General features: G+C 35.3%; 13 protein-coding genes and 1 long non-coding RNA gene across 35 annotated transcripts; 6 read left to right on the plus strand and 8 right to left on the minus strand.

Moving 5' to 3' along the window:
- Positions 1 to 226: 226 nt before the first annotated feature.
- On the minus strand, positions 227 to 4,719 carry Bsh (brain-specific homeobox). Its single transcript, XM_072902109.1, has 3 exons — positions 4,323 to 4,719; positions 3,834 to 4,068; positions 227 to 1,134 (listed from the first exon to the last, which is right to left on the minus strand). The coding sequence occupies exons 1-3, from the start codon at positions 4,677 to 4,679 to the stop codon at positions 782 to 784; spliced, it is 945 nt and encodes a 314-aa protein (XP_072758210.1). The 5' UTR covers positions 4,680 to 4,719; the 3' UTR covers positions 227 to 781.
- A 1,885-nt stretch (positions 4,720 to 6,604) lies between these two features.
- On the minus strand, positions 6,605 to 9,704 carry LOC140671063 (tsukushi). The gene is made up of 6 exons (XM_072902102.1): positions 9,450 to 9,704; positions 9,037 to 9,308; positions 8,190 to 8,446; positions 7,768 to 8,059; positions 7,508 to 7,666; positions 6,605 to 7,281 (listed from the first exon to the last, which is right to left on the minus strand). The coding sequence occupies exons 1-6, from the start codon at positions 9,607 to 9,609 to the stop codon at positions 6,952 to 6,954; spliced, it is 1,470 nt and encodes a 489-aa protein (XP_072758203.1). The 5' UTR covers positions 9,610 to 9,704; the 3' UTR covers positions 6,605 to 6,951.
- Positions 9,705 to 10,945: 1,241 nt separating this feature from the next.
- Positions 10,946 to 21,152, plus strand: LOC140671064 (homeobox protein PKNOX2). Of its 3 annotated transcripts, none has more exons than XM_072902106.1 (6): positions 10,946 to 11,035; positions 13,329 to 13,823; positions 14,558 to 14,758; positions 14,979 to 15,270; positions 15,846 to 16,039; positions 16,147 to 21,152. In XM_072902106.1, the coding sequence occupies exons 2-6, from the start codon at positions 13,515 to 13,517 to the stop codon at positions 16,465 to 16,467; spliced, it is 1,317 nt and encodes a 438-aa protein (XP_072758207.1). In that variant the 5' UTR covers positions 10,946 to 11,035; positions 13,329 to 13,514; the 3' UTR covers positions 16,468 to 21,152. The 3 variants fall into 3 exon arrangements, with proteins under 3 accessions (XP_072758207.1, XP_072758204.1, XP_072758205.1); XM_072902103.1 differs by lacking the exon at positions 10,946 to 11,035 and adding an exon at positions 11,042 to 11,338; XM_072902104.1 differs by lacking the exon at positions 10,946 to 11,035 and adding an exon at positions 12,244 to 12,779.
- A 706-nt stretch (positions 21,153 to 21,858) lies between these two features.
- On the minus strand, positions 21,859 to 25,421 carry Nct (Nicastrin). Of its 2 annotated transcripts, XM_072902101.1 has the most exons (9): positions 25,329 to 25,421; positions 24,931 to 25,246; positions 24,752 to 24,850; positions 24,298 to 24,635; positions 23,829 to 24,216; positions 23,323 to 23,722; positions 22,792 to 23,240; positions 22,520 to 22,712; positions 21,859 to 22,436 (listed from the first exon to the last, which is right to left on the minus strand). In XM_072902101.1, the coding sequence occupies exons 2-9, from the start codon at positions 24,989 to 24,991 to the stop codon at positions 22,418 to 22,420; spliced, it is 1,947 nt and encodes a 648-aa protein (XP_072758202.1). In that variant the 5' UTR covers positions 24,992 to 25,246; positions 25,329 to 25,421; the 3' UTR covers positions 21,859 to 22,417. The 2 variants fall into 2 exon arrangements, with proteins under 2 accessions (XP_072758202.1, XP_072758200.1); XM_072902099.1 differs by lacking the exon at positions 25,329 to 25,421 and having other exon boundaries at positions 24,931 to 25,320.
- Positions 25,422 to 26,500: 1,079 nt separating this feature from the next.
- Tsr1 (Tsr1 ribosome assembly factor) lies at positions 26,501 to 30,513 on the minus strand. Its single transcript, XM_072902097.1, has 12 exons — positions 30,207 to 30,513; positions 29,814 to 30,081; positions 29,479 to 29,725; positions 29,115 to 29,312; positions 28,723 to 28,965; positions 28,395 to 28,563; positions 28,086 to 28,286; positions 27,785 to 28,011; positions 27,406 to 27,669; positions 27,187 to 27,297; positions 26,861 to 27,068; positions 26,501 to 26,751 (listed from the first exon to the last, which is right to left on the minus strand). The coding sequence occupies exons 1-12, from the start codon at positions 30,316 to 30,318 to the stop codon at positions 26,594 to 26,596; spliced, it is 2,406 nt and encodes an 801-aa protein (XP_072758198.1). The 5' UTR covers positions 30,319 to 30,513; the 3' UTR covers positions 26,501 to 26,593.
- Positions 30,514 to 30,622: 109 nt separating this feature from the next.
- On the plus strand, positions 30,623 to 33,854 carry Lkb1 (Lkb1/serine/threonine kinase 11). 2 transcript variants are annotated; one of them, XM_072902108.1, is made up of 6 exons: positions 30,623 to 31,093; positions 31,256 to 31,376; positions 32,121 to 32,306; positions 32,529 to 32,665; positions 32,749 to 33,092; positions 33,310 to 33,854. In XM_072902108.1, the coding sequence occupies exons 1-6, from the start codon at positions 30,750 to 30,752 to the stop codon at positions 33,471 to 33,473; spliced, it is 1,296 nt and encodes a 431-aa protein (XP_072758209.1). In that variant the 5' UTR covers positions 30,623 to 30,749; the 3' UTR covers positions 33,474 to 33,854. The 2 variants fall into 2 exon arrangements, with proteins under 2 accessions (XP_072758209.1, XP_072758208.1); XM_072902107.1 differs by having other exon boundaries at positions 30,626 to 31,093; positions 33,307 to 33,848.
- Positions 33,855 to 35,525: 1,671 nt separating this feature from the next.
- Positions 35,526 to 38,698, plus strand: LOC140671407 (protein phosphatase inhibitor 2). The gene is made up of 4 exons (XM_072902672.1): positions 35,526 to 36,197; positions 36,771 to 36,941; positions 37,056 to 37,135; positions 37,214 to 38,698. The coding sequence occupies exons 1-4, from the start codon at positions 36,118 to 36,120 to the stop codon at positions 37,426 to 37,428; spliced, it is 546 nt and encodes a 181-aa protein (XP_072758773.1). The 5' UTR covers positions 35,526 to 36,117; the 3' UTR covers positions 37,429 to 38,698.
- LOC140671406 (tRNA pseudouridine(38/39) synthase) lies at positions 38,038 to 40,892 on the minus strand. The gene is made up of 6 exons (XM_072902671.1): positions 40,593 to 40,892; positions 40,257 to 40,387; positions 39,623 to 40,188; positions 39,190 to 39,481; positions 38,970 to 39,106; positions 38,038 to 38,176 (listed from the first exon to the last, which is right to left on the minus strand). The coding sequence occupies exons 1-6, from the start codon at positions 40,662 to 40,664 to the stop codon at positions 38,103 to 38,105; spliced, it is 1,272 nt and encodes a 423-aa protein (XP_072758772.1). The 5' UTR covers positions 40,665 to 40,892; the 3' UTR covers positions 38,038 to 38,102.
- A 35-nt stretch (positions 40,893 to 40,927) lies between these two features.
- On the plus strand, positions 40,928 to 69,304 carry LOC140671408 (uncharacterized). 3 transcript variants are annotated; one of them, XR_012047716.1, is made up of 5 exons: positions 40,928 to 41,015; positions 41,502 to 41,860; positions 41,950 to 42,186; positions 42,270 to 42,364; positions 66,907 to 69,304. It is a non-coding gene; the product is annotated as an uncharacterized lncRNA (long non-coding RNA). The 3 variants fall into 3 exon arrangements; XR_012047715.1 differs by lacking the exon at positions 66,907 to 69,304 and adding an exon at positions 42,424 to 45,163; XR_012047717.1 differs by lacking the exons at positions 40,928 to 41,015; positions 66,907 to 69,304 and adding exons at positions 41,247 to 41,435; positions 42,424 to 45,163.
- Positions 48,646 to 86,824, minus strand: Gaba-b-r2 (gamma-aminobutyric acid type B receptor subunit 2). Of its 5 annotated transcripts, none has more exons than XM_072902666.1 (19): positions 86,715 to 86,824; positions 84,892 to 84,996; positions 75,650 to 76,742; positions 66,366 to 66,503; positions 66,016 to 66,183; positions 65,087 to 65,440; positions 63,796 to 64,029; positions 61,862 to 61,922; positions 60,600 to 60,834; positions 60,210 to 60,450; positions 60,007 to 60,129; positions 59,794 to 59,904; positions 59,457 to 59,681; positions 58,638 to 58,820; positions 54,206 to 54,305; positions 53,581 to 53,692; positions 52,508 to 53,094; positions 51,865 to 52,131; positions 48,646 to 49,546 (listed from the first exon to the last, which is right to left on the minus strand). In XM_072902666.1, exons 3-19 carry the CDS (start codon positions 76,058 to 76,060, stop codon positions 49,353 to 49,355), a joined length of 3,744 nt encoding a protein of 1,247 aa, XP_072758767.1. In that variant the 5' UTR covers positions 76,061 to 76,742; positions 84,892 to 84,996; positions 86,715 to 86,824; the 3' UTR covers positions 48,646 to 49,352. The 5 variants fall into 5 exon arrangements, with proteins under 5 accessions (XP_072758767.1, XP_072758769.1, XP_072758768.1 ...); XM_072902668.1 differs by lacking the exon at positions 86,715 to 86,824 and adding an exon at positions 85,870 to 86,454; XM_072902667.1 differs by lacking the exon at positions 86,715 to 86,824 and adding an exon at positions 85,870 to 86,454 and having other exon boundaries at positions 84,892 to 85,141.
- Positions 86,825 to 98,560: 11,736 nt separating this feature from the next.
- On the minus strand, positions 98,561 to 112,887 carry LOC140670921 (uncharacterized). 5 transcript variants are annotated; one of them, XM_072901793.1, is made up of 8 exons: positions 112,226 to 112,887; positions 107,155 to 107,853; positions 102,803 to 102,919; positions 101,790 to 101,914; positions 101,065 to 101,236; positions 100,671 to 100,849; positions 100,000 to 100,200; positions 98,561 to 99,763 (listed from the first exon to the last, which is right to left on the minus strand). In XM_072901793.1, exons 2-8 carry the CDS (start codon positions 107,173 to 107,175, stop codon positions 99,517 to 99,519), a joined length of 1,062 nt encoding a protein of 353 aa, XP_072757894.1. In that variant the 5' UTR covers positions 107,176 to 107,853; positions 112,226 to 112,887; the 3' UTR covers positions 98,561 to 99,516. The 5 variants fall into 5 exon arrangements, with proteins under 5 accessions (XP_072757894.1, XP_072757895.1, XP_072757893.1 ...); XM_072901794.1 differs by lacking the exon at positions 112,226 to 112,887 and adding an exon at positions 111,691 to 112,062; XM_072901792.1 differs by lacking the exon at positions 112,226 to 112,887 and adding an exon at positions 111,666 to 112,062.
- Positions 112,888 to 118,653: 5,766 nt separating this feature from the next.
- Positions 118,654 to 137,348, minus strand: LOC140670806 (transmembrane protein 42). Of its 3 annotated transcripts, none has more exons than XM_072901587.1 (4): positions 123,258 to 123,510; positions 121,029 to 121,207; positions 120,583 to 120,729; positions 118,654 to 119,006 (listed from the first exon to the last, which is right to left on the minus strand). In XM_072901587.1, the coding sequence occupies exons 1-4, from the start codon at positions 123,337 to 123,339 to the stop codon at positions 118,860 to 118,862; spliced, it is 555 nt and encodes a 184-aa protein (XP_072757688.1). In that variant the 5' UTR covers positions 123,340 to 123,510; the 3' UTR covers positions 118,654 to 118,859. The 3 variants fall into 3 exon arrangements, with proteins under 3 accessions (XP_072757688.1, XP_072757691.1, XP_072757689.1); XM_072901590.1 differs by lacking the exon at positions 123,258 to 123,510 and adding an exon at positions 137,255 to 137,348 and having other exon boundaries at positions 118,655 to 119,006; XM_072901588.1 differs by having other exon boundaries at positions 118,655 to 119,006; positions 123,217 to 123,498.
- Mypt-75d (Myosin phosphatase targeting subunit 75D) lies at positions 122,700 to 130,687 on the plus strand. Of its 4 annotated transcripts, XM_072901580.1 has the most exons (10): positions 124,145 to 124,402; positions 124,685 to 124,948; positions 125,045 to 125,347; positions 125,470 to 125,612; positions 125,700 to 125,825; positions 125,902 to 125,977; positions 126,054 to 126,271; positions 126,399 to 126,561; positions 128,688 to 129,025; positions 129,211 to 130,687. In XM_072901580.1, exons 1-9 carry the CDS (start codon positions 124,243 to 124,245, stop codon positions 129,008 to 129,010), a joined length of 1,776 nt encoding a protein of 591 aa, XP_072757681.1. In that variant the 5' UTR covers positions 124,145 to 124,242; the 3' UTR covers positions 129,011 to 129,025; positions 129,211 to 130,687. The 4 variants fall into 4 exon arrangements, with proteins under 4 accessions (XP_072757683.1, XP_072757684.1, XP_072757681.1 ...); XM_072901582.1 differs by lacking the exons at positions 124,145 to 124,402; positions 129,211 to 130,687 and adding an exon at positions 122,700 to 123,081 and having other exon boundaries at positions 128,688 to 129,204; XM_072901583.1 differs by lacking the exons at positions 128,688 to 129,025; positions 129,211 to 130,687 and adding an exon at positions 127,086 to 127,257 and having other exon boundaries at positions 124,142 to 124,402.
- Positions 134,635 to 140,684, plus strand: Msra (methionine sulphoxide reductase A). Of its 3 annotated transcripts, none has more exons than XM_072901585.1 (5): positions 134,635 to 134,774; positions 137,956 to 138,117; positions 138,231 to 138,351; positions 138,512 to 138,648; positions 138,973 to 140,684. In XM_072901585.1, exons 2-5 carry the CDS (start codon positions 137,960 to 137,962, stop codon positions 139,208 to 139,210), a joined length of 654 nt encoding a protein of 217 aa, XP_072757686.1. In that variant the 5' UTR covers positions 134,635 to 134,774; positions 137,956 to 137,959; the 3' UTR covers positions 139,211 to 140,684. The 3 variants fall into 3 exon arrangements, with proteins under 3 accessions (XP_072757686.1, XP_072757685.1, XP_072757687.1); XM_072901586.1 differs by lacking the exon at positions 134,635 to 134,774 and adding an exon at positions 137,694 to 137,822; XM_072901584.1 differs by lacking the exon at positions 134,635 to 134,774 and having other exon boundaries at positions 137,449 to 138,117.
- The last annotated feature ends 1,417 nt before the right edge of the window (positions 140,685 to 142,101 follow it).

The raw sequence follows: 142,101 nt of genomic DNA on the forward strand, positions 1-142,101 counted from the left end.
TTACGTAGAGAGACCCCGGGTCTCATTGTCAGTCGTTTGCTATCCAGGATGCAAATTAAATGTCAACGTCGACATACTTTTGACACATGTCCCGGCAATCTCGTTGTCGTCGAGCCATTACGTTATGCATTGCGCTCTTTTAGTAGAAAAATCGTCACCGACGATTCTCTCTCTCCCGCACACACAATGAGACGCTCGAGATTTGATTAAAAAAAAAAAAAAAATAATAATAATAAATAAAACGCTGGAGAAACGATCGAGGAAAAACAAACGTACACACATATATCGCGTTATAGAGCATGATAGTTTAATTCTCAACGAAAACCACGGCCTATTTTTATACACTTGACTATAAAAGGTAACAACAGACCAGATACCGTATTTCTCTTTATATCGTATTTTAGCTATATAAAAAGTAGATTTCGGGAAAAACACCGGGGATAAAACTCCAGTTCCATCCGGCGACGATTCCGTTTCGACGGCTCCGTCGAATTTGCGTCAATTATTTCATTATGCCCGTGTATAAATACCTCTCAAGGACGTAAGACAGTTGCTTTCATCTCTTTCTCTCGAGCCGGACGATCTCTGCAGAATTCCATGATGTTCTCCGTGTTATATACGCGGCGAAGCTGAAATTTTCGATAAATCCGCTCGAAATATTCGAAAAATGCTATCTCGAACATGCGAGGATTATCTCTTTTCCTTCTCTACGTATGTGTTGCCGTTATTATTCCGGGTAAGAAAAAACGAGCGGGAACGTCTCGAGATCAGAACACGTGCCTCAGCGATGCGTCGGACGTTGGGCGGAATGCTGACTGTTGCCGTGCTGAAGGTGCGGCTGATGATGGAGGCCAATCAGGTGCGAATGCGGATGAGGATGCTGCGGGTGAATCGCCGCGTGGTGAGTCCTCGGCGGGGTGCCGGAACGTCTGGACGGAGCGTTGACGCTCCGCGTCGACGTCGGCGTCGATGTCGGGGTCGGTGCCGGCGTCGGGGTCGGCGTCGGGGTCGGCGACGGTGTCTCGTCGCCCAGCACGTCGATCTCGTCGTCGTCCTCGTCGTCGGAATCCGCGGGCGCATCGCTGCTCGCGCGCGACTCGCGACCGCCACTCAGCGAAAAATCTACGGGACGTTCTGTCGACAAAAATCATTATCGATCATGCTTTCATTAAGACTCTCATTCGGTCACAAATGTGGAAAAAAAAGCTTCATATATAATCCAATATAGGGTAAACTAGGGTATGATAGGCTGTAATTTTTTCAATAATTTAGTTTACATTCAGTTTGCATACATTATTCAAAATAACGATATTGTGAATCTTGTATCATATTCTTACTCTTTTGACTACTTGACCAAAATTTTTCATGGGTCCACTAAAAACTGTTATAACGTCGAATAAATGACAGTTGAGATATCGTAATCGACGTTAGACATATTTTAAAGATACGTAAATTGTTATATGACCTATAATTTTTATTTTTGTTTTCACTATTTTTTTAATAAATATTATGGCCATCTTTCCGTCACTATGGTCATCTTTTCCTTAAAAGTTGGGCAAGATGGTCAATGCTTATGTTGTACTATTTTGATAATATAAAATTCTATTAAATATTTTCCTTTTAATTTCGATAATATTACGTAATTTAAGAGTTTCAGGGAAGATAATATGCCAAACAATATTAAAAAAAATAGCAAAAATAAAAATATGTTTTTTGCATTTTAAAAAATTATGGCAATCTTACCCGAGTTTACCCTATCATGTATCTCTGTATTATATTTTCTTTCTCTTTATTTATGTATAATTTCTGTCTTTGTTATATATAAATAATTATCGTATTAATATATAATATAATAATTTTATATTTTCTATAATAATCTACATTATACATTATAGTAAAATTATATATTATACATATAGTGTAATTATGTATATATAAATTTATATATAATTATATGTGGGAATTTTTTTAATTACTTTTTCTATAAAAGCCAATATAAAACCTACTCTCGTAAGTATTTGTCAATTATTCCTTTTATCATTTTGCCTGTATATACATATATATATGCCGGACAAAGAATACAAAGAAATACGTAATCCTATATGTACATATATATATATATATATATATATATATATATATATATATATATATATACAATTAATGTCTGGTCAATGTATCTTTGATATTATTCATTTCGCGCTCGCAAAGGTACGCGATAATCTCCCTTGTTCCCCCGAAATTTGAATGAAAATCGGATCCGCGCCTACGTCATCGCCTACGGCCTACCGATAGCCCTTAACGGCGAACAATCGAGAATATAGAGATCTGACCGAGCACTTAGCGGGTAATTGAGCAATTTTCTCCAAGACGGGGGTGTAGGAAGCGAAAGAGAGAACGTCGTCGGAGGAGGGAAACGGATCTCTCCCGGGGTTCCTTACATAGCCCCGGCCCAGTCTAAAGACGCCGAGGCGGTCTTCTACGTGTACTTGTACCACACCACCCCTCTTTCCCCACGATATCTCTCCTTCTTGGTCGCTGCCAAGGAGACGTCTATGTAACTCGGTTAGCCCATCCCCTACCGGAGAACGGAGCCATCTTGTCTACCGAGACGAACAACTTTATATAGCGTACAGAATGCTACGCGCGGGTCAAACTATTTAAATCGCTCGAAATGGTGTCTAACACGCGGTCTCGTTAAACGATCTACTTTTATATTCCGATGGGGATAAATGGAAACAAAATATACATGCATATATAATATATAAATGCCACAACTCGGCAAATCTCGGCGAAATTCTCCTCCGCAAGTTTGTAACATTTGCCATGCGTGGACGCATCATGCCCGACGAGCGATTATGGTAATATCCCCGGAATGCGACACGCATTATTACACAGATATACGGTTAATGATTATAGTTCCTCGCGACGTAACCACGGTTACGGTCTGGCTAGTTAAGCCAGAACTTGCGTAATTTATTGTCAGCGGTATTTTGGTTGCGTTATATGCAGATATCCGCCCCATTAGCGTGACAACGGGGAAGTATTTAACGACAACCGACCGTTATAACGCGCGGCCGGTCCCCGGGACCAGATTAACCGATAACTACGGTCTATTAATCCCCGATGCTGCCGCGTCTGCGTATCGACTCGATCCATAGTTTGTTTAACATTTCGAGTTACGTATATATACACATACATATATATATATATATGTATGTATGTGTATATACACACACACACACACACGCAGCCCTCCCCCTTCCCACAGTCTACATATTAGCTACTATTACTATCGCTATTAATACACTGAATATTCCGACATTACGATATTATGATATTTCGAGGATTACGTATTACATTTTACACGAATCCCGTACCAGTGAAACTGCTCAAAGTGACGTATGCGCGTACAATATATATTATGTGCATATATACATATATTTTTTTTTTTTTTTTTTTTTTTTTTATCATATATAATAGCAGCCATTCATGAATTCGCGCTCATATAGGACATATATATGTATATGTATATTGTTATTAATTCAAGCCAATTAATCGGAGGTAAGAAAATGTATCGTTTCGCGAAAGATCGAGTCGTGCGGATACAATTTAGCGACGATTAAATTACGCGTTGCAGAAATTCCGCAGGTATCGATGATCGCGTCTTTTGAATATCGTTTCACGAGCGCTTCGTTCAAACTCGATATTTTTATTTCGCTTGTTTGTATGGTATACGCGATGTAATTTTTGCTGCGCTGATAATCCGAATGGAATAATATTTTCACAAAGCTAGATCGAACGTCAAGAGGAAAAGAATGGACGCGACTTACCAGCGGGTGATGTAACGGATATCGATTGTTGTCCCGAATTAGAACCGCTGCCGTTACTTATATTTTGTTTCCTCAATTGTTTCTTATGTTTCATCCGTCGATTCTGGAACCACGTTTTCACCTGAGTCTCGGACAGGTGTAACGCGGCCGCGAGTTCTACCCTCTCGGGCGTGCTCAGGTATCTCTGCACCTCGAATCTAGCTTCCAAACCTGCCAGTTGTTGGTCGCTGAAGACCTGAAATTTTCAGGAAACAAACTCTTGTTTCTTATCTCGACGCAGTTGGGACAAGTTAGAAAATCGATTCACATTAATTTAACACCGAAAGTCAACAACGATTAATTAATTTGATTAATTTAGGGTGGTCGTCGGACCATCGGCGTTGATGGAAATATAATGTAGAACTCAGATTCTCCTTTTTCGAACAAATGGAAAAGATCATGAATCCGCAAAGAGGGAAATGGAGGGGAATGGAGAAAGTGTATACTCACGGTTCGGGCCTTTCGTCGTCGACAGTGCTTCAAGGCCGCTAGCTCCCCGACTCCCGGTACCACACCGACCCCCATACCGGCGCTACCGAACAGCGGTCCCAGGAAGAAGGCCGCGGCGGCGGGCGGCGCCGCGGGATAACCGGGTAGCAAACTGGCAAACTGCTGATATTGATGATGCTGTCCGTGTACGGAGGTTGACGTCAGATGATGCTGATGGTGCAACTGATGATGATGCGAATGATGGGGGGTGACTGTGCCGCGACTAAGAATATCTTCGATGAGGAACGACGTCCTGCTGGCGGAGGTTCCGTTCTGACCTGGTTGTGCTTGTTGCTGCTGACAGGTGGAAGACTGCATCTTCCTTTTCTCGTGCTCTGTTACGCGATTAGGGCGGACGTTTCGCGGTTACATCCTCGCCGCGGTCTTGTAGTCAAATCAAAACGATAAGACCATTACGAGACGCGGCATCTATCGCGAGTCAGTCTAAGAAATTTGCGGAGAAAAGCAAAAACGGAGGAACGCGTCACTTTCTCCAAACCAGTCACTCTCCTTCCGTGCACCTTTGGATGGATTATATAATGCACGCGCGCACCCCTTAGCCCAGTTGGCCAATTTAGGCGGCGTTCATCTCGCAAACATCCCGAGGTCGAATTGATCGCCGTGGGATGAAAGCACGAATCGCGAGAGACGCACCAGCCATCAGCCCGTTCACTGTCGTTCGCCGACAACGTTAAGGGTCGCGTATCGGTGCGCTCGCGATGCGATTTCAACTCCCTGTGCGCGATCATCGCCCCTCTCGTTCCTCCCTCCGAGGAAGAGGGTGAAAGGCTTCAAGTATATCCGAGGCCTGGCATCCCCGCATTGGCCGGCGTCGCGACGCTCCTCGCCGCTCCGGATTGGCTTCGCGCGACACCCGGGGCGGGTCTTGGCGGTGCGTTTCCATGGACACGGCAGCTCCGGGGTATTCATGAATCCGACGTTGTACGTCCCCGCGAGGACGGGAAACGGGAAGAGGCTACGGAGGAAGAGGCGGAGGCGGAGGAGGAGGAGGAGAAGGAGGAGGAGGTACGGATCGTTCTGTATCCGTGCGATTCTCTCTCCATTCTATCGTTCGCCCCAACACGTAGATAATAATGCAAGAGTACGCGTAAGAGACGTGTACGTTCCCCGAAAACCATCCACTCGCCTCTCCGACGGTGCGTCGACTCTCCGTCTGTTGTACGTTTGGCGACGCGACGCGACGCGACGACTATATCGCGTGTACATGTCGAAAATCATGTCTGTTTCCGTCTCTTTGTACATACATTGGTAGATAAAGTTCCACAATCTCTCGTGTGTTTTATTTTATTTTATTCTTGTTTTTTTCTTTTTTTTTTTTTTCTTTTATCTCGGTTGGTGAAAACGTTGTCAAATGCTGCCTCGAATTTTCTCGACGTTGTCTCGTTATCGTGCGTCGCGTCGCATCGTCGAACATGACCAAATCCTTTGGTCGATATCGATCTCGAAATCTTGGACGAGCGGGGAGAAGCGCTGGATTAAATTACTTATCGGATCATGTACAATATACGACGGTCTTTCTCCAAATGGCGGTACAATCTACGTCATCTCCAGTAGATGGTGAACAATATACGTACAAGGAATGCGAGTTATAAAGAACAATGATAGCACGCATTCTATATTCAATATCGGTAATAAACTTATGCAATACACGCAGCTAAAATATTAAGGAAAAAAACGAAGAATGAAAAATCGAGAGAAAAAATGCAAAAGAAAAAGGAGGGAAAAGAGGGAACCTTTTACTACTTTAGTGGTCGCGTTAATCTCGATCGAGCTCTCTCTCTCTCTCTCTCTCTCTCTCTCTCTCTCTCTCTCTCTCTCTCTCTCACTCTCTCTCTCTCTCTCTCCGAATCTCCAACAAAACCATCGTGCTATCGCGACGACGAGAGCCTGGGTATGATTAGGGTTCGAGAGACGCGTGTCGACATTTAGACGGGGTTGCTCCTGCGATTATTGAGTAAATTAACGTCGCGGTAATTGCGTTACCGGCGCGTGTCCATCCGTCCGCTCGGCGTCGCGTCACCTCGCCCTCATCCCGTTGCTCCCCCTCCTCCACCCCTCCGCGCATCTATACTGCTGTGGTAGAGCCGCCCTCCGGCTAGCTCGCTTGTAAAGCCGAAAATCCATCGTGTCCAAAGTTTCGACGGAGACTCGAGACACGTCCTTCTCTGCCTAGCTCTCGTGGATCCTCCGGGGACTCGTTAGACGAAAAAGAGCGACACGCATTGATTTTCAGGTTGTTTATTACATAAAGCCGTAATAAACTATACGCGTTTCGGTAATGCGCTCGTTAGAACGAAAAATATGTATATATCTATATTCGCCCTTCTCCAAAAATATGATTGAAACATTTATAGTTTAATAAAATATATATACAAAAGACACTTGAAAAAACTATATTGTAAGACTAGATATTCGATGCATATACATGTGTCATACGTATTAAGAGTTTCACTGCTGCTTTGATGATAAATATAAAAATCATCTTACGTTTCTTAATATTTAAAAAAATATAATAAACAAGTTTTTTCTTATCTACTTACTTAGCCGTGTTAAAGGACACGTAGGGTTATCAAATGTCATCGTCGTTGGACGCGCGCTTGTAAAAGGCGCGGGAGAAGCTGGCGGGACCCTGCGTACCGCAAAAGAAGAAGCCGCGTCGCCAGAAGGCGAAGAGCGCCATGCCGAGCGGAATCGCGACGAGCAGACCGATCAGCATCCCTACGAGTATCGCGGCATCCTTCTCCGGTCGTGCGTCGTACAGATCCAAGCAACGTAGCTGTCGTTCAGACAGGGACGCGAGCGTCTTACCCGCGTGTTCCGGCGGCGCGGAACAGGTGAGCTCGCCGACTTCGGCCGTCGCCTTCCGTTTCGTCGCGTATTCCGGCAATACGGTTCCAATCTGTGAGCAAAAGAGACTTGTTGTTAATCATCGAATTTGACTTAATTGCGTAGAAATTAGTTTGTCATTCAGCAACGATAAATTATAAATTCACACTTTATACTTGATATTACGTGCATTTATGTTTAATAATTAATTATTTTGTTAAATAACTTTTTATTAATATTTGATGTTTGTTTCTTTTTTAAAAAGATTTTTTTCGCAATTCAGAGACTTTGGGACTTACCAGATATTGATTGCGACAATCGCAGCTCCAACGATTGTGCATCAGATGCAATTCCTCGAGTCTGTCCCATCTGTTGACAAGTAAGTTTGGCAAGTATTGTAGCGCGTTAGACGATAGATCCAGTTTCTTCAAAAACGGCCACAACATCCCTTCGGCTGTCTATGAAATTACAGATAATTCTCGTTAATTATTAATCTATCGCGTGTATCCCCGAATCTTTTTCCAACTGACGCCTGAATAAGTATATCCGATATACATACCGTGATCGCTATCGCGTATTCCTCGATCACTTCCAGATTCTTACAGTTTCGCACGCGGAGATCTTCCAGGCCGATTAACGCCGATAAGCCGCCATTTCTAATCGCCGTTAAACTTGGCATGTTGCACAAACTGAGCTCTCGCAATTTCGTCAAGTTGGGAAAGACGTTCGTGTTATCGATAACGCGTATCGGATTGTCGTCCAAACTTAGATACTCCAAGGCTCCGGTCTCCTCTAACGACTTGGGCAAAACCGCGAGCTCGTTGCCGGCTAAATTTAGTCTCTTTAAATATCTACGAATAAAAAAAAAAGAAGTGTAAAATCTTGAGGAATATTTAATTTTAAAGACATTGGTTCTACAGAATAAAAAGACTATCGAGACTCTGGCATAATGAAACTGCGCGTCTCCACATTTATTCTTACTTGGCGTTGTGGAACTGAAGATTCGGTAGTTCCTTCAACTGGCAATAACTGAGGTCTAATTCCCGTAAATACGACAAGCTACTGATAGCTATAGATGTACGATAGTCAAATACGCCAAAAGGATTCCCAGAAAGATTCAACACCTCGATATCGGCGATGTGCTCGAAAATACTCTGGTGTAACCAGTGAAGTATGTTATTAGCCAGATTCAATACTTTCAACGGTAAAGGCTCGTACGCTTCTGGCTTGAACGGACCCTAAAACGTAATAATATCGTCCAAGATAACGCATGCAAAAATAATCAGTGTGATTGAGAAAAAAAAGTAAGAGTCTCTCGCGCAAATTTTCAATATTATAAAGTAAGAACAAATATAACTGCAACATTTTTAGCGGTCTCATTTCGATTAAAAATTTGTGTAATATATTACTATAACATCTACCAATTCCAATTAAAACTATTAGCTATTAAATATCATCTTACGTTAAATCTGAAGATGTAAGATTTTTTTCATATTCCATAAATTTCTCGTGAATTTATTTTTATCAATTTAAGCGAAATGCAAAAAAGCCTCAAGGTTATTATTTTCAATTGAATAAATAATTGATGATGAATACATTTTTATATTTGATAATAATATATTTTAAAAATGTAATCGGAAAAAGATAGAAATTTCGCTGTCAAATCATACATTTGAGCGGTGTAAAATTTACGATTAAAATTAAAAGATTTCGTCAAAGTGTTTCTTGTCTAATCGATGAATCATAATCAGAGGAAAATTACGTCGTCTCTTCCTTGGTATGGAGTTGGTATTTATATATACTAATTCGCGATACTATCTCTCGTTACCTCGAAAATGTGCGGCCGTAGCTGGTCCGACGTAAGCTGGTTATTATTCAGGTCCAATTCGGTAAGATTAACGAGCTCCTTAAAGGCGTGACGATCGATCACGGTGATCTGATTTTTTCCTAGATTTATCTTGTAGACGATTATCTTTGGAAAAGGCGTGATGTGTACCAAGCGATTGTGCTCGAACGAAATCTCTTTAGCCGTTACGTTCAGCCATTGTCTATCCTCAAGGTGATTTTCCAAACTTCGGTTATTGCAATTTACGTAGCCATCTAAACACACACACATATATATATATAATTATTGATTTTTATCATCGCGAGAGACACTTATTAAAACAACTTGGAGCGCGTAATGGAGTATATACACTTATATAATTTTATCGAACGACAATATTTCGAGGTTTCGACTACCTGTACAAGCGCACACGGTGCATAAAATCGCTGCTTCCGGCGTAGAATTTTCAATCGTAATCGCATTCGAATCTGCAGTCGCGTCTTTTATAGTAGTAGTGTTCTCGCACTTTGCCAGAAGGAATAGCGCGAGCAGAGGAATCGATATTCGGAGATCCATCCTTATGGCAAAAGGATGACAACTGCAAGCTCTCTCTTTAAATAGCGTTAACTGAAACTGGCCCGACCGTATCAACTTTACGTACGATAACAAAGTATAGCGATAAGATAACCAATGCTCGTAATTACTCATCGCTCGAGGCAGGTGTGGGGAAAAGCGTCAAGAAATAGAGCTCTCCTTTCGATAATATCCAAGTCGTAAAGCGCAGATTTCAAACTCTTATAATTAACGCGAATCGTCATATTTATTTATCAAGTATAGAGAATTTAAATTTAAAATCACCAGGTTTCCTAAATATGTACTTAAAACCTGTCGTTGTTACATCGATAAATATCTTACAGTAGGAATGATGAAAAATATTTCTTACTCGATGAATAAAGCGAAGATGACTATTGACGAAATATTTTTAATGGCAGTATATATATTCCTCTAAATGATTCTGATTGAAACTGCGGGGCGATCGATCGCTATCGAAGAATAAGCGGCGCTTCAACGTCAAAGTGGCTCCATCTTCAGTATCTTGACGAAACTGAAATTACATTATCATGCCATGATAATCGAGAATCGTGTACGAAAAAATATATGTAGATATAATATAAAATTTTCTGCTATATATAAACCTCTATAAACATAGAAATCGAATTTTTCGAAGCCTATACATTGAAACAAAATTATGCTGTTGCTCTCATGTCATTTCTCATTTAATCATATTAGCAGTAATTTTTGTAGACTTTTCTCTTTTTATAAAATAAAATATTAATTTTTGTTAATAAAATGACAATTTTATTCATCGCTTTAATATTTATAAAACAACTCTTCTTTTATCTCAATCTTCTTTTGCTCTCAAAAATTTCAACAAGTAATATTATTACCTGTTGCATATATTTTATTATCTTTAGAGAAAAAAAAAAAAAAATAAGAAAAGTCATTATTTATAGCTGTAATATTTTTTGTAAAACGTAAATTATATATATTTATTTCTCCTAATACACAAAATCAAAATATATCTAACCCTAATATTGTTCTACAAATGTAAACATGTCAAGTTCTCAGATACAGTTTTTTAAATATATATATATATATATATAGTTTTTCTTCATCACAGATATCTTTTACTTACTAGTTTCATATTCACACGGAAACAGAAAAGAAAAGATAAGATAAAATAGAATAATATATATTCAAAGTAAAGTGGACTCTCTCTCTCTCTCTCTGAATTGTACGCAGGAATTGGTATCAGGCACGTGGCGCCATCTGTCGCGCAATAGGCTGTACCAGGAAAGAGCGCCGCCGTCGCGGCGGCGAGAAACCTTTGCGAAAAGTATTGAATCGGTGACGTCACGTCACAAAAGACGAGACGGTGGAAGGAGGCGAACGGGGTGGACGGTTGCGCGTTGAAAAATGTCCGGTTACTTGAATTTATCGTGTACGTGAACAGAGAGTGAGCGTTGTAAACACGAGAGTCGGGCGAAGGAAACCGGCGTGCGAACCGGTCAAGTCGATCCCACGGGACGGATATATCCCCATCCCCAGGCACGTGTAGTACGCGAAGGGAAAACCAAGTGCTCGGAGCCGTCCTCGAGTCCTCTATGACGGTTCGATATCGCATCGCGTCGTAAAGTAAAACGCGATAAAATAAAAGGAGGTGAGGCGAACGGAATTGCGCGGCCCGGACGTGTCGGGTGAGGAGTGCGGAGGATCGACGGAGGATCTCTCACGATCTGTCACGGTAAGATAACGCGACACTTCACCGATCCCCATTCGACGAATTTCCAGATTCGTCGGCGAATCGCTCACCCATCGTTTTGTCCGCGAGGTTAGGTTTCGTCTCTCTCCCGTTCATTTTCGGCAAGTCTCTACCCCCCTTTAAGCGTGCGGGGAGTGAACGCCCATTTTTTTCAAAGGGATTTTCGAATCGCGCGTGTCGCGTACGCGAGCCCTCTCGCCATCCTTGTCCTCGTCTCGCGTCTCGGTTTCCCGGGATCGTCGCGGCTACGAATAACACGTTCTCTCGGAAAGAGGATCCGAGGATTTGTTTGGTCGTCGAAATTGTTTCGAGTTATGTTATTCGAAAGAGATCTATCGTTGAAGGATACCAAAGGATAGCATCCTTCTCGCGGGAATATGTTGCCTTGCTAATGTACGCTATCATGTTGCGCTTTAATTCACCATGTTTTTATTCTAATTACATTCTCGCCCTCCGGAGATAACGTAGAAAAACACTCGACGCATGAAAAATTTTCATTTTCAAATTTCTAGAAACGTGGGTATATAAACATGAATATATATATATACGTCAAAGATACCGCTTCATATTTGGCCAACCTCTGTGTCGTTTGACATTCTTTTGAGAAATGACAGAATTTTCGTAGCGATCTTGTTTACTAAATACGGGTATTGGCACAGTGTTATGATAGCACTCTGATGGAATGTATTTCGATACAGTTGCAGTCAGCTGACGATTTTTCGATACATTTAATTATACTCTTGCAATTTACGTCGATTCTTTCAAAATTTCATGTAATTACTGCGAAAAATGCATCGTTTAAGCTTCTCTGGCGACGGTCATAAGAGAGAGAGAGAGAGAGAGAGAGAGAGAGAGAGAAAAAGAAAAAGAGAGAGATTATCCTTATTAGTTATCGAACGAGAAATGACAAGTTGGGAAGAGAGGTGAAGCGAGGCGAGGAGAGGAGGCGCGGTCTCCGCTTCCGCGAGTGTAACATCCGTAGGGCGTGTGTTTTAACTATACGACTCTTTTTCCCTGCTTGTGCGCGGGCCGTCGAGTTGCGTAGATCGCGCGCAACTCGACGGAGGAGAGGTTAGGCCTCAGTCGATGATCGACGGGTAGTAAACACGGTGCCGGGCGCCGCCGCTGCCTCCGCCGCTGCCTCCGCCGCGTCTCCTCCACCTGCCACCGCCGATCTCCGCGGAGCGAGAATAAACACGTGCTTCGCGATTGACGTACAAACTGTACACATTCTCGCGAATCGACGCGCAATAGAATCCGGCCATTTGTTATTTTTTTAATTTTTTTCTCTCTCTCTTTTTTTCGATAAGCGCTCACGATAAGATTGAAATGTGCTCGACAATCTATCTCTCGGTTCTCTAAAGAATGACGAGGCGAGTCCGAATAACGATTTCACTTTCAAGAGAAATACTCTTCATCTCTTGTAAGATTCTTTTTCTTTTCTTTTTTCTTTTTTTTTTTTTTTATTCCTAAAAATAATTTTATAATATTTTTACGAGTACATCTCGCTCGGTTAGACAAAAAAAATACCAATGGGATTTTCTGAAAGTTTAATCGCGCTCGTTCCCCCCCCCCTTCCCCCCCCCCCGGTGATTTTATTTATTCACGTTGAAAGAGATATGTCGTCCGAAATCGATGGAGGCCCCTAACGCCGATGGCGCCGATGCTGTCTAATGATGACATTTAAATGCGGTGCCGCATCGTTCGATTGTACGCGCGGCGCGGCAAGAGACGAGGATATATATATATATATATATATTTTTTTTTTCCTTTCGTTTATCTTTTTTTTTTTTTTTTTTTTTTTATTGATCTTTGTCTTCTTCTCGCTTTAATTTTCTTCCTCCGTTTCTCACACACGTCAAAGCTCAGCGATCGCGATTAAAAAAATTTATAGAATGATTTAATATAAGTATAAAGATAAAAAAAAAAAGAGTCGATAGTTATATCGCGATTTTTTTTTGCCTTTTCTCAGCTCATTGATTAAACGGGCTTGACGAGCGCGTTTAAATAAACGGTCGAGTCGCCGAAAATCTGGGAAAACGAGAATGAAGAAGATTGCCAAGGGGGAATGATAGGTAAGAGCACGCTTAAAAGGAGAGACGACGACAAGATCGATGTCGATTAGAAGAGTGACGTATCCGCGAAAACGTGCGACAGGATGCAAGAGGGTAACACCGCCGTTGCGCTAGCGATGGTGACTCCCGGATACGATCAGGACCCTGCGAGTGGGGTCGCCGACTATACGACTCATCAAGATCAGGCCCAGTTCGAGGCTGACAAGAGAGCCGTGTACAAGCATCCGCTCTTCCCGTTGTTGGCGTTACTCTTTGAAAGATGCGAACAGGCGACCCAGAGCTCGGACAACTCCACGTCCGAAAGCTTCAATATGGATATACAGGCTTTCGTCCAACACCAAGAAAGAGACCGAAAGCCCTTCCTGATCAATGACCCCGAGATTGACGGTTTGGTAAGGACTGGAAATGCTGTTTTTTCCTTGGTCGTTTCTCTTGGTATTATTCGACGCGCGTGTTATAGAGGGTAAACTAGGGTATGATGGCTATAGGCTGTAATTTTTTCAATAATAGCTACATAAGCGCGCTTTTTAAATATCATTATCAAAGATAATGGATACTTACAGTAGTTTATGTAAATACATTGTTCGAAATAACGATATTGTGAATCTTATATCGTCGTTTTACTTTTGACTACCTGCAAAGTGTTCATGGGTCCACTTAAAAACTGTTACAACGTCGAATAAATTACAGTTGAGCTATCGTAATCGACGTTAGACAAATTATAAAGATATGTAAATTGTTATATGATCTATAATTTTTATTTTCGTTTTTTCACTATTTTTTTCTAAATATTACGGTCATCTTTTCCTTAAAAGAGTTAAGTAAGATGGCCAATGCTTATGTTGTACTATTTTAATAATATAAAATTTTCCTTTTAATTTCGATAATATTACATAATTTAAGCTTCAGGGAAGATAATATGCCAAACACTATTAAAAAATAAGAAAAATAAAAAAAGTATGTTTTTTGCGTTTTAAAAAAAACTATGGCCATCTTACCCCAGTTTATCCTAGTTGTTTAGTAGAATCAAGATTTCGCGATTCGGTGAATAAATGAAGCGTGCGTGAGAAAAGACAATCGGCATTAATGAAAACCGAAACTCTCGTTCCCCTCGCGGACATTGCAGATGATCAAGGCGATACAGGTGCTGCGCATCCACCTTCTGGAATTGGAAAAGGTGCAGGAGCTGTGCAAGGACTTCTGCAACAGGTACATTACATGCCTGAAGGGCAAGATGCAGAGCGAGAACCTGTTACGCAGCGACTACAGCCACCATGGGCACGATATGGGTCCGTCGAGTGGCAGCAATGGCAGCAGCCCGTTGCAGGTTAGACGTTTGTCCGACATACGCCCCCCCGGTCTGTCTACTCCCCTTACCAACGTAGATATCCTTATAGTCGAAGGGATGTACGCGCGGGAGTGGCAAGATTGCCGATCAAGCAATTTTACATATCCACGCCACGCCACGACGCGTACATCTCTTGAGATAATTACAGAGAATTCCCATCCCTGCTCTCTGACGGCTAGTTGAGACATATATTTGCCAGGTGCTGTCATCTACAGGCAATGATGTTGAGTCGGGAGCTAACGGATTCAGAGTGAGCCGAGGGGATTCCGGACTGGCGGAGAACGACGGTGCGAATCCGCGAGAAGAGAGCGATAATCACGATAATCAACCGGTCCGATCGTCGTCTTCCGCTATCCAGCGCAACTCGGACAAATCTGCTAGCCAAGACCGCGACGATCCACTCTCACCGTCCGCGGTGCACGGAAGCACGCCTCTCTCGCAGATCGGGGCGCATGGATGCGCCCCGGTTAACGACATGTATCTCGGCCAAGGTGAGTCCGACTCTCCGCGAGAGTTGTCATCGAGTCGCTGTGCTTTTATCGGTCCACATTCCTTCTCGTCGCTCGAGTATATATATATATATATATATATATATATATAACTACTTTAACGAAAGCAAGGTCGATCGAAATCGCGAGACGTTCTCTTCTTTCCTTCGACCTTTTCGTCTTCTCCTGGGAGGAATCAACGTTTCTCGATAACTTGTATCTTTTTTATAGCGAATGTGGTTAAAATTTATTATAGATGACAGTAACGAGTATCTACAAACTATTTCCAACAGAGTATATTTGGAAGAGGCTGGATACTGGGGACTAGTTGCGTTACGAGAACGGGAAAACACGGAATTTGTGGATGTCGGAAATGCTTATGATGAAAAGTATTTTGGTTAGGATTATTATAACGTATTTCTTTTATTTCGTGCATATATATTGCACGTACGACGTACGCGCGCGCGCGCGCGAAGAAAAAGTATTACTATATATTTATCCCAACATGTCAAATTACCGTTATAACATATCGTCACGTTGTAAATTACGAGTATATCAAACACGTCGATCGTGGTTAGATATTACTGTTGCAGGCTCGCCTTCTCCGGTGGCGAGCGAAGACGAGGAGGAAGGGTCCAGCAACGCGGCCTCGAATCACGCTGGGAATCATAGAAGTAATCACGGTAGCGCTAGAAAGGGACGTCAGAAGCGTGGTGTTTTGCCTAAACATGCTACTAGCATTATGCGAACGTGGCTCTTTCAGCATTTAGTAGTAAGTACTCATCTACGATAATTTACCATTGTGTGCAGAACAGAAGTCGTACAGTTTCGACACATTCAATTATAATCTTACGACACACGCATATATATTTATCGCAGCATCCTTACCCAACCGAAGATGAAAAGCGCCAAATTGCCAGCCAGACGAATTTAACGCTGCTACAAGTAAATAACTGGTTTATCAATGCTCGTCGACGGATTCTACAACCTATGCTAGACGGCGCGGGTGCGGATGCTGCATCGCGCACTGGTAAACGTCACAAGGTTTCGAAACACGCTGTACAACAACAAGCGACTCAACAACAACAAACAGGATGGCAGTCCGAAGACTCGGCGAGTGATTCGGGTTCTAGCGACGGTGAGGGAGGTGCCGCTAGATCGAAAGACGGTAACGATAGCGATGAAGATGATCTTCACTGACCTCTGTCGATCACCGAAACGTCAACCTCTTTACGGTACCTTCAAATCCAGTTGCTCATTACAGTATTAAGGTATTCGGGTATAGATATCGCTTTAACTGTCAAATACGTAATTAATCTTGCGAAAGTTAAGAATACGTGGGTAGAGGTTATCACGCTCTCTGATCATTCGACACTCTATTCATCTACCCAAGCTATTAGCTTTTCTTTTATGACTTGGTCATTTTTAATCTCGGTTCATATTGTGCTAGGAATATTAATTTCATCATATATAACATGAGAGACGAGGACTGAGATTGAATAGGTACTAAAAAGAGCAGCTTACTTAAATACATCTAATTTAAACGAAAGTATATACGTTTGCATTAAGAAAGAAATATTATTTATTTTTGATGATAAATTTTCAAGTAAATAACCACGCGAGTAGTGAAGATAAATCTGAGCTTTTTTTTTTCCTTTTTATCGAATCATCTTTTATTAATTTAATTATTTTTTCTTATAACGTACGTCCCCCGATAAATGAATATTATTTATGATATCTATAAAAGAAATATAATTAAAAGATATATGTTTAAATGTAATTACATTAATGATTTATCAGACAAGAACTCTGAGAAGATTTTTCTTTGCTGATTATTCATTTTTCTTGTTTTTTTATGTACATTTTCAAACATATATCATTGATGAATTACATCGCTTGTAAAAAAATTCTTTTTGTATATTTTAACATAATTTACCAATTGTTTCAATCAGTTTATCAGTTTTTCGTTACACATAACATATATACGCACACACACATACACACAAAACAAAACAAAAAAAAACATTTTATAAGGTGTAATAAAACAAAGCAGATAAAATAAAATCTTTATCTTCTGTTAACTTTATCAACAATATTGTTACATTATTATTGATATTGTTACAATTAATACTGTTTCCACTATTCGACTATCTAATACTATTACTACTACTGCTACTACTATAACTCTATCGCTATTATTAATATACTGCTATTATTAGTAATAGTATTACTACTACTATTGCTATTCCTTCCATTATTACTATTACTACTATTACTATACTAAGTGAGACTTTTACTATTATTACCAGTACTATTACTATTATTACTACTAACACTATCGCGCTTCCGCTACCACTAATGCTACTGCTATTACTGCTACTACTAATACTCATACTGCTCCTATTACAATAATTGTCACTCTTGTGTCGCAACAAAATACCCGGTATTCACATATTTTCTGTTTGCAATTATAATTCGCGCGTAAGCTTTTTAATCTGCTTTATATAACTTGTACAATAGAATGCAACAATGAAATGCGGACAATGAAATGCGGGCAATTGGATTATCGATAATTAATACATAATTGTAAACTACTTCATTAGACGCATGGTTTATAAAAAGATAAATGGATATTTACTTAATTTTCTTGAAATTAGATGAGAGGCCATAGCTCATAGTAATGCAATATTGATATTTTTCGTGCCATTAAAGAGCGTGGTAACTTCCGCGTTTAGTCTTTGTTCAGCTCTGCAGTGTCGTGGCATAGCAAAGCGCTGTCCCTCCATGATAATAATAATAATAATAATATAATACAAATAAAATATAACTAATAATGATAATAATTATTACACTATTGATAATGATAATAATTATAACTATAATTATAAAATAATGATAATAATAATAGTAATAACAATAAAAACAGTAACACAACACACAACGCTATGATGATGATATATAATACTACATTAAATATATGACAATTATATATTTTTAAAATCTAAGTGTCGTCCCTGAGCGCGCGTATACTGCACGTTACATGATACTACTGTACATATTATATACGGAACTGTTAGTGTGAGACAGAGAGAAAGAGAGAATGAGAGAGAGAGAGAGAGAGAGAGAGAGAGAGAGAGAGAGAGAGAAATGAAACAAAGAACAAATATTACCGAGTATGTAAAGGAAAAGTTAATACTTTTCTTGTTACTGAAAAAAAAATTGGATATATCTGACGACATATATTTACGCCATCTTTTTTAGAATAATATTAATGTTTATGCACACTAGCTGTCTACATGTGATCATTACGTTTTACTGTCAACGGCAGAAATTCTTCTTCCTTCACGTACTTTATAATGCTCGTTTATTTCGAGCTTCTCTTTTTCGAGTCGAGCAAATTTTGATACATATTGAACTCGCAAACTACGGCTGTTCTCGCTGAAATATATTTTCGTATGTACATACCGTTTTTCCCCGATACACATATACGCATGTACATTTATGCTTTCCCGATCTATCGTTTCTACGCGATCCGTCCATCGAGATTTTTACACAAGTGATTAAAGCTATTTTATCTTGTTAGTTTTCGAAACGTAAAATAACGTAGCGAAAAATTAGTTATCGCAAGTCGGCACAGTTCCAGTAAAAAGGATGTAATTATCTTTTCCTAATGTGTGAATATTAAAGCTCAATGTCCACGATGTTGGAACTTGGTCTGAATTCTCGACCCGAGAAATGTTTAATTAATCACCTTGCAGTTTTTTTTTTTTTTTTTTTTTTATGAAAAAGCGGCAATCTTATTTTGACTATACATTTCTTGGACCGAGAGCATCGTGGACATTGAGCTTTTCACAGATCGTGAAGAATTCTCGTTTCGGCTTAACTTATTTCAGCTCTGCCAGTACATTATCACTGTCGTTTTCCTCACTCGGATTAGTTCTCGATAAGCGAAACGACACTAGTCACTCGATCATAAGAGGAAAATATGTCATACGCAGCCTGCAGTGTCAAAGTGTACGGTTGCCTTAAGTATATAGCCAAATATTATTTCTCTCCTGTACTCGCATTACTCTCCTCTTATATATTGAGTCTCCTGATGTATATAGCCAATTGACAGAGTGCTTCCATTTATAGTAGCTCGCGACTTGTTCGAATCGAGAATGAACTCTGTAGTTTTTATTTTATTTTTTTTTTTTTTTTATTCAATTTTTTTTTTGAACATCGATTTTTTGTACGCAACATAAACTTTGCTTCACGCGGAAAATAAACGCGGTACTATTTGAGTAAAACGATATTATCAATTGCAGACAGCTGACAGTATAGCTCCGTGTGTACGATATAGCTACATCAGTCCGCTTAAAAGTAATAATCGGTCGCAATACAATAAAGATTAAAATTATCGAAAAAAAATATCACTTAATCTTATCTTTCGATTTTTTGAAGAAAAAAAAAGAATAATTATCTGCTCGCGGGAGCCGTGCCCCAAAGGGATCTGCGTGCTATGCTCAACTGGACTGTTTGTTGTAATAAGCAATAATATACGCGGTTTTAACGCGAGGTGTGAAGAAAGAAAAAAATGGTTTTTCTAGCAAATATTATTGCTTTAACAAAATCGCCACCTCTCTCTCGTCGTACGGGACTATACTGTATCCGAGAGGTAAATAAAATTTCTAAGATAACGTTATAGATTAAGAGGTAGGTTGTAAGGCTGAACCACGTATACGTATGTGCTGCGGCACCAGACGACTGTGATAATTCGGTGGGCGGTGCCCAGCCTCCTACTTCATCCTTGTATACTAAAAAAATAATTAGAAATGAAGAAAGAGCGTAAACAATTTTACCGAGGAGAGGTTGAACGTATGTCGGGACGTGCGTTGTAGAAATGATTTTTTTATCCATATGCACGTGTGCACGAAAAGTCGCGAAACACGTGGCATTTGAAATATGCAATATTGGCATATTTTCACTTTAAATATTTTTCGTTTCTTCGCACATGTGGATGTGGATGTTTCCGTATAAATCAATTTAAAAAAAAAAAAATTATTATGCCTCGTGCATATGGATACTTTATACGGTAGAAAACGTAAACACTTTTGCCGCATTAAAACGTCGATGCGAAAATTATCTATCGAAAACTAGATTAAAGAAAAAAAAAAAGAGGACATAAAAGTAGGAATGGGTACGTAAAATAATAAATAATTTATTAAATCGTGTTTATTGAAGTTAACAAATTATAACGCAGACTTTTCGTCGAAATTTATGAGCAAATCTTAATTGAGAAATTACATTTACATTTCGTATCCTAGCGAATAATACGTCACTTGTTATTCAAATATTTGTATGTACGTTACATAATTATGCAACATGACACGGATTAATTTCATAATTGTGTATCTTAGTATTGTAAAAAATTTGAACCTTTATATTTTTAATTCTTTAGAATGATCTTCCTATTCTAAACATTTTCTCCAAGTTTGTCTAGTAATGTAAAACGAAAATGTCATTTGAATCGTGCACACATCTTCATTCTATGCATGTGAGACTGCGTCTTAAAATAAGACCTAGAAAGCCAATAAAGCAAATAAATGCAAATATTTAGTTTATAGAAATAAAGCCTATTAAAAAGAGAGAGAAAGAGAGATTACAATTAAAAAGACTATATATATATATATATATATTTCTCAAAAACTCTGATTCAGTCTTTTCCAAGAACGGCCCATTTCTAACTTTGTCCAAGTTTCAAGTCGTAAATGAGAAACATATTATACTTACATGTATACTAAAAAAAGGAAGCATAGATATATAAATTAAATACTTCTTTCCCATGTACATCAAAGCCCTGTTAAATAAGTTGTTTATCGATAATAAACGCCATCACGCTTGCATTATTTCCTTTTTATTCTTACCGTAACATGTATATAAGAGAGATACGATTTATTAATGCTATTGATATAATTTTTTCTATATACATCATATGTTTCCATTCCATGGTTTTAATTAAGAGTTATATATAAAGTAAAAGTTATTAGAGAAATTTAAACTCGACTCTTAATACTTGTGTTAAATTAAAAAAAAATTATACATTTTTTATTATCTTAAAAGGATTCAATTTAAATCTGATCTAAATAAACTTTGTTTTAAAAAGAGGAAAAGATAAATATATGTATACGATTTCATACCGATTTTTTGTAATGTTACACGAATAACAAATTTGTATCGTTATTAAAAGTATATCGGTTTTTTACATCGTGTCAAGACTCGTGATTTCTCACAGAAGCGAAAAATCATGTGAATGTTTTTCTTACAAAGTCCATGAAAATAATAAGTTTTTTTTTCTTATACCATCATTCGTGTATTCAATATAAATTCTCGTAAAATATACTAAAAAAGCTCTTCGAATCGAATTTTTTAATAACTAACTGAACTTTAAATTTTACTTTTGCTGGAAATGTAAGACAGATGAATTACATTTGTATGTTTATTAATGCAAAATAACAAAAAAGAGGATTTTCGGTATTTTATCAGTCTATATTATTGAATATAATTGATGATTAATTTATTTTGATGTATTCGCTAAAAAAACTAATTTTATACAATTTTTCGCTTTTTACATTAATAAAAGTCAATATTACTGCAGTGAAAAAAATAGGAGTTTTTAAAATTATTAGTGGAGTGATTTAATAAATATATATCTGTATATAGTATGTGTGTATATATATATATATATATATATATACACACACAAATACAAAGCTGTTGAAAATATCGAGCCTTTCGTCTCGATCGTTTCGTGTTTTTTTCTGGTACATACATCATTTAAACACATTGAATTTACAATACAGATGGAATTATATCATACAGGAAAAAATAGAAGAGAAAAGATAATTTACATGTCGGAAATATTAAGGACGCTTCAATTGATAATTTTTCCTTCGATTAAACGCAATGGATATGTGAAAGGCGATGATAAATAACAAAAGTAATCATAATGATAATGAGATGATAGTGTAACATATTTGTAAGTATTCGAATTAGAAAAAAATCGTCCGAGGGCGCACCACACATGAGGTCAAAGGTTAGTTATTGGAGCATCAGGATCTCGACGATAATTATCTAACCTGGTCATTGATATGTGGTCCGCAGCGTATCCCTAGCAATCAACGGTTCTCCTGAAACAGAGAATGTCATCGGTGTAATATATCGAGATTATACATATAGCCTTTAAATCTGCTTAAATATATAAAATATTAACCTTGAATTAAACAAAACATCAGCTCGATTATTGATAAACCACACTAATACAAACGAGGTACCGGCGATTAAGCTACCTAGAATCATACTGAAACGTTCTGTCGCTGCTGATGGTTTGAGAAACATTCTAACACTCAACGTTTGCCATATAGACTCTGTCCAAGTTGAATAAACTCCCGATTTCATGTCGTATCCTACAGCAGAATACACCATTAGAAAGGCTCGTCAATGGATATATCCATGGATATATCATTGGGAGTATCAGTAACCTACCATCGATGATGAACGCAGGACTTACAGCTGCGCTGTAATTGACGGTCGAATTTATACATAATCCTGAAAAGTTGGTTCCGCCCATCCAAGCGAGGCGATTCTCGTGGCACATTGTTTCATTCATATCATAGAGTTTCTCGCCAGTTAGAAAAGCCAAAAGCTGGCCCGTTAAACTTGTCGCGAGATTAGGCGCCCTGTGCACACCGACGTACAATGGCAAGACCTGATTAATCAATTGGTGCCGAACACTGGGTGCCGAAGACGCACGAAACAGAGTACACTTGGCGCTCTCCAAATAACAATATAGCATTTTCGCAATTAGATCTTCTAAAGATATCGGTAGATAAGCGGGTTGCGGTTCCTGCTCACCTGTCACCATCCAGTAAAGTTCGTTAGCGACCTGAACAGCAATTTTCGCTAAATCTGATGCAAGCGCGTTAGTATCGTTTCTAAAACATGATATATGATGAGAATTTCAATAGTGCGAAATAGATGAAATGTATATTAAAATCTCAAGAACTGTACTAGTACCTATTAAAATCTAGACTTTCCGCATCGTCTAAGATACCATTATAATATCGATTCTCAAACTCCAACCCATGATTGCTTATAACAACGGTCGTTAGATTCGGTTTTGCTTCCAAAAAACTTTGCACGGACGTAGGCGGTACGCTATCGTTTAGAACATTACTGTTCGATACCTTCAATGCCTTCTGCAAACGATTTATCGTACCATCTTTACCATTAGTGTGAAGAAATATTTCTCCTCTACCCAACTGACCAAACTCAATCACGCTCTTGATATCATCGATGTTTAAGTTGATTCCACCAAGAGCATTAAAATTGTTCTGTTTCAAATCGTATACCATACGACTAGATCCTATGTAATCGAATGCCTCTCCATTCAGCAATGAGAATATGACATTTGTCTCTAGACATAATAATAATAAATAATAGGAATAAATATATATACATATATTATATGTGTGTATTAAAGTTTAAGTCTTTTTAACAATAAAAGAAATATTGATACGTACTATCAACAGTGGCGTTTAAGTTATTCAAATAGTATGCAGTAGCGAGCAGTGTCACGAGTCCTGTAACGACATTACCCGCACCAGGTGATATACCATCGAATAACGATGATGCGTCTAATCGTGCCGTTACCATTATTACCGTATTATTATTTTGATCGAGAGGCGCTAAAGGCCAATGTATGTTTCTGTCTCCGAGTGGATCGCAAAATTGCGTCGGATTAAAATTCATCTTAAAATCGGTACGTTTTATACACGATTCCGAGTTAACAGCAGCATACATGAACGATTTCATTTCTATGGCGCAAAGAGATCTCTGATACTGTGTTTCAAGATCATGAGCGTTATGTGTCTGGAAACAAGATTTTATGGCCTCCAACGCTGTTTGATTCTGAAATAAACATAACGTTTATTAAACTAGTCTTACAAGCATATCAAATTGTACTGACAATTTTATAGACATGAATTTAACCTCCGTATAAAACATGGGAAATGGCCAGTCTTCCATGAGCAACGCAGATCCAAAAGGATTCCATGGTTTCGCGTTGTTACATTTTTTATAACCAGAATATCGATTCGGACACTTGTCTTCAGGTGTATACTTTGACGGACGTTCACGACTAGTGTTTCTCGCTAATAGTACTCCATTTATATTATTCGTATTTCGAAGTCTTATAAGTCTATTTCTAGTAAACATGTCAAATGGAAGGACTACGGTATATGGACCAGCAGTGGCGTTTCTTTCTATCCAAGTAATATCGTCATCTATCTCGATTAGATGCACGACGCCTACACTTCCTGATCTACTGGCTGTAAATAAATGAAATATTATCATTATTTACAAAGCGAGCATAAAATAACTTATATTAAAGGAACAGATTAAAAAATAAAGAAAGAACGTGAAAGAAGATGAATATCAATCTTACAAGAGCATCCAAATTGATGCGTGCCATTGTGTCTTCGGAAACAAGCAGCTACACCCTCTAAAGGCATGTAAATCATGTCCTTTATCCTCTCGGTGGCCACTGTAAATTAATTTGTAATTAGTGATTACTTTTAATAATAAAGTGAATAAATCCTGTACGAAATATAAATTTATATTCACCTGAATTTACAATGATAAGTGCTAAAATATACTTCCACATTTCCATCGCCATTTTTGCCATTATTGTCTAAGCAAGATTTGCGATCGGCTATAATTTTCAAATATTATCTGCTGTCCTTACGATACATCTCGAATGTAGAATACAGAAACAATTTTAACAACAATACGTCGTGTGAGTCATGATAAGGTTCGCATCGGCTAGAATTGAAAACGGTTCGATTGAACGGATCGAAGCTCCTTGCGTTTTGCTTCTTACACTTTGCACAAGAAATCTCTTCTCCCTTACTCCCATCCACTGTAAGATATTGGTACCACGCTGTAACGATAAAAATAATATGATACGAATTTTGCGGAAACTTCAAACACAAATCGTAGATAAAAAAATTTTTCTGTCAAACCTTGGAAAACTGATATTAAGCCTGCAACACATGACGCGATTTTTTTGGAAGCATCCTGTTTGACCACGTGGGATTGATCTCAGCCATTCATAGCGACTTGAAGGTTCCACTGAATCAGAGAGAAGCATATGAGAGAGGTCGCTGTCATTTTTCATACGACTCGTTTTCTTTGTAGTACGTTAGCGCCAACTAGATTTATTTTAGAGTCGATGGAATTACATGACTAGATTTGTCTCATTCACCTTTTCGATGCCATGGTAAAATAGGGCGAGTTTTTTAATTCATCGCGACTGATGAATCGCATGATGCGTAAATACAACACGTGCTGCACTTGCGCATCATGTGATTGATCAATTGATGAATTAAAAAATAGCTCGCCTATAGAGTCATAATTGTAGATCTGAAAAGTACGGAAATATATAATATTATAGGCCTTTTTATTAATATATATTAATATATTTATATATATTATTAATATATATCTTATATATTAATTTTTTATATATTACCACTGGCGAGATACTTATATGGTATATGTATTATTGCAGAAATTATTAAAATTATTTTAAGAATAATTTATATTAAAAAAAAGAAAAAATATATATATTTTATATGTATACATATATATGTTATTGAGTAGTAAGAGAGGGGGAGCACCACGTGTACGTACGTGACTCGCGACAGTAATGAGCCTGGATGTGACAAGTGATCCTATTCATATATTTCTATCTGACTGAATCAACCAACCTTGTGTATAGTAAATTATTAGGGAGAGAAATGCTGCGTATCTGGTTATTTATATATTAATCTCACAAAAAATTGTATGGGTGAATAATATGCTTTCATCGCAAGTTTTTGATATAAATAAATTTATCAAACATACATAGCAGGCATTAAAAATGCATAATATAGTTTTATATTTATTTTAAAGTTACACATATGAAGATATATTTAGTTTATCTCTGATAAATTATATTAAATAAACTTATACAAAAAATACAATATTAAAAAGTATTATATATCTTATAACTTATTTAAAGCAACTCTTTCTCTTTGTCTCCATTTTTCCTTTAGTCAAATTTTATTAATTCTTTTTTTTTATGATTACTGAAAGCAAGAAACATCTCTTTTTGGTAATGGACCATTCATGCTTAAATATAAAACTTGAAATATAAGTGTAAATATATATTTTTATTATTAACTATATATATATATGTATGTATATGTATATTTTGTTACATATATCTTAATTCTATGAATAAAGATTATTCTGTCTGCATGGCTTCAGATTGATAAGATGATTGTGTTAATAATAAAGGTTCATAATTCCACTTTGGAAATACTCGTTTGTACAGATTCATTAAAATTGTATCTTGGGATTTTAACTGACCATTGAAGATGCACTTCATATGCCCATGTGTACCTATGACAAAATCATAAACATATTAGATACTGAAAGTCGGCAAAAAAAATATAAATATAGCAAAATAGAAGAAAAGTTTAATTGCTTAGAAGTAAAATTGATAAATTACCAAGAGATTCCTTTATATGACCTCTACGTCCGTATTTTGTCCTTAATTGAATAGGCTTGAACCATTCGATATCTTCGCGATTAAAAAACATGAAACGTACAACTATCGATCTCTTGTTTACTTTATACGGATGACCACTTAGGACGACTCGTTTCAAAACAATTCTATTAGGATTACAAGATAACACATTTCCAGTTGCAATTAATTCCTGAAATCAATATTATCCTTTGATTTTTTTAATATAAAAATATAAATTATTAGTTTTTTGTATAATTTATTATGATATTAATAATATTAATATAAAATAGAGATATATTAATACATACAAGCTCTCCACTTTTATTTTCCACATAACAAAGTACTGGACACGGTGAAAAAGTAACTGGTGCATACATACTCGCTACGACAATACTATCAGGCTGAAAGTATCTTTCATACTAAACAAAACATATTTATTATTATTAATTATAAATTCTTATGCGCATTTATATGTTTTGTTTGTTATAAAAACGATTATTGTAAATAGAAAAATTGTTTCGACTCACCTTATGCTTTTTGCCATTTGTATGTTGACTGAATATTGGACATGTCGTAAATCGTCTAAATCCGCACTGAAATACCAATCTTTCCTTCGATTTGATCGGTAGCGGGTAATTATTCGAATGTTTCAATACAACGTTCAATAGAGACATTTTGTGTTCATATGGAAGTAGACCAATTACTATTAATGGTTGATTCGCTAACGTAGCAAATGTTTTAAAAATTTCTTTACTAACACGAATGATATCAAGTGTTACATATTTCCCGGGCTGAAATCACGTGTATGTATGTATATTATATAAAGATAACAAGTATGTAATAAATATATATATTTAATAAAAGATTTTATATATATCTAGCAAAAAAAAATGTTCACATATATACCCGTATAGCATCTTCAACATCTTCGCATTCTTTATAAATACGCTTTCGTCTGCGATCATAATCTGCAAACTCAATTATTCGTGAATAATCGATGGGAAGATTTTCCTTTGGATCCCATGGACTAGTACGAAACGATTCGAGTCCTCGATATTTCTGGAATCTGATTTTAGCTAATGTATCTTGGGGTGTATCCACTTCATCCGGGAATTGTGCGTCCAATTTTGCTTCTGTATGTTATTTACTAAATTATTATCAAAGAAAACAATACATTACATTACGAATACATATACGATTATATTACCTTTGAACTTTTCCATAGCTTGTTTTTCTTCAATCATATCGATATCACGATCATAATGTACCTCATCCACTGCCGCTTCTGATATCGTAATAGTTTCATATTCTTCATCATCTTCCAGATCTTCATTACTGTCTGCTTCAGATCTTGCTTCTTCCACAGACATATTACCTTCTGATTCTTCTGAATATCCATCAAGACTTTCTAACAAAAATTAAAAAAATTCCAAAATAATAAATCAAGATATTTTTTTCTTTTATTTAAAAAGAAATAAAAAGATAAAGATTTAAAAGAAGAGAGAATGTGCAATACCTCCATCTTCATCCGGTATCCATGTAGCTTGATATTCAGAAGTTCCTTTTGGTACTACTTTTACAATTTTTTTCTTTCTATTGGCTGCTGCTTCAGCCAATTCTTCCTTTGTAGGCCATGTTTGTTCAGCGTCCATTGGGTCAGGAATATTTTCACTTTCGAGAGTTTCCTATAAATTTTTTGATAAATTTGAAATGTGATATACACTGGTATTGTTATTTAAAATTATATAAAAGTAAATGAGCAATAATTATGACATATTACATAATTGTTTGCTATTTGCAGTAATTTGTTAGTGATATTATTAACAGCATAAACTGTTTTTTACCTGTTTCTCGGGATCTGCAGTATATAAGATTACTGTTCTGTTTTTTCCTTCTGCTTTCATCTCATCATCAAAAGGCCGTTTCTTGCGGTTAGTGTATATAATTTCATATGGATCATCTGGTGCTTTGATGCATGACATTTGAAAGTCACCAAAGCCTGGTATATGAACCAAATTATTAACAGAAAGTGGTGTTTTGCCTCGCACATATCCAGTAATTGAGAGAGTTCCAAACTCGAGCGAATCCTGGATTAGATGAGAATTTTTTTGTAGTTGTTAAATTACTTATTGCTTATAAACGTATACATATATATATATATATATATATATATATATATATATATATATAAACATATTATTTAAAATATAATATTATGTAAGAGAATCCAACATACTTCATTACATTCAAAGGATATTTCTTCGGCTAAAAGATACGGCCTTATATTTTTGTAAAATACATTTCTTTGTTTTTGTGATCCAACACGACGTAACATATTCAAGCAATCGTTTATCGTGTCTAACTCCAGTACTTTTTCATCAGGAAGCCATTTAGAAATAGCACGTTGCACAGATTGTTTATATTCTTGACGTTTCTATTATATTGTTTGACACATATGTTAAATAACAATATGTTAAATAATAATATTCTTATATATACCGTATAAAATTGAAAAAATACAATAAAAGTAAAAAATAAAAATGATTATTATCTATTGTTTTTGTCCCTTTTTCTAAAGATACAAATATCTTAGAACTTACTTTAATGTGAAGTCTCTGAATATTGTGTACTGCAAATATAGTAGTAGGTAAACCTTGAGCAAGACAAGATACAATAATCTTCATGCCCCAATCGTCTATAATTTCTCTTTCCGTATCACCACTTGTTTGACACCCAACAGAAGTAATAAAGAGTATTGTATTAGCAGCTTTAGCTGCATCTAATGTTGCTACAACATTTCCTATCGGTGGTACAATGATTGAAAAGCGCTGTTTCATCTTTGGTACACTGTATAAACATATATTTAAAAGATTAATATAAATATAATGTCAAGTTTTCAATTTAGCTTTTAATAATATGCAATTTTTTAGCATACCCTATATGTGTAATCCCACATGGACTGGTAGCGATATTAGCAGTTTCATCTATACTGGTTATAACAGACATGACATTCTGAATATCTACATCACTTTGCAAGGGTATAATACAAATAAGGATAGGCGCAGAAAGAAACCCAAGATTTCTCATTTGTGCCAGTACTTCATCGCGTTTCCTCTTCCTCAGTTGCAACAATTGGTTTCTACGAGCATCTCTCTGAAGACTTCTCGAAAAATGTTTCAACGACGCTTTGATATTCTGTCTACCTACATAAAGAAAAAGACCCCAATATGTAATTATTTGTTGCATTTAAAAAATCTCATTACACTGATTAATTAAATAAGTTATAGCTGTTATTATTATATTCTTGCTATATAAATTTTTAATTTACCTTTAAGCTCGTTATTGATAGCACTTTTACTACGATGCCTTCCAGTCTTGTGTTGCTTATTAGATTGTTTAAACGCACCTGGTCGATGCGTTTCTTGTTTCGTTGCATTCATATTATTGATTAATATAATTAATAATTTGTCTGTAAATATTTAGCGTAATGTTTGATTCGATTCACTTAGGTTAAATTTTGATGAAAATACATTCATCTAATGATTTGTTTTCCAACAATAAGTACTTGAATTGCTACGCGGTGGAAGAAATCAGAGAAAATACATCAGAACCACGTGCAGTCAAAACTAAAGGTCAGGATACACGATGCGATTTTTAGTGATAAACCCATCAATATATATTTACATGAAAACGCGCCTGAAGAAAATTCCCTGGCCACTGAGCATCTATATAAATTCTATAGTCTACGATAATCGCGCTTCTCACGTCATCCCACCAGTGTTCACAACAATGGTCGTGCCGGTTGTATTTTAGGTTAAATCATACTCGCATGATCTCTTTATAGTTTATAAACTCTAACGGAGTAAAAAAAATGGACAATAAAATAACGATATGTGACCCTGATGAAGAAGAAATTGAAAATGATTTATTGCGTGACATGGAACCAATCATATGGATCAATGACGATCCCAATTATGACTTGGACGAGATTAACATGTTTTTTCACAGAGTTGATTCAGCTCAAATTATATATGAAGAGAAAAAGAAAAAGTGTAAATTTATCGGTAAATATGTCATGGGCGACGTTCTCGGTGAAGGTAGTTATGGAAAAGTAAAGGAAGTATTGGATTCGCAAACGCTCTGCCGAAGAGCAGTCAAGATACTAAAGAAAAGAAAACTTCGTAGGATACCGAATGGTGAACAAAATGTTCAAAGGTATGCCCAGCAATGTATGTCTTTCTACGAGTCTCGCATTGATATGCGTTAGATCTTTATAGAAACTTTATTGCTAAACACGCAAACACTGATAGGCCACTGCAATAATTTTTCTCTTCTTGTTTTTCTTATTAGTTAATATCTCGTTATACTTATTCACAGGGAAATAAAACTGTTAAGAATATTAAGACACAAGAATGTAATAAATCTCGTAGATGTTTTATATAGTGACGAGAAAGAGAAAATGTATCTAGTTATGGAATTTTGCGTATGTGGATTACAGGTAAATTTTATAAGACGTTTTCTTATATTATTTCAAAAATTAGATACGCACAAATATTATTTACAAAATGTCAAGTAATTTCAAGAAATACAGACAATAGTGATTTTACATTTCTGTGACATCATAATTGTTTGTTTCGCTATAATTAGCATTAAAGATTATAAATACATTTATACTATAATGATTATTGATTTATTTTGAGTTTACATCATTTTTTTTACATATTATTCATATTAATGTCAAGTTTCAGTATTGAATCTTCAGTATCGAGACATTCCAATTGTTTCCAACATAATATATGTATTATAGAAATAAGAATGTTTGACACACACAGCATTTATTAATCACTGCATAATATAAAGAAAGCCTATGAGTTGGCATATTAAAACATCACATAAATATTACACAAAAATTAATCATTATGTTTATGTAATAATTTTACAATAATAATGGCAAATTAATCATAAGTTTTACGATTCCGCTTCAAAAAGCTAATTAAATTACAAACTGAGAATTTATAACTATACTTTATAATTCACATTATTTGTGTGATATATATACATCAAATAAATGTGCATATGTATGTGTGTGTTGTATGCGTGGGTGCGCGCGCACACAGTTTTTCTCTGATAAGAGAGAAACTATTATAATGAAGCTATATTAAATTTTTTTGCTTTTGATGTCTGTAACATGGTTTGCATGAATTAACGACAATTAGATTTTTATTTATTAGATCCTTTACAGGATATGTTAGAAAGTGCACCAACCAAGAAGCTTCCCCTTTGGCAGGCACATGACTATTTCTGTCAGTTGTTGGATGGTTTAGAATACCTTTACAGTAAAGGAATAGTTCACAAAGATATAAAACCTGGAAACTTGTTATTAACGTTAGATGGTACCTTAAAGATTAGTGACTTTGGCGTTGCAGAGGTACAAACACCACCTATAATTTCATTACTACAAATTTATATGCAGTTATCAATTATAAAAGCCAATTAAAAAAAAAAAAAAAAAAAAAAGCAGAAATTTCTAATAAGAAAACAGTATCTGTGAACACAAAATCAATATCTATTTTAAAAAAATGTCAAACATATATTTCACAATCATTTGTGTTTCATTCCTATTTGTGATTACGCATCTCCATTGTGCTAGGCATTAGACATGTTTTCCAAAGACGATACATGTACGATAGGTCAGGGATCTCCAGCGTTTCAGCCACCAGAAATTGCAAATGGCTGCGAAAGTTTCTCAGGTTTTAAAGTAGATATATGGAGTAGCGGAGTTACATTGTAAGTAGCATTTATACAGCATTAGTTAATATAATATATATATAATGTGAAAAAAAAAAAAATATGGCATCTGTATTTTATAGGTACAATATAACAACGGGTTTATATCCTTTTGAGGGAGATAATATATATAAATTATATGAAAACATTGGAAAAGGCGAATATACTATACCAAAAGAAATAGAGGAACCTTTAAAATCTCTTATAGAGGGAATGTTGCAAAAAGAAGCAGATAAAAGATTTACATTACAACAAGTTAAAAGACACGCTTGGACCATATGTGAGCACCCTAAAATTCAGCAAGAAGTACCTATACCTCCCCTTAAAAGTAACGGGTGTCATAGTATGACAGTTTTACCATATCTGATGGAATATCATTATGGAGTTGACGATAATCCCGTATATTATACGGAACATCAGTTAAATGGTAAATATATTAACACTGTTTTTATTATACATTAAATTGATTATAATATATTGAAATTATTAAACTATAATATTGAAATTATGGTGATAATACAGAATTGTGATGTGTAATCAAAAGAATCCTTATTACAATATTTGTCAAATTACATCCTTCCTTTTCACGTAACGTGAGAATAGTAAAAAGTAAAACGAGAATTGTTTTTTTATTGTTTTAGAAGAACGAAGACTTCAAGAACTGGATCGTATTAGCGAGGATCGAAAAACTACATGTAATAGTCATGTAAATACTAAATCTAACACAAACAGTCAAAACAAACGGAGATGGCGTAAACCAATTTCTTGCATTAGTATTAAGAGATTTCCATCCTGCAAGCCATCGTGATTCGCTGATTATATCGCTATTCTTTCGTTTGTATTTCACTGACTATGTCAGTTACAAAGTTTCTCTATGGTGGAGACGACTGAAAGCTCAATTAATGCTGAGCGTACAAGATGTATGTAATATCCAGCTACAAGAATGTAACGCTTTTGATTCAATTCGAAAGCATCGGATGTAAACATTTGTGATATTAAGATTAAATCGTGTAGCGCGAATAATTCAACGATATCCTTATTAATCATTCGACTTATGAAATGCCCAATTAAAAGTCAAATTTCGTTCTGGTGCCATATGGATAATGCGATTAATAAAATTGTTAATCGTCAAATTTTTTGCATGATTTTATTTACAATCAAATCTCCCTGTACCCTGTACGAGTACAGTTACCGCAATTTGCGCGAAAATCAATTTATCATCAGCTCTAACATTTTGCTGAATTCTTTGATTTTATTTGTATAGTTTGTAAAGTTTGTTTTATATTTATAAAAATTATATCTATACTTGTAATTATTGATCATAGATTTATATGAAAGATTAAGCATTCTTATCTACAGCTGGTGATAAAATTAAAAAAATAGAATAAGCTATGTGAGTTAAGATTTGATTATTGCCTTTGGATAGATTGTGCATGTAGAAAAAGACACACTCTTGTTCTCTCTTGTGCGAGTGAGAGTGAAAATGAAGACAACGTGAAAAAATAAGTGAGAGAGATTGCAATGACATGAAACAAAGTGTGTTATCTATTCTCACTCCTTAATAGTTGTTTAATCATAGTATATATCTAGATCTACATGCGATGAAAGAGCAAATAGAAGAGTGAGAGCAATCTCGAGTATTTCTAATCTAACAAATTTCTATACTAAACTTTTATTCTAATAAAATTCTATAAAGAAAACAATCTAAATAAATAAATAAAAATTAAAAGTGTGAAAATAAAAACGCAAAAAATTTGTTGCTATATTTATTATGTCATTCATTATTTTTGATCGTGTCATAGTATCGTCTTTTTTGCATTAAATTTTTTTACTTTTAATTAACCTCATTACTGTTATTAATTCGTATTACATGTTTTACAAATGTTTTATCTGAAAAAAATATATATACAGGGTGTCCTGCAATTGGTGAAATACCTCTGTTAACGGCAGATTTTGGAGATAACTTGGGGTCGATTTTTTCTCAGCGAAAATATCGAGGGACCTAATCATTTTTTGCAAGTTCCCAATTATTTTTGTCATTATGTATCTTTATAATTAAGTATCTTAAATTAAAATTCTATTAGAGTAAACTCTATTTGAAATTAACCAAAGAATGTATAGTTTCGGTAATTTTTTTTAACTCCAAAACGTTTAGTTTGCGAAAAGCGTCTTTTTCTTAATCGCTTACAACTCGGAAATTATTCGTGCCTCTTGACATTTTCGTCGAGGAAAAATCGTCTCCAAAATAATCTCAAGAATCTGTCATTAGCAGGTTTTTCACCAATTACAACATCAAGTTCAGCTAAAACGAGCAGACCTACAATCTCCGTCAGTGCCTTAAGTCTTGTGTCCATGTCCATGATGATAGAACGCGGTCGGAGAAATGTTGTAGCCAATAAAATTGCCGCTTTTCCGAAAGCTGCAAGCTGATTGGCTACATATTTCTCGAAACTAGAACTCGCACTGTAGACACAAGGCTTAAAGCCCGTATCACACTACGAATTAAAAATTGAAGATTAAAGATTGGAATTTGACTAATCAGAATAAAAGGGACTAAAATTGCTTTGTCTTGATTGGTCAAATTTTAATCTTCAATCTTTAATCTCAATTTTTACGGGCTTAAGCATGCTTCACTTTTGGTGATATGTATTTTACTTTTCGAATCGTGTCTAGATACTTATATATTGTATGACTATTGGTTCCGAGGGTTCTGAGATACGAATCGGTAATTTATAATGAATTTGACAGTTGACTGATTGAAATAAAATAGAAAATTAATGAAACGTAACATAACTTTTCGCACTTTTGCTCGATAATAATATTGTCAATTCTTTATAGAATATCAACAGTCATGACGCGTGAATATCTAGATGCGATGCGTTCGAGTTGAAAATTTCAAATCCAAAAGGAAAAATATTATTGACATTTTTATACCTATTAATTTAATATTGGAAGAATGGTAATTCTAATTTCGTGTAGAAGCAGTATGTATTAAAAGTTTATATACACGGTGTTTCGTGGGCGCAAATTATGAAAAATTGTACATACTCTGTACTTGAGATATCTTCTGTCTCTCATGATATTGGATATCGAGCGAAGAGCAGCTCACATACCCCTCCCGGTATAATATTCTAAGATTAGATTGCGTGATTGATTGATTTTTCAAGATACATATGCGTTACACGGTTATATGTAAATACATATACGTTGAAGTCGGAAAATGTGGAAAATGTGCCTTGATTAGGGCAGCCAATTTGGCTTGATACGGCTCTGAACGACGATCCCGCGATTTAGAGACTCGTCGTAGAGATCGCTTCCGATGCTGAGGAATGCACGAGTATGTTCTACGAGTGATTGACGCCCAAGTGCAGGTTATTCAGCCGGAGCGAGATTCATTAGTAAACATGCAGCCGCATTGTCTTGAGTGACCGTCATTGTAACGCCCGATTATAATGGCAGAGAACCTGTCAAAACGGCCTTCTAAGGGAATTCTCAAGACGTCCAGCAGTTTTGATAATCCAGAGGCGCCTAGGTGAGTGCGTTAATTGAAATCCCGATGCACATTTGGAAAAATAGAGACGCGTGCATCCCGTGCATTCCCCGGCTCATCTTTATTAAAATCAGTTTACGTCACTCGAAACGCACGCATAATCCAGTATTTATAAGAATCGCATCTAAGGATTTCGTAAATTCAGTAAAATCAGAAATAGAGAAATATACTCGCAAAAATTTTTCTCCGGATATATATATATATATATATATATATATATATGTACATATATATATTCGATCAGTATATTAATTTCTTACAGTGTATACATGCGTGTGTGTGAATATCATCGTGAAATTATAACGCATTTGTTTAAATTCTCGAACAATTTTTTTTTTGCAAAGTTTTTGTATATCAAGAAAATTTAAAATATTTTATTACTATTATTTAAAAAGAGATGAAAAATTGGAAAAATAAATTTTGAATATTTATAAAAGTCTTAATGTCATGTCATATTAATTGACATGATATAGATTCAGTTTTTAAACAATAGAGAGCATTCATTTGTATTTTTTTTTTTTTTTTTTTTTTTAAATACTTTACATTGATTCATAGACCAAATAAAGAAACAACATGGGACGAAATGAATATTATCGCTACTCTTCATCCTGCTGATAAGGATTATGGTCATATGAAGATTGAAGAACCAAAAACCCCATACAATTTTGAAGGCCTCCAAAACGAACATGAATTTGATCAGTTAGATGCTAGCACTATTGCAGCAAAGTAAGTACAATTATAATTATATACTATGTAATTTAAATTTGTAATATGCAATATATGATTTACTGCATGTTGGTAAAATATAAAACCTGATATCATGTGTTTATGAAAATTTAGATTAGCTGGAAGTAGCAAACCCAAAATTTTTGAAGAATCTAGCGAAGAGGAGGAGGATGAAGAAACTCCTGAAGAAAAAGGTAAAGAGTGCGCTTAGATACAAATGCTTTTGCTATTAATGTAATAATATTGTATATAATGTATATATTCAATTTTAGAAAGGAGAAGAGCTTTTGAAGCAAAGAGAAAAGGCCACTATCGAGAATGGCATGCTGTACAAATGGCAAGACGACTTTTAGAGCAAGATGAATTAGAAGAAGAAGATGATGATGCCGAAGGTAAAAATAATGAAGAAAATTCGTCAGAAGAAGAAAGTGATTTTGACACTCGCTTCAAATGCATGCCGTCCTGTGATAGAAGTGAAAAAAAATAAACGGAAAGTATTGATTAGTAATTTTATTTTTAAATTGCCCACATCATGATTATAATTTCATAGCAATGTCTACTTTATTTAACGCTATCGCGATTAAAATGTTTATTATATATTTAAATGCCCATACATGCTAAATCTGACATTTCAATCCTGTATATATAGCTTTAACAGCTTCACCTTCTGTAAATAAACATTTTAAAAACCTAAATGTTTATAGAATAATCTATTGTTAGATTTTTTCAAGATTACAGATAAAGTAATAGTAATATTATAGAATCAAATTTTTTAGTTACTTATTTAACTCAAAAATATTAATAAACTATGCACAAAATTCGTCGCGTTTAATAACCGTTCAGATTTATACAGATTGCGATTTGTAAAAGCTTTGCTCGTCGTTTCGCATGTTATTACAGGCCTATCTTTCGTCACTTTACAGAGTTGGTTTTAACAATACTCTTGTAAAATAATCTTGTTATCTTTGGAGAAATTTGCAAAGGGGTTCTCTTGATCATTGTATCAAAATTCGACGAATAATAAGGCTGAACAAAGCGCTCTCCTATATAGCGAAGATTTAGGATGCTATATATAATTTTGACAGTAAGAAACTTATGTGTATTTAAAAATGTTAGAATACATGTATAATACAAGTCCTGTGATTAGCATAGGCGCTTATGCTATGTAACATTCGAATGTGTGACCTCGAATCTTCTTTTTTTCTCATAATGCTTAATTTTATTTTCCAAACTCTCTATAAAAGAAAACGGAGTATATATTATACACATAGACATGTAATGAAATTATCGATTTGTGTAACATTATTAATTAAGTGAACTATTTAATCTAGGCCTGTCCAAGTTTACTCGAGCCTATATATGTAAGCTCCCCTTTACTCTTATATATTGCTTTCCCTATACTCTCTTCACTTTATATTTCTCAATTATTTGTGCCGTCGTTATTTTGTTAAGAAAATTTTCCAAATTAATTGACAATGAGTGCAACGCACGGATACAACGAACAACATATGTCCATATATGTATAATGATTTAGGTTTATCTTTTCTCTTTTGTATTTTTTATATCTTATATAAGATATTCTTATTCAACAGCATAAAGGGGAAAATGTTTTGCTCACGAGCCAAAACTTGGACAGGCTTAATTTAGTAAGTTGTACTATTGATAGAATGCATATAAAAAATTTCAAATATAGAATACGTCCAAATGCAGTGACATTATGTTTAGTATTATAAAAAAAAAAAAAAAAAAGAGTAAAAGATTAAGTATATCTGATTATCAAAATTTTAAATGTCTGTATTATATAATGAAATAAAGCATATATATACATTTTGAATAGTATTTGTATAGCATCTAAAAGTTAAAAAAATAAGAACATAAAATTCATATTATAGATGAGTAATAATATAATAAAACATTTTCAAATAATGGATCGATCATTTAAAAGAATGAAATTGAAAAGAAGGCTCGGCTTTATCAATACATTATATATTCATTAATTTTGATTCAAAATTGATTTTGTATACTAACCACACATTTCTCTTTTCATTAGTGGCTGATACACTTTTGATCGTACTCCAAGAAGGAGGCAATCACTTTGAAAATCTGTACTTGCACAATTGGCCAAATTTTCCAACTTTGTTAACATATTTTTAATCATTGTAGATCTGCATTTAAAAAAAGAGGAAAACTTGATTATATAATTAATTATGTGTACAATTATAAATATTTTTTTTTTCAATAAATATACTTTATAGTATTGAGAGTCCAATCTTGTTGTAATGTCTTGATAGTATTTATTAACTCATTTTTATCAATAAACCATTCTACATTTTCATAATCGCAATACCAAAGATTTAATGGTACTTCATGAGCCATATTATACTGCGGCTTCTGTGGACAAGTTTCAATATTTAAAAGCTTTAAAATTATTTCAGGCTCTTCTTTTTTTTGTCCAACCAGTAACAGGATGCCCATTAAGCAACGTATTTGATGCCAGAGAAAGGCTTGACTTGTGATTTCTAATTCACACATATTATAGCCTTCAAAATAAAAAAAAATTTTTTTTAAATTAAAATTTATATGTATATAAATATATATATTAAGATACATATATATACAATATATTAAAATATAACTTATATAGATAGAGATAGTAAGCTGGTGAACAAATTGAAAATTACCTGTAATTTTTTTCATATTTTGATTGCTCATAGAGACTTTTGCATCAATTACAGTTCTCTTGAAGTTAATTACACCATTGGCTACATCCATTTTACAAATGTTACGAAAGTCATGATCTCCTATAGCATATTTAATAGATTTGTCCATGGCATCTATATCTAAATTGCTTTTTGGAAAAAAATATTTATATGTCCTATATTTGCAATCAAATCTTGCAGAAAAATTTGACGAGACTGGACACCATGCTATACATCTTATATTTGTTGGTAATAATCTGTTTAATATTTTACAATAGGGCAATTCCTCTGACAAATTATCTTGATTTTCTGGTTTCAATCTACTGCGAATGTCTAATGAAATCACTTGAGAAAATGAGCTAACACCTTTATCGGTTCGTCCACATCGGTGGTAGTTGGCACTCTCGCGAGATTGTATACAACAACTTTTTAACAAAGCTGTGAACAAATGATGCTCAATAGTGTCATTATTATCTTCTTGTACAGTGAAACCATGATAGTCCCAACCAAGATAATAAAATTTTAAAAGAATGTGCCTCTTAGGACATCTGTGAATTAAATGTACAAGATATTATTTAAATAAAGAAGCAATATAATAGAAAAGCTATACACTTACTGTGAGAAATCAAATGATTTTCTTACTCTATCGGGTATATCTTTCTTTTCTGATTTAGAATCTGTTTTTGTGATTAATGCTTTGAGTTGCTCATTGTGAGCTTCTAACTGTAATATTTTATCGATTAATTCCTATAAACCAAAATTGCCCATATAAATCACAACGTTATATAAATATATACGTATGTTAAACACTCACACACATAATATACCACACATGCATTTATAATCAGAAATATATATATAAAAAAAGAAAAAATATATATATATATATATATATATATATATATATATACATGTGTGTATATATTTTTTATATATATTTACAATTACCTACCGACTTGTCAAACTGTTGCAACTGTTCTCTCGTGCATTTCTTTATGTTAGCACGCTTTACAACTTTTGCCATAATTGTATTTTTTTAATGACAAATCGAAATATTTTTGTAACAAATTCGTGTCGTGATCGCTATATAAAGGTTATGTTTGTGTTGTGGAGCCGGTGTCCAGGTGCTATTAGGCCGATATTACATTTGTCATACGAGAAATTTAATCGAACGTGCTGATTGGCTGCAGGATAGAAAAAATTCTCGAATCTCTGAAAATGTTCTATTCTGATGCCAATCAACACGCTCGAAAAATTTGTCGTACAAGTGTGACAGTACCTTTATTTTTCCGCATGCGTGTAGTAAAATGTGATATCAATAAATTAAACATTTAAATTTAAAGCAATGATATATACATTATTAATACGGATGGCGGTAAGTTTTTTTTTTAATAAATTTATTACAAACATCTAAATAAAATGTAAGTCAATTTTTATATGATTTTATAGCTATTACAGTAAATAGTAAATATATAATAATAGGTTACTTTTATTTTCGGAGTCGCGATTAACCTACTTTTCTTTATTTGATTTATTTAAAATAAATTTTATATATACATTTTTCTCTTGATTTATTTAAATCGGTTTTATTCGCATTACATTTGGTATGAAACGTTAGTATACTTACATATTTTGTTTCAATTAATTTTCTCTGTAAAAAAGTTTGAATATTATTTCATCAACAATTTAATAACCAAATAGAATTGGAGTAAAAATTAGTAAATTAAAATCAACCGAGATGAAAATGATTTATCAGTTAGGAAATAAAATGATTGACTGTTTAATGAAGGAAAAAGTTAGTACTTTTACATTAAACAATTTTTACATTGATTCCTGCATTACAACTTTGCATCATTTTTAGGTAAAAGCTGGTGATGTTACAACAATCGACAAAGCAGCAGGAAAGATCAATAGACTCAGACGTTCCTTTACTAGAGCTCCTGATTAGATTTAAAGAAAGAAGTTATTCATACAGTGACACGAAATTGATGTGATAAATAACAAAATTTATGGATTCTTAATACTGTTTGCTGGAGATACCAGAGAGATTAAATCGGAAGTATGAGATCAAATAAATGTGAAAGCCGAATGGTGAGAGGAGGACAAAGCAGAAATTGTGTCAGATGTACTTTTTGATAAATAAGTACATATGTTAGATATCAAATGTTTCACCAAGCATTAAAGAATGAAATGGTTCTAATTGTGAGCATGGAGACAGAGGTATGAAAATATTGAAATAATATAATCAGTAAATATTATCAAAAAGCTGTTATAGTTTAACATAATTTATAATTGTACAACTATCACAGGAATCAGAGGCACGAATTCTAAAAGTCCTCATGATATTCCGATTGATTTATTGTTCCGATCACTCCGCATTAAGAAAAAGGACTAAAAAAAATTTTGAAAATGAGATGCGAGGAAGAAGATTGCGAAATGGCCAATGATGGTCTTGCAATGTTAACAAGAATTGCTTTAGAAACGACATTAAAATATAATTAATTACAACAGCTTCTCTTGTTAGTCACCGAAGAAAGACTACAGAAGTGAGTAGTGTATGAGATATAATTTATTATATCTCATTTGTGTAATTATATTGTTGTAATCTTTCAATTGTGCTCATTGTCAGGTCAGTACGGAGGGTACATTCTTTATTTCTTGATGAAAATAGATCTACACAATTTCTGAAGGAATATCCAGATGATTTTATGTTCAATGAATTTTGTAAGTAGTAACTATTATATATTTATTATATGTGATTGAAATTCGTTTAATTATTTTAGTTGTTCTAACTGGGGAAGTACAGACGTTTCTTCATAACAACACTAAAAGTACATAAATCGAATTTTTTTTATTGAATTTTGTATTTTATAACATTTATTAGAAATATCCAAAAATTAATTACTATAGAAAAATCTTTCAAAAACACAAAACTATCTCATATAAAAAAGTGCTCAAATATGTGCAACAGAAATAAAATTAAAAAAAAATAAAAAATTCTTATATAGTTGCATTTGGGGTAATTGCCCAATGTCCTTCTATCAATAGGAGTTGTTTAACAAGAAAACACAAGTAGACACAATATTACGCAATTAACTATTGAATATACAGAATTTTGAAAATTTTGAAAATTTTTTATTTGATAGTTAATCGTGTAAAATTGTGTATGTTTCTTGTTGGGAAACTCCCAATATGTTTTAAATCCATATATATAGTCTAAATGGACGAAGAGCATATGTAATCGCTGAAATAATGTCAACAAAAAGTAGAACGATAGAACAGAAAGTGCACGATGCAATCTCTCTCTGTCTCTTTGCGCACGCATTATTTCGAAATCTTGGCAAAATTAAAATTGCATTGAATTGCATTATAATTACATTATACTTGTCACATAACTAACAATTTGCGCATGCGTAAAAAGACAAAGAAAATCGTTTCTTGTGCTGTATTCGCTGGCATCACGCGTTCTTCTATAATAAAGAGAGAAAGAGAGAACAGCTCCGTCTATTTATACTATGTCTATGATATATCTTGTTTGTATATAATTAAATGATTTATAATAACAGAACATTGACAAAATCTTGAAAATATCTTATTTTAGTCAGTACAGTAGAGTCTCGTTAATTGTAGCTCTCTAGAAAGACAGGGGAAAATTTTTGGAAAAGAAAAATTACTCTTTTTATATAATATGAGTTGCCCAATCGTTGTGCACTTGCACGAATGCAATTGTGTAACATAAAGCAATTTTATCCACCAATCAGCCTATTGACATAGAGAAGACGCGATATTAATGTTCGCAAAAATACGGTGCAACGTGCAGAAGAGTATTAAATTTAAAGAGACTCTTCTGTATTTCCTGCAAACATCCCCGTTAGCAGGAATTCGAAATTAGAGACAAGATCAATCACACGGGTTCTCTCTATTTTTATTAATAGTATACAATCTGTATCTACTGCGTATAATGTGATTCCTGTATTTCTCTCTTGACTAGACAATACTAGATCGCTACAGTTACAATTGTGCAATGCACTCTAGTTCGGCCTGAAGATTCAATCTCCTCGAATGAGTGAGAATATGAATATGAATAATAACCGAAAGGTTCGGTGAATTATATATATGTATAGTCAAATGTATCGAGAACAAATTTTACAAATTTTGTTAGCGGAAAAAGACAGTACAATTGAGGCCAATTTTTTTTTTGGTGTATAATAATGTCGGTAGAATTTAAATAGAATTTTGAAAAAATCTAATACCAACAGAATATGACAGCAAATTTTAATGATAGAGATCAATTGGATTTGCAATAGTTTGATAGCAGATTGAGCGATAAAAAGTAAACAAATTTTTGTGACATAAATAATCCATAACATTATTTATTATTAAAGCTATTTAAGCGCTATACTTATCTATATCATCTCTTTTAACTCTTTATTCCCATTTTTATAATGTCTATTTTATTTTCTACATCAAATAGAAGATAATATAGAAATATGTTTTTGCTATTTTTATTAGAACAAATTATTGAAAAATAATTACTGCAGACACAATTAATATCAATTTACTGCACGCAATATGTATCGATCGAATCTGCTGCCAAACTATTGTGAAATATATTGCAAGCACTATTAGTTACTATCTAGATAATTATGTAAGGAAAAGTCTTAACTATGAAAGATTTTCGTATATTGAAAATAATGGAGTAATATTTGTTCAATATACGAGAATACTTTGAATGCTGATTGTAAGACGGTGTAACTCGAGGACTAAGAGTCCGACAGCGAATTCAGTTGAATGCTCGCTCAGATATAATGGACATAAATTTATCAAATAAGTGCCGCGTGAAAAGTGTTTGAATCATTAAAACACGCTCATGCATAATGGACAATAATTTATCAAATAAGTGGCGCGTGAAAAGTGTGTTTGAATCATTAAAACACGCATAGAATAAATTCTGCCGAACAATAGAATGACACGCTAAGCGTTTTATTGGCGAATACGCTAGGTATTTATGACATTTTTTTTTTTTTTTTTTTTTTTTTTTTTGTGTGTAAAAGTAGTTTTCAATATACACCAGTGAGCAGTACTCAGTATGCAGCCAACCCAGAATTCGTTAAGAATTCGAAATATAAGATAAGATCTGACTTGGAACGATTTTTTTTTTTTTTTATATACGTACAAACGAAAACTGATCTCGGTCTCGTTTTCCATTAACAGTTGATTTCTTCTCGCTTGACCACATCTGAGTGGTTTGCACCGACTAAGCGATTTAATAGTCGATAAGCCACTCTCCTGATTCCCGACCTTTTAATTTTAAGATACTCAAAACAGAATCACATCCTATTGTCCTAGTCTAATGTATAAAAGACATACAATATTTCTTAACGTCAAATACAAGATATTTAAATTTGAGAAAATTTGAGCTGTTAACTTTCGCGCGTGTCTAATTAAGAATTAATTAAAATGATAATAATAATAATAATAAAATAATGTAAAACAATAAATTATTTAAAAATACAATCGTCAAAGAGCGATTTAATATAAACAATATTTATTTATTCTCTATATGATTAATTGATACTAGCATTCCTTAAAGGTTTTATTTGATATATCTAGTAGTATTTTTGAATCTTATTTATATTTATCATTTCGAAATTATCGAAGATAATTTGTAAGAATCTTAACGAAGGAGGCTTGGAGACTCTTAAAATGTTAACTTAATCAATTTTCAATTAAATGAATTTAATTTGATTTGAACTTTTGGTGTCGAGGAACGAATAAAAATTTAACGACTAATCGGGATAATCTCGACTGAACAATGACATATAAAACTCAAAATACTTATTGAATGACAGCCACTTTATTGAGAGTAGACAGCGGTGAACATTAAGATCGCCTTGCGCAGCAATTACCTCGATAGACTTTAGATAGTAAGATATCACACGTGCCCCCGTAACTGGTAAGAATCGTATCCTTATCCGGCATGCTATCGGTCTCTCGCATTGCGACGAGTTTGATCGTCTCGTAAGAAAGTGCACTCGTAAACTACCTTTATACTTTTACTGCAAAAAATAGGCAAGCTAAAAGGAGACGGGACTGCATTGCCGCTGCATGCTGCTTAATTTCATTCTCGCAAAATGAATTTCATCCTTTTAAATCCCTTTAAATTTACTTATTTTTTGCAGAGTTCTTTTGGAAAATGGAGGTATGATGTGGGATACTTTGAATGCATGATAATTGACGATACATGCATTGTCTCTTGCGAAAATATATGTACAGGTGGAGATATAAGCGGTATAATAACATACAAAAGTGTCGGTAACAAATGTTAATTACACAAATTCCGTTCCCCCAAAGTTGGTTATCTCGCTAATAATGCTTCCTGATAATGAAATTGTTCGAGTTAGTCCCGCAAGAGATTCTTGAATTAAAAGAAATCAGCGGAAATAGATTTTCTGTGAAATTAGATTTTCAATTTATGTAATTGGTTTCATCTCTCGTTAGAAATTCAATTGCTCGAGTCATACTTATTGCTTCAAAAGAATCGAGGAGGGGGAAGGGGGGGAGGGGAAAAAAAACTTTCAGGTCTATATACGAGAGGGACAGAAGAAGTAGACAGTAGTTAAAAACTTTTAGCACCGGTATTTCTAGTCTTTCGAAGATCAACCATTGTATTTTTACAGAACAAATTCCATTCGATCGCTTTTAATTCGTTTTAATTTTTTTTTTTTCATCCGTATCTGTTACAGTGATGTAAAAAGTGATTTGGAAAAAGAGAGCGTTTTTCTTCCCCTGTCACGCTCACTTAATCACTTTCGAATTCTCTATACGCATACATGCATATTTTCTACATCCGTAGTCGGATATATGTATGTATATTGCTGTCGGATTAACTTGTTTTTTTTTTCTCGCAATAATTTGTAAAAAACTTGGCTCGTCCTTGGCGACACCATTGGCTTACGTAATTATTACAGGATAAGTCATGCTCTATCTAACAGTAGGAATACGAGTATAAATGCTTCGTCGAATATTTCATCATGCGTATCGGTGAAAAATATATACCGACCGGGAATGATTTGTTGTCTTAAACGTCTCGTCAAAAATGCCGTACTAAAAGTTGATAAACAATGTGAAATTGTTATTGAGAGAGAGAGAAAATCGCGATGTCGCGCCCTTGACGAACTTTAAATCTCGTTGTACCTTTAAATTTGTATCGCAAATTTTTCACGATATTTTCATAAAACCGTAAAACTGGATAGCGTTACATGAGAGAACGACTAACTGCGCATCACTTTGAAAAAGATTTTATCTCTTTCTTTTCTTATCCTCTTCTTAAACTTTCTTAATTTCTTTCACTTTAATCGCGAATATATGTCACGGGCTGCTCCGTCTGAAATCCCACGATTCAAGAAAAAGTCGAGAATATTTCTTACAGAAATACCTGAGGCTCTACCTTTAATGAGTTCACTCGCAAGTTGAAATAACTAGAAAAACTAGATCTCACTCGTGTAAAGAGGAGCATGGTATCCGTTTTACCACTCAAGCGCGCATTTTATTCCCGCTGATGCGATCTGACCCCGTTTTGAGAGCAGTAGGGGCTTTTCGGTTTTCCGTTTCCCGCGAGAGGATCTTCGGTGTCTCGTCGGATGCAGGATATTATTCGCTTGTTTGTTGCTGTTATTATTATTATTATTATTATTATTTTTTTTTTCTTTTCGTAGAAAATGAAAGGATATGGGGCAATTGACAATGCATGCATTGATTCGATTCGATAATTATCAGTTCTAGAGACGTACCCGAAGGTATTTATAATTAATATGCTCCGCCACCACACTCTCTTCGAGGTATGTATTTTTTTGAACACAGCACCCTAGCGGAGAACGAAATATATGCTTGGTGAAACCGTTACGTAATTATTTCCTAAAATTGGCTAGACGCGCCGAGTTAAATGTGTGTATGTGTGTATATATATATATATATATATATATATATATATATATATATATATATGTATATCTATATATATATATATATGTATATATACGTGTATAGGAAATATTCAATGAATATATTACTTTGTAACATATATTTACAAACACATAGTTATTCATTTTAGAAATGTACGCGAGGGGAAACTTACTTTAGTATATTTGTAAAGTGTCGCGCTTCTCCGCCGCCCTTCCCTCGGCCTGAGATTTTGGCGAGATTTTCGTGAAAACGGAGCGTCCGAAGGAGAGAACGCGTCTAATTAACATGCTCTCGATATCTTTGCCTTATTAACAATCCTTATATAGATATATGTATGTTTTTTTTTTTTTTTCTCTATCGGAAAAAAAAGGAACATTTGCTAGCCGACGGCGATGCTTTGAACGCGACCTCCTTTCATCTTTCCGGGAGCGTTTTCGTCGCGATCGATGAACGAAAGAAATCCTGGGACGAAAATCGTTGTAACAGTCGAATTCTCCTTCCCCATCCCCGTGACTAACGAATGTCCTTTTTTTTTTTTTTTTTTTTTTTTTTTCTTTCTTTGTAATTCGTCTTGTAAATATCTCGAAGGTATATCTCGTTAATTGATATCGCATCAACTAGAACTAGTTCAATGTTTTAAAGTCGCGTCACAAAAATATTCTTCGGTCGTACTAAGAAATATTTAAACAATATTTGTTCGCTGCTAGGGTTTATTCTCCCCTCCCCCACCCCCATTCCTTCCTTCCCTTCCCCGCCTACTTTTCTGCCCCGAAAGCAATACGTTATATCGATTACATAGACGACCCCTCCAATCTCCTATCTTCCACCCCAACTTCGCTTCCAAAAACGTGTATGTTATACGGATACTATATATGTTTTTTTTTCTTTTCTTCCTTCTCGTTTGTGCTTCCCCGCAGTGTTACATGTTTGTTACACGTCGCATATAACACGCTGCGTGTGTCACTAATGAGATACAAGACCTATTGACTGACGTTTAAATAACTAAGTGTGTGTGCTCGATAGTATCGCGCGCAAATCCGTTTACACTTACTTCGTTTAAGTCTAAAGAAAAAAAAAAGGAAACTAAACAACGACGAGTGAGAGTGAAATTTCGGTGAGATTTCCAAGTGTGTCTTCGTGAGAGGATTTTCACCGACTTTTCGATATTATATTTTCTTCGTTTTCTCTCCTTTACGTAATTCTTACGCTTAAATAATATCATCGTCGCGCGTTAGAAAATATCCCGTGTGTATTATAGAAAAAGTCTTACCTTTAATCGCCGACCGTCGTCTTTCTCTTGCACCTCTTGATGAGAATTGAATGAGACATTCGAGACAATTATTTTTTTTACTAGAGCGTTACATTATTCACGCGGTTCTTTTTTGTTTTTTTCCTCTTTTTAAATTTTCATCCGCTTTATCGTAATATTAAATGCCGAGCGAGAACGCGAGAGACGGAGCGAATTGATTAACCCACGTGGGCAGCGTCTGTCCACGTAATTATTCTTATAAATGAGTTAACGGAATGGCATAAACGCCATTCGAGATACCGAATATCTTCAACTTAACAATGATTTGTCGTCGAGAAATCGTCGCTCGCGCGAGATCAACTAACATCGTCTAAATCAACTTAGGTAATCGATCTAACACACCCTACCGATTGTGAGTCCAGTGTGACGGGAAACGTGAGCGAGCGTCGTGGATGTCGCGCGGTGATGCCGCTGATCAGGTCGCCGACTAGACACGTGTTAGAGGTATTCGACGATGTCGCACTTGATGGATATATTCGGGCAACTAGCTATATTCGAGCGATAGCCCCGCCTGGCAGTGCTCTTATGCCGCTCGGTGAGGAGCTTTTGAAAGATCGGCAGGATCGTCAGATCCAGCAGCTCGCCGTCCGACACGGCGCTGTACATCTTGGAGACATTCACCGTCGAATCACCTGTAAGCAAGAACATCGAGATTCAGCGTGACAATATTCCATCCTTCTATTGACTCTGATTCTGTTGCATCCGTGCCAAAATCAAATATGTTCGGTGTCGTATTCGCGGAGATAGACAGACAGATAGATAGATAGGAGTTCGTGTAAACTGCATCGCATCTAGTATATCCGAGGCATGAATATTTAGGGCATGATATATATATATATACGTTAAAGGCGTTCTTCAAATATATATATATATATATATGTATGTTTTATCTGAGTAATGAAAATCTGAAATATCAGACAATTACGTATGATTTAACCGCATCAATTTAATCGACCATATTTGAAATATGAATAACTTTATTGCATTTATTACAATTATATTGCCATTTAGATCTGATTAGTTTCTATTTAACGTGAATTTCGTTATTAAATGCTTGTTTCCGATTTAGAGTGAATGCCTTTCATTTATTCGAGTGCGCTGCGTTAACACGGATATACGTGAACTCTTGGGAGAGTGTAATAATAATTATTTTTTTTACCAACATTTAATAACAAAATTAATGTCAAAAACTAATATAATGTAACGTACATATATATATATATATATATATATATATATATATATATATATATAATTCATTTCTGACTATCCTTTTCTATGTTATTAATTTGATGCCTTAAGGGTCTTTTCTCTCGTAATAAAACTTGGGGATTTTTCAGGTTTTACTTCGACGCGAATGCAACGGTATTTTCATAGAGCAAAAAAAATCTACGGTTTCTCTCATCAAAATACAATCTTACTAACGGGAAATGTTTTTGGATAATATTTTTAAAATGTAATTAATCTAACGCAATCTTGTAATGGAACGTTTCTGCTAGTTTTCAGTACTATTGTTGCGGGAAAGAATGGAAATACGTTTTTGGAATACGGGATATAAAACAACTGGGTTGGGAAGTAAAGCGTTACTTGTAACGCCGTTACCGTTACAGTTACTTTCTTTTTGCTAACGAAGTATAACGGCGTTACTATTTTTTTTCTGTAACTGTAGCGGTAACGTGGTTACATTTCTTTTAGCAACGGTAACGAATTTAACAGTTACTTTTATCGTTACTTTTTATATATGGAACCTATTTATCACATATTATATTTTCTATTTTCATATATTCAGTCGTTAATTATCAACAAATATTCATACAGATCCGTATTTAGAACGCGCCGACATCTTTGTAAGCGTGTTCTGAATAAGGACCATAATTATAAAAGTACAAAAAATATATCGTGTATTTGACTATAGTTATAAATTTTATGCAAACCAAAATTTTTTTATTTCTACTTTGAGTGTTTTGAAATTTTTTCCTTATTATTTATGGATTTGAAAAATTTAAAATAAAAAATTTAAAGAAATTTATTGATATTTTAATATTTTATCTATTAATTTTTTAAATAAAATATATTACAAAAGTATATTCTTTATTTAATTTTTCATCTTGTTTTAACATTAAAAAAAGTAAGGAAAAAGGTAACAAACAGTTATGTTTTAAGTAACGATAACTACCCAGGTAGCAAGCACACGACAATTTGACGTGAAAATATGGTCAGTTCGAACCAAATATGACGTGATGTAATGATGTAAAAATGATGGAAAAATAATAGAGACAAATTCACAGACCGATTACGATATTTCAAGACGTTAAAAAGACGTGACTTGACCATTTTAGACCTACATATTACTGACGTTTTAATGACATTTGATCATGAATCTTTTCCTCTAGCGTGAACTCGTAAAAAATGAAAAATTCATTTACAAATATTGAATTCGTTAATGAAACTTCACTTTTCACGAGTTTACGCTAAAGGAAAAGATTCATGATCAAATGTCATGATCAAGTCCCAGGTTATAGAGGAGATAATTCATGTTAGGGCCCTGAGAGATATAGAGAATTGTGAATATCAAAATTATATACGAAATTGCTTTAATAATTTAAGATATTATAAAAAATTAAATGAGTTTTTAATTAAAAAATAGTAATACTTGGGCGATTTATAATAACGACTTAAGAATCACGATATAATGACGTTTTTTTACAACATTATTAAGACGTCGCAAATTAAGACATTATTTGGTCACGTGACGTCATTGAGCCAGATGACCAGTTTTCGACGTCGAAATGACATATGTGCTTGCTACCTGGGTAGTTACTTTTGATAATGAGTAACGAATAACGGTAACTAGTTACTATTTTGACTCTGTAACGAGTAACGGTAACTAGTTACTTTTTCAAACTAACTTTCCCATCGCCGTTAAAACAATTATAACGTATAACGTTACCGTTCACGTCGCCGGGTCCGCCGCGCGAGTTGGCCGCGACGTGCTTGCCGTTGTGCATGGTCGCCACGTTCGGGGTGCTCTGCACGTACTCCAGCCGCGCCTGGTGGCGCAGCTTCGAGCCCGCGTGCCGACACATACGGCGGGCGACCCGATGCGAGCACTCGACTATGGGGTGACCGCCGCTGATGTGCAACCTCAGACACTTTTCCCGCGAGCGCTCCGACATGGAGCGCTGGATGATCGTCGACATCGACTCCTCGTACTTTTCTGTCAACCAAACACTTGTTATGTCGTCTTCCGCGCGCCAAGTCTCTAAGAAGGACTCGACCGAAATGCAATCTCGATGAGCGGACACTGGGGATGACTTTGATTTAAAGTCTTTATTTTTTATTATTTAAATTTAATAAAATTATATATAATAATTAATAATTTATCGCAGCTTTTATATCGGTTTTGAGACTCAGTTATTTAAATTTCAATTTTCGTTTCTTTTTCGAAGAAAGACCCAATTACAGTAAAAAAGTATAGAAAATAATCTCTAGTAAATAATAGGGATAAATTTTCACTCAAAGCCCTCTAAAAATTCAGATACGTATGTCAGTTTTGATATCTTTTTTTTTTCTAATGTAAATTTTTTTCTTACCGGTGTGCCGATGATTCGGCACGTACTGCGTCAACGGGAACGGCATGATGACCTGCTCGATGTAGCTCTGCTCGTGGAGCTCGCCGAAGGACACGTTCTTGGTCGGCGGCGGCGTTGACAGCTTCGCCCTGCGCTCGTCCTTGCTCCGTCTCCTCACCCGACACACGTGCCTCGCGATCTCGGTCTCCTCGAGAATCACGGAGTCACTCTCCTCGACGACCGGCGGCACGAAGCGCGTCGTCGTCGCGGCGTCGTTCGGCAAGGGTTCTTGACCCCTGTTGCGCATCTGTGACATGTGCTCGCTCACCCTGCCCGCCTCCTCGGAGGCGCTCTTGCGCCTCGAAGCATCCGCGCCGCACGTGTGTCTGGAATGCGTCGTTGTTAGCGCCGTCGCCGTCGTCGTCGTCGTCATCGTCGTCGTTGTCATCGCTATTGTCATCGTCGTTGACGGCAAGGGAAACGGCGGCGGGAACGCGTCCATCGTTGTTTCCACGCCCGGAGAAGAGCTCTCCTCGATCTGGGCCGTCATAGCCACTCGTTCGTTGTCGATCGTGATTGATGTGGCTTTCGTGATGGACGCCCTTTTCCTAGAACGAGCACCACGCAACTACCTTGAGGATGGACGGCGGACCGGGTGCACCGGGACTTTCGGCAACGAAGTTAATAGGATAAAAGGAATTATATCACCCAATTATTTCTAATTTCTAAAATTCTTTTTATTTTCTTTTTCATCTAATGAATTAATTTCATCACGAATTATGTAATCGAGACGGCAAAAGTTTGTTTACAGTTAAACAGAATTTAGAAGTTTGCTATTTAATGAAAAAGTATTAATTAAATTGAATATACATTTTCGAACTGTAATTTTATTAATTTAATTGATCTAGTTTATATCGTTTTAAAAAGTTGCGGTAGTATTACTATATTTCATTTTCAAATACCGTAAAATATTTAAGCAATTAATTATTGTTGTTAAGCCTCCTATAAAGTAGATGTGCAGTGATTGATTTCCGTATTTTGGAAAAGGGGATGAAATCTAAAGGTGGGATTTAATATCAAACGTAGCTATGTACTTTGTTACTTGATCCACGTTGACGTAATCGCCCTCCGGCTGTGAAACAGTTGATGAGTTCAAGCTGCATATGGACATTGAAACATCAGTCGTTTCTGTGGTTATTGATGGTCCTGTCGAATAAAACGAAATTATTGGTATAGTGATTTAATTATTTTACTCTCTCTCTCTCTCTCTCTCTCTCTCTCTCTCTCTCTCTCTCTCTCTCTCTCTCTCTCTCTCTCTCTCTCTCTCTCTCTCTCTCTCTCTCGTATCGATTGATTCGAAGAGAAGAATGTAGGTGTAGGCTTTTTTTTCGTACGTTTTTCCATTAAATCTGATTTTAAATCAAATTAGAAGTTAATAGTGTATAAAAAAATAAGTTTAAAAAACTTTTTTTTAGATAGAAAAAAAAATATATATCGAAAAAACAATAGCCTATAACTATTTTAATCAATAAAGTTATTTCAACAAAAAAACTACGCTTTTAATATTACTATATATATAGACGTATATAACTTTTTTAATTTTATTTAATAGATATGACAAGAAAAGATATTTTGCCTCGAGCTAATAGAAATTATAACCCTGATTTATAAATAAACAGAGGTTGAATAATTGGGAGGAAGAAAATTGAGAATATTTACCTTCCCTTTTAACGGCCTCTTCTGGCTTTGGAACAGGCAACGTGTCGACCGTCTCTTGCGTTTCACTTACAGTTTCTTCACCCATTCTTCTTAAAAATCCCTAAAGTAATGCGCGAGACAATGAGGTAAATATTTCTCTCCGCGCGCAGAAGCGTGATATAACGTTTGATATAACGTAACACATTAAGATGGATTAAGTATTACGTAAACGTAAACGAGCGTACTGGGAGTATATTCGTTAGAATAATTTTAGATTGTTATCCTTAGAGGGCAAACTACGCGCAGTGACGTCATGATTATTTATAGTCAAATTAAGGAAGGTCGGGATACGTAGAATAAGATACGTCGCTCGCTTTTCTATTAATCGAAAACCGCAGGATGACTCTCTGGAAAAAATATAAAAAAACTTGGAATTCTCTCATTCATTTCTTTTGTATCTGGAAAAATCCTAAAAATCTCATGGAATTTAAGAAATTTTTTGGAAAATTTTGCTCTCATCCTGTAAACTCATCCTGTGTGTGTGTGTGAAACTGGCTCTTCTCACTTTGTGAAAATTCATCAATTATTGAAAGTTCTGGCTATTTTGGATGATTTTTAGCATTCCTTATCAGATTTTAAGTATTTAGAAATTCTACAATAGTTTTACAAAAAGTAGTTCTATACGTAAAAATTATTAGAATATTAATTAAATAAATTAAATCATCCGAGATGTCAAACATATAAGTACCAAAGTGAAATTATTGTTTATAATAAATTAATTGTGCGTATATACATAACGCGTTATTAATGTCTTTATTTAGTCCTAATTAATTTATACACATACCAATATAATTTGTATATACACATATGTACATATTTAAAATATGTTTCAATATGTATATAAATTTATGTGTAAAAGCATTGACCCCTTCTGTACATATTATAAAGATGATAAATTATATATTAATGTTCTATTATTTGTTAACGATTATATATTTGTTTATGCATCAATGCAAAATATTTGAATATATAATTGCAATATTCCTTTGTAAAACATAATACTCGTATATAATATTCATGTGATATTATTGAATAATATCGTGCGTGATTTCTTGTGTATATACAGTATATTCGCTCTTCACTTAATTATATATAAATATGTTAGATAAAAAATTCCACTTACATTTACAAATATTATATATGTATTTTAATATTTATTATTATATTTTCTCCTTGTAGAGAAAAATTACTAGTAAATTATTTCGTTATGGAGAATAGAAAAAAAAAAAATACAGAGGAATAACAGCGTGAAACGTATTATGGAGAAAAAAAATATCGCGGAGAGGCATCCGTTTAGACAGAGCTATTGGAGACAACCTGGTTGGTTAATCATGCTAGTTACTCCAGGCTAGACCGATTGATGTGAGTGTCTGTGTCCGATCTTATCGTGTCGAAGCGTTCCTGCACATTTTCTATATGCAATCGGGATCGACTCTAGTATGCGCGCAGCATAATTGCACAGTGTCCGCGGAGTTGAGCTGACAATGAGTTAAATCGAGTCGCGGTTGCTGTGTGTCGTCGTTGTTTCGTCGAATTTTGGGCAGGTATCAAGCGTACAAGTGCACGTGGAGAGTTAGGTGAATCGAGGTTTAAAGACGGGCCATAGTTTCCAGACAGATTTGTTTTGCACGCAAATCTGTCTTCCGGCAGGCGTTTTGCGAGCTTCGAGATCGTTCGATCGATTCGCCGGCTCCGTTCCTTTTTGCCTTCGTATTTCGACGGCTATTTGCTTCACCGACCAACATCGCGAGTTCTGCAACATTACCAAGTGTACCCGAATGTCGACGGATACTCGTGAGTATCAAGGAACGTGCCTAACAATCGTGAATTCGTCGTGATTCGGATTGTGGGAAGGGAGGAGAGGAAGTGAAATCGCCAAGTGCCGAATTCAAAGATGAACCTTTGTTTTATTATACATATCTTATTTTATTATTTTATTTTATTATCGTTCGTGATACGGAAGCGGGAGGATCCGACATAGATTTCGCGTATCAATAAACGTAATATGTATCGAAATCGGGAGTATCACGAAACATGTCACGCGAGTCTTTATGAGTGTTTTTGATGATCCTTCAACGAAGGATTAGGAGAGGATAAGCAGGCTTGGCATCGAGCTTTGTCGAAACAGCAATTTATTATTTTTTCTTCGCAGAATTAATTTTTTTGTCGTGGTGATTGCATAGCATATTTCGTGCAATTTCATTTGTGTGTGTGTGTGTGTGTGTGTGTGTGAAATTGACGTCTCACTTTGTAAAAAAAAAAAAATTTATTGTTGAGAGTTTCGGATTTATTTTTAATGGTTCTAGAATTTTCGATATAGATTAAACAAATGTGTCGGCTATTACAAGAATGACCCGTGAAAAAATCGGGACAAACGCCATTCACGCTGCGTCTCACTTTGTCTTTCGATGATTTTTTTAGCATTTTTGCCAAATTTTAAGCACTTGAGAGTGCTACAATAGTTCTACAAAAAGTTCCATATGCGTATAAATTATTAGAATATTAATTATACAAATTAGATCGCCCGAGGCGCCAAATGAAATTTCGTGTTATATACCTCTAACCGTCTCGATCTAACTTGTTTAATAAAATATTCGAATAATTTTTACGTATACCCAGAACTCTATTCAGAAAGTATAACTGATTGCAGAACGACACAAAGAAATAACACAAAGTCTCATTTGAAACCGATGGAACAATGGAAATATGAGCGCTTCATCTCGATACTTATTCATTTTGCATTTTTCTCGGCCAATCTAATTTGTTTAATAAATATATATTCTAATAATTTTTACACATACAGGTCTCTCTGAAAATTAAAAATGATGACAAACTAATACGAAATCTCATTAAAGTCGATAAAACTATCGAAAGACCAGTGACTCCTCTCGGTATTTATACGTTTGACGTTTCGGACAGTTTAATTTGTTTAATAAATATTTTAATAAGTCTTATGAATAGAATTTTTTATAGAACTATTGTAGAATTTTCAAATGCCTAAAATTTGGTAAGAAATGTTTAAAAAATCGTCAAAAGACAAAATAAGCAGCATAAACTTGGCGTCTTAGTTTGTCCCGAGTTATTTTTCTTTTGTTTAATAGCCAAAATTATTTGCTCAATCTATCAAGGACTCTAAAACTATAAAAAATAAAATCAGAACTCTCATCGTGCTTTTTTTTAAAGAGATTTTCAGTTTTTTAGTACATTTATTTTAGCACTTGAAACTTAAGAGGCTCTGTTTTTCCTTTTCGTACGAATAAAAAAATATTAGAAAACGTATGTAATAGAAAATATTTATTTTTGAAAAAATTGTATTAAATAATTTTGAAAATATGCTCTTTACTTGGAATTTTGAAATGTGAAATTTGGAATCAAGGAATTTTTAAGAAATTTTTTACAAGATTTGAGTAGACGCCTTGAAACCGTCATCGATTCTCATTCAATCGGATGCACGAAGGAATATTTTATTAAACAACATATATCTTCCGCTGAAGAATTTTAGTGCAATTTGTCATGAAATAACGCGCACAATTTTCATGTGAAATGTTTACATTTTCATTTTGTTATTTAAGACAACCTTTGCGCTACAAGTACCATCCTGTAATTGGCTTTGAAATTTTACTCTGTTACATGCCAATCCACTTGGTAATAATAAAATACAGCTTAATTGAAAAATATACATAAATTAATTGCAGATTAATAAATTATCTTCATTTAATTTCATCAAATATTTAATTTGTCATTCTTATTTGTTTTATCTTTGTTTAATTATTAATTCTGCTTTATATGTTATTCGTCAGGTATGTGATATCCAATTGTAGTCTCAATATCTCTGTTCTGATTCTAAAATATTTTACTAAATAAATTGTCAAACGCAATTTTGTATATATGTCAAAGTATATTTTCTGCTTTATAACTTTTCAAACGTATATTTAAATTGTAATGCAAAAGAAAAATAATTGAAAAGGACAATAGTGACTGATTTTGTTTTTTGTTTGCGATAAAAATTTCTACTCTATTATCTTTTCTTAATAAAAGAAAAAAAAAACCAAATAAATAAATGACATATTGGAAACGTAAATAAGATGTACGCGTAAAACATTATAAACGTGGGTCGGTGGAGTGAACTTTCAGTATTAACGAAACATCTGCGAGACGCAAAGAATTAAGTACACTTCTCGAAGAAATTTAATTTTTTATAATGTTGGATACATTAAAAGAAGAAAAAACAATTCCCCGGATCTTTTTGTCGCAGAGTTTGAGAAAACAAAGCTGGTTCTGTGCGACAGACTCGCGTAATGTAGCTCGATTCACGTTAGAATTTTGCAACTTCCCGGCGGAGTAATATTTACTGTAATACGATTTGAAAGTTTGATGGACGGAAAGAGCTTACCTGAAGCTCGGAATCCTTTTGCAACAGTTGCTTCCGGAATTTTTTATTCGCCAGCTTTGCCTCCTTCAAACGCTCGTCGATCTCGCTGACTGTCGAGTCTCTTCGTATTTTCAACATCGGCCTCAGAGTCGCCCTGGTCCGCTTATTTATCGCCCCTTGCGGATTTCTGCGTAACTCTATTACCTGGAAATCCCAAGAGAATTACTCGTACTCGACTTCACCGCTCTCATTTCGAAGATGGATAAGATGGATAGACGCGTTTATTATCGGTCTATAGTTTCCTCCAAAAGAGAAAACGTACAAATACATTATATATAACGGAATAACGTAAATGGATAAAAGGGAAAAAGAATGAAACATTTCTAACTGAAATTATTTATATTTATATTTACATTTTGTTTATAACACAACAAACGTGTGTTGTAAAAAAAAGTATGAGTATAAAAAAAAAAAAATACAAATATATATATTCCAGCGAACAGATTTTATACTAGGGATGGATAATCGAAAAGTTTTCCTTTAAATATAAACATATTGACATAAATATATTTCGAAACAAATTTTAAAAGACAACTTTACGAAAAGTTTGCACAGTAGATGTAAAAAGATTGAAAACGTTTGATTTAACAAGTATTAATTTGAAAAGTGGAGCAAGAGAGAGAGAGAGAGAGAGAGGGGAGGAGAAAAAAAGTGTCTAGTTGTTTAAATAATATCTTTTCGATTATCCGAGGTGAAGTAGGTTTTTTTTTTTTTTTTTTTTTTTTTTTTTTTTTTTTTTTACGTAGCATGCAAAGACACAAGAGCAAAATAATAACGTACCTTAGGAATAAAAACCAGACAAAGAGTAGCTGTACTACAAAATATAATGAACACCGCCAACATTATGAACATGGCGTCCTGTTTGTCAGTCAGCACGAAGCTTATAGCCGCGCCAGTGACGCACATTATAACAACGTTGTACACGCTCATTCCCACATATTTACTGTCATTTAATGCCGGTATACTAACGTGTCGCGTTTCCCATGCCAGAAAGGCACCGAATATCTAAAAGCGGGTAAAATCGAATGAGTGTCTGTCGGACGGCGTTTTATCAATTCGCGGATAGATATATATATATATATATATATATATATGTGTATAGCTCACAACAACTTACCATTAAAAGGCCTTTGTATGCATATATGCAAAACAGATAAATATTCATTTGATTGCTCTGACAATACTCATTCTCCGGGATGATTATTATATCCTCGCTGGAGGGATGATGCTGCAATCGAGAGACGAGCTTGCGAGTTATCGAGACAAGTTTTTTTTTTTTTTTTTTTTTTTCGGATAAACGAGAATGCCGCGCATTTTTTATCTTACTCACGTAAGGCTGCATCTGCTTGATCGCCCGATAGAACGGATCGGCTATCTGCCACGTTGTCATGATTGTGAGATCGACAGCCAAGAGTATCCCGACCACCATAAACAACTGATAATCTTTTATCACCTGAATGACACACATGACTTAATTTAATCCGTTAATTTTAATCGGAATGTATTTGCATAGATTTCTCGAGATCTCGTTACCTTCTTATTGAGCTTTACGTCGGTGAATATGGAGTGGACGCGCCAGGTTTTCGAAAACATGGAGCCAAAGGCCAAGGAGAAACCGGCCATCAGCAGCCACGCTCTGGCCGTACAAATGTATGGAAACGCCTCCACGCTCGATAATTGCGAGTCTAGTCCGAGAAAGATAACGCTACTGTAGGTCAGCATACAACCGACGATGATGAGATTGTTGAGGTGGGGCGATGACATTTTGATGTATCTGCAATATTGAGTTTCGCGTGTGAAATGGTGTTCGTTCTTGGCAAAGTAATCGGGGGGACGGGGGGTGTGTTCCACAAATGGAAGATCCGTGTTATATAGGTGCGCGCGTTGTGTAATTCTTACGTATTACGGCGGTGGCCGTGTCACCTTTGATTTCTGTATCTGATATTGATGGCGAGAAAAATGGATGCCAAGACGATACCGACACTAGCGGCCGAGGCTAGCACCGCGTATAACGTGATGTCCACGGTCGAGTGCTTGATGATGCGAACGGTCCGGTCTTTCGGGGGTGATCTTCCGTTCCACAACGGCGCGTCCCTTCTCGTCAGATTCAGAATGCCGGTTATGCTATCGTATTCGCCTACGTTTACCTCGTGACCGTCTAAAAAAGGGTGAGTTGCCCAAGTGAAAATCGCATGAGCCGGTTAGTGGACGTTTCTCTTAAATTCAAGTATATTTATTTCTACAAATTTTACATTCGTCTGCTCTTTGCTGTCGAATCGGATCACTCGAAACAAATATTTTGCCAATGTAGATGGACTTTTAGATGTCTCAATTAAAATTTAGAATATATCCTTTGTCACGTATAGAATAGTTGTAGCAGCAATATTCTAGCAATTTAGAAAATTTAGATTTCCATTGCCAAATATAATTGTCCTTGACAATAGGCCTTAAAGATAGGCATCGGAGACAAATTTTCCGTCTAAATTACACAAATAGTACACAGATATAAATTCCGTCTCTGTCATTTAAATTGAGCAAGTGCAAAATATATACAGTATTACAGTCGTTGCCAATAATTTATCTGTTTCAGTGGAATTTTTGCTCAAGTTGCAAGACTCATTTTTCTGAGCGATCCATTTCAATTTTTACGCCCCGCGTATTTTTCCTGCAATTTAATCGCGAGATGCTGAATACGAAAAAATGCATAGCGTTATAAAGCTGATACTTTGACAGATTATGAAAACAAATCGCGTCGGACAAGTATGTATGTATGTAGCGGTATTTTTTTTTCTCTCTCAACATTCATATAATATCTTTAATATTTTGAATTTTTTTGGTATTTAGTTTATGAATTTTCGTTACAATTTCAACGCAAATTTGTGAGAATTATACATATATATGCATTGATCCGTAAATTACATTATTGATTGAAAGTAACTTGATCCGATTGCAATAATTTTTAACAAAAATCCAATCAAAACTCTTTATATAATTACATTTTACAAAAATTAATTGATAATATAGTAAAAATTTTTGTTTATAAACAAAAGTTTTCAAATACATTTCTCTCTTAAATCCTTTTCGTAACAATTATCGAGCTATAGCTAGGGTTTTGGAAAACTTGAAGTAGGTACTTTGTAATTTTTTTTTAATTCCTACATCAATATCCAGGAGAACTTACTTACTTTGAAATTGTTTTAGAAGAATGTACGCTTTCCTTTCGTTATCGTAGAAACGAACCGGGCCCTGCAAATTTTACATTTCTCACATTCATTTCGCGTTATTTTATACACACACACACACACACACACACACACGTATAAACAGATATATACATAGTGGATAGTGTTCTACCACAGAGGATCGGGTGGGCGAATCGGATTTTAAAACAAGAGCTCGCTCTCCACCGATATGCCATCGATTCATGCCAATTTGCCCCGCTACCTCGCTACCTCGTGGTTTGTCATGTTTTTGATTTCGTTTTAATTTCAATTCCGTTCGACCGCCGGAATCGGTCTCGTTCTTTCTCCCGCTCCGTTATTACTACAGTACATATGTATCCCTTTTTCGCTAAAACGTACTCGACTACAGCAAAGTATGTACTGCATCGTGTATATATATATATATATATATATATATATATATATAAAAAAAAGAAACGAGAAAAAGACTCATTAAATTCACAGCGGTACGGTTGCGGCGCTCGTAGAAAAATGATACGCGTACTTGAAAGACCCTCGGAAGCGAAAAGACGGTCAAGTGCAGCACGCGAATGCCACGGTGTTGATTATGGCTGGAGAAACGCAAGTCGCCCGTGTCTTTTCCCTCGTAAAGACGACGGGCATAAAGTGCTAGCAGCTGCCGTGGTCGGGTGTCGGGACCGAGCGGATCGGAAGCAAGGGTTGTCTGCCGTCTAATGAGAGGGCGTAAAGACTCGCTCTCCAATCTTTGCTTTTCTTTATAAACGTCTTCATTCTCTTGCCTTCGTTCTTTTAAACGAGTTTTTCTCCCGAGGGCGATTGTGCGGCAACAGTAAAGTTTCCCTCGTGTAGTCGCGACACGAATACCAAGAGACAGCAACTTGGAACTTAAGTGACGCGAATCAATCGACCGCGAAGAGAGAGAGAGAGAGAGAGAGAGAGAGAGAGAGAGAGAGAGAGAGAGAGAGAGAGAAATATTTTGCTCCGAGCTATACGGAAGTTGTCGTTAAAAGGGTCGCTAAAGCGAGAGGCGATAATCTCGGTGAAATTCTTCTTCTTCTTCTCTCGTGAGAAATACACAATGTATTGTGACTAATATAAAAAGATTCTCGCAAATTTATCGAAACAATTATATCGAAGAAAAATGTTACACAAACGCAAGTGTTACTCTCTAACATGTGTAATCATATGATTGTAAGACAGAAATACTTTGTTATTTTTATTTTGAGAGAGTAGATGTATTCATAAACCGTTATTATTACAAGAAAACAAAATAAAATCAAAAGAAGGTTATTTTTCCTTAATATATTTCCGAAAATATTGTTTCGGAGCTTGACAATTTTATATTTATAGAGGAAAGATATTAATCTCTGAAAATTTATTATTTTAATACAAATAAAACTATTTAGAGTAAAACTGTAATGTTTCAGGAGAAATATATTTTCAATAGTTTCCTTTTCGTAAATTTTTCCTTTATTGATTATAGAAAAAAAAAAAAAAGAAAAACCAGGACAAGATAAATATAAAAAGCTACGCGAATTCGAATTACAGTTTCAAAGTATAAATACTATCGATAAATTAAGATGAAAAAAGATTTGTGCAACTGTAAAAGATCGTAAAAAAAAAAAAAAAAAAAAAAAAAAAAAAAAGAGATATAGTTATAAAATTTAATACCGATATATACGTTTGTATTAAATTTTTTATCAAAAATAATCTCCGCGCAAAATCATTGAAGCTTTTTACGGCTTGTCGGTTACGAGACACCCTGTATAACAGCGTCCGTTTTTTAGCACCGATAGTTTTATGTCAAACGGCATTATCCGACGACCGTATTCGGGACGCATAAGACGGGGAGAGGGGGGAGGGGGGAGGGGGATGGTCGGGCGCGAAATTGCAACAAGGCGGGGCGAGAAGCTTACCGTGACACCGTCGAAGCTTGTATTCCTGAGGGCATCGAGGAAGAGCTTCTCCCATAATACGTCCCTATACCGAAAGTCGGATATAGTCTGGTTACGATGGAAGTGCCGTATCCTGCGCGCGACATGCTTTACGGCCAGGGCGACCGTCCAGATACCATCGTACGTGTATCCATGAAACCTGGAGTACTCGCTGCCCCGCCTCGAGTCGTACTCGTCCTGATACTGGTCCGGGGTCTGCGGCATCAGAGAGAAAACGCGAATCGAAATATGCATATCAAGACGCAACAGGCGTTACGACAGTCTCAAAGAGGCGCGTATATGTATATGTATATGTATATGTGTATGTGTATGTGTATGTATGACGTTTCCGATCGCTCCGGGCGCGATTAAACGCAATTTTCGACAACTCGCTCGGGATGTGCTTCCGATACATATACATATATACATATATATAAGATGTACATATTGGTCGCGTTAAGCTCCGTCTACGGATTCTTCCGCCAATCTCTAGTTGATTTTTTCGGCAATCCTTTCAAGATTTTCATTCAGTCTATTTATGCGACGGAAGATTCCGTGATATTCCGTCACGTTTCCGCGTGCTTGAGATTGAAAGATATTAAGAAAGAAAATTCTCGACTTTTACATTCTACAATTTTGAATTTTTTCTATTATAGATAGTCGAATGAAACTTGACTCGATTCCTGAAGCGACTTTTATCTGCGATAATCGATATTATAGGGTAAACTAGGATATGATGGCCATACGGAAAAGATTACCATAGGACCGGTAATTTTTTCAATAATCGCTACATAGCGTGCTTTTTTAGTCATTATCAAAGGTAATCGATATTTACAGTATAGTTTATGTGCATACATTGTTCGAAATAACGATATCGTGAATCTCATATCATATTTTTATTTTTGACTACCTGCAAAGTTTTTCATTTGTCCAATAAAAACTGTTACAACGTCAAATAAATGACAGTTAAGCTATTGTAATCGACGTTAGACATTTTATTTTCGTTTTCACCATTTTTTTTTATAAATATTATGGCCATCTGTTCTTTAAAAGTTGGGTAAGATGGCCAATGCTCATGTTGTACTATTTTGATAATATAATAAAATTTTCCTTTTAGTTTCGATAATATTACGTAATTTAAGCTTCAGGGAAGATATATAATACGCTAGACTATTAAAAAATAAGGAAAATAAAAAAGTATGTTTTTTGCATTTTAAAAAACTATGACCACCATCTTATCCGAGTTTACCCTATACGTATATGGCTCGCTTACGATTCCGGACGTGGTGTGTTGCTCCTCGGTCGTCAGCGGCAACAGATCCGTCAGGATGACACCGTGGAGCGCCTCGGACAACTCGGCGGGATCGCATCCGCCGTCCGGGCGCAGCCACCACTCCCTGGTGTAAGTCCCGATGATGACCCACTGATACTTCCTGCCGTAGAGACCGAATTTGTAGGCCTCGCAGAATATCCGTCTGGCCCATGCCTCGTTAAAGTTACCCAGCAGAATCCTCACGTCTTTCTCTTTCAACTTTCCCAGCGCCGTCCTCACCTCCGTAGCGAAACTCAGCGTCTCCACGAGCTCCATCTTACTCTTGTCGAGATCGGCCACCAGCCGATTGTGCACCTGCAAAACGGCGTTCGAAAGAAGAAGCGTCACTTGACGCTTTTGCTTTTTGTCGTCGACCAAAATTGAAAACGCTCATCACGCGTGTAGTAACACGAACTCGTTTAGCTCGTTTAAACGAGCAGTTGCAGCAACGACGAATCTCCATTTATAATGTAAATGAAACAGTCGTTTGCGTATACATCAGCGCGCGCGCGCGCGCGCGTACAGAGACCGTTAGTTAATTAACCCTTTCGTTTTCCCCGAATCATTCCTGATTGTTGAGAACCGCCGTTCTTTCTCTTCCCTTTTCCGCTTTCATTTTTTAATTATCTTTAATACATGAAAAGTTTTGTAAAGAGGAGAAAGTTTCAACATTTTTTTTTATAAAATTCCCATTTTTCGTAAGACACGTTAAGCCCTTTCTAAAGAGCCGGGGTAAGTTAGCAACTTTAATTACGTTTGTAATTTTAAAGAGAAGGAAATTTTGTTTAATCTTTTCGATTTTTCCTCTTTCTTTTCTAATTTAGCCAAGTAATTCCCAAACTTTTTTTTTGTTTTAATCGAAAATGTATAGTTGAGGAGATTGGTTTTACCAATGCGTATCTGGGCTCGTTCTGATAAATCGTGCCGACCCGCGTCCAATTGAAATGCACCAGCAACGCCACTCGCGGTGCATTCAGGGCGTTTTCGGACGGCACGACCCTGAAGAAATTGGGGAAGCTGTTGGTCGTGAACATAGGATGGGTGTCTGCATAGCTGAGCTGCAACAAGAAGGGCAGAAAGAGCGAATGCTGTTAAAGAATCACATCTCTCTTGCAAATCTCATTTACGTCTCTACCGTGTGTCTCTATGTGTGTGTCTATGCAAATAAGCGAGGATGGAAAGAGAACACTCTCTCGCGTACGTCATGAATATTTACGACGACATTTTACCATTGCATTACCTGCGTAAGGCGCCAGTGTTTCGAAGCTTTCGCTATCGGGTCCGTGACTTGTGTGCAAGCACCGCCGAAGAGTATCACCTTGTGCGGTCCGTTGTGCATCATGTCGAAAAAGGCTTTCATCCCGACTGCGGCGCTACACTGCAACATACATCATTTATTGCTCTCAATCTTTTTTCGCATTAATACGGATAATCTTCAAAGAGGGTTTCAAACCGTAAAGCAATTTCAAAAGTCTAAAAGACGAGTCGAAAGCGAAAGCTCGTCTAAGATATTTTCATCAACGGAAAAATTTCATATAAATATTTCATTCGTTTGAAAAGAAAAAGAAAAAAAAGAAAAAAAAAAAGAAATTGCGTATAAATATTTTTAATCAATTTAATATTACATGTGACGTTTACTATTGAAATATTACATTTAATATCACGCGCACCTTTGAGTGATATAATGTACGCTGCTTCCTCACTTACGACTTTACAGAGTATTTGCATCGAGATGGAAAGTGATCGTTTCTTATATCGAAAACTCTCTTTGATATTTGCAGAATCAACAAGTGTTTGTTTGTATTGGGGTACAGCCGGAAAATAGAGAAAAAACGAAGGACACAGTGTTACGCCAAATCGGTAGAGGATGAATATTATCGGTAAGCTCTGCATTATCTCTCAATTAACAAACCCGCGAAAACTCGCGAAGAATAAAAATTGGGATATTAATAACAAACGGGCACAAACAGGCCGATTTTATTAATGTCGGAAAGGAATTTAGATTATATTAATATACAATGTAACGGCTTTTCTTTTATCAAAATAAAAGAGGTATTTTAAATATTTCCACGGAGGGGGAAAAGTTTGTTCTCGTAAGTTAAACTTTTGCAGAAATAAATATTTAACTATACTTAGACCATAGAGAGTAATGGCGCTCTAAAATAATTATTATCAAAATGCCGAACAGAATGAACGAATCTTTTTTTTTTTTTTTTTTTTTTTTCGAGCTGTGAGTTATTTCCACGGCGGACATTCGTTGGTATCGGCATCGCGTATTCCGTTCGAGTCTACATGCTTCGTTGATATATCAGCACCACTTTTCGAGTGTTCTTTTTCACGTGGAAATTGATTCCAACGCTATCGTTACCTTCTTTTTGTGCACGTCGCGACGTGCGAATGAGCAGATGACCCCGTTTCGAAGACAAGATGTAATGGGTATAAGATGTAGATATAATTATACAGATGAAAATAGGAATTCTGGTCGGTTAGAAACGGAACGACGTCTCTTTTCCCCGAATATGAGACGCTGAATTTATCATAGGTAGAGTCTGAAATATATCTGCAATCTATTGGGATTATTTCTCATAATAGAGAAAAATTGCACAATTTTTCTTCTCACTCGAGTAATATTGTTTTTTAACCACTCTCGCCGCTACATTATCATTTTCCTTCTCGCATTTTATTCTTCGAATTTCGTTGCACCCGATTATTATTTTTTAATTAATCCAACAACGCGAAATCTTCGAAATTTTTTGAAATTACCTTTATATATATTTATGTTTATATTTTCGTTACCTACATGATTCCGTCTTGCGTCTATCGCACGTTCCCCTCTATTTTGCATTGATTTTCGATACATTGGTTATCACAATAGAGATAAAAATTCGCCCTCGGAAAATTATGTTACGAAAGAGAATCGCGTAACTCGAGAAAGAAACTCCAAGTTTATTAGTTGACGATCGCTGTACTAGAATTGAAAAGAAGCCGGCGAGAAAGGGAGAGGGAAAAAAAAAAAAAAAAAAAAAATAAACCCAATCTCCCGTTTGAAATGCAACGAAAATAAGGAGAGACGCGTCGCTTTAACGACGTCGAACAATGGGGCTGCCACATCTGTTGTAGCGAGCGGTATTGTAAGCGGGATAATCTGTCACTTTTACGGAAGAAAAAGGAGGTATCTCTTTTTACACTCGCGCGGACCTGCCTCGAGTTAAATCGAGAAAAGTGATATCGATTCACGGACCAGAGGTGGGCGAGTTTTCTTAATCTTACGATTGCGTGTCGCGAAACGCCCCCTTCGGAAGTGAAGCTCGCCGGATTTCTTCTCGCGTGAGAATGGGAAGAATTAATTTCAAACAACATCACCCCCGCCCCCCCCATCCCTCTCTGTATTGATTGCGCCATCGAATTAATCAAATTCAATAGCGCGTATCGTATTGGTGGGGAAAAAAAAAAAAAAAAAAAAAAAAAAAGGGAAGGCAATGAAAAACACTTATACAGGAACGGTTTTCGTGTCTCTGTACGTGTATTTATTGTAACAACACTGGTGTAGAGAGTATATTTCAAAGTATACACTCGGTGGTCTTTAGGGGCTACGTGTACTTTGTGATTGTAAACAATCTTTCACAATATCCTTTCGACGCGAGTAATCGGAAGCGATTAATCTCTCGCCGTCTTTAGTTACAAGCTTCTCCACTTTTTGTCGTCGGCATCCTCGAGAAAGTCTAGACTCTCATAGTTCGATGTCCCGATGTCTCAGCAGATTTTTCCGAGCGCGAGCCGGAAGTGTCGTAAATCGCGACGTCGATTCTTCGAGTTCAGCGAACGAAAAAATTATGTTGGGGGTAGAAAGAGAAGAGAGAGAGAGAGAGAACGAGAGAAAAAAAACGTCGTTTCACGGTTGTTTACCTTCCATTACGAGAAAAAAAGAAAGAGGGGCGGAGGGAGGGGGGAGATAATACGTAACTATGCGGACCAGCATGTTAAATACATGTACATTGCATTGCACATCTGGTTTTATCGAAAAATACGTCGTGTATAATTTTGTTGCATTCCTTCGTTCCGGTCAGCGGACGCTTTGGATCTAAAGCGCGTGCATAAAAAATTTCCGACAGATTAATTTTTGCGATCCGTTCGTGCTGTCAGTTTTGCGAGAGAGTTTATATCATCGAGAAAAAGTAATGGTAGTCTTTTCTTTTTTTTTTTTTTTTTTTCTAGATCGATATACCAACTCGTGTATATTTTTCAGAAGGAAGAGAGAGAACGATAGTATGATTATATATATTTCGATACATGTTAAAAAAAAAAAAAAAAAAAAAATTACATTTCTCTTACCATTAAATTCTGCGCATGGAGCACAGCGCGCTGAATATTGCACCCTTGTTGTTTACCCCTTTGGAAATCCTTTTCGTTTCGCGAAATGAGAAAACTGTGATTCACAGCCGCTGTCTCGGCTCGACGACTCACGCGTACGTTACATACCTACATACATTGTTTTTCATAAGCAAAAGCATCTCGAGCGGCCCCTCCCCTCCTCCCCTTATAACGCGCGTCCGCATACATTTCCATCCATAATTTAAAGCACGCGCGAGCGCGAACGCGTGTGAATCCGCGTCGCCTCCCTCGAATGAAGACAAGGAGGAGAGGAGGGGGGGGGGGGGGTGGTGGTGGTGGTGGTGGTGGTGAGGGGGGAGGGAGAGGACCTAATTCCGCGAGACTCGCGCGACTCCGTATGTGGGATGTGTCGCGTATGTACGGTGCCAGACGCTATGTACGTACATATAAAGGTAAACGTAAAGTTTCTGCCTCAAAGTTGCAGTCGCGGTCGCGTATCCTTGACTCGGTGTGCACTCCTACTTCTCGAAGTTTTCTCTGCAATTTCCGCACGTCTACATAGTAGAGGCGAGACTCGGAGGCGTCTCCGTTGTGTATGCGTATAGGTATATCGCGTATAGACGCACATAAACCTCGACAAACCTCGATGTTTAGGGTTTAGGGTCTATTTTTTTTTTTTTTTTTTTTTTTTTTTTTCAGTGAAAGAATATACATGCAAAATATATAGGGCAAACTCGGGTAAGATGGCCATAGTTTTTTAAAGTGCAAAAAACGTACTTTTATTTGCGTTATTCTTTTAATGGCGTTTGACATGTTATCTTCCCTGAAGCTTAAACTACGTAATATTATCGAAATTAAAAGGAAAGTATTTAATAGAAATTTTATATTATTAAAATGGTACAACATAGGCATTGACCATCTTACCCAACTTTTAAAGAACAGATGGCCATAATATTTATAAAAAAAAATGGTGAAAACGAAAATAAAAATTATAAGCCATGTAACAATTTACATATCTTTATAATGTGTCTAACGTCGATTACGATAGCTTAACTGTCATTTATTCGACGTTGTAACAGTTTTTAGTAGACCCATGAAAAACTTTGATCAGGTAGTCAGAGGTAAAAATATAACACAGACAATATCGTTATTTCGAATAATGTATGCACGTAAATTAATGTAAATATCGATTATCTTTGATAATGACTAAAAAAGCGCACTATGATTATTGAAAAAATTACAGCCTATGACCGTCATACCCTAGTTTACCCTATATTAGCGGTTTGGCGATTTCGCGATTTTTCGAGGTTCATTCGTTCTTCCGATTCGAGAAAATCGCGAGAAAATCCTCGCGGAATTTGCGGCGATCGTTGCCATCGCGGTGGCGGTAAACAACACGATAAATCGTCCCGCGTCGATAGCTCCTAATTCAGCGGAAATTGAGATACAAGTGGCGGTTGCTGCCTGGATGTATCGACCGATGCGATGCGCAACATCGGTTGCGACGGCTGGCAAAGGCAAAGCCTCGCGATTCTCTGTCTCTGTCTCTGTCTCTCTCTCTCTCTCTCTAGCTATCTATCTCTCGGGGGACAATGCGTTCACCCGTCAAATATTCGACAGATCCAAATGCGTCGCATCTGGGCGACGAGTTTTGCTCGATGCTGTGATTTCGTTGCGAATTTAATTCTTGATCCGCCGTAGATAGGGAAAAACATATCACGCGTCCCCGTTACCGTATATTATTTCGAATAGAGATCGTTTTGACGCGGCCGTAATGAAAAATGTATGAAGAGTCGGAATGACCAAAATTGCGTTACAACTTTGATACATTTAGTGGTTCCGAGTGTATTTTAATGCATAATGCATCAGAGTTGACGCACGAAAAAGTCAATATCAACAAAAGTTTTATCAGTAATTAGCCGAGTTTACGCACTTTGTATATAGTATATTTTCTTTTTTTTTTTTTTTAATAAAGTGGCACGACGATAGATACTCCAAATATAAATAAAATGTTGTTAATTAATAAATTGTTTTAAATTAATTCTCTTTTTTTATTTAATTTTTTGCCATTGTACCTTTTCAAAAATTTAATTATCAGTTACAAGACGAGTACTTTTACACGGCAGCGAAAATGCTGTCGAGAACGCTTCAAACTTCAGTTACATTCTTTTTCAATTGATGCCATTCTAAATGAATTAATATAATCGTTTAATTAATTAGAGTTGTGAAAATATTAGTAAAACGCAACTAATAATCAAATATTATATTAATTAATATTATTTCAAACAGACAAGTAAATATATATATATACATGTACATACAGACTCAACTTTATTATATCTTAACATAGAGAAATATTATGTTATTACAATTAACATTTTTAACCCACTAATTTATTAAAAATATGATGAAAAATATCATTGTGTGGATCTCTCTCTCTCTCTCTCTCTCTCTCTCTCTCTCTCTCTCTCTTTTTCATTGCAGTATTATACGCTGAAAAAATTTTAATGACAAAATCCGAGACGCGAAATTTTTCCAGAAAAGAGAGGCGCTTAACGATAGATAATGACATGAGCATGTCGCATACATGGCCTGTCGCTATTTTTATGCACTTGACGTCGAGACGCTACCGCGTGATAATAATAGCGTAGCAAAATAACTTTTCAGAACATAATAACGTTAATATCGGGCTACCTCTTTTCGTGTAGCAATATATGCAAATCAGATTTGATATACCTGCTTAAAAACTCGATAAAAATGTGTGCACACACACACACGCACACGCACATACACACACGCGCGCGCGCGCGCACACACGCACACGCACACGCACACATGCACAAGACTCGTGATATAATCGAGTCATGTTTTTTGTTCATGAATATATCAGATTTCTTATTTAATATTTTCGATAAATTTTTCATCTTTTCATATTCAATTTCTCTCACACAAGTTTTTTATCGATAAAAACTGATTCATATTTCTTGACCTAAATTTCAGATTGTATTTTCATACGATAGCGTTTGTTGCTATTTCTATTACCTTTATGCAGATTTTTATGCAGATATAATGTAAGAATATTTTCATATAAAATATAAAAAGATTTATATATTATTTATTGAAATTATAAATTGTGAATTGATTTAAATTTTAACAGATCGATAAGTTGGATAAAAAGATATATACGTTTATACACACACGATATAAATATATGTAATATGTACTTGCTCAACTAATTGTAAGATATGCATAATTACAGATAAAAAAAGTAAATATTCTTTTGTATTGATAACAATTATTGACATAATTGAGACCATATCGTTATAATCTTCTATAATTCTTTGGAGTGATTTCTTTAACTCTTTGCGCTACAAGTATCAATGGTTTTAAAATTCTAATCGTTTAATTAATTTTTATTTATTATAATATATATATATAAATTAATTATATTACATTTTCTCTTTTTCTCTTATATTATTTTATATAGAATTACATTATATAATATATAACGTGAAAATATATGAGGAGAAACTAAATATAATATAAAACATGCTATTAAAGTAGTATTATCAAAGTTTTGCAAAATGCGAAAAAGCAATGGGAGTATATTGAGCGATATATGTATGTTTTTTGATGGCGGGAGATGTTTCTTTCTATGTAAGAGTCTGCGTATTCATTGTGTAGGTTATATTCTGTTTTCAGTGCGGCATGACTACGAGTATATGTGGGTTTTATGCGTACCGATAGAATATGTCGGGTCCCTCGACAGCATTAGTTAGCTCGCGCCGAACATAGTTTTGTTACGTTACGTATTTCCAAAGGGACTTTTCCAATATATAAAAACTCAATACCTACATATAATTTAGTTATATTTAGTTTATGACAGTTTTATCATACATATATATATATATATATATATATATATATATATATATATATATATATATATATACTTTTAAGAGATTTTTATATAGACATAACAGAAAATGCAGTTTAATTTAGAGTTTTATTATATTTATAAGAATTTTTTTTTATAAATTAATTATTTTTATAAATACATAATTATATACTTTAAATTTATTATTTTTAATAAACAAGTAAAAATAAGAAAAGAGAAGTTTAGGAGGTTTTATAATAATATATATCCACAATATCCGTTGATTGTATTAAACAAATAACTAAAGAGAGAGAGAGAGAGAGAGAGAGATATGACACTATATATAAATTTCGTGATAATATATAATTAAAATATTTGAATATTTAAATATTTTACATGTACATACATAGTTTTCTATGTATATGATAATTATATCTTTTTAAAACATTTATTGCAACTTTATACATACAGCGATCTTTATTATCAGTAAATTATTTTTAAACAATTTTCGCAATTTTTTTTTTAAATAAAATTTTTATAACAACAAAGAGGTGATAATTATACCTATGTTTATTATAATATTTTTATAATATATTTACATTATTCTGTAATATATTTAAATTTTTATATATTCGTGGATAATTTTATGTGTATAATTATCATTTTTCCTAAAATATTTATTAATTTAGTAATTTCTATGCGACGTCGTATTATCAATGAATTATTTTTGCGAAAGAATTTTTGCCATTTCTCTTAAAATAAAATTTGTATAAAAACTCTTTTTTATATAACTAAATTTATTTTTTACTTTACTCTACATATATTAAATTTCAAATGGAAATACTGTTAAATACATTTATTGGTATTGAAAGCTTGTAAGTTATTAAAAATGAAATGGTATTTTATAATATTTCCTTCTTTTCGAGCTATTAAAATTTAATGTTTGTTTTAGCCAGGAAAAGCTCCGAAAAATATATAGTAAATAATATAGCAAATGATATAAAATATATATATATATATATATATATATATATATATATAAAAAAAGTATGACAAATCTTGAAAAAAATCTGACTACTTTCAAGATTTCAAAAATATATCTAGAGAATGACGAAATAAGAGAGATATAAGCATATAAGTGAGTTAATAATTTATTAATTTTCGATCGGCCATGTTATTTCAGTTACGGCGAGGTAAGCCGAATCTCCAGTGGCTCCAAGTATCTCTCTGAATCACCACTATTAAATATCATTACTTATTTAGTAGTTGAGGCTCCATGACTACTCTTTTCTCCAAATTGTACCTGTCAGACCTTTATCAACTGATCCTTTACATTTTAGAAAAAGGTAAGGAAGATAAAATATTCATATAAAAATCATGCAAAAAGTCTCAAGAATGTGGACCAATCATTGATCTCATTCCAATTGCGAGATTGAGACAAGTATAATTGAAGACTGACACAAATATCTGGATTGATCAGATAACGAAATCATCTTCGACAAAGCACAAGAATTTATCTGCGACACTAAAAGAAGTCAAACAGATATAATAAATTGAAAAAAAAAAAAAAAAACGAGAAAAAAAGCGAGATAAGATATGGAAAGAGTGCGGTAATGTATTTATAAAAAAAAGGGAACAAATATTCATATTAATAAAAACGGAAAAGGAAAAAGAAAAGAATCTGCATTAAGAATTTAATTAATTAGATACTTTTGCGAACGCTAAAGTAAGAGGAATGTTTGAAAAATTGTGATTGACTCGGCATACACAGAGATGGTACTTTAATCGCTTTAATTCCTTACGCTATCTTAATTTGCCATTTAGTGTAAATACAATATATATACACGCGCTACATTCGAATTTCTTTATTGAGTAATTTTTAATTGCCAACTTGTCAAGGTAATTGTGTCAAGTGCTTTTACAAATCTTGAATTTGATGTAATTAAATTCGTAAAAAGAATATATATATATAAGAATATATATATATATATATAATTTCAAATGAAATTAAAACACAACGTTTCCTTTTTTATTTGTAGAATTAAAAAATCTCTCGAGCTAAGAAAAGTTTTTTCTTTTTTTCGGAATAAAAAAATCATCGCAACAAAAGACATCTTTGCGGATCTCGACAAGCCAGCTTATAAGAAAGATTGTATTGCAGCATCATTGCGCCAACCGTGTCGGTCTCGAAAGCAATTACATCTCTCGAGAAATAAAGAAAAATTCCATCTCGGTGAAAAAAATTGCTCTCCACGTCAATCTAAAGAATTTTCCCAAACATTCCTCGTATCATATCTATTCTCCGGAGAACTCACCTCCGTGTCGTTCCACCACATGTGCAGCCGATAGTCCCTGAGTATTGTCGGGTGTTCGTTGATGTGCTCCACGGCGAGCTTTACCGCGGGCATGACGCCGCGCCCGATGTGACCCTCTGGCACGTGGTTACCATAGGGGAAGAAGCCAGCGATGTAGACGTCGCGCTTCTTGCTGCCGCCGAGATTGATCGGCTTCTGGCCGGCGCACTCGCCGATCAACAGGAGCCAGCAGGAACAGCAGACAACCACGGCCAACAGCGCCAACGAGCGACTCGTCGTCGACCTGTCGCCGATCATCGTCGCCGCTGCCACAGGGATTTCCCCGTCTCCGTCTCCGTCCCCGTCCTCGTCCCCGTCCGTCCTCTTCATCCGGTCAGTCCCGACGACATCTCGCGACGCGCGCACTTTCATCTCGCGCCCTTCCGGGTCACTAGGCGTAAGCCCACTGACGATAAGCCCCGCGCGACGCTCGTCGCCGCTCGTCCACCAGCTTCCGCTCTCATGACGAGGCGCGACACACCTGAAGTAGACACTCGGATACGATTCCGCGATCGATTTCTTACAACGATCGCTCTCCGAGTAACGAGCCTTGCATCTCGCGCCGATCAATACCAACGTCGAGGCATAATTATTTACCAAGATAACTGCCGATAATTACGATATTTGCAACGAATCCCGTGACGACGTCCGCCTCGGAAAATTCCCGAAAAATATAACCGAGCACGAGTCTAGGGTTTCAACGAGAATTTAACGAAGCCCCGGTTAAACGAACGGATCCGGATCGTCACGGAAGGGCTTTGTGCGCTCCGATACGGCAGCAACGGAAAATTGTCGATATTTCGTAAAGGGCATGCATGTCGGGGGGACGGCGAAGGGAGGGGGGGGAGGAGGGTAGGGGGGCGGGGGAAAGGGAAACGCGTTTCTTTATTCACGAGTTTGAATTTTGTGTTCTACAACCGGGCGAGATGTCGTCATAAACGTCGCGCCTCGGTAATGCTCGGAGGCCTTTATCTCCAATGCTTCATTCCAGGCGATTGCACTTTAACGCCGCTCGTGTTTCATCGTCGCCGCAACTGGCATCCCCCGGTTGCATCTGCAAACAGAACCCGAGTCAACTGGTTATTTGTTTTGCCAGATTAGAGCGAGGAGTCTCTCTCTCTCTCTCTCTCTCTCTCTCTCTCTCTCTCTCTCTCTCTCTCTCTCTCTCTCTCTCTCTCTCTCGCAACTTGGGAGAGCATCAAGTAAATCAAGAACAGTAGTCAGTTTTTCATTGTCTCGTCTATTTCCGACAAGTGGAGTTAGTAGAAGCTTCTGGGAAGGTTAATGAAGATTAATGAAGAGCATCAACAAGGAAGGTTAATGAAGAATAATGAGATTAATGAAGAATTGGAGTCTCGGCAAATCTCTTATCCGCCAAGTATAATCGTCGACTTTAATTTTACTTTCGACACTCGTTTCTTTATTCCAGATTAAATAAATAAATAAACAAACAAACAAACAAATAAATACATACAAATGCGTTTATCGCGTTATTCGCTTAAAATCGCCTAGAGACGATCCTCTCTCGAGATAAGCCACTCGAGTTATTATTCTTGTTGTTACGATACGTGTCGACCCATTAATGCTCGAGCCGTAACGTCATATCCGAAATTAAAGCTTGATCTCGTTTAGCATTCTTGCTCGACAGACGGTGAAGCGTTTAAGGACGCGATCCTCTCCTCTCCTCTCCTCTCCTCTCCTCTCGCGCGTTATCAAAGTAAGATAAATAAAGTTCGAGATTCTATCTAAAGTTTAATCCGAGGCGCCTATCGAGCTGGGCAAAGGGATGAGACCACCGCTTTACATTGTCGCTGTTAACTTATCGGCTCCGACCTGGCCCACTTTCCGCCATCATTGCGGCCGTATTTGATCCGCGCGTGATCCTTCAAGAATAACATATCCTCGGGGCAAGCGGGGCGAATTTAGCGTCCCCAGCTTTCCGGCGACGTTCCTCGGATATTTGCCCGGATGACCCATCATCGCGGGTGTAGCTTTTATTTTAGCACATGGGGTAAACTAGGGTATCATGACCATAGGTTGTAATTTTTTTCAATAATCGCTACATAAGTGCGCTTTTTTCAGTCATTATCAAAGTCATAATCGATATTTACAGTAGTTTATGCGCATATATTCGAAATAACGTTATCACATGAATCTTGTATCATATTTTTGCTTCTGACTATCTGACCAAAGTTTTTCATGGGTCCGCTAAAAACTGTTACAACGTCGAATAAATGACAGTTAGGCTATCGAAATCGACGTTAGACACATTATATAAAGATATGTAAATTATTACATGACCTATCATTTTTATTTTCGTCTTCACTATTTTTTTTATAAATATTATGGCCATCTGTTCCTTAAAAGTTGAGTAAATATTATGGCCAACGCTTATGTTGTACTATTTTGATAATATAACATTTCTATTAAATACTTTCCTTTTAATTTCGATAATTTTACGTAATTTAAGCTTCAGGGAAGATAATATGCCAAGCATATTAAAAAAATGATAAAAATAAAAGTATATTTTTTGCACTTTAAAAAACTATAGCCATCTTACTCGAGTTTACCCTCTATATGTATGTTCTCAAGTAGGCTTTCATTTTGCTCCCCTCCTTCGAACAATAAGAGTGTCTTTTCTCTGGAAACGGGCGGAAAAATATTTCCGAACCGCGAGAAGAGGGAGAGGGAGAGGGAGAGGGAGAGGGAATCAAATAAATCTATTTACGTTCGCGCCAGCGGCGAGAGCGAAAAGCGGAAATGCACCGTTCTCCTTGTGTGTGCGATAAAAAATTGCCGTCCGTTTCTCCACTGGGAGAAAAAAATCTCATATGTTCGAATGGAATATATATTTCAGTCACGGCCAGCGAAAATATAAAGCTATTCCCCGTAAATTAATTTATACTGCACTATATTATACGGCACTATTATTTTATCGAAATTTAACGACATCGATTGTACGAGTGTCTTACAGGATTGTCGGATGGCGCGAGGGATGATTGGCGAAATTGAGATGGAAAGGGCCGGCTTAGGGCAAAGAGGATTGATGGCGTTGTTCGAAACGGGCAAGATTGTATGGATGTTAATAGTTTAGGAATGTATCCATAATGAACATGAATTGAGGTTGATGCCGCTATGAGAAAGAGAGAGAGAGGAAAGGTTAGTCGTAATATTTCGGGAATGTGTGAAACATATCTGCCAACGCGATACATCTGCAAAATGAATTATGCTCGAAAAGCAGGGAGGTTTTGCTGTTGTTAATAATTGAGAAGTATGGCGGAAACGCGCGGTGGAGGTCGCGGCTAGAAACTTTTTTATGGGGATCAGCACCGGGGTTGGGGGAAAAGAAAAAAAAAAAAAAAAAAAAAAAAAAAAAAAAAGGAGGAACAAGACGAGGGAGGGAGGAAAATAGTGGAAAGAGTCAACGGCTCTGCGGACGCGATTCGCCCTACTAAATTTACACGCGGATATACCCTTTTATTTTTAACATGACTGTTCAACTTTGGAAAGCCGGATATCTCCAAGTTTTCCTCGGAGATAATTTCTCCGCATTCTTCTTTCTTTTTTTTTTTTTTTCTTTTTTTCCTAGTTGTCGACTTTTGTTATCGCGGACAAACTTCTCGTGCACTTGATAAACATTCGCGAGAGACTTTACGTTCATTCGTTAAATTTGGACGGAAAAACTTCCGTAAGAATGTATGCGTTACAAGGAGAGCCGCGAAAGAGTGTATATGTACGAAACTTTCTTCAAAACTATGTTGAATCTGATAAGTTGGGTGGATCGCATGGCAACATTAACGGAACAACCGTTTCACTCAACGAGATTTCAAAGTTGTACCGGACAATAATTTTAACCCTAGCAAAACTAGACAAACAAACAGACAGAGAGACAGACAGAAAGAGAGAGAGAGAGAGAGAGAGAGAGAGAGTGTTGAAACAATAATTTCAAAATGACTTATTCTAATTTTAATTTGCAATAATTACTTTTTTAGTCTATTTCTTCTTATTCCTATAGATTGAATAAAAATCCAAACTTGTTTCTGTTAAATCCTTTTACGATAAATTGAATAAAAAGAGAAAGAGAGAGAGAGAGAGAGAGAGAGAGAGAACGATTTCAAGCGAATCAGACGTCGAGTTTCCGCGAAATTAGAACTATGAAATTTGAATTGCGCTTCGATCGCGTTTGGCCGACGAGACGCGTCAAGAACTGTGGCTCATAGAACGACCTCGTACAGTACTTGAAATGACGATCGATGCGATTGCCAGTTGACTTGCTACCTTTTAGAAACGTCGATCGTTCCAACATTCTAACGGGACGTAGAACGCGACGTTTATTAAAGCGTTCGTTGCCTAAAGCAGTGCTCGTCCAGAGTTTCTGCAATGATGCGCAATGAAATTTAAACTTTCTAGGCGAGGATCTAATCAGAATTCTGGGAAGATTCTGCTCTCCGAGCGCGATATTAATACAGAAAGTAAGTTGCTCCCCCGGTCCATTCAAACGTCACCGACCTCGTTGGCATTAACGAGGCGGAAGTGGCCTCGAAATAATTCAACATCCTGTTCGCTCGTTGCCTCAGGACTCTTCAGAGAAGACTTATTACGATGATTATGCAATTATACGAATCATACGACCGTAAGAATTTTCGCGAGAATTCATTACGCTAGTTATATTGGAGTCGGATTAAATCTGTTGATTCACGAGAATACCGAATGAAGGAAATAGGATGGCGTGAGAGTTGGACATTATAAAGTCTCTCGTGGGGATATATATATATATCTCTCTCTCTCTCTCTAAAGGTTAAATGTAACGTCGATACATTTTTAATCGCGTATCTCTCGGGCCATCGCGCGATTCCCGTTTCACGAGCAAATCGTTATTCGGCGGCATTTAACGTTCAATGGATTCGTTTGAGAGAGCCACTTTCCAGTCTCATTGTCAACAATCTCGACCGGTGGCTTCAGCGGCACTTTATATGGAAAGAGAGAGACAGAGAGAGGAAGCGCGGTATTGTGTCGTGCCAAGTACCTTGCCGAGATGACCTACAATTGCTGTTTAAGTGGTCCGGTACGAAGCCAATTATTACATAGTCGTAAACGGTCATGTTCAATTTCCGGTCGCGAAATACCGGAAGGAGAGCCTTCGGGGTCGCCCCCGAGACGATAAAGGGCGCTGTCCTGTGTCGCGCGTTCGGCAAACAGAAATGCGGCGCATTTTTCTTTTGTTTTTTCTTTTTTTATTTCTTTATTTCTTTTTTATAGAAAAACTGATAATTTCCGGAGACGAACAATTTCGCTCGAGCTTCTTCCGTCACAAAATTCCGTCGCGTTACACATCCCTCTCTCATTGTGTGTCTCGACTTTTTTTCTTTTTCTTTTTCTTTTTCTTTTTTCATGAAATGCATGCCGTTCCTCTTCAGGGCAGAGACTATTTTTACCTCTCGCCGACAACGATTACTTCTCGTTCCGACCGAGTATAATTCTTCTCTTTTCTTTTCCTAACATGGCAATTCAACCGTTTTTATACGGCGAGTGGGAGGGGAATTTGTTAGCTCGATTCTCCGTCGCACTGTTTCTCCAAGAGTATCCTTTCCAGGGCGCGCACAGCCACTTTAACCGAGAGTATAGCCCTCGGCGAAGGTGCCACTGTCGAGACGCTCCCGAGATCTTCAGGGCACACGCAAACACTTTTAGCGACCTTTTCAGCTTCGATAATGCGAGAGCTCTCGCCGCGGGGCGGGCAGAGGAATATCATTTTCACAATTTAGCTCGGCGGTGTTTATTACCGCCGTCGCGATATCGAACGCGAGCGAGTTTAGATACTCGGGAAGGGGCAGAGAGGGAGGCAGAGAAGGAAGGGGGCCCCGTGTCCGCGCGCCCCTCTCGCACGTGAAACGCTTCGCCCCGCGTGCGCGCATTATATTCGACGAAAATTTCGAATACGATGGCGTTTCGATAAAACGCAATTCTATCGTTGCGATATCGTTACAAAACAAAAAAAAAAAAAAAAAAAGGAAAAAAAAAAAGAAAAAAAAAAGAGCCGAAGAATTTCTACGCGCGCTACGCGAAATCCGACTCTGTAAAATACCGAAATTTTAACCGCTCGTTTCTCGTATTGGCGAATAAAACGCAAGAGAGGAAATATTCATATAACTATAAATTTAAAAATACATTTTTTTTTAAATAAGCACAACAAACGCAACTTTTTAATTTTCATTTTTAAATCTGCCCTTGCTGTACGCATATATATATATATATATATGTATATTACATATATGCGCGTGTGAGTTTTATAAATTTTTGCAAACCGATACACCGACTGATAAAAAAAAAAAAGAAAACTATATATACATACATATATATACCACAGTCTCGATTTCGATACGCTAAATTTTACACTGCATGCATATCGCATGCTCTTTGGCCCTATGGGAAGTATAAATTGCCTTCGAGAACCGATTGTCCCTAAATAATTAATCTCGTTGAACCGGCCGCCGCGACCGCACTATTCGTTTCGCGACGAATCAATATCGAATAGCAAAACTGTCAAAAATAAAACTATCTAGTTGTTGAATCGTCGGGGGAGGAAAGAGAGAGAGAGAGGTGCGGGGGAGAGGGAGGGGGGAAAGGGAAAAGTTGAAAAATGGTGGCGAACAGAGTCCGCGGCGCAGTTTGTCAATTTTTCACGCGATCGCGCCTCGGCCATCGCCTTTCGCGGAACTTGTTTTCTTCGAGAGAGAGAGAGAGAGGGAGAGAGAGGGAGGGAGGGAGAGAGAGAGAGAGAGAGAGAGAGTGCGACGCGACTCGGCGGCCGAATGCTCGCTTCTGGCGCGTCTCTCTCCCACCCTTTACATCCGGAAGTAGGTCTGGAAGAATCTACCGAGATAACTTCCCCTCCCCCGGACAGAGGATGTGCTCTCCCTTCTATCGATCCCGAAAACAAATTCGGGGACACACGGTCCGAGGACTGTAAAAAATTGACCAAGTGTGCGCGGCGACGCTCGCTCTCTCTCTCTCTCTCTCTCTCCTCACATCAGTGCCGGCCAGTCATGCGCGTCAACGTTTAGCTTAACGTCGCTCGCTAACCCCTCTTTAACCCCCCTCGCTGTCTCTCACCCTGAGCCTCTATTTATAGGAAGAACAATTTCTATTCTTCGCAACTAGCTTCGGTGCGCGCGACACAGGACAGGACGGAGAAGAGAGAACGGAGAACCGCCGGGAATCTCCCCGGGAATTTTTCGACGGATAACACTGTCCAGCAAAGCATACAAGACGATATCTTTAGCCCTAAGGACCTTATGCGCTTGGCAAGTTTCAAGTTGTTTTTCCCTCTCAGCGTTTTTCCCCCCTCGCGTTTTATCAAGATTAAGCCGCCGGAATAAAATATTTACAATCCCTGATCAAAAAATCGGAATTCACATTTGGGATGTAAAATATAAACGAAGGGTAGGAAAGGAAGGAGGAAGGGGGGGGAGGGGGGAAATAGTACCGATAAAAAAAAAACCCATAATTTTAAAAGCTATACGTTTGCCCGTCGCAAATGGGGAGAAAGTACGTCCATGATCGAGTAGGGTTTAAGAGTCGGGGCAGCATTGAATGATCCTCGTCGACGTGATCGTTTGTAAGATAGATATCGCGGACAATGGGCATTCATGTACCGTTTCTCCTCTCTCTCTCTCTCTCTCTCTCTCTCTCTCTCTCTCTCTCTCTCTCGTCCTCTCGAAGCAGCTCAGGGCAATCTCGATTTCTGCGACTTATCGCGGGCGGTAATACACTTGTCGAACGGTATCAAACTACTTGGCGCGTCGAAGCCGCGATTGTTCGCTCTTCGATCTCTCCTCTTCAGTATTATACACGGGATAGCGCTTTCATGAAAGTCAACGGAATCGCGTAACCGTGAAATCTTGATTGGGGCTTTCTCGTCGCGCGAAATGAATTCAACGTGGAGGAAGGGAAAAAGAAAAAGTAAAAGGAAAAAAGAAATAATAAAAGGAGAACTCGGAGAAAGAGATTAAGATAATCTGTGAATATTAAAAATCCTCTGGCGCGGATATAGCATCGTTTAAAAATATCATAGTGAATATAAAAAATGCAATAACTAAACTGTCGTTGAAAAATAAGCGCGAATCCGTTCGCTTCTCCGTTCACCTCCGTGTGATAATCGAAAGTTTTTTTTTCCTTTTCTCTCTTCTTCAACGAAGCAGCGTAGGTGGCTTAACTCTCGTATAGCGACTTACGCGCGTCACGCGACTTAATTAAAGCGGCATGGAACGCTCTGTCGTACCGCTACTTAATCCATTCATAATTTCATTACGTTTCGTCATGGAGTAATTAGATAGATTAAACAGATAGAATTGAAAGCGTGTACGCGCGCATCTCTAATTAATCCTAACGAAAAATAGACTGGCTTATTTCTCTATATGCCGCGCGTTCCTTCCTCACCTTTGATCGCGAGTATTCGTCGTAAAGGGCGACATTTATTTTTCATTTCTCGCCAGGACGTACCAGTACGTTTCACAATAGAGCATGCGTTATCTATCGATCATCAGCGAAGGCTACCGGTGCTATGAAATTTAATAAAACATCTCGACCAAGATACGTCGACGCTTGCAATCGTTGCGCCAACTACTCTACATTTCCATTAATTGCGTTACACGATTAATCGAATATCGTATTATATGCCGATGCCGCTATATCGAGATAGCAATAGCGCAATAATGCAAAATTTCATTAATTGTAATACAATTAAAGTAAATATTGAGGCTTTGCGCCCGCACGGATGTGAGTGTCAACGACCGCAAAACTGAATTACGGTTTTAATCCCTTTACTCTTCGGATACGCCAAATGAAATTTCACGTTTATTCCAACAATTATAAAGCAGCGTCAAATTCTTTTCTCAAGAGAGCGGCTCTCCTTTCCTACAATTCTATACTCTCACACATTTTCGTAAAGCGGTAATAAATCTGCAAATCCAATTCCGACTTTTAAATCTTTTCCCGCTTCTCAAATTTATCAAGATCGAGTCTCAAAAGTTTCAACGTAACGGTAATGCTTGTAAATCGGATATCTAATTCCGAGCGTGTGCATTTTTTTGATCTTATCAATTTACAGAAAGAAATTTCACCTCTCTCTCTCTCTCTCTCTCTCTCTCTAACACGCGACAGTGACAAAAGTCCAAAAGTCTATCTAGCAAACCAAGACTTACCGTATCGATCCGTAATCGTTCTTGATTCCTCTTCTTGCGCTTTCGCGTGCCGCGCGGATCCTGTAATAGCCCATGGAGGCACGAAATGCCTTGCCTTCGCAGTGCCTAGTAAGGAAGAACGTGATCTCGCGGGTAGCACTCGGGGCCGATTATCCCGTCACACCTGGCGCAGCGTTGAATTGTCATACGCTGCGTATCTCGCGCGCCGTCATCCCCCGAGTATCGCCAATTCGCCGGGCCGACGAAATCGCTTAACGCCCGGAAATTAACTCATTACGATAGCATCGTTGAACGAACGCGCGTGGCACAAGGGGAAAAAGATCGCCCGTCGTATATATATATATATATATATATATCTATATATCATATATATACCACCCCGCGCGTCTTGTGATCCTCTACTCCCGGACTCTGATCTTCTCTCTCTCTCTCTCTCTCTCTCTCTCTCTCTCTCTCTCTCTCTCTCTCTCTCTCTTTCTCGTGTCTTTGGTCACCTAATATGACCGGCCACCGGTCAACAGTAATTCCCCGAGCAGCGGAGAAATTAATTACGATCCGTGCCGACCGCGCCGACCAATCGTCGCGCGCCTCCTCGGGATCCTCGCGGGACCTAGCGCGGAATGTAATCTTCTGCCTCCTCCCCTTTACCCGATGGGATCGGCGTGCCAGAGAGAGAGACAGAGAGAGAGAGAGAGAGAGAGAGAGAGAGAGAGAGAGAGAGAGAGAGAGACAGAGAGAGAGAGAGAGAGAGAGAGAGAGAGAGAGAGAGAGAGAGAGAGAGAGAGAGAGAGAGAGAGAGAGAGAAAGATATATCACGCGTTATCCAAATTGACGAGAAAAAACGTCTGGTTTGTGCGAGCGTGCGACGTAATTAACACGATGCTCTCTTAGCGAGCATGCGGGCTCTGTCGTCACATATACGTACGTACGCACGCACGCACGCACGCACGCACGTACGCGCGATGTCGTGATACACACCTGCTGCGAAGCGAACCGCAGCAGACCCGACACTTGGCTTCACTTCTCTCGCGAGGACGCACGCGGTGGTGGAGGCTCGACCAGGCACGACCGGCACTCGACGGATCCAACCGCGACACCACCGACCGCCGTCGTCGACCGCTAGCCAGCTGACAGGCACAAGCTCGACGGGTCGCGCGTGCCAAAGCACGGGTGATTGACCGGGTTAGACGCGTCAACGTGGATCAAGGTCCGCAGAGGGGAAGAGAGGCAAGAGAGAGGGAGAGGGAGGGAGAGGAAAAGGACTCGGCCGCACGTATACAGACGACCGAACGTGCGAAAAAGGAATCTGACAAAAAAAAAAAAAAAAAAAAAAACGGAGTAGACGAGAAGAGAGTGGGCGAGAGACCGCGCGCGAACAAACTCGCGAGACCCACCACCGCGCGTAGCCGTATATAGACGGGACGTCTAGAGACGGGCCGCAAGGTTAACCAGGGGATAGGGTCGATAGGGGGTTTCCCCGCCGTCGCCGTCACCGTCGCCGTCGCCGCGTCCACGCTCCACGCGCCGTCCAAGGGAAGGCCGTTCAGGCCGCTCGCTCGCTCGCTCACGCGTCTCGCGTCTCGTGTCTCGCGTCTCGTGTCTCGCGTCTCGCGTCTCGTGTCTCGTCGCGCCTATCGCGCGGTTTTACTACTCGGTTGCTGGCGACGTCGCGGCGACCACCGGCGGTCGGCGGCGCGACGTCATCGCCACGACGACAGCGATCTGTGACGCCCTTCGCGCGCACCGCGGCCGTCTCTCTCTCTCTTTTTTTCCTTATCTCTCTCCCCTCGAGGAATTTCCACGCCGCGACGTCCTCCACGTACCGCTTATCGGGTGTGCGAGCGCGCGAATGCCGCCGCGGTCTCAAGAGCGATAGGGATCGATCACGCCGCCACGACGGCGCTCTCGCACGGTCGTCCGCCGAACTGACGAGCCACCCTGAGAACTGCGGGCTGGCGGGCTCACCGAACTCGCGGCTATATCCCCTCCCAACCCTCTTTGCCTACCCTTCCGCCGCGCCGTATTCTCTGGCCCGACTATATCCTACCACGCTTCTTCCAACCCTCCTCGCGACTACACCCTCGTTCTACCCTCCCTTTATCCTAGGTATGTACCCTCTTCCCTCTTTGCTCTCTGCCGCGAAGGGGCGCTCCGTTTATCCCTTCTCTATCCCCGCTCTATCGCGGTCGTCCCTCGTCCTCTCCTCCGGCTCCGCGGGGAGATCCCACCTCTCCTCTCCTCTCCTCTCCTCTCCTCTCCTCTCCCCCCACTTTGCTGCCAGTGAGTAGAAAGAGGCTCGATTGGGTCCGCCACCGTCCGCCGTCCGCCGCGCGACCTCACATTCTGACTTTGTTCTATCCGTGGTATACAGTGGTGGTTCTAATGATCAAAGAAATGTTCCGGATAAAATCTTGCAACTTTGTAATTGTTTCAGTAAATTAAGTAAATAATGTAAAACATGGATGGAAGAAAGAAACTATTTGTTAAGCGAATGCGAAACTTGCTGCTACCCTTATTGCGTATCTTTATTTTTAGTACGATTATATATTTCTTCTTTTTTATTCGCGATATAAAAATATAAATTATACAAAGGAATGCCGTCAATTATGACAAACTGGCTGACGCTTAGTCTTTACACTTATCAATTATCGTTTCAAACTTGTTGTTAAATTATCGAAATATTTAATCTTTAATCAATTGTCGCGATAAACATTCCAACTGGACGAAAAAGTCAAACTGTCAGAAATATCAGAGAGATGTCAATTTTACAAAACTATCTGTAAAAACCATTTCGTTATGTAACGAAAAATGCGTCGACAAAAGGCCGTCATGTTTCCGTCGCGAAAGCTCCTAAGCGAAACGAAAAAAATGAAAAATGTAATAGCCTTTTAACTTTTTCTAAAAATCTTTCCTTCTTTCTCGCTCTTACGCAGTGCATAGTTATCTTACATATTAAAATATACACACACATATTTAAAGAGAGACACGAATGATTGAAGAAAATATTAATTCTACATATTTTTCTATCGCAAAGACTCGCAATCGCTGACCCAGAAACATATCGCTGTTTGCGATATATCGAGCGATTTCTCTCTCTCTCTCTCTCTCTCTCTCTCGTTGGTTATTTTTATTAATACTTGAGTAAATAACACGTGAAATATTTTTCGAATAAATTTTCGAGAAAATTCCGTCCGTCCAGACAACCATGCACCCTGCATGCGGCATCCACTTTGCTCCGCTCGCGATTTTTGTGTCCGCGACAATTTAGTCTCTTCTCTCCGGCGTGGGGGGGAGAGGCGGGGGGAGGGGGAGAGAGGTGTGGGAAAATTGAAGGACTGGTCCTTTGAAGTACAATTCCCGATAATTTGATCGCTCCCGCGAGACGATCTTTTCTCTCCTCTCGAATCCCAATTGTCGTCCCGGGTCCCGGATCCCGGGTCCCGGGTCCCGCGTCCCGGGTCCCGGCGCTTAATCGGCGCGGGTTTTTTTTTTTTTTCCTCTTTCTATCGCGATATAGATCCGATAGAACCTCCCAGTAGATCGTCCCGTAATCGCTCTCGTCGCGACGATAACGAGGATCGCCACATTGATTCTTAATACAATTACGATTGATACGGTCGGTCTCCATTTTCCCTTGCGAAATCACTCGACACGAGAGCCAAAGTGCCGTTATTGCGACACTTTATTCTCCTAATGGAGAGACCTCTCTTAATTGGCATCTCGACGGAAACACACGTGACGGTCGGATAAATGCATGTATATATATATATATATATATATATATATATATGTACGAATCGATGATATTAAATTTGACAACCTGAAATGTCATAGATTATAGCGCTATATTCTCACTCTGGTTTTAACACATGGCGTTATCTGGGCGGGTGCGGGAGCATCAACGTGAGAGCTTAACCTTTCGATATTATCACTTTTGCGAACCGCGAACGTTATTCTCCGCGGAGCGTGCTAAGGTCGAGCTATTTCTGCTTGCCGGTTGTAAGTTACCAATTTGGAGACTTGATAAAATAATCTGCCGGGAATCATATTTCGCGTGCGTGTCCCGCGACATTTGTTCTACCTCTCCGCTAATCTCTCGATTTTTATGACAGAAATAATTACAAGCCCGGGCTTTAATGGAAAAAATGTCATAACGCGATGCACTCGCAAATCGCTTTAATGTTATTCAAGATGGCGCGGGCTTGCCTGTCACGCCCCAATAAACGCCAGACTGATTTTCTCCATGTGTTTGAACGATATCGTGCGATATCGTTCAAACATAAAATATATATGTATATTCTCTCTCTCTCTCTCTCTCTCTCTCTCTCTCTCTCTCTACTCTCACGCATGCGATAGCCTTGAATTGAACGTTCGCGTGCATGCTCTCGACGTATCGTTACTGCCTGTCACGACGCTCTAATTTTTGCACCGTGACAAAATGTATAGCGCATGCTTGACAACAATAATACGCGCTTGCCTATAAATACGCGGGACGTCCACTTTCCATTTTCATGAATTTATTTGACGCGAATATCGAGTAAAAAAAAAAAAGAAAAAAAAGCGGCGATTCATACGCCATTAGATTCCGCGGCTCAACTAGCTTTCAATAAATATCAATATTCGCAAAAGGCTTTCGATGTAACGTTAAGATGAGAGAGATCTCTGAACGTTCTACTAATTTTTTTTTTTTTTTTTTTTTTTTTTAAATTACGCGCTGATTCTCTCCTTCGATTCAACAACCTAATCGGATATTGATTATACGAAGCTTTAACGAATCTTCAAAAGGAAATCTAATAGTGTCGCATTCAATCTGCTACGGATATTTCGGGAGCGACGTAAATTCGGATATCGGAATTCGAATATCATCTTGATATACATGACTAAAGACGCGTATTGATACACATGTTGACACATATTGTCAAATTAAAAACTTTATTTATTTATTTATTTTTTTTTTTAAATCTAACAGTAGAAGAAAAGAAAAGTGTTTGTTCTCCTTCTTTTACAGATTATCTTAATTAAATGAATGAATGCATGAGATATTGGTAAATATTTTTGTGAAGATACCCTGGATGTTTTTCTTGAAAAAAGCGCATGCGAGAGCTAACATTGGCCGACTGTTCGTTTACTGCATCGCGCCAAAGAGAGAAGTAATACTTAATTCCTTGCACACATGGAATATTTCCGGAGCGTGCAAAATTTTCCAAATTGCTTTTATACAAAATGCATCTGTAGCAAAAGGGTGGGATGTAAAATTATTTCCCTGTTCGCCACTACAAACTGGCTTGCCAAATTAATGCGGTGCGCCGGATATAAACAGCGGAGAGAGTGTGTACAAGGCCGAGGAAAATGTTGCGCGATAATATCTGCATCATGTAAAAAGGCCGGGCATATTTTGCATAATGCCGAAAATATCACACGTACATACGCGTGAGCGCACGCACATGTGCGCAAGCAATGCAGAATGGAAAATTATTGCGCAATCGGTGCAACGATATGTTAAGAAAAAAAAAAAAAAAAAAAAAAAAAGAGAAGAGAGACATGGAAGGATATTATTCTTCTTCGTTCGTCTTTCGCGATTGATATGCAAATTTCTAAGAACAGATTTTACCTTTGTGAATTATGTATGTATATCGATGACGCGCTTCGTTAAGTCTCATATGTAATCCTCGCGCAATTTCAAAAAGCATCGCTCAATTTGTCAAATGACGACATCGACGAAAGTGTTGTAACGAGCCCATTGTTCTTGTCGCGTGACAAATACCATCGAGAGCGATCACGGTTTACAACAAATGACAAATACTAATTATAAATTCACTCGTCGAGGTTGGAGAGCTTGCTTGAACGCGCGATGGGATTATGAACTCTCGGGGATAAATAATTCCGTTTTATTTATCAAACGCTTAATTATGTACTCATTGAGGGGAGTCGGTTGCCGACGGAACTATTATTAATATTCGATGATGCACACCGCGTTTGCCGGTTGAAATGCCTCCTCTCCCCCCCCCCCTCCCCTCCCCACCCCACCGTATAAATTTCCAATCCAATTTTGAAATCGACACCAAATCAAAGAATCCTTTCCAAATCCCACCCTGTGATTATGACCCTGTAATTATTCGACGGGCGAATAAACGTGAGGAGAATTAAACGCAAAGTGTACCAACAGGGATGGAAAATTCGAAATGCTCCGGCCGATGCGTGCCGATACGTATATATATCGATGTACATGTATATATCGCTATATATATATAATATATATATTGCTATCTAATTAATCGACACAGTTAATTAACCACGCGCTCGTCTAAAAGTGGCCTCTCACGCGCGTACACACGCGAGCGAATTTCCATCTCGACAATATCTCCAATCACACGGTGGAAAATGAATTTGACGTTTGATCGTTAACATACGGCTGTCAAATATATATGCGAATATAAGCGCACCACCGCTATTGTGCGATTGCAGTTAATTGGCGTCGTAATGCGCCTACATACACGGCTATTTATTATAATATAAGTGGAACGATAATTCACGCGTGAAATATTATTTATCGTTATCGCGACGATATTAATATTATTGTATTTTGTCGCGCGCGTTGTTTCGCGGAAAAGAAAAGACTAATCTAAGCGAGCGATTACTTCTTAACGCGTGACTTTGCCAAGTGTGAGAATTTTTACACTATCGCGCGCACTCCTCGACATTTTCTACTCGACAGCTGTACACGTTTTCTCTCTACAGTTTCCTCCATCAACTTTCTGTCAGTACTCTCTCCCTCTCTCTCTTTCTCTCTTTCTTTTTGAGAGAAGGTATATACGCGAAATAAATCTTGACGGACGCAAACGCCAAAGTAAAGTTGAAGCAAATGCGGGAGAGCAAAGAGAGAGAGAGAGAGAGAGAGAGAGAGAGAGAGAGAGAGAGAGAGAGAGAGAAAGTAAGAGAGTAACAAGAAGTGGCGAAAACTTTAACGTCTTAACGTTGAAAAGCTTTCCTTCGAAAACAAGTAACGAGGTATTTTATTATTTACACAAAGTGCTCTCTTTAATTACTATGTTTTGCACGTGTAATTAATGAAAAGGAATTTGAAACGGATAAACTTAAAAATTATATATTCTCTCGTCAGAGTTTTTAGCCCATCGTGCGCAAAAGTCTATCATTTATCGAGTGCAAGTATTATCATTTCAAGAAGTACGCGATTTAAAAATATCTAGTAAACTTTCTCTTCATCTTTATTGTTTTTTTTTTTTTTTTTTTTTTTTTTTTTTTGTCATGATCCGATAATGATTCAAAAAAATATCGCAAAGTTTATATACTTATAAGCCTTCGGAAATTAATTTAGCAAAAATTATGTAAAAAAATTCTCATGCGAGCAGACAAGCAACTAAAAGAGACCATATTTCACGATGACAGATGAAAGGGTAGAGAGGGTTGACAAATGAATACGTAATGTCGAGCATATTATAATTTTCAGTGTACATACGTTTTTCTTTCCTTTTAAAATAATAATCTCTCGCGAGATACGTAAAACGACGCTTTTATGTAACAGATTGCACATAGCTAACCGTCGCTTCTTTTGTGTATCGCGTGTATATTGTTCCCCGAAGGTCCCCGTGTATTGTATTGTACTTACTGGTTATCGTTGGATCAGATTGCCTAGAGGCGGAAAGAGAGGGAGATAGAGACAAAGAGAAAGATAGGGGTGAAGTGAAAACAAGACGAGGGGAGACGGGGGGGGGGGAGGGAGGAGGGGAAGGGAAGAGGGGTGGGTAGATGGGCAAATTACTCGGTCGCTGGGATCGGATAATTAATGTCGCGCGACTCTGTACTATACAAATATATGAACTGCTCGCGCGTTGCTTACAAGGATCTCCCCCTCGTGTACACAAATGTACAATCCATGTGTGCGCAATGCATATTCGTATGCGATAATTAACAAGGCAAATCGATCGTCCTCGCTGTCGTTTTCTCACCTTGTTACGTGGCTCCTGCCAAACCGATATCATTCGCCAATAGACGCGAATTTACACGCCATTTATGGGGTGTCTCTCGGGGAAAGTCGGTGCCGACGCCTGCGAGAGTTCTACGCTTGTTCCAACATTTTTTTTTTTCCTTTTTTGTTTTCAACACGTGACAAACGTAAATCAATCGAGGTCGATAGTTTGCTAAAATTAAGATTGAAATTTACAACTCGCGTCTCTCTCTCTCTCTCTCTCTCTCTCTCTCTCTCTCTCCTCTTCCGCTATCGATAATTATCGTATCGAAACGTAACTGGACTTTTTTTATACACATCATTTATCCACTCTTGCCTTCAACGCTTCAATCAATTGACTGTCGCGGTCTCCCCGGAAACTTCTACCTCTGCAAGCATTAGCTTCTTCTCACGGGATATATATCCCGTGTGTATAATACCTGTATAAACAGGCCATCAATCAAATGTATCAATCGATATTAACGCGAGTTGGTTTCTGCAGCTAATATGGCAATAGGAGAACTCGAGGTTGATTGTAATGTTAACGATAATATTGTATTTATAACGCAAAACTATGAACAAATAAAGCTTAATCGCAAATCATCTTTTCTAAATCTATATTCGGCTGTGAAATCAAACAAAAAGACAAAAAAAAAAAAAAAAAAAGAAAAAAAAGAAAAGAAAAGACGATGACGCAGACATAGAAGCCGCTGATCAAATTATCTCGCAGGTTGGAGCAAACTCATTAAAGTTATTAAATTAACGGAACTTTCACTAGTTATCGCGGATAGTTATTACGGCGATGAAAGGAAGGAAGGAAGGAAGTTCGGTGGATGGGAAAGAAAGACACAGGCAAGACTCGCTCGCTCGAGGAGGAAAGTAATTCACTCTGTTTTTCTTTTTTTTTTTTTTTTTTTAGCGTGAACCAAAACGTTTTCTTTCTGCAGCTTACAAAAATATCACATGGGTGGCCTTAATAAAATAACGTTATCGGTGCAACAATAATTAAAATCACGCGACACAACGATTATCGTGTTGTACATTCTCGTTGATATATGTATGCATGTATATGTACGTGTGTGATGAAAGTATCAGGAATCTCCCGTCCCGATATCTCAGCGTTCCATCGCGACCGAAAATTGTCACGCTATCTCCAACCCTCTTCTTCCCCTACTCGTCGCAATCAGATATCGTTCACGATCTAATGGACGCTGTAGACATTAGAAAAATAAATCCCGAGTCTTTTCTATAACGAATTTCTATAAGTATAGGAGCGCGCGATAACGCGTGGACGAATCATTCGCACGAATCAATTCGCGCGGCTGTGTGTGTGTGTGTGTGTGCGTGTGCGTGTGCGTGTGCGTGTGCGCGTGTGAGGGTAGGTAATAACGATCAAGCTCGCGCTAATATCTACAAGAGCGTTAACCGGCGCCCTGCGATTTGCCGTCGATAATCTGCGCTTATTGCTAGAAAATCACGATTGTACGCGCGAGATGACGCGATGTCGCACAGCGATGACTAACAGGTGGACTAGGAGAATAAATGCAATATTAGACAGCGATATGAGAATATCGCGCGACATTTATCACGGAGATGGAAATGTACTCTTGAAAATATTCAAGAGAGTTGTCTGGAAATATCTGATATATATATTGTATATTTATATTTTTTTTTTTTTTTTTTTTTTTCAATCTCTTTTCTCGTATCGTCAAACTCATATTTACCGTAATAAAAAGTATATCATATTGACAGGAACAAATAATTCTGTCGTTACGAGAAAATCATCGCTACTATTGAGTATTTCATGTGAAAGCAATCACACTTCGCTAACATGACCGATTATTGGATATTTCGAAATTTGATTTGAGTCGAAAAATCTTGTCGAGTGAATTTATTCATTGAAATGCGAGTCCACTGCTAAAACGAAATGTTTACCTCTGGCACAAATTCACTCGCAGTGAAATAATTATTATAATACAATAGAAATGAAAAAAAAAAAAAATTCTCTTTGCAGGGGTTTAATAAAATTATAATTAATAAACAAAATTAAACGAGCTTAATAACAAAAAAGAATCTGTTTGCTTTGTAACAACTCGACCATCTTGTCATAACAATATAAAAAGATACCGTTTCAGTAGATTCTGTGTTTCACAATGAAAAACCATTCCTTTTATCAATCTATCGTATTTATTCTTGTGATCTTGGGCGAAACAAAGGTGCGCTCTGTAATTTCCGTCCGCGGACAATTTCGTTTATAATTAGTCATCCCTGTACACCGTATATATATATATATATATATATATATGTATATATCGTCCAACAATTTTCTTCATCGCGTCTTTCTCGCTTGTGGACTTGGATTGTACCTACATTACACGCCGTCGCGCCGGAGATTCAACTACTGTTTTAGCAATGCTTCGAGTCGATAAGCTACTTCGATACTTTACTCCTCTGGCATCGATGGCAATCAATGCTCTGTGGAAGCATCTCTACCTTATTTGCCTATCTACGTGTGATCGTTAACGTTGACATTGTAAAAAAGTAGAATCGTCTATATGTATAATATATGTATATAGGTATGTATGTCACCTATGGAGAGTACGTATACGTGTCACATGGAGCGAATGTATTCTCAGATCACATCTTGCAAAAATATATAGGTAGCAACTATGGATTTATACTTCCGATAACTCTTGGACCACTTTATGCGACTGTAAAATCAACGGAGGAGATTAAAAATAAATTCCAATTTAGATTCTCTCTCTCTTCCGAATAAGTCGCGCGTATTCGCTGCATGCGACCGTAGCACCCGCTAAATGCATAGATTTAAACTCTTTACGCTTTACGTCAACTCTGTTGAATATGGTAATCGACTTCATATATCGTCGTAACTTTAAAATATATACAGAGTATATCCTAAAAATCATTGAATGTTCTTTCACTAGTGGATTGTCTGATAAATTTGAAGGTAAATTTTATTTACATTATAATACAATTTTTCTATATCAATTTCAGGTGGAATTTATTTTAATAGAATTTCAATTTAAAACTTAATTACAAAAATATACGATGGCAAAAAAGTGATCTTCCTCGATATATTTTCGCTGAGGAAAATAATGTCCCCAAATTGTCCAGAGAATCTGTTATTAAAGAGACATTCGATGATTTCGAGATACTCTGTATAGTATATTTTCATGTGTGTGTGTGTGTGTGTGTGTGTGTGGGGGGGGGAGGGGGGGGTTTGGTACATGATTTATAAATGCAGGCGATATGTACGAACGCTCTCCTCCTCTCGCTCATCATCGAGTTCGCATCGACGAACAATCGATCGACGGTTAAAATGTAACTCGATTGCGGGTTAATTAGCGCGTTTTTATAGGGAACATTAAACGAGCGCGCGTGACGTTACGGGCGAATTTACGATCGCGACCGTTTCGCGCCGATAACGGACCGGCTTGATATTAATGCCAGACACGTGGGGCACAGCTGTTTTGCGCTGGATCGCGATCTTAACGGTAGACGCATTCAACTCGAAATTATCCCATTTTCCACGGGATGCAATCTTCTCGTAAAACGCAAACTCGTAATCGTCTCGGTTAGGTTGTATCGCGCAGAAAAGCCCGCATCCGTGTCATTTTCTCGACGATGCTTAGGACGATTTTGCGAGTCTGTTCCTTCCGGTTTAAAAGGAAAATTCTATCTAATTATAATGTTTGTCTCTCGCATCTGTGTTTTATTAAATAATCAACTATTAACACTTTTGAGAAATCTCGATCAACGATACGCATTACTTCTAAGATTGCTTAATTGCGATTCATTTTATTTCCTCTCTCGTTATAAAACTGCCTTGTAAATCGTCACGTTATATTAAAGGTTAAAAAAAAAAGACAAAGTATCGTAAGAAAATATTATATACCTTGTAGTCAACATGTCTTTACAAACTATAATTATTGTTTCTAATCTTTCTATTTTTATATAGAGATCAGTTTTAATAATCTTTTCGTTATATAGATTATATTTGAAATTAAATATTAACGCAAAATCACTCGATAAGTTTATTAAATTTTTGCTTTGTGTGTATATTGCTATATTTTGAAGGGAAAAATTACAAAATATTTTTTCATAAAATACTTATTGCTTTTTCTCCTTCCCTTGTTTTATATTCATATAATAAACAAATTACGAATATATTTCATTCAAATCTAAAATTTTCAGCTCTTTCCCTAAAATGTAACGCAATAAAATAAAAATCTTTATATATATATATATATATATATATTGAATTGAAATCTCTTAACAATTTTTTTCGTCCTACAATTCTGTTGAAAATACGTCAATTCTCTTAGAAAATGTCGCGGCTTTGTGACACGAGATGCACGTTTAATACGATCGGCACTACACTGCGACGGCGTTTTTTTTACACATCGTTGTTTACACGCGCCTGTATATACGTGAAAACGATTAAAAAACGATCTACATTACGTTATCGTGTATTCTAGTAATACTGAAGGACGATTGAAGCGACGCGCTATCATAAATCTCGACTCGTTTGCGACTGGTGCTCGTGCTGGCGAAACAACAACAATAACAACAACAAGGTTTCCTTTATCTAATGCCTACCACTCTACTCGTGTATATAATAATATAATCGCGATCATCGATCGCGCGCTTATAAAATTCTCTGAAAGCCTTTTTTCGCACAACAATGTGTATTACATATGTATGTACGCGTGTATCGGCAACGTATGTATGTGTATGTTTCGTGTATGTACGTATAGATAATATATGTATCTCTCTCTCTTTCTCTCTCTCTCTCTCTCTCTCTCTGCTCTCTCAACAACATGCGGTAAAATAGTGCGATCTCGCTAGAAAGCCAACAATGGTATTGTATGGACGGTAGCAAACGGAAATCAATTGGAACAGGTTTTGCTGGAACGAAGGCCCGTCACGTTGCCTCGCGAACAGAAGCAATTTTCTTCCTCGCAGGACGATTCCCGAATCCGGGACATCCCTTGTCTGTCGATGTTTTCTCCTTTTTATCAATCTCACTTCTCTTTACACGAGCTTGTCTACGTCTTGTATACTCTTTCGCTTTCTCTCACGCTGTGTAAGTTCTAAATATCGAAAAATATTCTTTCTACTCTGGGTAATCAATTATCTCAAAACTACCACAAGCTACGATCGCGCGGCCGATCTACGTCGGTTGTGTACGTATGTACACATACATATATATATATATATATATATATATATATATATATATGTGTATGTATATATGTAGATTTTTTTTCTTCCTCATTAATCCTTCAGCTAATTGTATAACGCGTATAATTACCTGGCGCGTAGTATACTTTTTCATAATCGATTAATTAGTCGGTAACGGATTGCCGCGTTATCTTCGTGGGAGGCATTATTGCAGCACGCAGGTAACGTTAACAAGCGCCGTTATTAGCGCGATTGAACGGCGTCGTAAAAGCGCAAGATAACCTGCGCCACACTTAATTGCAAGCAATTATCGCCGTAACCGATAAAGCCCCAAAGGATTAATTTCACGTTCCGAATGTGTCAATCTTTCCAATTTATTACTGCGACTGCACAAACTCAACGCTCCGTATTACGTCTAAAAGTGACAGATTGTCAGCGATAGAAATGTCATTTTTCACCATTTCTCCGATCAAGATGAATATTTCCTACCGTAAAATCAACTTCGCTTACGTATTTATGATAAAACACACGAGACGGTGCTCGAACCGTGTATATGTATGTATATATGTATATATGTATATATACGGAGAGAGTCTCCCCTCCCGTTCCTCCTTTCATCCTCGATAAAAGCACTTTCTCTCGCTCCCGATACAACAATTGTATAACAATTTGTACGTGTTAACAATTCACCAACAATTATTATACCAGCATTATATGCGATATGCGCGTTTTGATGTGTCAACGTTTCTGTCGTTGGCACGATCAAATAATTCGAATCATGCCGACGGTTCTATCACATCTCGCCCGCCCAATCATTTATTTACCTCTAAAAATTTCATTCAAACAGATGCTAGACTGAATTGTGCGTCCCGAAATGCGAGACATTAGCAGGCACATCTTCATATACAGGGTGTCCGGTAATTACCGCCCCACCTCTCTAGGCCAGATAGAGCAGGTCAAACTGAACATAAAAAAGTCCTCTATCATTTTGCGATTTGCGCAATAACTATTATTAAAATATTAATTAAAAAGGCTCAGCGTACGAGCGCGCGCCGTATATAGCACTCGGCATATGCCTAGCCTTTTTAATTATAATAATATTTTAATAATTATTGCGAAAATCGCAAAATGGTAGAGGACTTTTTTATGTTCAGTTTGACTCGCTCCATCAACCGTAGAGAGGCGGGGCGGTAATTACCGGACACCCTGTAGAATTGATACATCTTTGTCGCAAGTACTATATTTCCTATTACCATTATTCTCCTCAATTCGAGGACGTCCTCGAATCAAGACTGTACGCATATATAATGAATGAATAAATAATTGTTTTTTCCCGCCGAATGAAGAGCGCAAGGGGTTGTCAACGGGATCTATTCTGGAGAACGGTCCGCCACAATCATCCATCGGGTTTCTTATTCCATCAAGCTCGAGAGCGAACCGAGCTTCTCCCGATGTTACGTCATCGTCGAGGGATGCGATTCCGGTGGTACCTGCGGCAGCTGCGGCGTCTGTCGATTCGAGAGTCGTCGCGGCCAACGTTGCGGCGAGACCGGCGGCGTCGGTCGCGGCGTGTTTGGCGCAGAACCGGCGGTCAATCGCCAATTACTGCTAGAGAATACGCTTGACCTGCCCACGGCGGAGAGATTGGCGTTGCTGCTGCTGCAAGCGACCGCCGCCGAGAGGTCCACCCTCGACACAGCTCTGCGTGCATCAATTTATCGTCTTTCAACATCTTAATCGTCAAAACGTCATCTCGGCTCATCAAACCAAATCGTCAACAATTCAAGCTTTATTCGAATCGAAAGGAAATTATATATGGCTACTTGAAGGAGTGTAAATATATAGTTTTAATGTCAAATAGTTTCGATAAAATAATTTCAATTAGATATTAGAAAGAAGACGCGAGCGGAACATTTTTTTTCCCAAGACCGATTTACCTGGAAGGCGGAGCGGAACCTCCGGTGTAAGAATGCAATCCTGCAGGACCGCTCCTTGGTCTTGAGGTAGACATAACGCTCGTTGATCTCTGCATGGCCGGCGAGGGTGGCGCAGATGGTAACATTCGTGGGGTCTGCGGGGGTGTCCGACCGGACGATACGCTTCCGAGGCTGCTGGTAGATGATTTTCTTCTTATGGTTCTGCAATTAGTTGTGATAATTATAAAATAGGAGAGTCCGTTAGTAACGATACAGCAGGGGAGATTGCCCGGCGTAAAATAAAATAAATTCGAAATTATAAATATATGTACCACGTCAAGATGTGCGCTCGCGTGGGAGAGAGAAAACACTTGACACTCTAACAATTATTATTCCAATTATTGTATTTCAACAAGCGATTTTTGATATGCAAATATCATTCCATTTCACAAATAAGGAAACAATTAATTTATGCGTGGAAGATAATACATAATTAGATATTTTATCTAGGATACCAATATACCGTACTTTACTCAAGGATCTCCGTCATTTCCTCTCTTTATTCGACCTTACTTTTTTTTTTTTTTAGCGTATCCGATATAACTTCTTGGACAAAGACTTTTATTCCAATACAATTGAATTTCAGTCAAAGCCAAATTGACCTTTATAGCCGAGGATTTCAACGCAATTACCTTTTAGTAGCTTGACGACAAAGACCAGTCGGACAAGTGCGTCCCATGGCGCATTTGCCCTCGCACACCTCTTTCGCTAGGGCCAGGGTTTCGTAATTTCTCAAGGTGACTCTGCAAGTCTCGGCGTCTGACTCGGCGAGAGCGAGACTGGGGAATCGTTCCTTTAACCTGCGACGCTCCTACGTTAAAATGTCATTATGTAGTAAAATTTTGTCATTCTCTTTCATAATTTGATATTTTATCAGCTATAACAACTTTTATGAAAATTAAAATATACAATATATATTAAAAAAAAAGAAAAAAAAAAAAGCAAAAAGATAGAAGCTTAGCATTACGTTCCGCAAAGAAAGAAAAAGTACAAAGAAAAGTGATGATTATCTCGGTTATCATTTACATCTTGTAAACGACTGGATTCAAAGTCCTTGAGCTGCTGTTGAAAACCGACATTCGGATTCGCAATAGAACGACCAACCCTGACTACTTTGAGCGCTTCTTTCCAGGACAGATTGGAGATGCTCATGATGTAGGCTACCGCTACCGTCACGCTTCTTGACATTCCTGCCAGACTGAAAAAAGATGATTTTTATTCACAAAAATTCATATTTCTTTATTTCTATGAATCGTAATTTTGTCGACACTCAATGTTCTCAAAAACTAACAGATGTTTCTATTATTTTATTCCAGTTTCTTTTTATCTAATCTAAAATTATCTTTTAAAAAAAAATTTAAATATTTTATTACGCCCTCCATATATTAATATTTCATTTTAAAACTGTTTGACATTGTACAATATATCTATTATAATCATTTTCATATTAAAAGAGTCTTCTCTCCTACCAAACACTTTATTAATAAATAAATATACTCTTGTCATATGTAATCCTTTTTCTCTCTCATCTCTGTTTTTTTTCATTGTTATAATATATTATTATTTATATATCTATAATTTATTTTATTAATTTAATTTTATTTAATAATTAAATTTTATTAATCATTTTTTTTATTTATCTATAATTTATAAATGATAAATATTTTTCGACTGAAAAATCTATAGCGAAGAGAGCATCTGGTAATTTTGTAACATTTTGTATCATAAATGTAACGTATATCTATATCTACCAATGGATGAGAACGTTTCCGCCGCGAAGACGGGCAGAATGAATAAAGTCGTTGCACAAAGAAAAGTATTGCGACAAATTCTGATCGGGACTGTCGGCGGCCAAGATGCATAGGTAGTGTTTATCCTGAAATGCAATGGAGATTTGATTCAAGTATTAGCCATATCTTTGCCGTAGTCCTATTTCGAACCAAGCAGGTATATACCTAATGACTAATCGATCCATTTCAAATGGATAAATTTTGTTTATATTTTCTTATTGTTCAGCTGATCTTGTTATCGATACAATTCAAGTTTTCCTCGCGCTATTTATATCTTGACTTTTATTGCAAATCAAATGTCAAGTGAGGATTGCTATTGTATAATGACGAAGGAAATTTGGTTGGTATTATAAAGCTGCTGATAATTTTGATGGGTAAGAAAAACAAATTGCATCAGACAAGTTTTATAAATTTTATTGTAAAATTTCATAGACGTTCGGAGGAAAATATATACCGATCGTAATTTAAGCGTTACATTAAGAAAGATGACGAGGGAAATGGAAAAGAAGTTAAAAAAGAAAAATTGAGAGAGGCATGAATATAATAAATATAAATTTATTCAGACAAAAAAATTGATTGAAGAATTAAAAATTGTATTGAATTTTAAATTGAACGAAGAAGATTAAAAATGAAAGAATAAGAAAAATGACAGGGAAAATAGAAGAGAAGTAAAAAAAATTGAAAGAGAGAGAGAGAAGGACGAATATATTCAGAGACATTTTGAAACATTATATATAATAAATATAATAAATAGATAATTTCCCGAGAAAATTAAAAGCTTGCTGAAATTGTTTTCCCTCGCCGGGGGTAATACAAGTGACCCTTTTCATTTTCTCTTTAATTATAATTCAAATCTTTAGCGTGATGGATTTAATTGAAATCGTTTTGCCAATCGCCGTTGTAAAACTTGGTCCGAAGTAGGTAAGATGCTTTCACATTTCCCGCATTATATTTCTTTTCTAGTAATTACTTACGGAATGCAGACGACGGGCTGTGTCGTGAATGGCCAGAATGTGCGTGATCTCGAAACGCTCCAATTGATCGGCATCCTTGCTGTCCTGATAATTACCTACGTAAAGACCAGGAAGTACCTGCCAACATAATAAACGCGTTATGCGGTAATGAGAGATATTACCAGGATGACGCATTTTATAAAACGTGACCCTTCAATTCATATTCCATTTACCATTTGATAGAAAGATAATTAATAATTAATAATTACTGCAAGTAATTAAGATACACGGTATAAAATGTCGCGCTTGTGTGAAAACTCGGATTTGGAAAATACGAGTGGAGAAACGTCGTGATAATCTCCTCGTTCGTTTCACCGCGGCTCTCACTTAAAATGACGTGCCCCTTGGGCGTTTATTTGGCGAAGGATTATGTACGATTAGACGACGAGGAAAATCCAGGCCAGTCGGTGAGAGAAACGCAAACCCACGAAATGAATTCGCGAAACCCCCGCGACTAGCGTCGCAATCTTAGATTAACTTACCGTTTGACAAATATTGAATCTTGATGAAAAAGGTAGCGTTTAAGCGAGACTGAGAAGAGGAAAGGAGAGGAGAGACTGCATACATTAACTTAAATGCCGTTTTTTCATTCAACCATTCTTTTAACCAATATTGATTCAGTCTTTAATGAAGGTTTCCGAAGCGTCAAGAGAGCGTTTTTCCTTCTTCTCGCGCGTTAAATAAAATATAAATTACTTCAACGATCGGGAGACGCGAACAAATCAAGACACATTGTGAGAAACACAATCTCTTTAATGGTCCGCGTGTATATGACGTTTATTTTAATTATCGTAACCTCGAGAATATCCATTCTCTGGCGACACGCCGGTCGTTAGTCTCAGTCCTCGCGATTTAATTTCATTCGAACTCCTCTGCGCGCCCCTCGCCCGTCCATTTAAGATGAGAAGAAACGAGGAGAGCCAGCTCGGGGCTGGACCGTCTCTCGTGATCGATCCATCTCGCGAACGAGAAGAAAAAGGAGGGCGCGATTGTACTCTCGGAAAGCCAAACGAGTGATAGTAAACACCCAACTTGCTTCTATCGCGTCGTCGACGACGGAATATGCGATTTTGATCGCTCGTGGTCTCCTGGTGTGTTTGCGCGATTCACGATGGCGTACAAACGTCAATCGCCGCGTCGCCGTCGGGGCATCGATCCCTCCACGAGATATCGTCGCATAGATTCACTCGTCATCCATCATCGACGTCAAGACCCTTCCTCACAGCCTCCTTGAGCGGTCTCTCGAGGAGTATCTCGGGATCGTCCGCACTGTCCTTCCCGATATCTCCGAGTCGGTCGAGGACGGACGATAGCGAGAATACTGTCGATCGTTTCGTTTTAAAGCATGCTTCGTCGCGTCGTAAACGAGGAAGGAAAAATCTAGTTGTCGGAAGAAGGACGTTGGAAGAAAAATCGGAGGAGAGTGAAACTCTCTCTCTCTCTCTCTCGCGGATGACGGAAGGATCGCCGAAGAATCGAGCAGTTTGATAGAATCGTCTCGTGTCGTAAAAAACCCGTCCACTTTCGTCGACGTCGTCACGAATCTTCTTCCCACGAGTACTCGAAATCCTACGCTCCCGAAATTAACGACGAAATCTTCAACAACACAACGCTTTCTAGATATCACGGTTACAACTACCGACGCCGTAAAAGTTGTTGACGATACGCCCCGTGGAAAAAATCACCAGCCAAATCCCTTCCGTAAGAAATGTAAGAGGAAAATGTGAAACCCAGAAATTGTAAAAGAAGGAAAAAGAAAAAAGAACGTTATCGATGTACTCGGAGATGATCTTTTTTCCATCTGCTTTCGAAAGGCTGAGTGCCTCGCAAAGATTGTCGGAGTTTATCATCGTAGAGGACGTGGACCTCTAGCTCATCGCATCGATTAGGACTGTAAGATGGATTACGACAAAATAATCACGAATCGTACGAGCGTGATGTATAATATTGCTTTGATATACATCGATATATATATATATATATCGTATTTACAAGATGATTTTAATAAGAAACTTTGAGTTATTATTCAGCGAAACAATTCAAAAAGAAAAAAGCTATAAAGATTCCGTTTAATAATAATTTTAAACTTTGTAAAGAAATATGTCGAGTAAAATTTGGGGACGATTATAAATAAACTAATAACATTACGTTTAGTTTTTCTTGCAAAAATATAGCTTGATGTATATATTAAATTTTTATATTACACTATTTATAAAATTTTAATTTCTCGTGGGAGATTGTGTAATTTAAAATTGATGCCCAGGTGATACTTTCTATTTCAAATGACTAATAAATTGCCAAAGTTTTTATGTCCTGTAGACAATTTACGTAGAAAAACAAAGTAGGTAGAATTAATTAAATCGATAACATTGTTCGAGAAAAAAATATGTTAATGAGAATACACGAGCGGAATTGATTATTCATTTAACGACGTGCAAAATGTATCGTATTTTACAATTAGGATTAGTATAGCTAAAGTTTTTCACCGCAATTTTAGTTTCGTCTCTTTCATTCTGTCTTTTTGCTTCCGTCCTACATGCGCGCGTTGCTGCTACATAAAAGTTTATCGTTATCGAGTGTATTATCGGCCGTAAGCGTGAGATTACGGCAATATAAGTAAGTCGTTATATTAATATGCAATTTAAACAAATCGTCAGGTAATATTGGCGGCAAATCAAAATAAAATTGTCGCGTTATAAAGATCTCTTCACGTTTGCGGCAAAAAAAAAAAAAAAAACAAGATATTCTTGTCGTAGAATCATTGATCGTTATCGAATAATTAAGCTCTTTAAACTCGAAGCAAATAAAAATAAAGCGTATGATATTTATGGTTAATTAATTTGTTATAAGATAGATTGATTTTAAAGTAGTTTAAGTAGAATTATTTTTGCTGTTTTATGAAAAAAAAATTTTAAATTAAACCGACATACATTTCCATCAAACTGTTTGATGTCTTGTTTTATTTCGTCCTTTGCAGAAAAATCATTAAATTTATTAAGACAAGACATTTTCATTTAAACATCAATTTGATATTTCTGTCGAGTTTTTTTAATTAAAAAGAAATTGCCAAGAGATAATGGGAATAAATAATAGTAAAGGCTCTTGAATATTCAATCAACAGAAAAAGGAAATGCTAATAGGAGCTTAAATTATAAAGATATTGTATATACAGGGTGTTAATTGTAACGATTCGCACGTTTTTAAAGGCGATAAATTGAAAAAAATTACAGAGAAAGTATTTTTTTTATAACAAATATTTTGAGTTGTTTAAATAATATTGATATTCTTTACAATATTATGAAAAAAAAAATATATATATGATCTATTTAAATAACTCGAGAGTGAGAATAAGAGAGAGAGAAAGAGAGAGAGAGAGAGAGAGAGAGGTAATTTTAAATAAAAAAAAAAAAAAAATTTTTCAATTTTTTGAAACTATAAATCGTAATTTGCATAAAACGAATAAATTTTGGTCCAATTTTTTTCTTACAATTAGATAATCTCAAATGCCTCTAAAATCTTTTGCAAATTATATAAACAATATATATATATATATAAACACCCTTTATAATCTTATCAAATCAATTATACAAAAGTTGCCAAACAGATTCAAATTAAATATGAAATGTTTTATTTTAAATCTGTTGTTTGCGTTTATTAAAAAGGGAGCTTGAAAGCGGTATAAAGTGGGAGCAAAACGTTTGGTATTTAATTTACGTTTGCACAATGTACCTTTGTGTAATTTATTCGATGCCGTTATTAGGCTTTCATTATAGTCTCTATATAAAGGGCCAAAAATTGAAAATTTATACAGAGTACGTCCCATTTGTCGTTTTTATTAATTTTTAATAAGCATACTTGTGGAAACATCATCACTTTTTGAATTACGCGCGCGTGATTGATAAATCAAGTAAATTCATAAATATTTCAAATATGTGTGTGTGTGTGTGTGTGTGTGTGTGTTAATGTGCATAGGTGACAAAATTACACTTTTAGCTAATTATAGCGCAGTTTACTTTGATAAAATTTTAAATGAAAATGTAGTGTTATATATTTTAAAAGTTGAATAGAGTTGCAGTGAATAATTGCTTTTCTAAATTTTTTCAGTAATTAAAAATCGACTTTGAATAAGTCAAAGAATCTGTTGTTGAGGAGTAGGTAGTACGTGAAAAAATGGAACAATCTAGCATAATTTTATCATATAATCCAATCATATCATTTGATCTTTTATTATTTAAATGATTATATTCTATTACCTAAATGACAAAATGATAAAATATATAGATTTTTGAGAATGAAAATTTGCAATTTCTCACCTTGTTCATGCCATTCCCCATGATGTTGGCGCGACGACGAGCGCGTGTTTGATATTACTGATTTAAAAGCGCGAGTCGTGCACAAGTCTTTGTCCGCTCGCCATCATTTTTAATCTCTTGAGCTTATTTCTCGACGATCCGATTCGATCCTCGTCGGCAAGGCAGTATTGTTCGTCAAGCATCATCCTCGATGTGTAGAAGCGAGACTCCATTAAGCCGCCGCGTATTCTTATCATCGACGACGGACCACGTGACTCTTGATCTCTTTCTGTCTTTCTCTCTCTCTCTCTCTCTCTTTCTTCGTTTGTTATCTCGATAATTTATTGTACTGTAGTATACAGATTACACAATTAGCAATTTATTACTGTTTGCGATAACAAGCGTCGAATGTGGAATTATTCTGTATTTTTGTCTCGCTCTTGTGATCGCGCCTCTTTCTTGAAGACAACAACCGACGCGTCCTGATGCTCGACTTGCGAGAGAACATTTATATTCGCGGATGTTTATCCGCAGATATATTTTTATTGCACTCTGATGTAGCCGCCCCAACGGGGGAGATTCCATTTATACATAAATTCTTTTGGGCGGGCGGAAGAAAATAGACAATGTTTTAGGCGAGCTTCGGATAGAACAATACGTCGCGACAAACAAAACCATCTTTCTTTGGGAGGTCACCCACAATCGTGATTCGCATCGGTCCTGTGAGAGAAAGAAAATTCTCGGTTATAGAAAGACGAGAAAAATAGAAGGGGCCGCGTAAATAGAAGGAATAGAAGGAATTTGTCTTGGATATCGATTAGCGATACCTGGCACAATTGCCTCGCTCGAAAGAGGAAACGCGCGCTTGTTCTTTCGAGAAAGTGGGACAAGTTATTGATAAATTGTCGTCATCGTCCTAGGTGCATGTGTTGCATGTATACGATCCAGTAACCGCCCTCAAAATTGCCGATTTAACCGATTTAAATGTTTCAAAAATATCTCGACGTCACTCTTTAATTATTACCTTGACGACAATTGCATCCCCGCAGGATAGATGTAGCAAATCGTCGTGAAAAAAAAAAGTGCATTACGAGTGGCAATAAATTCCAGCGAAGGGAAAATAATTAATTTACAAAACGAATGCAATCTCTGACAATGAGTTTAAAGAACGCGCGGTTTATCGATTATTTAAAAATCAATAAAATAAATTATAAGGACTCGGTTACCTTACCGTACGTTAACCTACTTTGTTAACAGATTACAGTCGAACGTATTAATTGTGTTTGAATGAATTTTATATTCATTTAATGGTTTGTAATGTTTACAAAGTACACCTGTTTGCATTATTTAATTGCATGTTTCAATTTTTTAATACTCGTGAAAAACGAAAAGAATTAGTGAATCGCGTGTCTTGAAATATATCTCTCTACAGCGAATGCAGAGATACTAGATGTCATATTAAAATATAAAATCCTTTATTATATATCTACATCATTTTCGCTCTCTTGCAATTACTTAGCTATATAAAGCGTATATAAAATAATTTAGATTACGTAAATAATAAAAAATGTATTTTTTTTTCAACAAAACAAATATATGTATAAATATAATATTGATTTGCATTTTTTTCAATTATTAAATTTTTATGTAAATACATGGAAACATTAATTTTTAAATTTTTAATTAAACAATTAAAAATGAGAAACTTTTTTAAACGTCAAAGATAATTATAATGTGTGATGTTAAACGCATATAATAAATTTTACAAGAATCAGACAATTTCAAATCAACATTCCTTTGTAACAACATTTTGATTCAAATTATTGAATTATTGAAAAGTAAGAAATTATTAAAAAATGTCACTGCGTGAATAGGAAAAGAATGATGTAAAATTAGTGAAAGAATTCGCAGTTAAGAGAAAGCGCGATTGATTTAAAGCACCTTATACAGAGTGTAAAATCAATTTCTGCGACAAAATTTCGTGACTGTGTGTAAGCTATGACGTTGTCAAGGACACGAATCGCTACTCCTAGCCAGAAAAATAGCGCATCCACAATTCGAAACTTTTACATTTCTATTCATAGAAATAGATATGTTTTTGTTGCAGACTCGCGAATATGGTAGCGCAAGACTGTACGCGTTTATGTAAATTTTAGCCTTCGATATATTGGCACGATATCAGCGCAACGTATTTTGCTTTATCTGACAGCAAAACATGATCACGGTACACTTGAGAGCTTGCGTTCCAATTTTATCCGACGAGCGAAATGGCTCCGTTAACCTGATATTGTTTTTATCACGAGAAATCAGATCCGGATTGTATAATTGATGCTAATTTATAGCTCTAATTTATTTTTCTTCTATCAATTAGCAAATAAATTATATTTAAAAATGGAGGAAAAGTGTCGTTTAATATCACACTAGCACCCCCATTTTCGAATAAAATAAAATCGTATAAAGCAAATTTAACAGAATTAATTGTTAATTAATTGCTCTTTCTCTATTTCTCAAATGTACTACAAATAGATATTAAAAATATGAAATTTTTATAAAGATTGTTTTTTATATCAATGCGAAATGCTGGGACATTACAGTAAAACATATTATAGTAAAATAATTTAATATAGTATGATTTTTTTAATAATATAATTTCATAACATCAATTTGATATTAAAATATTTCTGAATATTAATTGTTATTAAAATCCTATCCTAGTTTTAAATTGGTTACTCGCAAAGAATAAAATTTTTGAAAATAATTTTTTGGAAAAATCTTAACATACGTATAGTAATTATAATTCTTAAAAATAATAAACTGTCACGTCGTGTTTGACCTTCGTTTTTTGTGCAGCGTACAGTTATTATTTATACGCGATCGTTTTGTTGTCATTCGCGCGGGAAGGTAGCGACGCAAGGTGTTTTAAGTGTTATCGCATTATCTCTCGGAACGTGATCACTATCTACGATTATTACAATTAACGATAATTAACCTGCGTGACTAATGCATTTTCACGATTATTGCGATTCTCAATTAGCCATTACTCACGTAATACCACACAGCATGGCCGCTGTTGAAACACGTATTTTATATGATTTATTCGATCAAAATTAGTCTTTGGAAATCGCAAAGCGATATCAATTTTTTAATATTGCATTTTGCGAATATGCATCTTTAATTTTCATTTAGATGCTCATTCATTTGTGTTACTATAAAAGATAATAAAATATTATTGATAGTTGATATATTAATATATTTAAAAAAATAATAAATAAACTTATAAATAAAATTTAAAAAATACTTGGGATTATTTTCACAAAATGATTATTTAAAATATAATTTAAAAAAAAAAAAAAAATGCTGTCCGCAACCGTATTATTTATACGTGTCTTTCTAGCTTCAAAGAAAAAGTTTTTTATATTTTTTTTTTCAATACTTGTGTAAGATTAGTAAGCAATAATCATAAATTAATTTTTCAGATATTTTTCAGTGTCTCTTTTTTATATCGATAATCGCACTAAAGATAATTGTGTCATACTTTATTCCTAATAAAATAAAATATCTGTATGGATTTAATAATTCAGAATTTAAATAAATACTAAAAAAATCGATGACTAAAATATTTCAATATTTAAAATACTGATACATACACATATTATATTATATTATTTTTAAGTAGCGTAATCGACATGTCGAAATATATCCGTATTATGTCACACATATCATCACTGTTGTACTTTAAATATTCGGTGAATATTTATGAATCTTTATCAAATATTTAATATCACTAAGCCTTTTGGATATTAATTAATATTGCTATTTGTCATTATTGTAAGGTCTATCAATTTGTTATTGAGATTAAATGCAGTTGGATTTTTAAAACCACTGCTCCGACGAGTGTTGACCTACTCTTAAAATAAAACGATGATCCGATATATATGTTCGGATAAATTCAACAAAAACCAATCATATCGAACGATCTGAAAACTGTCACGCGTGTGGTACATTTTGTACAGTAAATTTTTTTTTTCTCATGTACATCAAATCAATTTGCGTAAAATTAATTCATTAAATTGAGTACACCGAGGATATATTGATAAAATCCTTTCGTCTGTTATCTATCAAAAATCGATTATAAATTCCCGATTATCAATTCTCATACAATAAATACATATCGAGATTCAACTCGTAATCAAGCTAAAAGCAAGTATATCATAAATTATGCAGCAATCCGCACGTTTGACGAATGCATCTCTCGATACCAAGAGACGAGACAAATTAAATAGGGATGAAAATGAAGCACTATTCATGTTCAAAATTAAGACAGCGCTACCATATAAAGATCAATTTATCACTCGCCTCGTAAAAGCAAACGCGCGTTTGGAAATGTCAAAAATGTCCGAATAAATGTCACGTATAAATGAAATTTCAATAGAGATAGGAAAAATAACCGAATTCGAGACGCACCTGGAAAATCCGCACTCCATCCGCGCACATAATATCGCGATGAAGATACGAAAGGAAGAGATATATACCTATATCTTGCTCTAAGGAGGATACCTCTCGTTTATTGCTAATTAGCTGGTCGCACTGGGGGGATGCTGTCTCCTCTCTTCGAGGAGAAACAAGCGGAGATATAGCGAGAATAGGAATCGTTCTCGCGCACACTGTTCAACCGCTGCCGCGAAAAGGAATTCCCGAGGCGACCGACGAATCGTGCCTTTCTAATCCCATCGCTCGGTTACACTTTTCAGCCCCGTCTGTCACACACAAACGTTACAGCAAATTGCACTGCAATTCGTGTGCATTCTTGTTTCTTTCTCTCTTTCTCTCTCTCTCTCTCTCTCTCTCTCTCTCTCTTTCCCTCAACGATTCGACGGAAGGGCGCGTCGTACGAGAACTACCCCGCTCGCGGTGAGCAAGGAACAGGGGTGAGAGAAATGGGCAAAGAGAGCGAAGGAGACGACAGGCAGGGGGTAAAGTGGGGGAAACTAAACCGCGACGGCAAAGAAGAAAGGGAGGGAGAGGCTAGGGTAACGTGCAGGATAGTGGGGTAGATCCTATCGTCACGTGAACAAAGCTTCAGCCTACGAACCCTCGAACGCGCCTTTCGCCAGTTTTGTTCGGCGCGCCAGGATCTCGCATCCGTTCTGGATCATCTCAGAATCACGCTCCGGCGACAGCGGAAGAAGAGAAGAAACTAACGCGACGATCGGCGATTCGTCGCGGGGCTAAACACTCGGTAAACGCGACCTCTCGAACTCGACGCACTCTGCGATCGATCGCGACGATGAACAACGATGTCTGGTTCAGGATCACCCGATCATATGTCTCGGTAGCCAGATGGATGGACGCCGCTGTGACACGCCGAGACCCCCGCGGGTCTCTTCTTTTACAGTATTCTCTTAATCTCGCTTGTCGCTCCTTGGATGTGAGTGGCTCTAGGATACGAACGCGATGGGACATCATTTAGATGCCAGCGTGCGCGATTATCGTCGTTCACCACGTCCGCGGGAATCTGCGGCCCGTTCAAATTCATTTGCCACGAGGTGGGCGAGAATGGCGGTGGAAATCTCGTAATAGATTTACCGCGACGGGAGGATGAGGGCAAAAAGGGAATGAAAACGCAGAGGGGATCGACAGGGATGAATGAAGGCCGTGCGGATCCTCGCTCGAATAATCCTGTCTTTTTTTTTCACGAATTTCAAATTTTTTATTCCTCTGCCGTAAAATTCGCGATAATTCCTCCTCCGTAATACGTCCCTTTGATTCTTGAAAAAGAGGCTGTGCCTGTCTTTGCGACAACCCGCGTTGACGGAAATTACCGCGCGTTCCGCAATATTATACAGCACGTGGAGAGGGTGAGGGGGTTATCCGTCCCTGAAACTAAGGCATCGTGTACGTCGGCGTTGGCGGGCTCGCGGGCTCGCGCAGAAGCCGCTCGATAAAGACCGTCCTCACACCCCTCGGCACCCCTCGACCCTGCCCTACAAATGGAAAATCTGGTGTAGTAGGACTCGCACACGGATTACTGGGCTACGCTTGCGTCGTAACCGATCGCCGATACGTGTGCGCGTGTGTGCGTATGTAATGTATGCAACATGATCTTGAATGGGCTCGTACCCTCCTGAAGCATGTTGCCGAGAAGCGTGCTCCTTCCTGTATAACACGCCCGTGTAACGGATACGTTGCGTACGCTCAACAAAATATTTTGTTAACGTAGATAGATTTTTCTAGATCTTTCTATGTCTCAGTCTTCAAATTTATCGCTACTTTTTTTTGTATCTGTTAGAATATCGTTTTATAGCAGCAATATTCTAGCAATACCTCTAGAAAATTTAGATCCCATTGCCAAATATAATTGTCCTTGACAATAGGCCTTAAAGATGGGCATCACGGACAAATTTTCTGTCCAAATTACACTAATAGTACAGATATAAATTCTGTCTTTGTCATTTATGTAAATCGATCAAGTGCAAAATATATGTAGTATCACAGTGTCGTTGTTAATAATTTATCTGTTTCAGTGAATTTTTTACACCTAGAAAATTTTTCTTCAACTTGCAAGATCATTTTTTCGAGTGTATGCATGGCGAAAGATTAAAAAAACATTTTCTTCTTTTATGAGAATTATTGTCGTACATACTTTTATATAGAAAATCCTCCAATCGCTTATATGCTTGATAGATCGACCGCGACTACAACGGGAATTTACTCTGATTCATTCATTCGCGTTCATAATGTTCGTACATATCGGAACATTGATCACATGTAAACGTTTAATAAATTATTCAACAATCACATAATAAACATTTTTTATTTAATGATTCAAGAATTACATAAATATATATTTAGAGAAGAGAAGTGTTATCTACATACATTACATATGAATATTATTAATCGATTTACATTTTTACTCGTCATTTTTACCCTTTATGCGATTATTCTTTCTCAATATCGATTAAAAAAAACAAGCTAGCATTTTTTTTAAATAAATATTTGTATGAGAATTGATATTATAGATTTACGATTTGTTAATATTTTAAACTTAAACTTCTTTATCTAGCTAATGATAAAGTGATTACAAAAATATGAATTCTTTCTGTTTTTAAAATATGTTTATTTAATTTTTCGAGCCTTTTTATATACAATTTTTAACAGTGGGACGAAAAAATATAAATTTTTTATATTAGTGCAACAAAGATAACAATGACTGTAATTGAATTTGAAAGATTCACAGATTTATTTAACACGCGTGTATTTCTATAAAGAAATTATGACTATGACTTTTGATTATAATATTGTATTAGAATGATAAGAAACAAAATAAAAGGTTCTTTATGAACATGTCAGACATTAAAAAAATACCGGAATTTTTCACTCATCGTATCTAGAGGCACTAGTATTTCCTATTTTCTTTTTAAAATCTTGTAGAATATTTTTATCCAATTTTATTTTATTGAATTTTATCCAATATCTTTTTTAATTTTGCTATGTTTAACTGCAAATTACAAAGTCTTTTAAATTTCAATTTTTTTATTTAGCTTTGAACAGATTTATCTACTATCTCTTCATCTATGTATCTATACATTGTCTTAGATAGCTTAATAGAAGGTCGTCTTTACAAAGCCATAAATGTATCTTTTAAAGACGATGTTATAAATTTTATTTATACTCTTTTTGACTTATTTTACATACAGAATATCAAAAAATGTTGATTCTAAGAACAGTAATAAAAAAGTTTATAAATAAAAAATAATTGTTTTTTTCAATCATATTTATATTATTTTAATATAGATATTATGTATAATGTCTGACAAATTTATAAAATTAACGATTCATTATAAAATCAATGGCAATAATAATAAAAATACAAAATTTTAAGAAATTTTTTATACATTTATAATATAAAATACATCTGTTATTATAAAGATAAATACATAACAGGTACATTAACTGCTTTAAAATCTCTTCAAAGTCAGCAAAGTCAATTTATTGAATATAAAAAATTATGTGTCGTAATCACTATTCTTTGTACAATAAAGATATTAGAAAAATATATCATTGTATATTTAACTTTGAAATTCTTTTTTTTGTCTACATGTATACTTTACTTCAAAAGGTAACAATTATAATATATTTTATATCTTGTATTTAATTTTATATTTGCATATAATAAAATTTATTTCTATAATTTTATTAATGATTTTATATAAAATATAATATATATAAAAACGCAGATTGTATAATAATTTTAACTTTATAATTTTTTGGCATACCTTTCCTTTTTCTAGAAGAGCAAATATGTAAAATCCACAAGCAAACTTCTTTATATTTTTATAACATAAGGTTTATACTTTTTTCGGCCATAATGTAAAGTATTTTTATTTTTTCTATCTCTAATAGATTATTATTATTATTATTATTACCTATGGTGTATATCATTTGATCTTTTGTTACAATTAAAGCTTCATCGTCTGTTCGAAAATATATGAAATCATAAATATTACTGTCAAAGCATAAAAAAAAATAACGAAAAGAAAGAAGAAATTAATTTACCATATATCCTAGCCAGACCGATTCGTAGAAGAATTTTCTTCTACAGCAGAGAAAAGACTGGCCATTTTTTGAAGCTGGGAAGTTACTTGTTCTTAGCAAGATTATTTTCCAATCTTCTTGTTTCGTCACTTTGTATCTCTCTATCAATAATAATCGATTTTTTATTTACTTAATAATTTATCAATATAACAAGTTTGACAAATTAATAGATAAATATTTAATTTGATTCGCTTTGTTGAAATTTTGATTTCAATTACTCTCAATTCCAGAGCGCTAAAGATATTTATTTTTAGACGTTACATTTTTCGAATCTCATGTATTACTTCAATCAGAACGCATATATTTATATCGCCAAACTATGCCTCAGTATGACAGATTTCTTTGACCTTCGCAAATGTCATTTAAATGATTTAACACATTTTTCTTATGGTACATGACGACGATTTTTCACATTTTCGTTTTTACATAAAAAGATATCGAATATGTGTTTGTCATTTTTATCAAATTTAGATAGAGCGAGTCAAAGTAAACATATGTGTATATTTCCGCAGCATGTTTTGTCCGAGTTTATGTTTAATGTATGAATAAGCTATTCGACAGTGTCTCTTTATGAAAAGAATGAAAGAAAAGAAAAAAAAGTTGACATATCTACTCTATTTATTGCTGATTTCTTTCTTTTATGGCTTTCAGGAATATATGTTTTATCTGTTTCAGTTTGACTCATTGTGTGTGACCACGAGATGAATTTTAGCAGTAAAAATTAGAAAAAATTTTTTGCCAATGGGTTACATATAATATTAGCGACCAATATTGTAATAGCAGCACAAGGAAAATAATAATAATTTTTTTTTAATACGATTAGAGACCTTTAAGCAATCGCATTACTTAGTCCTCAGATTCGAACAACATATTGTGATTTTAGCTACAAAATAGCAATCAACTAAACAGAATGGGAGAGTAATTTTAGACCATTTAAACGTAAAAATGTACAAATGTATAAATTAATGTTTTTGATAGCTTCGAAAAAAATAGATATAAGTATCTTGTTGAGAATATTCATTAATAATTTATAATTTAAACTTATTGTATTTGTCGAATCGGGCACACAGTTAATAATAAAAGCATGTAAGTACATTCAATGGTAATTTTATGGGTTCGAAAGACCGTCAAAGACTAACAGCGCGCATACTTGATGGTAAACATATAAGGTGCGTAGTGTCATGTAGTATAAATATCACCTTGATTATATATATAAGAAAAAAATATTATACTTACCAATAGAAGTACCAATACTTAGTTTCGTGTTACTGATTTGTTTATGTATGTATTCAATTTTCACTTTTTAAACTACTGAGATTTATGTCTAATTTATATACCATAAAAAAGATGTCTCGTGAATATTTAAATACATAAATAAACAAAGTCTTGAAAAATTGCACGAGTGAAACGTTAAAAGCCCAATAAAATTCCGAATAATATTACCGAAACAATCGATGATATAAATGGGGATGAAAAAAGGATAAATATAATCCTATATATGATGGAAATATTAAAACCTCTAATGGAAAAGTAAAGAAAACCTACTAATCAATGTTACAATCAATGATAAATTAACATATAAATACTATATTATTAATTTACTTTTTGTGTAATGTAACTGTAATAAAATGTCGAAATTTCGGTAAAATAGCATCGCATATGACAGCTTTCAAAATATAATTTTGAAGCGAGGAATTCGCACTAGGTATATCATTCAGATAATTATTTTGATAAGCCCTATTGGGCAAATTAATGTCAGAAAAGATCGATCGATTCAACGCCTATTATATTCATTATCAAACACCGCACATTCATTCACGTGGTATATTTACATCCGGGGGCATAAATACATCCGTCTTCGTTACGCGTTACAGTGACGCAGAGATTGTTACCACGAGGTAACATAATTATAACGACGTATAATTCGAAGCTTGCGCTAATTTCGTCCTCATTAATGCGTCAATGTGAAGCGTTATCCACTTGACGATGGAGGATAACATCGTATTAGTGTATTTTAAGTGACACTAGGAGAAACGTATACCATCTCATTTTGTCATCTCTCTTTCGTTCAACGATGCTACAGAAACAGTGGATCCACTCTGTCGTGCTAAAACAAGCGCAATTAGAGAGACATGGATTTTCAAAGATACACTCTACTGCAGTTTACGTACTATGAAATTTGCTTAATTTACTTTGACAAAAGAAGAAAATATTCGATTGATTTAAAAAAATAAATATTCTTGAAAATATTTTGTTCTTTATTCTAAAACATTTTATTCTCTTCTCTTATTATATTTTCAAACATAATTTGAAATAATTGATAAGCATCCGGACACACATTTTATACTCATATTTTTATATCGGGATAATGAAAAGAATTAATAAATTAAATAAAAATTATGTAGTCTCATTTATAAAAAATGCAATTACATGTAATTTTTTTATGTCCTTAAATCATTTTTTTTCTATTTAGACTGATGGAATATTTCTGTCTTCCTATCACGATAAATTTTATACTATGACTTCCTTTATACTATTCAATCTGATAATTCAATTTAATAAATTTAATAAATAAATAATAAACATATCTCTATATGTATATATTTAATAATACATGAGGGTATGTGTGTGTATGCATATATTGTATGTGATTTATCGTTTGGGCAATTATATCGACGTTTATAACTTCAAAATTATCAGTAATTTACGTAGAAAAAAAATCACTATAAATACATAGTTCTAAAAATATATAATAAAAAATTATATATTCTTAAACTGAGTTAAAAAATTATATAGATAAAGTTTTATTTATAATAAATTTATGACGAGATAATTCTATAGTACTCTAAAGTAAATGTATATATATATTATATCATACATGTATATACATTATATCATTATAATACATCATTTAAATAGCATTCACATAATATCTATTGATACTTTAATCTTATATATGTAGTGGAGAATTTACCAATATAGTTTATTCTTCAACGATATAATAAATTTACAATAAGAATACGTGGTGGATATTGATAGCCACATCAATATAAAAAAGTATAATATAAAAGTAAAAGTAAGTCGTGTTATAACATTGTAATACTTTTAATATAAAAATCGTTGCGCGCTGATTATTGAACTTTTAATTTTTTCTCGACGAGAATATCCTTTTCATCGGGAACGTAACATATCAAAATCAAACCGAGAAGTACTAAGGAAGTTCCGCACCACCAGACCAACGATGTAGTTTCGTCAAACACAATGAAGCCTACAAAAGCCTTTAATAAAAATTAAAAATTCATTAAAGTTTTACAGGCTCGCAGAATATCTGAAAAATAGAATAGACTAGCAAAATGTTATAATATACTTATATTTCTTTTTTAAGGTTTAAGCTGTGAATAGTTTCAACTATACAAAAGAAAAATATCTATCGACATGTTGATTTTGTTGTATTTTATATTTTTATTTCACAATCTAAAATTCAAACGTAATATTGAAATATATTAGTTATTTTAACATAATACATTACGCATAATATAATGGTCTTTAATTTATATTGGTAATTATATCCCATTCATTGATACATTCAAGTAAAATAGAAAAATTTAGACTGTGAAAACTTGTAATTTTTATCTAATAGATATAAATAATCATCCTTTCTACAAAAATAATCTTTTCTTATTTTTACATTTGTATATCGCTTGTAAAAAAGGTACTGATGATTAACGATGAGATTGACAAACCATGTGTTTGACAGCTGACATACATACAGAACAAACTATACGACAAATATATAACTGTATCTTTACTTTTCGAAGACTGCTAGTCAGAGAGATTGCTAGTTCCTATAGTCTTACAAATCCAAACTTAATCTCGTAAATGTTTAACGCCGACAAAATCAATATGCGGTCACGCTACCGACGGGCTGCAGATTAAATAAATTTTCACAGAAAATTATAGAAATATTACAATTTATAAAATTGTGAAAGATGTGTGTCATTTTCTATTTCTAACTCTATAAGCTAAAAATAATAGTACCCGTAAAATTTAACGTATAAATGAGAGGAGTATATAATTTTTACGGAAAACGCGAAAGAAAAACAGAATATAATATAATATATTCTGTCAGTGTGAAGGAGATGGCGAACAAAATATTCTATTGATCGTGTAATAATTCCTGCGTGTATGCATAAAGTGCACTACTATATCTAGATTGCGTTTCAATAGCATGTATCATATCGTATACTGCTTTCCTTCAATCGCCATGTAGCTGTGCACGTATAATTGCTATGACCGCATTGTGCACGCTCGCGGAATTGCGTCTAGTTCACGAAACAACTTTCACTCATTGCGAACCGACTCTCGGAAATATATTAATCTGATTATATTGTTAACCATAGATGAACAATTGTGTGTGTGTGTGTATACGCGGCCTGACAAATATTCTTTTTCATACATTATATTCTTCTCTGCCATTCTATATCTCACTATATTTTGTCAAAACTTTTTCCAATAAATTTATCCCGCATGTTTCTCGCAATGTTCTAGTTTCCTTTTACGAGAAGCATGAAGATAATGTTCTTGCCTTAAATTAATTAATTGATGATTTTTCTTTAACGTAATATCGGGGAAATCATCGTTTTTTCAGTCACAAATTAAGATTCTGTTAAAGCATGTACATAATAATTTTGTTAAATTTTTTTTTCTTGCAAACAACTATTGGTATTGTTAAAAATAGATTTTTTTAAATTAAAATCCCGCAAAAATTTATTAAAAAATTATTAAAATTAAGATTGTATTATATTTAACTTGTTCGATAAAAATAAGTATTATTTATAAGATTTAACAACTCACTGAACAAATATAGTTTGTAGCTGCACTGGCGACCGTCACCGGCAAAGAAGATCCGCTGCTATGAAGCGCTTTGACAAAAAACGTGCATCCCACGGTGTTGCACACGATCATAAAGACCAGAAGCACTCCTTTTAGTAATAATGACGCCTTTTTGCATGAAAATAGTAACATAATAAATATGATTTAAGTACATAAAGAGTAAGATATAAAATAAAGTAAAAGTACAAACATTACATTACTCTAGAATTATTTCGTCTCGAATCTTCAATTCAATTTTCTATCGCTCGTTTTATATTTTCGAATATAAATTAATTTTGTTTTGCAAAAAAAGAGAAAACGAAGATCTCTTAATGTATTTTCTTTATTGTTATTTTCGATTATTATTATTTTTTTTTTCTTTTTTTTTTTTTTTTTGTATTGACGATACGAATTTAGCGCCAACTCACCAATGACGATGACGATGTGTCAGCGCCGGCGAGTTTACCCAGGAGGCTGCCGGCAGTCGCGAAAACGCCAGCGACAACCGCGAGATGCGCCCCGCTGCCGCGGTATCCTTCCATATCGGCAGATAACGGCGAGATGGATCGACGAGTGGCACCTGGCACCTCAAGGTCGTTCGCGGCAACTAGAGTACAAGACACGTGGAACGCGATAAAATTTGCACTTTTATCTGCTTGAACCGGGGGATCAAATAACTTGAACGCGATATCGAGCGTGATCGGATGAATGACAGCGAACAAGCATGCGCTCTATTGTCAGCTGATGCCGGAAACGCGCGTCAGAAGTCAAGTAACCTTCAGAGCTAATTAATTTATTATCAGTTTATGTTTAATAAATCATACAACATACATGTATAAATTTTTTTTTGTACGTATATAATATACATATTGAAAATTTGATAACATTAATTCAACGAGCATACGAGGTCGTGCAATTTAGATTTATAGTTTTCTTTTAAAATGTAAATCTTTTAAAATTAAATGACAGCCTGAAAGTCGATTCAATTTTTACAATCGCGATGCATTTTCGACAAATATTGCACTCTTCTTATGAAGAGCTTTCCGATACGAAACGTTCATTATTCTTGCAACTTATTTAATTTGCATATATTATTTACCAAAATATTTGCTTATTCTTATATGTACAAGTATATATATAGATTGAATTTATACTCAATGTACTATATATTTGACAAAAGCTTAATTACGAAAAGAAAGAATGTGAAAAAGCGTAGGTGTGTACGTGTATTATGAACACATAATTTCGCATTATGTCAATGGTACTTGAATTCTCATGACTCTTCTTTTGTTACCAAATTTTTCGTACATAATTATAAATGTATGTATATATGTCGAATGGACGGAAGTGAATATACGTGAAATGTAGAACGCGATCTAAATATCAGAAATGCACATATTAATCAGCGAGGCAATCTGACATAAAAAAGCAGCAAGTAGAGAGAAAGAAGAAAAAAAAAAAAAAAAAAAAAAAAAAACAGTTTTAGCTCCAAACCGCGTTTTCAAAACTCATCGGGGCGTAGCTGTCACTCGGTCTTTTTATTTATTTATATCATTAACAAGCTCCGGCCAGATAGATCGAGAATTCCGACGTCACGCGAATAACGAGGGGAGGCCGATACACCTCGCTTATCGACCTGGCTGGCGTATAATGCAGAACGGTTACGCAACGGCCGTCTCTCTCGTTTCTCGCGGCTGTGCAATCATCGTCGCAGGCGAGGCGGAAGTGCCGTTGCTGGCCGTTCGCGTCCGCGCGAGCGCGAGATGCGAGATCAACCAAGATCGCGCTAAATCACGAATCACGCTTCGGCGGACGAGGGCGAGCGCGTGTGTTCGCTCGCGATTCGCGATGCGAGCCAGCTGAAACGAGCTTGCTGCCGGCTGCCGATAGTCTAAACAGGCGCGGTGAGGGGGGGGAGAGGGGCGGCGCGGTGAGGAGTGACGCGAGAGGCGAGACGAGGCGAGGCGAGACGAGGCGAGGCGAGGCGAGACGAGACGAGACGAGACGAGACGAAACGAGACTAGGCGAGGCGAGGCGAGGCGAGAGGCGAGAGGCGAGGCGAGGCGAGGCGAGACGTGCGCGGGAGCGGGAGCGGGCGCGATCTCTCTCACAAGGTAGTTTAAAAATGGCGGACGACAGGTAGACGTTTCCGTCGTGGCTGCACGCGCTGCCAGGTACGGGAAACGCGCGCGCGAGCGAGTGTATTTCCATCAGTGGCGGCGGTAACGTCGATTCCGGCGGAGGCCTCGTCGAAATTGTGTCCGAGTGACGGGCCGCGGATTATGGCGTAAAATCATGCGGACGGAGGCGCGTAGCGCGACGTGAATGAAGTCCGGGTCACCGTCGTCACCGTCGCTCGTCGTTACATTCCGTTGGCGAGATCGCGAGCGCGGAGGGAACGGGGGAGGAAGGAAAGCGGACCACCATCGCCGCCGCCGACGCCGACGCCGCGTGTCGAACCACCGTCGCGCGCTCGCACACGTAAGTAAAGAGAGAAAATTGTCACGATATACGTCACTCGCCTCCTTGATTTTTCACGGAGAAAAAAAAACCTCCATCACGTTCGATCGTCCATCTCGACCATTTCTCATCCTCCCCGCGATTTTCTTATCCTACCTTCCTGCCTTACTCCACGAGAGATCCTGCGCGATACGCACCGCTCGTCCTGGCCCCTGGCCTTGATCGCGATGGCTTCGGTACCCTCACCGAGCGATGTAATTGGCAGGAAGTAAAATCCATTCGCTCTCTCTCTCGCTCGCTCGCTATGTTTTTCACCGTGTGCTCACGTTTAATCGTTCGCGATATGAACTAGGAAAGAATACCACGAATCCTTTACCGATTACTTTAATGATTGATAAAAGTAATGTGCAGATGCTAATTTTATGGATTGATTATTGAACATTGTGTAATAAAATAAAATGCTCGTATTTTAAGCAATTATCTTGTATAAAATCAATTATATATTTTTATACATTTTAATATAATTACCGTGATTTCTTCAATATTATTCATTTCTTTTCATAAATCTTTATTATTTCTTGAAAAAATAAGTGTTATACATTTTGAATGAGTAATATGCAAGGTGTTTGTGTTATTTACAAATTATCTCTGAAAGATATCAAACTTATGTTGCCAATGTACAGTTAGAATGTTTAAATGTGTACAATCTTATATCCAATGATGTAATGTATTAACTGTGTTGAGAGATTAAAAATAGAGTTCATTACATTTGCATATTACACAGATATATATATAATCTAATAAAATTTTTGTACATTACATATGCATGAGGTATTAATTACATTCCGATTTATTTTTATATAGAGAATTGATTTCTCTCTGCAAATTGATATTATTTATTAAATATTCTTTTAGAAATGTAATCTTTATTTTTTTTTATTGAATATTATCATTTTTCTTATAAGAAGTTAAAAAAAAAAAAAAAACCTAAGACAGATTATCTTATTTTCCAAAAGAAAAAATCCCATGTGTAGCAACTCAACAATCTTAAAAAAACACATATCAGCATTAAATTATCATTACTATTTCTAGAAAGCTTTTCAGCATGTACAAACATATGTGTAAACATTTTATGTTTACTTACCTAAGTACTTGATAAGTTTTACAGAGCATTAAAGTAAAATGTGCTATCACTCCTGCCAGATAACTCGGGAAAATCAATCAAGTTGCATATGCATTGTTGAAATAAGTGAAAATTCTATATATACCAGAATAATGTCCAGTATTTATTCAAAAAGTTTAAATTATCTGAGAATGAGATCTTGGCTTTGTAACCGTAAAGGTAAAATTTGTTTTGTTCATTGTACAGAATCTTCTAATTATTATGATTAAATGTTTTTTTGTTTTTTTTTTAAATGTGTGGTTAGTGAAAATAAATATAAGAGACTCTTCTGATCAATTTGACCATTAAAAATTTATATGCATGTTTTTTCTGGAGCAGATTTTTCATTTCTTTTGATACATTTGCATTATGCATGCATATGTATGTATGTATGTATTATGTATAAACACCAAATATGTAGGCTTATATTTAATGATGTTTTCTTTTTTTCTCTGTTAACAGATAGATATAGTTGCAAAAATTACAAACACATAACAATGGAACACTCAGAGCTAGTAGCAGAAATGGTACACGTTGAAAGACTGACGACGCAAGAACGGTTACATTTGGCACGTCATCGTAGACTACAGCAACTGAAAGTATGGAGACAACGTGAAAAGGAATGGTTACGGCACCAAACTAGGCATACAAGTAATAAGCGGCACATATATTTTAGTGATAGTGTTATGTTATTAGAAGCTGCTGCAAGAAACGATATTGATGAAGGTAAGAGATTGATAAAGATATTATATAAGAAATAAAAATGATCTACTAGGAAATATAAATATTACTGTCATGTTGGAAACATTTGTTTCGTTTTAGTGAGGCGACTTTTGAAGAAAGGTGTAAATCCAGACTCGACAAACGAAGATGGTTTAACGGCACTGCATCAATGTTGCATAGACGACAATGAAGAAATGATGAAGTTACTTATTGAATTTGGTGCTAATGTCAATGCAGAAGATAGTGAGAAATGGACACCATTACACGCTGCTGCTACATGTGGTCACTTACACTTAGTCAAATATCTTATTGCCAGGGGTGCAAATTTATTAGCTGTTAACGCTGATGGCAATATGCCATATGATATTTGCGAAGATGAAAAAACATTGGATTGCATCGAAGGTGATAAGATTTTAGGCGCTGTAACATTTCTTAAATATTTAGAGATTGTCATTTTCAAGTATATACAGTAGAAATAATAAAGTATAATGTATTCATATAAATTATGTTTTTATAACATATAGGAGAAATGGCGAGACGAGGAGTTACTCAAGAATTAATAGATGAAACAAGAGCCTCAACCGAGGTTCAAATGTTACGGGATTTGCAAAAAATTACTTCTTTAGGAGGTGATCTTGAATATAAGGATCATCAAGGTGCTACACCTGTACGTGTTCAGATTTATTAATCTAAAAACAAAATTATTAATAAATTATTTACAATTATAATTATATCATAATTTTCATTTTTACAGCTTCACATTGCAGCAGCAAATGGGTACTTACGAGTTGTAGAATTTCTTCTTGATCAACATGTATCAACAGATGTAGAGGATAATGACAAGTGGCAGCCGGTTCATGCAGCTGCATGTTGGGGACATGTAAGCTTAATATTTTTCTAAAAAGAACAAAATCTAAATATTAATCTAATATATTATATATATGATATTGTTGCAGTTGGAAGTACTTGAGTTATTAGTGCAGAATGGAGCAGATCTCAATGCAAAGAATAAGCACGATGAAACTCCTGCGGGTAAATATTGTCGATTCATTTTGATTTATATTACATGCATGTTCAATTTTTTTCATATCCTATTAATATGATACAGATATATGCGAAGATCCAGAAATTAGGGAGAGAATAGTGGAATTGAAAACGGAACAAGAGAGTAAACGGCTTCGGGAAGCGCAGGGACGGAGAGTACGCAGATCGCAGAGCATAAATACACGGACACAGAGCGTGCGTCGAACGTCTATTCGAGACAAAGTTCTTACTACTAAAAAAGATGCCCAAGAAGAAGCGCGTTTTAGGTTACAAGCACAACAGGTATAACAATTTCGAGAACTAATAATATCTAATATCTATTTTCTAATTTTTTTTCTCAATATATATATATATATAAGAAATTAATGTTAAATGTTGAAATTTGAAAATAAATGAATAATAATTTCAGACATATGTTGCTCCTGCATCTAGTATTCCGCCATTGGAGAATAGTACACAGGATGTAGGAGATCACGAGACTGATTCTAGCACATTGACAGCAGCAGTACGAAAAGGTCCTGAAGGAAAAGACAATGAGTCTTTTCTTCATGAAGATGTTGATAAAGATTCAGGTACATTCCAAATGTATTCTTACTTGCAATGGTTGTGGTTCAGTAGAATATTGTAATAAATGGTAGCTTTTTATGCGGAGAGACTTCTGGAAAATATATCTCGATCGTGCCGTGATACAAAATTGCACATATGTATATATATATAATTGTGCATATATATATATATATATATATATACACATATCATGCTCATTTATCCCCAAAGTCCAAAGGAAACATAGGAAAGTATATGTAAATATAAAATTGAAAAAGATTGTATATAAATTCATATATATATATATATATATATATATATATATATATATATGTATATATATATATATATATATATAATAGAGAGAGAGAAGAGAATTGATTAGTTTTGGAAGATTAAATAGTCCCAAGTATATATAGATTGTATATTAATCTGTTACAAACTCGCCATAAATGTACTGTGTTAAACTCACTGTGTTAGCTCGTTCGATTATTTACCAGCTTTTTCTTTTTTTTCACTATTGCGTGCTCCTGAATAATTGCGAGGTTAGTTTTCTACGTCACTTTCCTATTTCTTTAATTATTACACTTCACGATTTCTACAATGCATTTAATTATGTTATCTTTTTTATATCATACACATCACACGATACGCCAAAAGTTACTCGCTCATAGTGTACGTAAAATATCTACGTTTGCTATGCAAAAACAATGCATTTTTTTCTTTAAAAAAAAAAAAAAAAAAAAAAAAAAAGTTAAAATGTGCACACATACACACGTCACATCTCATTTTATCTACATTTAATCTCTTTGATAAGACCTAAATGATAATGGCTTTCTTAGCATATATGTTTGTGGACCGCGCGTTAGCAAAGCTTAGCGGCCACTAACAAGCACAATAGAATAATAATCAAACGAACAATATTTACTGTAGATATGTCGAATTGTTTCTATACTTTCTTACATAAACTGGAGCCTATACGATTTAAAAAAAAAAATTATACATACCGTACTAGTAGGACGCACAATAAGTAGAATTTTGAAAGATATATTAATCTATACTCTTTATATATATATAGTATTATGTGCAGGTTTTGGTTTTTTTAGAGTAAGTATATATTTAGAAGACTGTTACTTTCCGTTTGGTAAACTTTTGTCGGATAATGCGTTCATAGTATAATGAGCGAATTTTGGGCCTAAAGCATGACAAAGTTGTGATCGCAGTTCTCTACGAATTTTTATGTATATTTGTTATCGAATTCTACATTTTTGAAACGTATTGAAAGTCGATAGCAAACTATTCGCTAATCAAAAAATGCTTTATATCTATTATATTATTTATACCGAATTGAAAAAATGGTGGAGTCATATTATAACTTTTTTCATTTTATTGAGGTAATCAATTACAAAAAAAATAAAAAGAACATATCAGATATAGTGAAAGGACAAGCCATTGATAGACAAATTATCAGTGAACCTTTATATTTACGTTTCCTAAATAATAATAATACTGTGCTCTAGATGAAATATTCTAAAAATTATCACTTTGTTTTTCAATTTGATAAGAAATCTCGATGATAGATCATGCCCATTAAAACAATAATGCGCAAGTATAATTAGATCAATCGTTTGTAGTAGCTGTTAAATCATTGGAGAAATTCCATTGTAGTAAAAATGTGAAAAGACATACAGATGATGTATCATAGTTGTTTAAACAGTTTCCTGCTCTTTGTAACATAACAGCCGTATTTACTATATACACATATTGTCTCTCTGTCTCTCTCTTTCATATTTATTAGTTTTGCTTGCGTAAAACGCAACCACTTATAATCACGTTTATTATAAATATCATTTAGTAATATACTGTGTACGTATATACCGAAATATGCATATGGTGGTCCTTTTTGATGCAATGTTTTCGAAATGCTTGTTGCTAAAAAAAAGAGCATGTCAGAGGCTTGGCGCATGAGATTCATAGTTGACATCCTCGTTTTTTTTCTTTTATTTTTTAATCGTAATCAGTGCATAGGAATAGAAAGTGGGATAAAGGTGGAGGGACGGAAAAGTGGCGATTGCGTCGATCGAAAAAGTCGGCACGTCTTTGACGCGGGAGGGGGAGTAGCACATTGGATTTTTACGTGTTTGCCTGATAGCAGTGACAGGGCTTGACCCACCGGTCGGCAGTCAGCAGCAGTCGCCGATTTACGCTACAGACAGCGATACCAACGGCAAGATCAACATACATGTGTCCGTTGTTTTCGTCAAATCCTTATCAGATCTGAAGAAGCAACGGGCGCAGAATCGGCACATATCCGGTGGTTCGTTGGACGCTAATGGAAACGGTATCCCGATGCCAGTCTCATCCATCTCCAATTCTGAGCTCAGCGCCGACGACTTTACCCAACGCTTTACCGGCAATACCAGCGAGATCGTCGGCGACAATCACACGGAGAAGAACTGCTGCACCGTCATGTAACGCGCATTTATTAACGTAAGCCTCTTTTTCAATTTCGTTTTCCCTCCTTTTCCTCACACTATTGCGCGCGACAACATTTATATAGACCGAATGTTCGCGTTTCTTGCAAAAAAAAAAAAAAAAAAAAAGAAAAGAAAGAAAAAAAATGAGAATGTGTTCTTGCGATTATCTTTTAGTATTTTTTTTTTTTTTTTTTTCAGAGATGACTCCAAATGCTGTGTTCTTAAATTTCTACAATTTTCAAATCTTACATACATTTAATCCAATTCCGATGTGTGATTATTTTTTATTATATATATTTTTAATATCATATATATATCATATATATCGCGATATATATATGTACTTGAGATGTACATATGAGATACATGTATGTTAATGTACATACATCGGAATTAATATCTGCAGCTTGTTGACAACTTTAAATTCGTGACAATTATCGCGAGGCATTATTCTGATAATGCTCGAACGGCCGAGATGTACTTAAATCTCGTAACGAAATAATTTTTTCCTGCAATTATGACGAAATCGTGGATTGCTTAAATAAGCTTGATGTCAACAAATGAGAACACCTTGTTACGATAAACTTAGTAGAAAACGTGTACTTACACATTAGCAGAGATATTGCATTTTTCTTTAAATTATTTACAACTCTTCAACGCCTAAAACGTTTAAGTATTGTACAGACTTTTATTTTTATTTATTGCTATAATTAAAAGAAATGTATAGAGATTATATACAATTTAAAGAGTAAGAAATGTGTATTACTACATTTGTAGAGATATTGCTTAGATGCGAATTTTTTTTCTAATATATCTCCGTAAACAGGTATAAGACTATCAAACAAACTTCCAATGTTTTCTATGAGACTCTAGCTATAAGAGAATTAAGTGAAAACTGTTTTTTATATCGATTTAAAAATTATTTGTAAATTTTGATATGTGGTATTTATCTATATTATAACTATAGACTTTACAGAATTCTTCGTTTTGCGTATATGTATAGCAAGTCGCGGACATCACATTTATATGATTTACAAATTGCACCTGTTTTACGCCTTTGACGATGTTTAAGGCGTTTAAGTTTAACTTCGATATTTTGTATCGATATTGTTCGAAATACACAAGTATGTAAAATGTGTAATTTTACGCAAAAAATTTATATATAACGCCAGATCCAATAATCAAAATGGAGTACAATAGTAAGAAATTTCGAAATTATGCGTGCAAGATCATAAGTAGAATGAAATAATCCATTTTGGCGAACGGGCATAGTTTTTTTTTTTTTTTTTTTTTTTTTTTTATATACTTTGTGTCAAACAATATTGAAATTTTAAAGAAACTTTTTGATGGGAGTAAATAGTACAAATAAACACTCGTACATTCCTCTGCGATGCAATAAATAAACATTCTGCGTGACTCTCGACTGCGATCGTATTTCGTAATTTATCCTAAATCTTACAATTGTATTAATTGTAAAATTTTTATATTGCCATGATTATTCCAATGTGGTAAAGGTATTGTTTATATTTGGTTTGAGTATGAATGTTATGGCGAAGATTGATTTCAATGGCTGTATTTGAAACGAATTTATGTGACATCTATCACCTGTTATGGTATTGTAATATATATATAGTAACGTTATACATATAAAAATAAAATCACTGTATATATGTTATTTTATATTTTAATATTATTTCTGATCCTCAGACACACGTGTCACTCTTATCAAATTATATCAAAATTTCATATGTTCTCGATTAACAATTATTTCCTATGTTTCTTATATTGTATAAATATTAATTAATTTTTCAATACATTATCGACTTGAGATACCTGTGAGTAATTTATAAATACATATTTTGTTATTTAATATTTTTCTAAACAATTAAATAGATTTTCTTCTTTCTGAATTTTCTGTTCCATGCATGACATGTTACAATATGTGCACTTTGTATATATACTTACTTTAAAATATAATTTGTATTATTATATACCATTTTCACACAGGCTGTTTCCTTCCTCTTCAACTGTCATCCTTTTGTGAATCATTCCGACTTGTTATCAGCATGAGAGTGCGATTCTCACTCGTGTAAGATCTAACCAGACGCATAGCAGGTCAGAAACTGAATAGTAACTGATAATAAGCCGGATGATGAGAGTCATAATGATACGAGCGGTATGTGCGGTACGATAGCTTAGCGACCAGAGGAGGAAGATTACATCAGTCGACTTCCAATTGAGAACTGATTGATCAAGCATATATGCATAATTTGCCTCTTCTGATGCAACCATCGCGCCCTATTGAGTTTCATTAGAGCCACCAATTGCCAATAAACAAGAGCATGCTCTTAAATATTACATGATATTCAATAATCAAATAATAAATATTGTCTTTGTATCTTTGTGTCTGTCAAATTCATTTTCAACAATATCTACGCGAAAGGAATATCTAGATGTAATTTATTTTATTCAGAAATAAATTGTCCGATGAAAGATACAATATAATCTCAATATAATATTTCAATGGAAATAATTTCATTATAGATTTTCTGTCGATTACTCATTATGTCTTCCATTATTTTTTTAATTACTTAAAAATATGACACTTCATATTTCGAGTCTTCATATCACTTTGAATACGTAATATAAAGCTAAACACTTCGATATCTTTAATGATTAATGTCACTAATATCGGAATTATCATGTCGTTATCTAATTCTATTTTAGGTAAAATATATTTTAAGGGAGAACTCCAAAAATAATCTGTTTTTATAGATTTTGATTGTATTTTATATATTTTATATATAATCTATTTTACACACAAGTGACAGTGTTCTCTAACCAACGCAATGTGACAAAAATATCTATATATTTTTTTATCTATATTATTAATTTCTACATATCTATATTGTTAATTTCTTATTAGGATCTTTTATTGTTCAAATCGCATTCGATTAAAGATGGTGCTTTGTATGAGAAACAAACCTATTTCTTGTATTACCTCACACACATTTGAAATATTTGATATAAAGCTCTAAATCCTTTCTAATATCCTTTTATAACATTGTTTATTCGATTTTTCCTTTCTCTTAAATAATCAAATAAAATTGAACACTAGCAATATAAGAAAAAGATAGGACATCTAAATTATTAACTATTATCTAAAAATAAACGATAATTTATTTTATTATTCTTTTTTTTCATTTAATATTTTTGTTTTGTTATTGTTTATATATTAATAATTTTTGGTGTGATATTTCATTACACACCAAAGATTAAAATCAATATGAAATTCTTTTTAAGAGATACTACTTGCAAGAAGTTAATCTAGTGCCCTCAATCAACAGTGTCTAACAGTTACGAGGTCAATGGCGTCGAATAATCATTTTCCTCCAGCTGAAACGTGACAAATTTATAATATTATGTTACATCAGACAAATAATTATTCTCATTGAAACGCGTACATATCTAACAATTTCTTTCGAATTGTAACAACAAATTTTCGAAAGATCAAATCATTAAAGATTATTTTTTATATATTTTTTGTATCATATAATATGTTACGTAATACAAAATATAAACAATATAAAAATATATATAAACATTTAGTTACAAATTGTAGTTTAGTAGATTAGTAAATCATTACGAATATTTTTTCTTGACATTCTTTTATATAAAACGATATAAAATTTGCATTAAAAAGTATAACTATATATATTATAAAATATATACATGTTTAGATTAATACTTTTTAATACTTACTCCGATACTCTAAGACTCTAAGATATCTAAAATTAGAATTTACAGGTAATCTTACGCCCGTTGTGTTCGTATACAAATATTTTTTTAATTTATATTGGAGCTCTTTCACAAAAAAAGAATTATATAATCAGACTATATAACAAATAGACAAATTAAGACAATGTTTACATGTACTATATACTATACAGTAAAAGTATTAATTGTGCATTTCACATTTTGTATTTATTAAAAAATATAAATTATTAAAACAATTATAAAAAAATTATAAAAAGAGAAATTATATTTAACATAACAAAATAAAATATCTTATAAAAATCTTATAAAAATTAACAAAACATTATCTAAAATAATTTTAAAAAATAGTTATACAACAATTTATAAAGAATTAATATTATATATTTAGTAATTATTTTTAAAACATAATTTTATCTATATAATAAGAACATGAAATATAAATAAATATGATTTTCTTGTTTTTACAGCACAAAAAGTATGTACACAAAATAAAGACTCAACAAATTTGTAATGGTTGCTTTTTGATGTTTACTTTAGCTATCTAGTGATTGAAATCAGCTAACTATAGTATTCGATAAGATGAAATTTTAAACCTTTATTTGAATATATATTTTTTTACATGCATATAATCTTAGATTCTTTTCTTGTTTCTCTTTCAAATAGCGAGAAATGGAAAGTGTTTTAAAGTAAGGATCGATTCCGCGGTATAATGCGAGCAGTTTGTATTCATAAATATGTAAATTTAAATAATAATCATGAAAAATTTAATTAATGGTGAATTTGGATCAAGACTGTAGACTGGTGCGCACTAAGTACCCAAGTAGCACATGTTCGTTTAATAAACGTTTTCTAAACGTATCTTTTCGTATTAGATACGTTTGGAAAACGTTTATAAAACGAACAGTGCTACCTGGGTATGTTCTTATTGTCAGTTTTTTGCAGATATTTATATAGACAATAGACATATTGAAATGCTAATCCCAGACGTCCCGATGCACAATGCACAACTTGTACATATATAATAGCTAATTCAAAAATAAATATGAAATCAATTTTCATCAGGTAATTAAATACCTGATCTTCAAGATATAATATAAACTTAATGTAAAATTATTGTACATTACAATTTAAAAAAAAATAAAATCTGTAAAAAATGTTTCTATAGGAACAAAAAAACACGCCATATATATATTTATTAATAAAATCTCTAAAAAAATTTTTCAAAGTGTTTTTATTTTTATTAATTTTTAAAAAATTATAATACGTGTATGCTTCTGAATTTTGCATTGAATTTATAATAGAGAATCCACGAATATAATGATAGAATAAAATAATAAATCGTTTCTTCTTTATTCTACCACTTCGTATATTGGTAGATGACTATGCGATTTGCTCGCGCCGTTTTCAGGAGATCTTTTTCTTATTTTTCTCGTGTATTTTTCTTTTATTTTATAAGCTAATGACGACATAAAGGAATGATAAAAATAAAATTCTTAAATAATGATCAAAACGCTTTCAATCTGAGGAATATATACGTATTACGTAATACAATAGTCTCCTCCTCTTCTCGAGTCACACGGTAAAAAAACAATTTATCTATTGTCAAGTTAATAAGTTTGACGTTACTTAATAATTTTATTTTTATCATTCTTTTATTCTGTCATATAATGGCTTGTAAAATAAGAGAAAAATGTAAAAACGAGAAAATATATCTAATGAAACGCACGAACGAATCGCAGAGCCGTCTAATATACAGAGTGGGAGAATAAAGAAGAAACAGTTTGGTGGGGAGAGAGATATGTCTGGTTGTGACGGACATAAAAACTGGGTGCTGTCCATAGCATACCGCAGTAAGTTTCATTACTCTAATTCCGTAAGAAGTCCGTAAGAGTTCATTTTCAAAGGGTTCGTGCTATTCGAAGAAGTTTGGTTCTACCGACACATTAATAGATAAATTTTTCTCTGGCATCCCGATAAAATTCCAGGTAATACAAAATAATGCTTAAGATAAAAGATGAAATTTCAGTCTATCATATTTTTTGGAAATTCTAAAAATGTTTAAAATAATCGAAATTATTTATATCTTTATCTATTTCACTACATTTTTATACGCAATTAAAACTTACTTTGTAGAGATGTGTAACGGTTTAATTTATCAGATACTCTCTCCCCGTATAATATACTTTTAATATTATAACATAAAATTTTATAAATTTATCATTATTTTGCTAATTTTGTCATTGGTCTGCAATAATTTTCATAATCATAAAATAATTATATAATGAACTTGCAAATTAATGCTCGCGAATTTCAATTATGATTATATGTTGTTTATCTATATTGTATATTATTTATTTGTATTTTATTGATTTTTTCTTATATATATATATATATATATATATATATATATATATATATATATATATATATATATATATATATACACATATATATATATACACATGTTCTACATATATAGGATGTCAAAACATGTTTCTATATTGTATTTAAAATAAACATGTTCAAAATATGTTTATAAGAAAAAATACGTTTCAACGTCCTAACATGTCGTGCTTAACATTCTTTATAAAACTTTTTTTATTTTGTCTTGTTTCATGAATATTTCTTACCTAAAGATTTATATCTTTTATGTATTTCGATACTGTATAATAGATTCGAGATCTTTTCTTAATAAGTCAAAAAATGTTATCAAGACTTACACATCAACTTGCTTTAATTTTCATTTAATTTCACTTATCCTTGAAATTCTGCCAACTGTAATCAAAATTAGAATCATTTTGGTCACTTTTATTAAATGTCGTCGAAAATCAAAGGTTAGATTTTTTTCAAAATTCAGCAAAAATCTATTTATATCTCTTTCTCGTAGCGATGACGCTACAATTGTCAATGCTAAAATGCGTATGAAAGAACATTTATAGAATCAGATGTTGTAATGTACAAGAACCATTGGCAAGGAATATTCCGAGTCTTGCTGTCTTTCAACACGTTCTGATTTATAAATAATTTTACAATTTGTAATTTTTTAAAATCTACTGTATCTACTGTATATACGTATATTACATATCGCACGTGCAATATACTAATTGTAAGATATTCGAATTGTTAAATAATTGTAAATGAGTAAATTTTACATTATAAATCAAACAAATTTAGTCAAATTAATTTTTTAATTTATGTCAATGTGATTATTTATTCCTGATGCATAGAATTTACGATAATTATTATTTGTCAATATTATAAGAGATATCCAGATAAAAATTATATATTTCGAAATATGTAGAAAATACTTTTATCAATATTTGATATTGATTTATTCACAGTGTATATCGTATCTTCATTCATTTTTACGGAGATTTTTCAGTAATTATAATATTTTCAGTTTGCTCTACTTGCATGATTAGATTATATTAATAAAAGTGCGTTAATTATATTAACTGAATAACGTAGTTATCAAAAGATATGATGTTGCGCCAAATTACATATATACATAATATTATATTAAAATTATAACTGCTTGAATACAGAATGTGCTATCAGATTTCATCTAAAAATTGCCAGCGATATCGCAATCAATTTCAGACTTTTACTGCATAGAATGATAAATGTGATGATACGTGGTAAGAATCCTGTGTAAAGATATAAAAATCAAAGAAAGAAATCGCAGATTATTTATGTCGACAGTTTTAATAAATAATAACTGATAAGCGTCGGCGGCGTTTATTAGTGAGCTTAAGAACGAAATCATAAATCAACGAAACTCTCTGATAATTTTTGGATAGAGAAAAGAGCAATATAATGCTTGTTGCTATTCGAATGATTAAATAACTGATCGATAAATAACTGAAAGTCATCTACTACCGACCACGTGATACTTGTATGTCGATTTTACTTTTGATACAGAAGCATTGGAAGCGTACATATATATATGCGCGTGTGTGTGGGTGTGTAGCGCGCGTAAAATTTAAAATAATCTTTCTTTAGTAAAAAAAATATTAAGGACCGATTTTGCCGACATCGATTTTTTTTAATTAAGATTTAATCTTGGTTTAACTATTTTCGTCTCTTTCAGATTAGTTGAAGAAAAAGAGACGAAAATATAATGTTAAAAATGTCATAAAACTTTAGTCTCTTATAAAATGATATAAAAGTGTAATATAACAAGCATCATCAATATTGTCGCACAAAGTAATTGTATCGGTTTTACCGAAGCTATTTTGCATTTTAAAATCATCTTTTAATTATGCTATTCACTAACTTACCTATTCATTATAAGTTGTAATAGTAAAATTGTTTACTTTAATTATTTTGTCAATTATTAAGATCGGTCAATTATTAAAAGAACCTAACCTAACTCAAAGACCAAATCAAAGAAATCGATTTAAAAAATTTTTAAATGTAACGAGAGCGATATATTATTGAAAGAAATTTTGTCGCGTTCACTTACACGTTTGAGAGCTGACGATAAGTTATCCCATCCTGATACTTAGAAAATCCGCGCGAATCGAATGCAAACATTCAGATTGCGAATCAGCTGGCCACTACTGGCCACTGGCTTTCGTGTTTTGGACTATGGCCGCACCATGGTCATCGCGGGCCACACGCACACGACACGCACATTCGGCGATGCGTGCGCAACGCCGCCTCGGTGACGGCCTCGGAACACTCGGATGCGATCCCGTCTGACAAGTCCGACGATCCGAGGTCCGACACGTGTTCGCAGTGGCCTCGGAACACTCGGATGCGATCCCGTCTGACAAGTCCGGCGGTCCGAGGTCCGACACGTGTTCGGAGTGGTCGAGATAAGTGGAAAGGCGCGCCAAGCGCGTGCTTTCCTCCGCTCCCGCTCGCCTCCATCTTCGTCTCCACCACATACTTGATACCGCCCGATCGCCGCGATACCGGTTTGACACATGCTACCGTGGAAGTATCATATGGAGGACGGTGTGTCGAGTCCGTGGTTAGGTCGAATCCGACAGCTCATTTGATGTACACAAGGATGTCGCGATCTTATCGTATGATGTTACCTGTTATGTTACCATATCTGGTTCGAGCTGTTTTCGCGAACAATTGTTCTATTACGTCGTATCAATGTGGCGCGTTCCTCACGTGTCCGATCATTCAACGCAATAATGTATGTCCATTTAGCAAAATGCCGGGTCAGCTGGAGGAGTTCAAGAGTAAACGTGCCACTTTCGGCATGGGTTGCTTCTGGGCGGGAGATTCTCTCTTCGGAGCGCTACCTGGAGTTATCAGGACTTGTGTGGGCTACGCTGGTGGCACCAAGGAATTCCCTGCGTACAGAGACATGTAATTTTTCATATTATCTATTATTTAGCACGATCCCAATTTTTTTGATCTTTATAAATATGTATAAAATTGTATGTAATTATTATCGTATTATTAATTGTTAATTCTTGTAGGGGAGATCATACAGAGGTCATTGATATTGAGTATGATCCAGAAGTAGTGTCCTATACACATTTGCTGAGCTTGTTTTGGAATAATCACGAGTATGGTTTAACAAGAAAAATTAAAAGACAGGTATTTTATCGCGATATATATTAGTTATATTTCATAATATATTATTTATTGTCAGTAGAAAAATAAAAATGTAATAACACTTTTCATATTCAATAATTTGTGTAATTCATATTATTTGCATATGATATTATTAATATTCCAACGCTAAATGTATTTTCAGTACATGTCACTAGTTTTGTATCATGACGAAGAGCAACGGCTGTTGGCTGAAAAATCCCGCGAGCACGAACAGAAACAACGTGGAGAAGTTTTTGTCACAGAGATTAAAAAGTTTACAACATTTTACCCTGCAGAAGAGTAAGTTACTATTTCATAATCAAATATGCTCATTTTTCTAATTTACGTCATAGAATATAATTTTACTTCTCTAGACTTTTATTCTGAAAACATAAATTTAGATACATTTTCTTATTCTGACCAGAAATAGTTATATATTTCATAATTTTGAATATCTTTCCAAGTATTTTCAATAAATCTTTACTATAATTACAAATAAATGTTGATATATTAGATACAAATCTTTTGCATAATTATAAATAAATTTTAAAATTAAATTGCATGTGATTTAATGTAAAAGCATACATTTAATAGTTAAATATATACATATACCATCTTGTACAGCTACCACCAGAAGTATCGACTACAGAATCATCCATGGCTGATTGAAACACTAGGTCTTACTACACCAGAAATCTTGCGTACCTCTCCATTGGCAGCCAAATTGAATGGTTATATAGCTGGTGCGGGAACACTTGAACAATTTGAGAAGGAATTACCAAACTTGGGACTAAGCGAGAAATCGATACAATATTTAACAAAGTACATTATCGAGAATCAAGGCAGTGGTTTGTACTGCTAGCAGATTTAGTAAGAGAAATCAAGGAAACATTTTTTACTATTAGATGTAGACTAAATGTACTCGATTTTTTTGTGACAAGAAAATTTACAATTTTTTTTTAGCGAAAATACCGAGGTTTTAACCGTTTGGAATGATATAAAATTAGCTTTATTTAAATATAAATAAAGAAATTATAATCTTTAGCTAATTCTTTTGTTACGAAAACTTACTATACAGTTATTTTTCTCTTTTATAAAGAGAATTTTATATTCTAAATTTTTTCCCAAGTCAGTTGTTTTAACTTGACATTTTCTTTTTCCACTGCTTTCCTATTATATACACACATTTGTTGTATGACTATTAGAATATTTTCAACAGTGCATATACCATTAGAATAAGATTGAGGATTAAAACTGGGGAACATTAAAATAGCTTGATTAGAATAATTTTGGTAAAATGGAATGTAATTGTTTCCATTGTACATTTATAATTTATAATGATTCGACGAAAGTGTTTACTAAAGAACTACTATAACCATTACAACTAAGATTGAATTAAATTATAACAAATAAGATTATAATTAATATAGTTAATACATTATATAATTTTATTTGTTATAAGGCTATATTTTGTTATCTATTGCTACATTAAATTTTTGCTGTATATATCGAGATATTGCAATGATTCATTGTTAAGTTATTAAAGAAATTTGTTACATAATATTTTACTCATGACAATTTTACAAATGTCAATTTATAGTGCAATGAAATTACGTAATTCTCTCTATATATACATGGAAAAAAATGATGCTTTTAACAGTAACGTTTTACAATACCATTGTACAATAGTAATTTTTCATAGTTCTGCTATAATAAAAATATGTACTTTTGAATACATATTTTAATTAGAGAAGTTTTATTGTAAAAATATGTAATCTTATAGAGGACTGTTTTCTTTTTATTAAAAAAAGGCCGGTTAAATCAAAGACAGTATTGCCAATTCATGTCAAATCGATTTAAAAATGTCTAGATATAGCATTAGATGTAAATATGATCAAGGAGCGGGGTTTTGATTTCTGATATAAAAAAAAATTTGTTGACAACACGTAAGCATATAAAATGCATAGATGTAATATAACAATAAAAATGGAGTTCATAGATTTATAATTAATAATTTGAGTGCTGTTATTGGGATTAAAGATGATATTAGCAAATGAGAATAATACAAGTTTTGATGCTTCCTTTGTCCGATTGTGCAATTAGTGAGGAAAAGAAGAAAAAAGAAGCAATCGTCTTACATTCTCCATTATATGTCGTGATTTATATATAATAAAGTGTTCAATCTATTAAATATAAATCTATTGGTTTAGACTTAAGAAGAATGAATCGAAGAATTACTTATGTTCACATATGCTTGCACATAACATTCTATAAATTGAATATTGTTTTTTAAACCATGTAGGTAGAATTGCTCAAAATACACCACAGTTAATGTACTGCTTTTTTTTATCACTGTTATCAGTTCCCATTTACAAAAAGCTTCTTTTAAGTTTCACTATGATTTGGACACACAGCACACATATTTGAAATTTTATATGCAAAGTTCAAATTTCCCTTCATCCCTTTAAGACATATACATGCATTTCACTGTATGTATGTTTAAACAATGTAACACTAAATATACAGAGATTATTAAAAGAATGTAAGCAACATATATTTTATATTAATAAAATTTATTTTATTCAAAAAAATAATACAATAAAAATATCTTTTTTAAAGTAAATCTTTATTTTTAACCCTTTGCATTTTAAGTGCCAACTGATAATGAGTTGTAATTTTAAGAGTTTTTACACACTTTGGATTCTACAATTCAGTTAGTTAAAAACAAATTTACATAAAAAGGAACAAGCAATTTTACAAATGGATTATTTTTATCAGTTTCTCATTATTTTCCAATTGCACTCTTCAACAGAGTGTGTACTATGTTCCTTTATAATTTTATAATTATGCAAAATAATTTTGCTAAATAAAATGAAATAATTACATTATTAGTTTAATTATAAGCGTACTATGTAACGAGGCCTATTGCTTATCTTCTTAAAGATAATATCGATTTTTCTCGAACAATTTAAAATTCCTGTGTGTGGCTTTAATAACATCTCAAGTAGCAAAAGTAATCTTTTTGATGTTAAAATGACTGTTTTTGCTATCTGGGATATTCTTGATATTTTAAACTATTGCAAGATGTAAGATAAAACCTACTTTTAGTCTGACTTCTTTATTCTTATAGACAACTGTCATCACGTTGTCGACAAACCTTTCAAGAAGCCCAATTTATTATTTGACTTTGAAATTTCCGCATTATATATATGGATCGCCAAACTTCCTAGAATAAATATAATTGCTCTTAAAAATTACAAATACAATATATAGTTACAATATACTTAATGCACATTGGAATAGATTCATTAAAGTATTTAAAAATTTTTAGGAATTGTATCTTATTATAATATATTTTATTTTATTTTAGTTAGAAAAATATGTTTTTTATATTATTTAATTTTAAAACTTTAGAAAGTTTTGCATAAGACAAAGTAGAATTAAATAAAATTTATCCGACAAAGTTTCAAAATATCTTAATTTTCGAAAGCAAAGATTGATAATTAAACAAATTTAAATCCATTTCTCTCTTATATATTGTTATCAATTCTATTTATATTTCAAATAATATTCCCTTTAAACAATTAAGAGCCGTAACGCAGATTTCAGAGCGTGTGGAAAATAGAAATAAGTAAATAAATTGATAGATTTCACGAACAGAAATTTATTTAGACATTTCGATCCTTCCTTGGGATCTTCTTCAGTAAAGAAAAGAAAGAAAGAAAGATTCGTAGTAAGAGAAACTGACAAGTA

Source organism: Anoplolepis gracilipes, chromosome 11 (assembly GCF_047496725.1).
Source record: "Anoplolepis gracilipes chromosome 11, ASM4749672v1, whole genome shotgun sequence".
In the NCBI taxonomy this organism is placed as follows: Eukaryota; Metazoa; Arthropoda; class Insecta; order Hymenoptera; family Formicidae; genus Anoplolepis; species Anoplolepis gracilipes.

Bases quoted from the DNA above. Each gene is read 5' to 3' on its own strand.
- LOC140670921 (XM_072901793.1), bottom strand. From the start codon at position 107,175: ATGGGGAATGGCATGAACAAG. The intron at 101,915-102,802 runs GTAAGTAATTAC...ATTGCATTTCAG, and splicing joins CAGCCCGTCGTCTGCATTCC to GATAAACACTACCTATGCAT. The intron at 100,850-101,064 runs GTAAATGATAAC...ATTTTAACGTAG, and splicing joins AATCCAGTCGTTTACAAGAT to GAGCGTCGCAGGTTAAAGGA.
- Bsh (XM_072902109.1), bottom strand. From the start codon at position 4,679: ATGCAGTCTTCCACCTGTCAGCAGCAACAAGCACAACCAGGTCAGAAC. The intron at 4,069-4,322 runs GTGAGTATACAC...TGAAAATTTCAG, and splicing joins GACGACGAAAGGCCCGAACC to GTCTTCAGCGACCAACAACT. The intron at 1,135-3,833 runs GTAAGTCGCGTC...TTTTGTCGACAG, and splicing joins ATCCGTTACATCACCCGCTG to AACGTCCCGTAGATTTTTCG.
- Tsr1 (XM_072902097.1), bottom strand. From the start codon at position 30,318: ATGAATGCAACGAAACAAGAAACGCATCGACCAGGTGCGTTTAAACAA. The intron at 28,966-29,114 runs GTATGTTGGATT...CATCTAATCCAG, and splicing joins TATCCTTTGAATGTAATGAA to GATTCGCTCGAGTTTGGAAC. The intron at 28,012-28,085 runs GTAATATAATCG...AATAACATACAG, and splicing joins AGCTATGGAAAAGTTCAAAG to AAGCAAAATTGGACGCACAA.
- Gaba-b-r2 (XM_072902666.1), bottom strand. From the start codon at position 76,060: ATGAAAGTGCGCGCGTCGCGAGATGTCGTCGGGACTGACCGGATGAAG. The intron at 58,821-59,456 runs GTACGTTATTAT...TGGGATTTCCAG, and splicing joins GTCTGGTTTTTATTCCTAAG to GTAATAGAGTTACGCAGAAA. The intron at 54,306-58,637 runs GTAAGCTCTTTC...GCATTACTTTAG, and splicing joins AAAAGGATTCCGAGCTTCAG to GGATTTTTAAGAAGAATGGG.
- Nct (XM_072902101.1), bottom strand. From the start codon at position 24,991: ATGGCAAAAATGGCGATGGAAATGTGGAAGTATATTTTAGCACTTATC. The intron at 24,636-24,751 runs GTAAGATTGATA...ATTTATTTACAG, and splicing joins GCATCAATTTGGATGCTCTT to CCAGTAGATCAGGAAGTGTA. The intron at 23,241-23,322 runs GTACTAGTACAG...ATCATGTTTTAG, and splicing joins GAAAGTCTAGATTTTAATAG to AAACGATACTAACGCGCTTG.
- LOC140671063 (XM_072902102.1), bottom strand. From the start codon at position 9,609: ATGGATCTCCGAATATCGATTCCTCTGCTCGCGCTATTCCTTCTGGCA. The intron at 8,060-8,189 runs GTAAGAATAAAT...TTTTATTCGTAG, and splicing joins CTTCAGTTCCACAACGCCAA to ATATTTAAAGAGACTAAATT. The intron at 7,667-7,767 runs GTATGTATATCG...GTAATTTCATAG, and splicing joins AATACGCGATAGCGATCACG to ACAGCCGAAGGGATGTTGTG.
- Mypt-75d (XM_072901580.1), top strand. From the start codon at position 124,243: ATGTGCTATCACTCCTGCCAGATAACTCGGGAAAATCAATCAAGTTGC. The intron at 125,613-125,699 runs GTACGTGTTCAG...TCATTTTTACAG, and splicing joins ATCATCAAGGTGCTACACCT to CTTCACATTGCAGCAGCAAA. The intron at 125,978-126,053 runs GTAAATATTGTC...AATATGATACAG, and splicing joins GCACGATGAAACTCCTGCGG to ATATATGCGAAGATCCAGAA.
- LOC140671406 (XM_072902671.1), bottom strand. From the start codon at position 40,664: ATGGCAAAAGTTGTAAAGCGTGCTAACATAAAGAAATGCACGAGAGAA. The intron at 40,189-40,256 runs GTAAGTGTATAG...TTTAATTCACAG, and splicing joins AAATCATTTGATTTCTCACA to ATGTCCTAAGAGGCACATTC. The intron at 39,107-39,189 runs GTATATTTATTG...TTTTAAATGCAG, and splicing joins TGGACTCTCAATACTATAAA to ATCTACAATGATTAAAAATA.
- LOC140671064 (XM_072902106.1), top strand. From the start codon at position 13,515: ATGCAAGAGGGTAACACCGCCGTTGCGCTAGCGATGGTGACTCCCGGA. The intron at 13,824-14,557 runs GTAAGGACTGGA...CGGACATTGCAG, and splicing joins ACCCCGAGATTGACGGTTTG to ATGATCAAGGCGATACAGGT. The intron at 15,271-15,845 runs GTGAGTCCGACT...GATCGTGGTTAG, and splicing joins CGACATGTATCTCGGCCAAG to ATATTACTGTTGCAGGCTCG.
- LOC140670806 (XM_072901587.1), bottom strand. From the start codon at position 123,339: ATGGATTTTACTTCCTGCCAATTACATCGCTCGGTGAGGGTACCGAAG. The intron at 121,208-123,257 runs GTGCGTATCGCG...CTTGTACTCTAG, and splicing joins GCCAGGGGCCAGGACGAGCG to TTGCCGCGAACGACCTTGAG. The intron at 120,730-121,028 runs GTGAGTTGGCGC...TCATGCAAAAAG, and splicing joins ACACATCGTCATCGTCATTG to GCGTCATTATTACTAAAAGG.
- Msra (XM_072901584.1), top strand. From the start codon at position 137,549: ATGCGATCCCGTCTGACAAGTCCGGCGGTCCGAGGTCCGACACGTGTT. The intron at 138,118-138,230 runs GTAATTTTTCAT...TAATTCTTGTAG, and splicing joins TTCCCTGCGTACAGAGACAT to GGGAGATCATACAGAGGTCA. The intron at 138,352-138,511 runs GTATTTTATCGC...ATGTATTTTCAG, and splicing joins CAAGAAAAATTAAAAGACAG to TACATGTCACTAGTTTTGTA.
- LOC140671407 (XM_072902672.1), top strand. From the start codon at position 36,118: ATGGCAGAGAACCTGTCAAAACGGCCTTCTAAGGGAATTCTCAAGACG. The intron at 36,198-36,770 runs GTGAGTGCGTTA...ATTGATTCATAG, and splicing joins GATAATCCAGAGGCGCCTAG to ACCAAATAAAGAAACAACAT. The intron at 36,942-37,055 runs GTAAGTACAATT...ATGAAAATTTAG, and splicing joins GCTAGCACTATTGCAGCAAA to ATTAGCTGGAAGTAGCAAAC.
- Lkb1 (XM_072902107.1), top strand. From the start codon at position 30,750: ATGGACAATAAAATAACGATATGTGACCCTGATGAAGAAGAAATTGAA. The intron at 31,377-32,120 runs GTAAATTTTATA...GATCCTTTACAG, and splicing joins TTTGCGTATGTGGATTACAG to GATATGTTAGAAAGTGCACC. The intron at 32,307-32,528 runs GTACAAACACCA...CCATTGTGCTAG, and splicing joins GTGACTTTGGCGTTGCAGAG to GCATTAGACATGTTTTCCAA.